Source organism: Scyliorhinus torazame, chromosome 8, assembly GCF_047496885.1.
Source record: "Scyliorhinus torazame isolate Kashiwa2021f chromosome 8, sScyTor2.1, whole genome shotgun sequence".
NCBI lineage: Eukaryota > Metazoa > Chordata > Chondrichthyes > Carcharhiniformes > Scyliorhinidae > Scyliorhinus > Scyliorhinus torazame.
In genome coordinates this window covers 113,196,486-113,340,664 of record NC_092714.1, presented here as the reverse complement: position 1 = coordinate 113,340,664, position 144,179 = coordinate 113,196,486, and the positions used below count along the sequence as shown (strand labels likewise).

At 49.1% G+C, this 144,179-nt stretch overlaps 1 pseudogene; it reads left to right on the top strand.

The window, feature by feature from the left end:
• Positions 1-36,931: 36,931 nt before the first annotated feature.
• Positions 36,932-112,223, top strand: LOC140428872 (putative nuclease HARBI1; annotated as a pseudogene).
• Positions 112,224-144,179: the final 31,956 nt, after the last annotated feature.

Genomic DNA, 144,179 nt, shown 5'->3' with positions numbered 1-144,179 from the left:
GAGGAAAAAGAAAAGGAGAGCGAAGAAAGGAGAAAAGAAAGAATAGCCCTAGCAGAACAAAAAGATAGAGAAAGGGAGGTGCAGATGAGGGAAAAAGATAAAGAGAGAGAGTTTGAACTTCAGAAAATGGCATCAAACATGAGTCAGTTAAAATTGGCAGACGTAAAGGGAAATGTACAGTTGGATGATAGTGATGAGGATAGCGAGAAAGAGTGTCAAAGTCGAACGCTTGGTGGGAATCTATTTAAATATGTCCAAGCATTGGCAAGGTTTGATGAGAAGGAGGTTGAAGCTCTTTTCATTTCATTTGAGAAGGTAGCTAAACAAATGAAATGGCCACAGGACACATGGGTATTACTGATTCAAACAAAGCTGATAGGTAGGGCAGTGAAGTGTTTGCATCACTACCGGAGGAGGTATCTGGGACGTATGAGGAGGTGAAAAAATCCATCTTAGGTGCATATGAACTAATGCCTGAAGCCTACAGACAAAGGTTTAGAAATTTAAGGAAATAATTTGGTCAAACATACATGGAGTTTGAAAGGATCAGAGTAATGTTGATAGGTGGATAAGGGTTTTGAAAATAGACCAAACGTATGAAGCTCTCAGAGAAATTATACTTTTGGAGGAGTTTAAAAATTCAATTCCTGATGTAGTGAGGACTTGTGTGGAAGAACAGAGGGTTAAAACTGCGAGGTTAGCAGCAGAAATGGCAGATGATTATGAATTAGTTCATAAATCAATGTTTGGTATCCGACATCAGCTTCAGCCTGTGACGGATAGAAACTGGGGATGTGAGAAATACTCAAGTGGTAAAGGTAAAGATGATCTGATGGGAGACAATAAAGAGAGTGTACCTCAGATTTAAAACAAAATCCAGGAGGGTGGAAAAGAAATGAAAAATTTCAAATGTTTTCACAACAATAAAGTCGGCCATGTAAAGTCACAGTGTTGGTGGTTGAAGAAAAGCACTGGGAAGGCTGATGTTGTAAAATGGGATAAGACAGTGGGGTTTGTAAAAGTGGTAAAAGAAAGCCCAAGTGAAGTGAAAGAGGTGCAAAAGATTGTACAGCCTGATCAAGAGGTAATTGATAGGAAGTTGCCAGATCTCTTTAAAGAATTTACAAAGTTTACTCGTGTATCAGGAGGAGCAGGTAAAGAAGTCACAATTTTAAGAGATACGGGAGCTAGGCACTATTTAATGGTAAGAGATGAGGAGTTATGTAGTTTGGGAAGAATATTGCCAGAAAAGGTGGCAATATGTGGAATTCAGGGTGAGAGGAGTAGTGTTCCATTATATAAGGTAAGGTTGGAAAGTCCAGTGAAGAGTGGTGAAGTGGTAGTAGGAGTAATAGAGAAACTATCTTGTCCAGGAATACAGTTTATCTTGGGTAATGATATAGCTGGATCGCAGGTGGGAGTGAGGCCTACTGTGGTTGATAAGCCAGTGGAAAATCAGACAACTGAAGTGTTGAAGGACGAATATCCTGGGATTTTTCTCGATTGTGTAGTGACAAGGTCGCAAAGTCACAGATTAAGACAAGAGGAAAAATCAAAGAGTGAAGATGAAGTTGAAGTGCAATTATCAGAAATGATTTTTGATCAGATGGTTGAAAAAGAACAAGAACAGGTGGAGAATGAGGCGGATATTTTCAGTTCAGGAAAAGTGGCGGAGTTACAACAGAAAGATGTAGAAATAAACCGGATGTATTAGAAAGCATACACAGAAGAAGAATCTGCGTGTATACCAGAGTGTTATTACCGTAAAAGTGATGTCTTGATGAGAAAATTGAGACCTTTACATATGCAAGCAGATGAAAAGTGGGCAGAAGTTCAAGTAGTATTGCCGGTAGGGTATAGAAAGGAGGTGTTGCGAGTTGCACATGAGGTACCAGTGGGTGGTCATTTGGGAATAAGGAAAACTCAAGCTAAAATCCAAAAACATTTTTATTGGCCTTGACTACATAATGATGTAGTTAAATTTTGTCAATCATGTCACGCATGTCAAGTGATAGGAAAACTCTAGCAGTGATAAAACCAGCGCCCTTAATACCCATTCCAGCATTTGAGGAACCTTTTATAAGGGTCCTAATTGATTGCGTAGGACCGCTTCCTGAAATAAAAAGTGGTAATCAATATCTTTTGATTATAATGGATGTGTCTACTAGGCTTCCAGAGGCCATTCCAGTACATAATATTACAGCTAAAAAGATTGTGGAGGAGTTACTTAAATTATTTTCTAGATATGGACTACCCCCAGAAATACAATCGGATCAAGGATCAAATTTTACCTCAAGGTTATTCAAAGAAGTTATGGATAGCTTAGGAATAAAACAATTTAAATCAACTGCGTACCATCCAGAATCACAGGGAGCGTTAGAAAGGTGGCATCAGACATTAAAGACACTGTTGAGGGCATATTGTCAAGATTATCCAGAGGATTGGGATAAAGGAATTCCATTCGTACTGTTTGCAATTAGGGATGCACCTAACGAGTCAACCAAATTTAGTCCTTTTGAACTTATTTTTGGTCGTGAGGTAAGAGGACCACTTAAATTGATTAAGGAAAAGTTGGTGAGTGAGAAATCAGAACTTACATTATTGGATTACGTGTCAAATTTTAGGGAATGATTAAATTGAGCAGGTGAATAGGCTAGACAGCATTTAAAAGGTGCACAAAATGTGATGAAATGGGTAGTGGACAAGAAATCCAAAGTTTGTAGTTTTGTCTGTGGAGATACAGTTTTAGTATTGTTGCTAGTGGTAGGTGAACCTTTAAAGGCAAGGTTTTGTGGACCTTATCAGATTGAAAGGAAATTAAGTGAGGTTAATAATGTGGTAAAAACACCAGATAGAAGGAAGACTCACCAAGCATGTCATGTGAATATGCTTAAAAGGTACATTGAAAGGGAAGGGGAGAAAAAGGAGTTGTTGTTTTTTTAAAAATTATTTTTATTGAAGTATTTGTAAAATTGTATAACAATAACAGAAAAAGAATAGGCGTTAACCATTAACATAGTGCAAAAATTTCCCCGTATGGCTGTCTTCACAGACCACCGAAAATAACAAAAAACAAACAAACACAACACTTAACACCCCCCCCCCCCCCCCGGAAAGCTGCTACTGCCGACATTTTAAATTAAATTTCCCCAAGAAAGTCGACGAACGACTGCCACCTCCGGGAGAATCCTAACACTCATTCTCTTAAGGCAAACTTTATTTTCTCAAGGCTGAGAAACCCAGCCATGTCACTAACCCAGGTCTCTACACTTGGGGGCTTCGAGTCCCTCCACAATAACAGGATCCGTCTCCGGGCTACCAGGGAGGCAAAGGCCAGGATACCAGCCTCTTTCAATCCCTGAACTCCCTGATCTTCTGACACCCCAAAGATTGCCACCTCTGGACTTGGCACCACCCGTGTTCCTAACACCTTGGACATTGCCTTGGCAAACCCCTGCCAGAACCCCTCCAGCTCAAAGTGACAAACCAAATCCAGATGACTGTGAATTTGGCATACCTCAAATTAAATTGGAAAATGAGGATGTTCTTAACAATGGGATAAATTGTTGAATTACCTTCCAGAGGACTGACCTGAAAGAGTTATTGATATCACGTGGGCAGGTTTGTAGAGATAAATTGGGAAGTACTAAAATGGCTAGACATGATGTAGATGTGGGAAATGCTGTTCCAATCAAACACAATCCATCTACACTTAACCCTTTAAAATTGGCACAGGTTAACAAAGAGATTGAGAGTATGCTTAAAAATGGCATAATTGAAGTAGGTTGCAGCCAATGGTGCTCACCCATTAGTGATGGTACCAAAACCGGACAGTAGCCAACAGTTGTGTGTGGACTATAGAAAGGTTAATGCAGTTACAAGAATGGACTCTTATCCTGTCCCACGTTTGGAGGATTGCATTGAGAAAGTGGGTTAATCAGCTTTTATTTCCAAACTGGATTTACTTAAAGGTTACTGGCAGGTACCATTATCCGAAAGGGCAAAGGAGATTTCAGCTTTTGTGACTCTAGATGGTATATATCAATTCAAAGTTATGCCATTTGGCATGAAAAACGCCCCAGCCACATTTCAACGGTTAACTAACAAAGTTAGTTGTTTCAGGATTACCCAATTGTGCGGTATACATCGATGATCTGGTAATTTTCAGCCAGACATGGAAAGAACATTTAAAACATCTGATGGAGTTATTTGATCGACTTCAGGAGGCGGGTTTGGTGGTAAACCTGGCCAAAAGTGAATTTGGAAAAGCCCAAGTCACTTTCCTTGGCCATACAATCGGACAGGGCCGAATAGTCACACGGGATGTGAAACCAACAGTTATTGAGGAGTTTCCAATATCCTCAAGACGAATGGAAATAATGCGGTTTCTTGGCATGAGTGGATTTGATCGAACAATGGTGAAACATTTTTGTAGCGTGGTTGCTCCACTGATAGACTTGCTGAAGAAGCGTAAAAAATTTCAGTGGACAGCGGATTTTCAACAGGCATTTGGCTGCCTGAAAGCTGTGATAACCAATGCTCCTGTGTTGGAGAATTACAAGGGACTCTGTGATCAGATTGAACTAAAGTATCTGACTTTAAAGAGACATGCTGAGGCGTAGAGAAATGTTTGGATCGTGCAGAGACCTTCTTGTTCAAACAGACTGTCAATCGAGAAGGATTCCAGTTGGAGGAAAAACAAAAAATGGACTATATTGTTGTACCTGTTTGCGTGTGTTGTTATTTTTGAAACAAAAAAGTATATTTGCCATTTGCATTTCTTGAAGGATAGTGAAAAGGTGAAAAATGAAAACATCTTGACGTTGATGGTTTATTTTTTGGGGGGAGGTGTCACCTGAGAGTACCTTTAAGAAATGAGTGTTTAAGAAATGTACCTTTAAGAAATGGGTGTTTATCAGTGATGTCAGAGTGTGGGTGGAGCTGTGATGTCTGTCAGTGTTTTACTTTTGTTTTAGGCTGTTTGCTGGAGGGTGTGTTTTAGTTTCGTTTTCGGAGCTGGGTAGCTGCAGTCACAGCCAGAAGGAATATTAGTCTCTGTAATCTAAAAACTGTAAATCGATCCTTTGGTGATTTAAAACTAAGAACCGCTCTCAGTAGTGACTTTAACCTGATGTGCTTCTGTTAAAAGTTTTTTAAAAAGTCATATGGATGTTAAAAGGACAGCTTAAGGATTACTTAGTGTTGTATTCTTTGGGGGTTGTATTTGAATTAATAGTTGCTAAGATGTTCACTGTATGTTTTAAAATGGTTAACTTGAGTTCATAGAATAAACATTGTTTTGCTTTAAAAAATACTTTTCCATTTCTGCTGTACCACACCTGTAGAGTGGGCCATGTGCTCCCCATACCACAATATATTAAAAGTTGTGGGTCAGGTGAACCCCATGATACACTCTGGGGTTCTTTAAACCCTGGCCCATAACATTATACTGAACTAAAACTATTCATGTGACATACCAAACACACCTGGCTACACAAAGTTAATGGATGAAGGGCAGAGCTCATTTGCCAACCAATCAGGACTCTCTTCTCATGCAGTGCAAATTTTTGTTCCCTTTAGTGTTGGTGCATCTTGTAAGCTGTCTTGATAAGTGTAAGATTAGAAACTTCAACAGCAAGTCTTTTTTTCAGCAATACATGGATTTACTTTGCTGAGTGTTAAATGCCATCTGAACAGGAGCTAAATCACTGAAACACTCTTCAAATGATATCTCTATCCTCTGAAGGATCTGAGGAGTCTTGTGGCACAGCGGGTAGTGCCCCTCTGAGCTAGAAGATCCAGGTTTGAATCCCACCGCAGGACTTGATGGCCAAGGAAGGTGTGTTTATAATGCGGTCAAATATGTTGAGTGTGTCAATGTGCAAATCCTTCCAAACGTGCCAATGGCTGGCAGTAAGAGTGGGAAAGACTCCTCGCAAGCCACGCTTGATGGGGAGTAGCACTCCCTCAAGTTATAAGCCCCTGGCAACAGATTAGTGCCCTGTTCGAGGAATTACTAGCTATGAAAAGAGATGAAAGTCTGCCATAGTGCACCACTTCGGGAAGAGAATCATATGGACCTGCTTTGCTGAGGTTTACATGGTAATAGGGGCTGTCTATAGCTGTGTCTCTGTTATGGTACAAATAAATGTGAATCAGAGACACAGCAGATATGTCCAAGAAAGGCTAATTAGGTCAGTAATTGTGAGTCCTGGGGTTAGTCCAGACATACACTTATACCTATTGTTCCACCTTCAAATTAAAGTTCCTTTGGAACCCCAAAGGAATTCTCCTCCAGGACTTTACAGCTGTGACAAATGAAATAGAAACTGAAGCAAGGCTTGTAAGAAGCAGATTTGATAATAAGCAGCTTGCGATACTAAAATCAAATCTAAGCAACAAGGAATGTTAATAAACCAATGAAAATATCAATAATGCATTAAAATAGACAAAAAGTAACTTTGAAACCAAGAGGAATACCTTCAGGAAGTCAACTCCAAGCCGACTAGCACCATAATGCTGGCAGAAAAGCAGTAAGATGCAGTATCGGGCCATAACTGTTTCTTAAACCAGTATAGTTTTTGATTCATTAACACTCCTGTGAAATGTCCTTGGATGTTTTACAATATTAACAGTGCTGTATAAATGCAAATTATTGTCGTAATGATGTTGTGCCCTGGGAACTTTGCTGCATAATGGAGACTGCTGAGAATCAGGACTTGCAAGGCTTCTGACCTTTATGCATAACTCAAATAGTGGGGAGAGAAGAGCGAGTTAATTTCAAAAAGCGCAGAGAGAGAGGAGAGAGTTCATTTCAAAAAGCGAGGGGAAAGAGGAGAGAGTTCATTTCAAAAAGTGTGGGAGAGAGGCAAGAGTTCTTTTTGAATAGCGGCGGGCGAGGAGAGAGTTCATTTTGAATAGCAGGTGTCGTGATATCATGGTTGCATTGTAATTTACCGACCGACTCCTCAGACTGGCTGGAGGAAGCAGAAAGAGGTTGCTTGTGCATGATCTTACTGTTAAACATCTGTTGTTTTATATATACTTTACCCACAATTACTGTTAATAAACCATTTATAGCTTTAGGTACAAGTCTTCTTGTAATATAAATCAGGACATCCGACAAGAATATTACAATGGGGAGAGAGGAAAAAGTTCATTTTGAACATCATTCCGGCCACAGTGATCTCCTGGACTCGTTTCGTATGCCACAAGGGGTCGGAAAGGAATTTTCCCAGACTTTTTTCCCATATTGGCCCTGGGTTTTTAATTGATTTTTTCGCCTCTCCCTCAAGATCATACAATCTGGGTCGGGCGGGTGGAGATTAGTCTGCGGGATTAGAAGGAGAACACTGCAAAACTAGGGTAGCACGGTAGCACAGTGGTTAGCACAATTGCTTCACAGCTCCATGGTCCCAGGTCCGATTCCTGGCTTGGGTCATTGGCTGTGCGGAGTCTGCATATTCTGCCCTTGTGTGCGTGGGTTTCCTTCCAGGCACTCTGGGTTCCTCCCACAGTCCAAAGATGTGCAGGTTAGGTGGATTGGCCTTGAGAAATTGCTCTTAGTGTCCAAAAAGGTTAGGTGGGGTTGCTGGGTTACGGGGATAGGATGGAGGCATGGACTTAAGTAGGGTGCTCTTGCAATGAGTCGGTGTAGACTTGATGGGCCGAATGACCACCTTCTACACTGTAAATTCTATGATTCTAATTGATTAATTAACTAGGTAGAGATAGCTGCACAGCTGATGTGCTGCAGCTGCATGATGTGGGAGCTGGCAGATCCCATTGCAAGCTCCAGTGACCACACCTGCAGCAAGTGTTGGTTGCTCAAGGAATTTCGGCTCGGAATTGATGAGCTGGAATCTGAGCTTCGGACACTGCGGCACATCTGGGATGGGGAGAATTACCTGGACGCTTTACTTCAGGAGGTGGTCTGACCCGTAGATTAAGTATCTCAAATTCGGCTAGTGATCAGAGACAACAGGCAAGTATGTAGGTAGAGCTATCCTGAATTCAGAAATGCAGGAGCCTCAGCTCTTGACCTTGCCCAACCAGTATGAGGTACTTGCTGCCTGTGTGGATGAGGAAAAGGGCTGTAGGGAGGATGAGATAACCGGCCACTGCATCGTGGTACAGTGGCCATTCAAGCGGGGGGAGCAAAAAGCCAAGTGGTAGTTGTAGGGGATTCTATACTTGGGGGGATTGATATCATCCTTTGTAAGCAGAATTGAGAGTCCTGCATGGTATGTTGCCTACCAGTGCCAGGGTGAAGGACATCTCTGACTGGCTTGAAAGGATGTTGGAGTGGGAGGGGGGGGATACAGTTGTTGTGGTCCACGTTGGGGCAAACGACGTAGGCAAGCCTAGGGAAGAGGACCTGTTGGGGGATTATCAGGCACTAGGAATGAAATTAAAGAACAGGTTCTCAAGGGTTATAATCTCAGGATTATTACCTGAGCCATGTGCAAATTGGCGTATGGAAGAGAAAATTAGGGAAGTAAACACGTGGCTAAAGGAGTGGTGTAGGATAGAGGGGTTCTTTTTCATGGGGAATTGGCATCATTATTGGGACTGGAGGGATCTGTACCATTGGGACGATCTTCACCCAAACCGATCTGGGACCAGTGTTCTAGCGGAAAGGATAAATAGAGTGGTCTCAAGGACTTTAAAATAGCAAATGGGGAGAGAATGGATGGGTGACACAAGATTAGTGGTTAATGAGAAGCAAAGCAGCAGGTTAGCATGTGAGGAGGAGGGTTCAACTACAGGGAAAATTATGAAAAAAGTTAAAGGGAAAAACTCAAGCGATATTATTAATGGAGGTGTTGACTTCCGGTGGTGGCCATGGAGTGAACGGTCACACATTTAGCAGCTCTCGCCTCTAGTGGTCTTTTAACGGCTTTTAAGCTGGATTTTCACGAGAATTTCTCAACATAAGTTGATAAAAGTGAGAGGAGAAGGAGGCGAGCCCCAATTTATGGAACCGCACCCAGAAAATAGTCGGAAAAGAAGAAATCAAAAGATGGATGGAAACAAAATTCAGAAAGTAGTGGGTTTAATAACAACGAGGCAAAGTTTGGCTGCGTCTGCCCAATGGACGATGGACCAGTTGGTCGAATACTTGGATGGAAAGTTCGCCCAGCATCGCAAGGGTGGTGCTGAGGACCAGATCCAGGCGGTGGCCTCGATTGAGGGGGTGGTCGACCAGGTGGAGGAGAAAGTGAAGACTCTGGGGCGGGAGATTCAAAAGCTGCAGAAGCAGGCGATGGAATGAGAGGAGGAGTCCACAGTGATGGCAATGGAAATTGGTATCCTACAGGAGCGGCAAAAGTGGCTGTTGGAGAAGGTGGAAGACCTGGAGAATCGTTCTCGCAGGCAGAACATCCGGATCTTCGGTCTGCCAGAGGGAAAGGAAGGATCAGATGTCGGTGCGTATGTGGGGAAGGTGCTGGACAAGCTGATGGGGGAAGGTTCGTTCCACAAGCCATTGGAGGTGGACTGAGCCCATAGGGCTGTTATGCGTAAGCCCCAGGATCGTGAGCCCCCGAGGGCAATTGTGGTACAGCTGCATTGGTTCCTGGACAAGGAACGTAATATGAAGTGAGCAAGGCAGACGAAACGGTGCACCTGGGAAGAGTCAGAGATCCGGGTGTATCAGGATTGGGGAGCAGAGCTTGCAAAGAGGAGGGAGAGTTTTAATAAAGTCAAGGCGGCCATGTATTCGAAAGATAGAAAATTTGGACTGCTCTACCCGGCCCGTCTCTGGGTGACCTACGAGAACCGGGAGCTATACTTTGGCTCGACGGAAGAGGTGGAGGTCTTTATGAAAGACGAGAACTTGGTGGCTGCATAAGTACTTTAAAACCTAAACTGTGGTGGGCTGAGTTTTTATAAGAAGGGTGGGGGCAAAGTTTTGTGCAGTTCTTTCGTTCTCTGTCTGGAAAAACCTCAAACTTTCAATTCTGTTGTTTAAGTTGTGACTTTTGGGAGGAGAAAGGTTTTTTTTGCTTGATTTGATTTAGATTTGTTGTATGTGCCGAATTGCAGTGAAAAGGGCTTTGAGTTGTGTTTTTTCTCTTCTGTTGGAAAAAAGATGATTGAATTTCTGCATGCATAATTTTTTCCTACCCCGTTTGATGTCTCTTCTATTGTTTTGGCTTTGTTTGAAGGTGATGGGATAGATAAGATTCTGTTAAGGGAGAGGGGCGGGCCTCTGCGCCTGGGGGATTGTTTGTTGGCTTTCTGTGTTTGATGTCATTGTGTTGCTGACTTATATGGGGGGGGGGGGGAAGATCCGGCAGGTGGTAGAATACTTGGCGCCGGGGGCGAGAGCTGCTCGGCTAGCTGGATAGCTAGTTAACGGGAGAAAAGAGGGGGGAGAGCTGAGGAGAGATTGTAGCCATCTGGGATGGCCACGTCCCGATTACAAAATGGACACTTTGCAAGAGTGGAGGGAAAATTGGACAATACCGAGAAAGCAAGCAGGTGCAAGGTTTGGTTGGAGCTATAGCTCCGAGGCAAGACCGAGACTGCAGAACCATCTGCATACTATCGAGCCATCTCCAGGGACAAAAGGGTAACATTAAAAGGGTAACACGACAAGGAAATATTAGGAGAAAGGTGAAGAGGATATATAACTTAGGAGAGGTTACTGATCGAGGTGTTAAGATTCAGAACAGAGGTAAAAAAGCCAACATAAGTGTACTTTACATGAATGCTCGTAGTATTCGGAATAAGGTAAATGAGTTGATGGCGCAAATCATCGTGAATGACTATGATTTAGTGGTCATTACTGAAACATGGTTAAAGGATGGTCACGACTGGGAGTTAAATATCCGAGGGTATCAAACTATTCGGAAGGACAGAGTGGATGGTAAGGGAGGTGGTGTAGCTCTGTTATTTAAGGATGACATCCGGGCAACAGTAAGGGATGACATCGGTGCTATGGAGGATAAGGTTGAATCCATTTGGGTGGAAATCAGGAATAGTAAGGCGAAAAAGTCACTGATAGGAGTAGTCCATAGGCCACCAAATAGTAACATTATGGTGGGGCAGGCAATAAACAAAGAAATAACGGATGCATGTAGAAACGGTACAGCAGTTATCATGGGGGATTTTAATCTACATGTCGATTGTTTTAACCAGGTCGGTCAAGACAGCCTTGAGGAGGAGTTTATAGAATGTATCCGCGATAGTTTCCTAGAACAGTATGTAATGGAACCTAAGAGGGAACAAGCGGTCCTAGATCTAGTCCTGTGTAATGAGACAGGAATGATTCAGGATCTCATAGTTAGGGATCCTCTCGGAAGGAGCGATCACAATATGGTGGAATTTAAAATACAGATGGAGGGGGAGAAGGTAAAATCAAGCACTAGTGTTTTGTGCTGAAACAAAGGAGATTACAATGGGATGAGAGAAGAACTAGCTAAGGTAGACTGGGAGCAAAGACTTTATGGTGAAACAATTGAGGAACAGTGGAGAACCTTCCAAGCGATTTTTCACAGTGCTCAGCAAAGGTTTATACCAACAAAAAAGAAGGACGGTAGAAAGAGGGAAAATCGACCGTGGATATATAAGGAAATAAGGGAGAGTATCAAATTGAAGGAAAAAGCATACAAAGTAGCAAAGATTAGTGGGAGACTAGAGGACTGGGAAATCTTTATGGGGCAACAGAAAGCTACTAAAAAATCTATAAAGAAGAGTAAGATAGATTATGAGAGTAAACTTGCTCAGAATATAAAAACAGATAGTAAAAGTTTCTACAAATATATCAAACAAAAAAGAGTGGCTAAGGTAAATATTGGTCCTTTAGAGGATGAGAAGGGAGATTTAATAAAGGGAGATGAGGAAATGGCTGAGGAACTGAACAGGTTTTTTGGGTCAGTCATCACAGTGGAAAACACAAATAACATGCCAGTGATTGATGGAAATGAGGCTATGACAGGTGAGGACCTTGAGAGGATTGTTATCACCAAGGAGGTAGTGATGGGCAAGCTAATGGCGCTAAAGGTAGACAAGTCTCCTGGCCCTGATGGAATGCATCCCAGAGTGCTAAAAGAGATGGCTAGGGAAATTGCAAATGCACTAGTGATAATTTACCAAAATTCACTAGACTCTGGGGTGGTCCCGGCGGATTGGAAATTAGTAAACGTGACACCACTGTTTAAAAAAGGAGGTAGGCAGAAAGCGGGTAATTATAGGCCAGTGAGCTTAACTTCGGTAGTAGGGAAGATGCTGGAATCTATCATCAAGGAAGAAATAGCGAGGCATCTGGATGAAAATTGTCCCATTGGGCAGACGCAGCATGGGTTCATAAAGGGCAGGTCGTGCCTAACTAATTTAGTGGAATTTTTTTGAGGACATTACCAGTGCGGTAGATAACGGGGAGACAATGGATGTGGTATATCTGGATTTCCAGAAAGCCTTTGACAAGGTGCCACACAAAAGGTTGCTGCATAGGATAAAGATGCATGGCATTAAGGGGAAAGTAGTAGCATGGATAGAGGATTGGTTAATGAATAGAAAGCAAAGAGTGGGGATTAATGGGTGTTTCTCTGGTTGGCAATCAGTAGCTAGTGGTGTCCCTCAGGGATCAGTGTTGGGCCCACATCTGTTCACAATTTACATAGATGATTTGGAGTTGGGGACCAAGGGCAATGTGTCCAAGTTTGCAGATGACACTAAGATGAGTGGTAAAGCAAAAAGTGCAGAGGATACTGGAAGTCTGCAGAGGGATTTGGATAGGCTCAATGAATGAGCTAGGGTCTGGCAGATGGAATACAATGTTGACAAATGTGAGGTTATACATTTTGATAGGAATAACAGCAAAAGGGATTATTATTTAAATGATAAAATATTAAAACATGCTGCTGTGCAGAGAGACCTGGGTGTGCTAGTGCATGAGTCGCAAAATGTTGGTTGACAGGTGCAACAGGTGATTAAGAAGGCAAATGGAATTTTGTCCTTCATTGCTAGAGGGATGGAGGTTAAGACTAGGGAGGTTATGCTGCAATTGTATAAGGTGTTAGTGAGGCCACACCTGGAGTATTGTGTTCAGTTTTGGTTTCCTTACTTGAGAAAGGATGTACTGGCACTGGAGGGTGTGCAGAGGAGATTCACTAGGTTAATCCCAGAGCTGAAGGGGTTGGATTATGAGGAGAGGTTTAGTAGACTGGGACTGTACTCGTTGGAATTTAGAAGGCTGAGGGGGGATCTTATAGAAACATATAAAATTATGAAGGGAATAGATGGGATAGATGCGGGTAGGTTGTTTCCGCTGGCGGGTGAAAGCAGAACTAGGGGGCATAGCCTCAAAATATGGGGAAGTAGATTTAGGACTGAGTTTAGGAGGAACTTCTTCACCCAAAGGGTTGTGAATCTATGGAATTCCTTGCCCAGTGAAGCAGTAGAGGCTCCTTCATTAAATGTTTTTAAGATAAAGATAAATAGTTTTTTGAAGAATAAAGGGATTAAGGGTTATGGTGTTCGGGCCAGAAAGTGGAGCGGAGTCCACAAAAGATCAGCCATGATCTCATTGAAAGGTGGAGCAGGCTCGAGGAGCCAGATGGCCTACTCCTGCTCCTAGTTCTTATGTTCTTATTTAGTTAAACAATGCTAAGACAGACACCCCGGTGCCAGAGGAGACTAAACAAAGCAGACCAACGGCCACCTAGGACACGCCCAACAATCAGGGAACCCACCCCTGATAAGAACGATTGGGAAACGACCCAATTAATTGGGGCCAAGTTCAAGGTGCACCCAAAAGCACGCTAAGCCCTTTCGAGTATAAAAAGGACTCCCCAAGAGAGAATCGATCTCTTGGCCTTGGCTTTCAGCGAGGAGAGACCCGCCAAAGCTGCTCCAGACCAAGTCAGTTCCAAGTCAATGCACGCTATGAGATAGACGCTCCTAGTTGCTATCCTGTAAACAGCTCAAACCAGCAGCCTCAGAACCGAGCAACGGCCATTGTTCCCCTGACTGAGTGGGCACCCGAAGCTAAGTAAAGGCTTTTAGTAATAGTGATAGTTTAGGTTGTAGAGTTTTATGCATGAGGAAATTTGACTGTGTGTAAATAAATGAGCATTGCTTTTGAACTTACTAACAGTATTCGGTTTTGAACCTTGTGGCGGTATCAAAAGATACCTGGCGACTCTTGCGCAAATGTAATTAAACAGAGCCAAATTAAGAGACAACAGCAAGTTAGCAACAAGATGGAGTAGGGGTGGAGGGGGGGGGGGACTGCTGACATGTCAGGGACTTTCAGCGGATTAGAGATGGAGAGCAGAGAGCGGTAGCTGACGAGGGGCGGACCAAGGGACGTGCGGGGCATGGGCTAAAGGCTGGCCTAGGAAAGGTCATGGCTGATCGACAGGGGAGGGGGGGGCGAGAGCACCCCTGACTGGACTGGTTACTTGGAATGTTCTTGGACTCAATGGGCCAGCCAAAAGGGCCCGTGAGACCTGAGACCGTTAAAAGCGGATGAGGCCATGCTACAGGAGACACACTTGAAGCTGGGAGACCAATTCAGATTGAAGAAGGGATGGGTCGGACAGGTGTTTCATTCGGGACTAGGGGGTGGCCATCCTGATTAACAAGAGGGTGGCATTTGAGGTGGGGAGGATAGAGGCAGACCCGGGGGGTAGATTTATTATGGTCAGTGGGATGCTGGAGGGAATGGCAGTAGTGCTGGTATATATAACACCCCAAATTGGGATGATGTCGTGTTTGTTAGGAAGGTGCTGGGAAAGATCCCTGGCCTGGACTCAAACCAGCTGATTATGGGGGGCGATTTCAACACAGTCCTGGATCCGAGATTGGACCGGTCGAGTTCTAGGTCAGGGAAAGTATCAGCAATGGCGAAGGAATTGCGGGGGTTCATGGAGCGCATGGGAGGGTTGGATCCATGAAGATTTGGGAGGCCAAGAAGCAAGGAATATTCATTTTACTCCCATATGCACAAGGTATACTCCAGGATAGATTTTTTTGTACCGGATAATAGCACTGTTAGCGGGGGTGGAGGACACCGAGTACTCAGTAATTGTGGTGTCAGACCATGCGCCATATTGGGTAGACCTACGGGCAAGCACGGGAAAGTCTCAGCGCCCACAGTGAAGATTAGATGCCGGGATGCTAATGGATGATAAGATCTGTGAGCGAGTAAGGGAGGCCATCCAGGGGTACATAAAAAACAATGATACGGGAGAGACTGCGGCGGGAGTGGTGTGGGAGGCATTGAAGGCAGTTATCAGAGGGGAATTTATTTTGATTCGAGCCCACAGGAAGAAAACTGAGCGGGCAGAGCTGGACAGATTGGTAGGAGAAATCTTACAGGAGGACAGGAGGTATACGGAGTCTCCGAATGAGGAGCTCCAGAGGGAGCATCAGAGACTCCAAATGAAATTTGGGATCCTTTCCACGGGTAAGGTGGAGGGACAGCTGAGGAGGGCAAAAGGGGCAATATATGAATATGGGGAGAAAGCTAGTAGGATGTTGGCACATCAGCTGAGGAAGCAGGAGGCGGCGAGAGAAATAGGGAAAATGATGATAGACCCGGGGGCGGTTAATGACGTGTTCCGTGAATTTTAATTGTCGGAATAATATGAGTCGGAACCCCCAGCCGGAGGGGAGGGTATGAATCAATTCCTAGACAGACTAGAGTTCCCAAAGATAGATGAGGAGCTGGAGGAAGACCTGGAGGGGGGGGCTCAATTTGGCTCGGGGAGGCGATAGATGGGTTGGGGGTGATGCAATCGGGTAAGGCCCCGGGACCTGACGGATTCCCAGTGGAATTTTATAAAAGGTTCTCTGGATTACTGGGGCCGCTCCTGGTTAAGGCTTTTAACGAGTCTCGGGAGCTGGGAGTACTCCCCCCAATGCTATCACAGGGATCAATTTCTCTCATCCTGAAGCGAGACAAGGACCCAGAGAACTGCGGATCATGCAGGTCAATTTCCCTACTGAACGTTGATGCTAAATTGCTGGCAAAGATCTTGGCCACTTGAATAGAGAAATGCGTCCCAGAGGTAATCGGGGAAGGTCAGATGGGATTTGTGAAGGGCAGGCACCTGATGTCCAATATTAGACGGCTTCTTAATGTTATACTGATGCCAGCGGCAGAGAGCGATGTTTTTTTAAAAAAAAAATGTTTATTCAAGGTTTTCAATAAATGTTTATAAAACACTCCAAAAAGGGAAGAAAATATACATAAGAAAAATGAAAAGGTGGGTCTTACAGCATCCCCTCCAACAACTTAAACCACAAAACATTAAACTATCTAACAAACTATCTAACCACCGGGCTCGTGGTGTACCGCGTCGGCAGTAGCGGCAAAGGTGCCGTCACCAGTGCTCCCAAGTTAGTGCCCACGCATGACGCCGCCTCTAATCTTTTCCACGCCACCCTCTCCCTCCATTACCCATTTCCGAATCATTGCCACATTGGTTGCCCAGTAATAACTACACAGGTTCGGTAGCGCCAGCCCACCCCTGTCCCGACTACGCTCCAGAAACAGCCTCTTGACCCTCGGGGTCTTACTTGCCCACACAAACCCCATAATGCTCCTGCTTACTCGCTTAAAAAAGGCCTTGGGGATGAGGATGGGCAGGTACTGGCACACAAACAGGAACCTAGGGGGGACTGTCATCTTAACGGACTGCACCCTGCCCACCAGGGAGAGTGGCAACACATCCCATCTCCTAAAGTCTTCCTCCATCTGGTCTACCAACCGCGCCAAATTAAGCTGATGCAGGGCCCCCCAACTCCTGGCCACTTGAATACCCAAATATCGGAAACTCCTCTCCGCCCCCTTAAGCATCAGCTCCTCAAGCCCCCTTTCCTAGCCCCTCGCATGCACCACAAAGGGCTCACTCTTCGCCACGTTAAGCTTGTAGCCTGAGAAGTCCCCAAACTCCCTAAGGATCCGCAGGACCTCCAGCATCCCCTCCACTAGATCTGCGATGTACAAAAGCAGGTCATCAGCATACAACGGGACCCGATGTTCCTCCCCTCCCCGGACCAACGCCCTCCAGTTTCTAGATTCCCTCAATGCCATGGCCAACGGCTCAATTGCCAAAGCAAAAACGGTACAACCTAAAATATTCTGATCTCCGTCGGTTCGTAGATACGCTCGCCACCGGGGCCTGTTATAACAATTTGACCCACCCTATGAACCCCTCCTCAAACCCAAACCTGCCAAGCACTTCCCAGAGGCACTCCCACTCCACCCGATCAAAGGCCTTCTCCGCGTCCATTGCCGCCACCACTTCCGCCTCCCCCCCCCCCTCTGAGGGCATCATAATCACATTCAGGAGCCTCCGCACATTTGCACTTAAATGCTTACCCTTCACGAACCCCGTCTGGTCCTCGTGTATCACTCCCGGGACACAATCCTCAATCCTTGTGGCTAGGACCTTTGCCAGCAACTTGGCATCGACATTAAGGAGCTGAGATTGGCCGATACAAGCCACACTGTAGCGGGTCCTTGTCCCGCTTAAGGATCAGCAAGATCAGCGCCCAAGACATTGTCGGGGGGAGAATCCCTACCTCCCTCGCCTCGTTGAAGGTTCTCACCAGCAGCGGACCCAGCAGATCCACAAACTTCCTGTAAAATTCGACCGGGAACCCATCTGGTCCCGGGGCCTTGCCCGCCTGCATGCCCCCCAACCCTGTAACCAGCTCCTCTATCCCAATCGAGGCCCCCAGGCCTTCCACTTGCCCCTCCTCCACTCTCGGGAACCTCAATTGGTCCAGGAACCTCCGCATCCCCTCCCCCCTCTCCGGGAGTTCTGACTGACGTGTTGGGTGTTCTGGATCACATACAGGTCACCAACACTTGAAGTAGTGCAACACTATTTTATTAAAAGGTTAACTATTTAAACATACTTGAACTGTGGGTAAATACGATACCAGCTTTAACTAAAGACCTTTGCCTTGTCCTAACCAGTTGATGCACTCAGCACATGGTGAATGTCAGTGTTGCAGGTTGTGAGCTCTGTGCTCCAAGCTGGCTGCTACTTGAATGAGCGGGAACTCTGATGTCCCCTGTCTTTATAGTGCGTGTGCTCTCACTGGTGATTGGCTGCGGTGTTGTGTATGTTGATTGGTCCCACTATGTGTCCATCAGTGTGTGTCTGCACCATGATATACTGGTGTATATTATGACACTGACTTATATAGGTTCCCATAGAAATTCCTGAATACCTCATTCATTTTAGCCGAACTCCGCATCCGTTCCCCCCTCTATCCCTGATTCCTCCAATTTCCCTCGCCGCCTCCCTCTTGCCTAGCTGATGCGCCAGCATCCGGCTCACCTTCTCTCCATATTCGTATACTGTCCCCTGCACCTTCCTCCACTGGGTCTCGGCTTTCCCCGTGGTCAACAAATCAAATTCCGTTTGGAGGCTCCGTCACTCCTTCAGCAGCCCCTCTTCAGGGGAATCCGCATACCTCCTATCCACCCTTAATATCTCCCCCAACAACCTCCCCCTCTCGGTTCTCTCTCCTCCTTGTGAGCCCTAATTGAGATTAACTCTCCCCTAACCACCGCTTTCAGAGCCTCCCAAACCTCACCAACCGGTACTTTCCCATTATCATTGGCCTCTATGTATCTCTGAATGCACCCCCGGACCCGCCCAAAAACCTCCTCATCTGCCAACAATCCCACGTCCAAGCGCCACAGCGGGCGCTGGTCCCTTTCCTCCCCCAACTCCAAATCCACCCAGTGCGGGGCGTGGTCCGAAATCGCTATGGCCGAATATTCCATTCCCTCCACTCTTGGAATCAGTGCCCTACTCACCACAAAGAAATCTATCCGTGAATAGGCCTTATGCACGTGGGAGGAAAAAGAGAACTCTCTGGCCGCCGGCCTAGCAAACCTCCATGGATCCACTCCCCCCATCTGATCCATAAACCCCCTGAGAACCTTGACCACAGCTGGCCTCTTGCCCGACCTCGACCTGGATCGGTCCAGTGCCGGGTCCAGAACCGTATTAAAGTCCCCCCCCCATTATCAGGCTCCCCGCTTCCAGATCCGAGATCAGCATACGCTTCATGAACCCTGCATCGTCCCAATGTGGGGCATACACATTCACCAGCACCACCCGGGTCCCCTGCGACCTACCACTCACCATCACATATCGATCCCCATTATCAGCCACAATGTTCAGCGCCTCGAACGACACCCGCTTACTCACCAGGATTGCAACCCCTCTATTCTTCGCATCTAGCCCCGAATGAAAGACCTGCCCCACCCATCCCTTTCTCAGCCTGATCTGATCCACCACCTTCAAGTGCGTCTCCTGCAACATAGCAACGTCTGCCTTCAGTCCCTTTAAGTGCATGAACACCCGGGCCCTTTTGACCGGCCCGTTCAGGCCCCTCACGTTCCATGTGAGCAGCCGGATCGGGACCCTGCCCCCCCCCCCCCCGGGCGAGAAAACCAGAAAACTGCCTAGCCCCCTTGCTCCCCCCATTGCACTCCCGTAAGTCAGCTGACTCCTGCTGACACTAGCTGCTCCCGCCTCTGCAACCGATCCCCCGTTTAGATTTCCCATCAAAGTCCCCCCCTCCCCCTTCAAGTCGATATGGACACCCCCTCCGTCACCACCCCTCCTGCCAGGCCACCCCCCCCCCCTTTAGCGCGGGAAAAAGCCTGCGGTTTTCTACCTGGGCCGGCCCCGCTCCCTGTGGCGCAGCTCCTTTTGTGGGGCACGATGTTGAGGTCGTAGTAGCCATGGACGCGGAGAAGGCTTCCGACCGGGTGGAGTGGAACTACCTCTGGTACATTTTGGGTAGGTTTGGGTTCGGACAGGGATTTGTGGATTGGGTTCGGACAGGGATTTGTGGATTGGGTCCGGCTGTTAGATCAGGCTCCGGTGGCAAATGTAAGAACCAACCGAGTCCGATCAGAGTATTTTAGTCTCTGCTGGGGGTCAAGACAGGGGTGTCCGCTCTCCCAATTACTGTTTGCCCTGCCCATAGAGCCCTTGGCAATGGCCCTTAGATCATCAAATGCCTGGTGAGTGGAGGGGGGTTGGTGGAGCACAGAATCTCTCTATATGCGGACGATTTGTTGCTCTCTGTCACAGACCCGGTGGGGGGGATGGCCGAAATCATGGAGATACTAAGAGAACTTGGGCGATTCTCAGGTTAAATATGGGGAAGAGCAAGATGTTCATGATCCAGGCACGGGGGCAGGAAAGGAGACTGAGCGAGTTGCATTCAGAGTGGTTGAGAGGAGTTTTAGATATCTGGGGATTCAAGTGGCTAAGGATTGGAGGCAGCTTTATAAGTTAAATCTGGGCAAAGCGGTGGATCAAAGGAAAAGGGATTTTCGCAGGTGGGTCATGCTCCCCCTGATGCTGGCGGGGAGGGTCCAGGCGGTAAAGATGACTGTCCTTCCGAGACTGCTCTTCTTTTTTCAATATCTTCCGATTTTTATCAGAAAAGCTTTTGTCAGGAAAATGAACGCGGCGATATCGGGTTTTGTGTGGGTGGGTAAAACTCCGAGAGTAAAGAAGGCATTCCTGGAACGGGGTCGTGGAGAGGGGGGCTTGGCCCTCCCGAGCTTTATTAACTATTACTGGGCGGCCAAAATATCAATGGTCAGGAGGGGAGGGGTCGGCATGGGAGCGAGTGGAAGCGGCATCCTGTAAGGGTACGCATTTGGAGGCCTTACTGACGTTTTCGCTGGCTCAGTATTCTACAAGCCCTGTGGTGGTGGCGGCCCTTTGGGTGTGGGGGCAATGGAGGCAACACATGAGATTGGAGGGTGCGTCAGTGTGGTCACCGATTTGTAACAATCACCGGTTTCCCCCGAGGGGGCTCGATTGGGGCTATAGGGGCTGGCGGCGGGCAGGGATTGAGAGATTTGTGGACCTATTCATTCAGGAGGGTTTCCCGACCTTGAAGGCATTAGAGGAGGAGTTTGAGATGCCGGGTGGGAACAGGTTTCGGTACCTACAGGTACAGGATTTTGTCCGGAGGCAGGGTTCCTGGCTTCCCTTGCCTCCCCCTGAGGGGGTTACAAGATAAGGTGATGTCAAAAACAGAGGTTGGAGAGGGGAGGGTGTCGGAGATATACAAAGAACTGATGGAGTGTGAAGGGGCCCCTATCAGGGAGCTGAAGAGGAAGTGGGAAGAGGAGCTGGGTGGAGAGATAGAATTCGAGCTGTGGGAAAAAGCCCTGAAGAGAGTCAATTCATCCTCGTTGTCTGCCAGACTTAGCTTGATCCAGTTCAAGGTGGTCCACAGGGCCACATGATGGTAGCCTGTATGAGCAGGTTCTTTGGCGAGGTGGAGGACAGATGTGGGCGGTGTGGAGTAGCCCGGCAAACCACGTACATATGTTTTGGGCATGTCCGAAATTGAGGGGATTCTGGCAGGACGTTATGTTAGAGGTCCTGGAAGGGTAACTCCAAGTCCAGAATTGGCAATATTTAGGGTATCAGAAGGTCCGGGGGCCAAGAGGGGGAAGGAGGCCGATGTTCTAGCCTTCCTCTCCCTAGTGGCCCGGAGACAGATTTTGCAGGGATGGAGGGACTCGGAGCCCCCGAAGTCAGGAGTGTGGGTCAGCGATATGGCAGGGCTTCTCAGTCTGGAGAAAATTGAATTCGCTTTGAGAGGATCAATTCAAGAGTTTGCCCTGAGATGGCAGCAGTTCGTAGACTACTTCCAGGAAAATTGAACGTCAGGGGGGGGGGGGGGAGTGGGGGGAGGAAAACAAGAGGCATGGCAATGTTACAACGGGGCAGAGAATATAGTTTACAGGCAGCTCGGGAATAGTGCAGGGAGAGTAGGGGGAGTTGTTCTGTAGGTTGATTTTTTTTCTTTCTTTATGTGTGTCGGCCCACGCGGTTGTTTAAGAGATGTTAATGTATTAAACTGAAAATTACAAATGCTTCAATAAAATATTTTCTTAAAAAAAAGGAATTAATGGAGGTGTTAGGATTCAAAAAGAGCATTCAAAAAACTAGTAAAAGGGCACCTTACCTGAATGCTCGGAGCATTCAAAACAAGGTGTATGAGTTGACGGCACAAATCATCGCAAATGAGTATGATTTAGTGGCCATTACAAAGATATGGTTGCAGGGTGATCACGGCTGGAAGTTAAACATCCAGGGGTATCAAACTATTTGGAAGGACAGACAGGAAGGTAAGGGACGTGGTGTAGCACTGATATTTAAGGATGGCATTAGGGCGGTAGTGAGAGATCATATAGGTTCAATGGAGATAAAGGTTGAATCCATTTTGGTGGAAATTAGAAATAGTAAAAAGAAAGTGTCGCTGATAGATGTAGTCTATAGAGCACCAAATAATAACATCAAGGTCAGGCAGGCAATAAACAAAGAAATATATGATGCATGCAAAAATGGTACGGCAATTATCATAGGGGATTTTAATCTACATGTCGATTGGTCAAATCACATCAGTCAAGGCAGCCTTGAGGAGGAGTTCATAGAATGTATCCGCGACAGTTTCCTCGAACAGTATGTCATGAAGCCTATGAGGGAGAAAGCTATCCTAGATCTGGTCCTGTGTAATGAGACAGGAATAATTAATGATCTCGTAGTTGGGGATCCTCTCGGAAGGAGCGGTCACAGTATGGTTGAATTTAAAATACAGATAGAGGGTGAGAAGGTAAAATCCAATACCAGTGTTTATGCTGAAACAAAGGGGACTACAATGGGATGAGGGAGGAGTTGGTGAAGATACACTGGGAATAAAGACTTTATGGTGGGATAACGAGGAACAGTGGAGGACTTTTAAAGCGATTTTTCACAGTGCTCAGCGAAAGTATATACCAGTGAAGAGGAAGAACTGTAGGGAAAGGGATAATCAGTCATGGATATCTAAGGAAATAAAGGAGGGTATCAAATTGAAAGAAAATGCATACAAAAGTGGCAATGATTAGTGGGAAACTAGAGGATTGGGAAATCTTTAAATGTCAACAAAAAGCCACCAAAAAGGTTATAAAGATAGATTATGAGAGTAAACTAGCTCAGAATATTAAAACAGATAGCAAAAGTTTCTCCAAATATATAAAACAAAAAAGAGTGGCGAAGGTAAACATTGGTCCTTTAGAGGGTGAGAGGGGGATTTAATAATGGGAAATGAGGAAATGGCTGAGGGATTGAACAGGTATTTTGTGTTGGTATTCACAGTGGAAGACACAAATAACATGCCAACAATTGATGGCAAGGGGGCTATGGCAGGAGAGAATCTAGAAACCATCATGATCACTAAGGAGGTAATGTTGGGCAAGCTGATGGGGCTAAAGGTAGACAAGTTTCCTTGCCCTGATGAAATGCATCCCAGGGTACAAAAAGAGATGGCGGGAGAAATAGAAAATGTGCTTGTGGTAATTTACCAAAATTTGCTGCACTCTGGAACGGTTCCGGCAGATTGGAAAACAGCAAATGTGATGCCACTGTTTAAAAAAGGAGGAAGACAGAAGGTGGCTGACAATAGGCCGTTTGGCTTAACTTCTGTAGTGGTGAAAATGCTTGAATTTATCATCAAGGAAGAAATAACAAGAAATCTAGATATAAATTATCCCATTGGGCAGAAGCATAGGTTCATGAAAGGCAGGTCATGTTTGACTAATTTACTGGAATTCTTTGAGGACAGTACAATTGTGGTGGTCAATAAGGAACCGGTGGATGTGTTGTATTTGGATTTCCAAAAGGCATTCGACAAGGTGCCGCACAAAAGGCTGCTGCATAAGATAAAGGTGCACATCATACAAGTAATGTATTAGCATGGATAGAGGATTGGCTAACTAACAGAAAGGGGATAAATGGGTGTTTTTCTGGTTGGCGAACAGTGGCTAGCGGTGTGCCTGAGGGATCAGTGTTGGGACTGCAATTGTTTACAATTTACATAGATGATTTGGAGTTGGGATCAAGTGTAATGTGTCAAAGTTCGCAGATCACACTACGATGAGTGGTAAAGTGTGCAAAGGACACTGAAAGTCTGCAGAGGGAAAGTCTGCATATTGTAAGTGTATAGGCAAGGGTCTGACAGATGGAGTACAATGTTCGTATATGTGAGGTTATCCATTTTGGTAGGAATAACAGCAAAATGGACTATTATTTAAATGGTAAAAAATTGCAGCATGCTGCTGTGTAGAGGGACCTGGGTGTCCTTGTGCATGAATTGCAAAAATTTGGTTTGCAGGTGCAGCAGGTAATTAAGAAGGCAAATGGAATTTTGTCCTTCATTGCTCGAGGGATGGAGTTTAAAAATAGGGTGGTTGTGTGAGGCCACACCTGGAGTACTGTGTACAGTTCTGATCTCCTTGCTTGAGAAAGGATGTACTGGCATTGGAGGGGGTACAGACGATATTCGCTCGGTTGATTCCGGAGTTGAAAGGATTGGTTTATGAGGAGAGACTTCTATCGCTTAGTGCACTGGGACTATTCTCACTGAGAAGAATGAGAGGGGATCTGATTCAAACATATAAAAGTATGAAGGGAATAGTTAAGACAGAAGCAGGAGGTTGTTTCTATTGGCGGGTGAAACTAAAACTAGGGAGGCATAGCCTCAAAATAAGGGGGAGCAGATTTAGGACTGAGTCGAGGAGGAACTTCTTCACCCAAAGGGTTGTGAATTTGTGGAATTTCCTGCCCAGTTAAGCAGTTGAGGCTACCTCATTGGATGTTTTTAAGATAGATAGATTTTTGAACAGTCAAGGAATTAAGGGTTATGAGGAGCGGGCAGGTCAGTGGAGCTGAGTCCATAAAAAGATCAGCCATGACCTTATTAAATGGCGGAGCATGCTCGAGGGGCCAGGTGGCCTACTCCTGCTCTGAGTTCTTATGTTCTCACATAGCCGGTCAGCGAGGATACCAAACAAAAACTTGCTTTATGGATTATTTTGCTCAACCACTCTGAAACCCATCTCTGCACCAGAAAAGGTAAGCTTAAAATGCACACAATTTTGAGCCCTGAGCCTCAATCATATCAGATTGGATTTTTGGCCTTCTGCATTGCTGACATCAGCGAACAGGTAGAAATAACTTGCATTTTCAGAGCTTTGTTCCATCCACATCTATGGAAAAGGCAGCAACTTGATATCGAACAATGAAGCAAATAGTCTATGGTGTATAATGTGACCTATGAAAAGTAATCCAAAATGTGATAGGAATCGATTTCATGGACACCCGAACTTGCCTCCGCAAAGTCAATTGCTGAAGGAACTCAAATTATGTTAAGTTGCACCAGAGCTGATGTTGGCATTATTGTGACCTACTTTATAGATTCTCTTTCCTGTTACAAACAACTCCAGGTCTCAACTGCCAACTGGCACTTAACCAAAGATTTGAGGATAATCACACCTCTGCCTCAAAACAGAACACAGAAGTGCAGCCTGTGCAGGAATTAATGGCACTGCATCAGCAAATACCTTACAGTTTGCCTAGCCAGATGGTGTCGCATCTAGAACATAAGGAACTGAATGTTCTCCAATAGCGATATCCAAACAGAGTTAATCATGACTAAGGAGCATTTTTGAGAACTCAATCAATTGTGTTGGAGCTGAAGCATAATTACACAGAAGTTGCAGCCCAACTGATCCATGCCTTTGTTTATGCTCTGAACTAGCCTCTTCCCACATGTCTTCAAACAGCTCTATTAGCTTAGCTCTTCCTCCTCTGTTTAGCTAACTTCCCCTTAAATGTAATTATGCTAATTACCTCAACTCTTTTAGGCAGGAGGCTTCATATTCAACTACTCAGTGGGTAAAAAATGTCTCCTGAATTCCCCATTGGAGTTAATAATGATCTTATATTTATGCTCCTGTGTTCTGGTCTCCCCCACACTTGAACATCTCCTCTACATCTTTTACATATAACATACAGCAAAGAAATAGACTACCCGTCCCAACAAGTCCCGGGTGGTGTTTGTGTTCTGCTTGAGCCTTTTACTATGCTTCCTCATTTTTCTCATCCATCAGTATAATCCACTCCTTCCTGAGCATATCCAGTTTCTCCTTAAATTCATCAATGCTATCTCCCTCAACTACTCTTGTGATAGTGTGTTCCACATTCTAACTGCACTCTGGGTAAGAAGCTAATGACTTTCATGGAGTGGAGGGATACTCTCTCAAGTTTCACAATGACATTGGAGCTTATCTTGTTCTCCATGTGTAAAGTTTAACCAAGAATGTAGATGGGGAATGTTTTTACAAAATCCCTCCATAGTTTCAAACAACGGGCATACACAATGAGATATTACACACTGTGGATAGCAGTAAAAGCCTTTTCCTTGAATTTGCATTAGTAATGTCTGTTTTGCTCCTGCACTAAATCAGGGTAACAAAAATACACCCCAACCATATCATTGGGAAAGAATGCTCAGAGCTTATTAAACATCAATGAAGAGAAACTTGCATGGAGCTGAACAGGATGCGATTAAACAACAACAACTGAACCCAATGCCCAGACTCAGGCCTGTGGATTCATTCTAAAAAGCAAGAATTGTCATTTGTATCACCGCATTGGCAGAAATGAAGAGCACACCGGAGCTTTATCTCCACAGCTAATCAGTTCAGAGCCCATTTTCTCCTGATGTAGTATAAACTGAAAGGGATGGAGGTCTAGAATTATAGAAGACATAAGAGGCATCGAACTGCAGAATACACTTGCCCAAAGTTAGTAGCAAGGGGTTTAAAAAAATAATGTCCAGGCTCAGATCATATCCAAGCCTCATCATGCAATCTAGGTGAAGGGCCCAGGCATCCTTTAGAATGTTGAATAGTTGCACCGCAAGGAAAACATTGATTAATTGACAGCTCTTACTTTCGGTTCTATTTTGTCAATTGCACAATGTTTATTTACACAAATCTGATGTTGTCAAGTGTTTGTCGTTTCTGCTGTTGATACTTAAAGGATCTGAATGATTGACTCTTTTCTTGAACTGTAGCAAACGGAGTTTTCTTTTAAGAAAATGGAAAGTTATGAATGAAAATTTTTACAGATTTTTAACATATCCTATTGTCATTATGGCGTTCATTGGTTCGGTGCAGAGTGCAAAGTGGGTGAATTGGCATGGAAGAGCCATTGCTTAGTATAGAATGTCTGAAAAGGGGCCATAGTGTGGCGTGAAGGTTATGAGGGGTCATGGGGAGTGAATAGGAGGCACGAGGTGACATGGATGGGGCATGTGAGGTGTGTGGGATGAGTGGATGTAAGGTATGCGGACTATAGAGCTGTGTTTTTATTTTTTCTGTCATTATTTCCAAAGGCCAAATTACTGAGACCAATCTTTTAAACAGCCCACTTGGTAGCCCCTATGGCTGGCTCTGAATTCTTTCTGGGGCTGTGGGCCTGGCTCCTGTTAGCACCTGCCACACTTGAATATAAATCCTGGCCTGTATTTTCAGGACGGTGGAGGCGCAACTATTGACTCCAGAAAGCTCATTTCATGCTCTCACAGGTGTTGACTGGCAGAAAACAGGTCTTGTGTCCGTCACTTGGTGGACGTCCTGCCTTGGAGAGCTGCTGGCCTATCAGGTTTACCAGCAGCTCACCAGTCATTCCAGGAATAGCGCTGCAGTGGCCAGAAGAGGCACTGCAGCGAACTGCCTCAAACTAAGTGCAGGGAACCAGAGCAAAAGTAAGAGAAATGGGTTTAATATTTAGACACAAGTTGCCACAGATATTTATTCCTTTCAATTTACAATTCACATTGTTTTTATAAAAACTGAGTGTTTATTTCTTGTAATCTTGTCCCCTGTAAAACTGGCTGATAATGAAGAACTTGGGGATATCAGATTTATCTATCCAAACCGACCGAGATGAGATTAGAAGTGGTATAACTACATTGAAAAAATGCAAGACAAAAAATATTAATTTGCTCATTTTAAATAATTTGTTAGAAAAATGTCTACTGTCAGAGGATAGCAGATAACCAATGTATTTAAAAAGAGATAGAAAATGTACATGGGACTTTAAGTCAGTTTAATGTTGACAGTCGGAAATACAATGGAATCCCTACTAAAGGAGAAAACAGAAAAACATCAGTTTTGTAAGGGCCACGAAGAATCCAGCACAAGTTTTAAGGATACAAAGTAATAACGTTTATTTACTATAACAATATATACATAACAGTAGCAGTAACTTCCCTTGCTACCTTCTCCTTCCTGCTGGTTCCTGAACTGGCCAGCTTATTTATACTAGAGTTTCTCCGCCCCCCTCATTGGGGAAGTTCATACTCCCATGGGATTGTGGGATAGTCATTAGTCCCCAGCCAATCGTAAGTAGGCAGGTTATAATATCCCTCCCCCCCAAAGTCCAAGGAATCCACCAAAGACCCTGGCGAAGGAAGGCGTCGAACTCGTTTGGCCGCAGGCCGGACGCCATTTGCATGCGGCGCTGGATCAGGCGGCGTGTAACGAGACGGAGACCGGCGCTTCCGTGATGAACGGCGTGGTTGTACATCCACGGCCTGTGGACCCGAGGATTCCCCCTCTGATGCATCCTGTGTCTCCATCTCGGAGTCAGAGTCTGCTGCCTCCGTCATGTCAGCGTCTCTATCTCCATTCGGTCCCGTAACGACCTGCGCAGGCTTCGAGTGAGGCACCAGTGGAAGATTTTGAGGACTACCTTCCCTTGTCTCTGGTCTTTGCGGCTGTTGAAATGAGCTCCGGGGGCGGGGAATCTTTTGAGGGGATGATCTTCTGGACCGGACGTGGTCTACATGTTTTCACTGGAGACGACCCTGGGCTTGCACTTGGTAAGATATAGGGCCCGTTTGGCGAAAGATTACACCAGGAACCCATTGGGCACCACCAGCAAAATTCCGCACGAATACTGGGTCACCGGGCGCAAACTGCCGAATCGGCCGATGCTGAGACAATCCCTGTCCCTGCCGTTCTTGTGTACGGCGTACTTTTGCGCCAATGTCCGGGAAGACCATACTAAGGCGGGTGCGAAGTCTTTGGCCCATTAGGAGTTCTGCGGGAGCTACCCCAGTCACTGCATGGGGGGTGGTCCTGTACGTAAACAAAAAGCGAGCCAGTCTCGTGTCCATTGATCCGGAAGACTGCTTCTTTAGGCCTCTTTTGAATGTTTGCACTGCACGCTCTGCCAACTCATTTGAAGCCGGGTGGTAAGGGGCAGTGCGGATATGGCGGACGCCGTTCATCTTTGTAAACCTAGCAAACTCCTCACTCGTGAATGGAGTGCCATTATCCGTGACCAGCACCTCGGGGAGGCCATGCGTACTAAATGATAAACGCATCTTTTCAATTGTTGCGCAGGACGTTGTCCCCTGCATCTTATGCACCTCCAGCCATTTGGACTGGGCGTCAATTAGTAGAAGGAACATGGATCCCTGAAAAGGGCCTGCGAAATCTGCATGAGTAAGCGTGCCCAAGGCCGCCCTGGCCATTCCCAGTGATGTAGGGGCGCGGCCGGCGGAATCTTCTGATGCTCCTGGCAAATGGAGCAGTTTTGGGCCACCTTCTCAATGTCGGTGTCGAGGCCTGGCCACCAGACATAACTCCGGGCCAACATTTTCATCTTGGTCACGCCCGGATGCCCATTGTGCAAGTCTGATAATATCAGCTCCTGGCCTTTTTCCGGGACAATCACATGCGTCCCCCACAAGAGGATGCCGTCTTCCACGCTGAACTCTGACAGCTTGGAGGAAAATGCCCGCAACTCGCCTGGGAGCTGTCTATGCTGCCCACCATACAGGACTATGTGCCAAACCTTTGACAAGACTGGCTCCATCTGGGTCCACTCACGGATCTGTGATGCCGTGACAGGCAAGGTGTCCATAAAATTTAGGGTTCCAACCACCTCACCGGTCGTGGGGGTCGACATGGGGCCAGTCGATAAAGACAATCGGCTCAGTGCGTCGGCATTTGCTATCTGCGTACCTGGTTTGTGCTCCAGAGAATACTCAGATGCAGCAAGCAACAAAGCCCAGCGCTGGATCCGTGCAGAAGCAATGGGCGGTATTGGCTTATCCTCTCTGAAGAGTCCGAGCAGAGGCTTATGATCAGTCACGATAGTGAAATGGCGGCCGTACACATACTGGTGGAAGCGTTTCACCGCGAAAACCACTGCCAGGCCCTCCTTCTCGATCTGCACGTACTTTTTCTCCGCTGCAGTCAATGTGCGGGAGGCGAAAGCTATTGGTCGCTCGGCCCCGTTCTCCATCTTGTGGGACAGGACGGCCCCAATACCATACGGGGATGCATCACATGTGACGAGCAAAGGCTTTCCCGGATCATAGTGGGTTAGTAACCCTGACGACGACAATTGTTGCTTTACCCGCCGGAAAGCGGTTTCTTGCGGATGACCCCAAACCCAGGTGTGATTTTTCTTTAGCAGCAGGTGCAAGGGGGCCAGCGTAGTTGCCAGATTGGGGAGGAACTTCCCGTAATAGTTTACGAGACCGAGAAAAGAACGAAGATGCGAAGTGTCAGTCGGGGTGGGGGCATGTTGAATTGCACGCACCTTCTCTGCGACGGGGTGCAGACCCTTGCGGTCCACCCGATAACCTAGGTAGACTACTTCTTTTGCCTGAAATATAGAACATAGAACATAGAACAATACAGCGCAGTACAGGCCCTTCGGCCCACAATGTTGCACCGAAACAAAAGCCATCTAACCTACACTATACCATTATCCTCCATATGTTTATCCAATAAACTTTTAAATGCCCTCAATGTTGGCGAGTTCACTACTGTAGCAGGTAGGGCATTCCACGGCCTCACTACTCTTTGCGCAAAGAACCTACCTCTGACCTCTGTCCTATATCTATTACCCCTCAGTTTAAAGCTATGTCCCCTCGTGCCAGCCATTTCCATCCGCGGGAGAAGGCTCTCACTGTCCACCCTATCCAACCCCCTGATCATTTTGTATGCCTCTATTAAGTCTCCTCTTAACCTTCTTCTCTCCAACGAAAACAACCTCAAGTCCATCAGCCTTTCCTCATAAGATTTTCCCTCCATACCAGGCAACATCCTGGGAAATCTCCTCTGCACCCGCTCCAAAGCCTCCACGTCCTTCCTATAATGCGGTGACCAGAACTGTACGCAATACTCCAAATACGGCCGTACCAGAGTTCTGTACAGCTGCAACATGACCTCCTGACTCCGGAACTCAATCCCTCTACCAATAAAGGCCAACACTCCGTAGGCCTTCTTCACAACCCTATCAACCTGGGTGGCAACTTTCAGGGATCTATGTACATGGACACCTAGATCCCTCTGTTCATCCACACTTTCAAGAACTTTACCATTAGCCAAATATTCCACATTCCTGTTATTCCTTCCAAAGTGAATCACCTCACACAACTCTACATTAAACTCCATTTGCCACCTCTCAGCCCAGCTCTGCAGCTTATCTATATCCCTCTGTAACCTGCTACATCCTTCCACACTATCGACAACACCACCGACTTTAGTATCGTCTGCAAATTTACTCACCCACCCTTCTGCGCCTTCCTCTAGGTCATTGATAAAAATGACAAACAGCAACGGCCCCAGAACAGATCCTTGTGATACTCCACTTGTAACTGAACTCCATTCTGAACATTTCCCATCAACCACCACCCTCTGTCTTCTTTCAGCTAGCCAATTTCTGATCCACATCTCGAAATCACCCTCAATCCCCAGCCTCCGTATTTTCTGCAATAGCCTACCGTGGGGAACCTTATCAAACGCTTTGCTGAAATCCATATACACCACATCAACTGCTCTACCCTCGTCTACCTGTTCAGTCACCTTCTCAAAGAACTCAATAAGGTTTGTGAGGCATGACCTACCCTTCACAAAGCCATGCTGACTATCCCTGATCATATTATTCCTATCTAGATGATTATAAATCTTGTCTCTTATAATCCCCTCCAAGACTTTACCCACTACAGACGTGAGGCTCACCGGTCTATAGTTGCCGGGGTTGTCTCTGCTCCCCTTTTTGAACAAAGGGACCACATTTGCTATCCTCCAGTCCTCTGGCACTATTCCTGTAGCCAATGATGACATAAAAATCAAAGCCAAAGGTCCAGCAATCTCTTCCCTGGCCTCCCAGAGAATCCTAGGATAAATCCCATCAGGTCCCGGGGACGTATCTATTTTCAGCCTGTCCAGAATTGCCAACACCTCTTCCCTACGTACCTCAATGCCATCTAATCTATTTACCTGGAGCTCAGCATTCTCCTCCACAACATTATCTTTTTCCTGAGTGAATACTGACGAAAAATATTCATTTAGTATCTCGCCTATCTCTTCAGACTCTACACACAACTTCCCATCCCTGTCCTTGACTGGTCCTATTCTTTCCCTAGTCATTCGCTTTTTCCTGACATACCTTTAGAAAGCTTTTGGGTTTTCCTTGATCCTTCCTGCCAAATACTTCTCATGTCCCCTCCTTGCTCGTCTTAGCTCTCTCTTTAGATCCTTCCTCGCTACCTTGTAACTATCCATCGCCCCAACTGAAACTTCACACCTCATCTTCACATAGGCCTCCTTCTTCCTCTTAACAAGAGATTCCACTTCTTTGGTAAACCACGGTTCCCTCGCTCGGCACCTTACTCCCTGCCTGACCGGTACATACTTATCAAGAACACGCAGTAGCTGATCCTTGAACAAGCTCCACTTATCCAGTGTGTCCAACACTTGCAGCCTACTTCTCCACCTTATCCCCCCCAAGTCACGTCTAATGGCATCATAATTTCCCTTCCCCCAGCTATAACTCTTGCCCTGCGGTGTATACTTATCCCTTTCCATCCTTAACGTAAACGTCACCGAATTGTGGTCACTGTCCCCAAAGTGCTCACCTACCTCCAAATCCAACACCTGGCCTGGTTCATTACCCAAAACCAAATCCAATGTGGCCTCGCCTCTTGTTGGCCTGTCAACAAACTGTCAGGAAACCCTCCTGCACACACTGTACAAAAAACGACCCATCTAATGTACTCGAACTATATCTTTTCCAGTCAATATTTGGAAAGTTAAAGTCTCCCATAATAACTACCCTGTTACTTTCGCTCTTATCCAGGATCATCCTCGCCATCCTTTCCTCTACATCCCTAGAACTATTTGGAGGCCTATAGAAGACTCCCAACAGTGTGACCTCTCCTTTCATGTTTCTAACCTCAGCCCATACTACCTCGGAAGAGGAGTCCCCATCTAGCATCCTCTCCGCCACCGTAATACTGCTCTTGACTAGCAGCGCCACACCTCCCCCTCTTTTGCCTCCTTCTCTGAGCTTACTAAAACACCTAAACCCCAGAACCTGCAACATCCATTCCTGTCCCTGCTCTATCCATGTCTCCGAAATGGCCACAACATCGAAGTCCCAGGTACCAACCCATGCTGCCAATTCCCCTACCTTATTTCGTATACTCCTGGCATTGAAGTAGACACACTTCAAACCACCTACCTGAACACTGGCCCCCTCCTGCAACGTCAAATCTGAGCTCCTGACCTCTATACTCTCATTCTCCCTTACCCTAAAACTACAATCCAGGTTCCCATGCCCCTGCTGCATTAGTTTAAACGCACTTTAAATACGCACTTTGTGTGACGTAAACGGACTCCAGCCTCCGAAAGGCGTCTAAGGACAGCCTCCAGATTTTCCAAATGCTCTTGCTCCGACGTCCCTGTAATCAACACGTCATCTAGGTAGACAGCCACACGTGGTAAACCTCTCAAAATGCCCTCCATAACACGTTGAAAAATTGCGCAGGCAGAGGATACTCCAAAGGGCAACCGTGTATATTCATACAGGCCCCGGTGTGTGTTAATTGTTACATATGGTCGGGAGGCAGGGTCCAGCTCCAACTGCAGGTAGGCGTGACGAATATCTAATTTTGTGAATGAGAGTCCACCTGCACGTTTCGCGTAGAGATCCTCTATGCGAGGCATTGGGTATCGGTCGAGTTGGGAAACTGTATTCACTGTAAGTTTATAGTCGCCACACAAGCGAACTGTGGCACCTGGCTTCATTACTGGTACAATTGGTGCTGCCCAGTCAGCAAAACGGACGGGCCTGATAATACCCAAACTCTCCAAACGAGTGAGCTCCCCTTCTACCTTCTCGGGCAAAGCGTAAGGCACTGGGCGCGCCCGGAAATAGCGCGGCGTGGCTCGTAGTTCAACTTGGATACGGGCTACGGCCCCTTTTATTTTCCCCAAACCAGGCTGGAATACCTCTGGGTATAGTCCTAGTTACGGCCCCCGGGCTGGTCCCAGTTTCGGTCGGAACGACGGCGCCTCTGGCGTCCCCAGGACCGCCGTCCGCGCCGGGGTCGGCGCCTACAAGTCTGACACGGACATGGCTCCTCATCCATTGGCTCTGGACAAGGCTCCCTTCGGGGAGGAATGTCCGATGGCCACTGGCGTCTGTCCGGTCGTTGCCTCGCCCAAGGTACCGCAGGAGTGAGGGGGGACGTTTTTGGGCGGAAAGGGTTGCGCCCCAAGGCATGCACTTCCATTCCCTGTAGCTCCTGTACTCCTCGCTCTGCGCTCTCTCGGGACAAGACTATTTGTATTGCCTGTTGAAAAGTCAATGTTGGCTCCGCTAACAACTTTCTCTGGGTTGCTGCATTGTTAATACCGCAAACCAAACGGTCGCGTAACATTCCTGACAAGGTCTCACCATAGTCACAGTATTCCGCAATCCCGCGTAGCCTGGATAAAAAAATCGGCAAGGGATTCTCCAGGGGTCCTCTCAGCGGTATTAAACTGGTAACGCTGGACTATCGTGGACGGGGTTGGGTTAAAGTGTTGCCCCACTATATTCACAAGTTCGTCAAACGTTTTGGTGTCCGGCGCAGCTGGGTACATAAGGCTCCTAATCACCCCAAACGTATGCGGCCCGCAGGCGGTGAGCAATATGACCACCTGGCGCTCGTTTTCAGTGATATTGTTTGCCCGGAAATAGTAACGCATCCGTTGTGTGTACTGGTTCCAGCTTTCCAGCGCAGCATCAAAAACATCCAAACGTCCGTACAGAGGCATGGTATAATAGAAAACAACTTCCAACCTGTATCCAACAAATCCAGGGAGGTGGCTTCAGCAGTGTAGACAGCTATTCACTTTTACCTTCGTCGCCAGTTTTGTAAGGGCCACGAAGAATCCAGCACGAGTTTTAAGGATACAAAGTAATAACGTTTATTTACTATAACAATATATACATAACAGTAGCAGTAACTTCCCTTGCTACCTTCTCCTTCCTGCTGGTTCCTGAACTGGCCAGCTTATTTATACTAGAGTTTCTCCGCCCCCCTCATTGGGGAAGTTCATACTCCCATAGGATTGTGGGATAGTCATTAGCCCCCAGCCAATCGTAAGTAGGCAGGTTATAACAATCAAGAAACCAAAAATATAATCATGAATAATCTATGTAATAGCTTTTCCAAGGCCAACCTTCCAATGTCAAACCCCTTTATTGCAGCAATGAGAAAAGCCGCAGCCATGGCTTACAACACAAGCGTCCAAGCCCGGGGACCTAAGGAGATCCCAGTCCGGGTTGGAACAGCAAGTTTTAAGCTCCTGCCATACATTTCCGACCGGGCGAGTTACCGCCTGCTTAATAGGGGGGTGCATATTCCACAAAGCCCACAGGGAGATCTATTGGTGAGCGCTAGCATCCTTCGTGGCCATAGTAACGTCCCTCCCCCCCCCATGTCCATTTCTCCCTCAGTACTCCGGTGGCGAGGAGGTCTCTTCCGCCTCTTCATGATCAGTCTTGAGGTCCATCAAGGGTGCAACAGGATCAGGAGGTATGAACCAAATTGGAGACCTTCACTTCCAGAGGGAGCGCCAAAGAGTTACCGACACAGATTCCTCCTCAGTGTCTGTTACACCAGCTTCCTCTGCTTCCATTTCGGAACCTGAGTCCTCGTTATTAGGGAAGACAGTCACAAGGTTCCCTACGGGCTGTTGCCCTGCACTTGCGGCAGTCACCTCTATGGCCAGTAGGGAGGTTTGTACAGAGACGGTCTCCCTATTTCTGAGGTGGTCTACATGTTTCCTCAATACCTTTTCCAGGACCTTCACTTTGTAGGATACTGGTTCCATTTTCATAGAATCACTACAGTGCAGAATGAGGCCATTAAGCCCATGGAGTCGGCACTGACCCTTCGGTAGAGCACTCTACACAAGTCCACCACCGCTTCCACCCCATCCTATCTTTGTAACCCCACTTAACCTGCACATCCCTGGACATTAAGGGACAATTTAGCATGGTCAATCCACCTAACCTGCTCATCTTTGGATTGTGGGTGGAAACTACAGCAACTTGGAGTAAACCCATGCAGTCATGGGGAGAACGTACAAACTCCACACAGACAGTGAACGGAATTGAACCCGGTTCGCTGGCACTGTGGGGCAGCAGTGCTAACCACTGTGCAGCCGTGCTGCCCATAATTTCTCAAATACGACTCCAGGGAACCTTCTTGGACGTTCCTTGCACAAACCAGATCACCTGTCTTGAATATTCTTTCGGACCTTGCCGAGACATAATTTATTTTCTGGTTCTTTTGTTGGGACTTCACCCTCCCCACCAGGTTTGCGAATAGGAGGTCTAATCTCATACGAAGACACCGTCCCATTAACATTTTCGCTGGGGTGATACCTATTGTAGTATAGCAATGGTCCACAATAAAAACTGCCAATTGGGAGCCTATGGACGCTGCCGGTTGTTTATTCACACAGATTTTAAAGGTCTGCATCACCCGTTCTGCCATTCCATTTGACGATGGATGATATGGTGTTATTCCAATGTGTCTGATCCCTTTGGATTGCACGAAGATTTGGAACTCACCACTCATGAAGGTAGTGCCATTTTCGGAAACCGGTGTGCCACGTGTCTAAATACTCAGTCGTAGTTTCGTGATCACAGTGTGGGAGGTGGTGGAGCCCATGATGTGTATCTCCAACCATTTGCCATGCGCATCTACCAGGATCAAAAACATGGAACCTATAAAGGTCCGGCAAAGTCTACGTGCACTTGCACCCATGGTCTGTCAAACCAACCCAGGGAGACTGAAGGAAGGAGTTTCTGATTCTTATGGTATGAATTGTGCTGCTTGACCAAGTCTGCAATGTCTTAGTCAAAACCAGGCTACCAGACATAGCTCCTGGTGAGCATTTTCATTTTAGGGACTCCAGGGTGGCCATTATGTAGTTACAATAGAATCGGGCAGTGCCCTGGGCAGGGGACACCTACCCTGGACCCCCAAAGAATGATACCGTCCTCAATACTGAGTTTGTCCTTATTGGTCAAATAGGGTAATAATAATAATTGTTATTATTGTCAAACGTTGGCTTACATTAACATTGCAATGGAGTTACTATGAAAATCCCCTCATTGCCACATGTCCAAATTACCTAACAGCACATTTTTCAGGACTTGTGGGAGGAAACCGGAGCACCCGGAGGAAACCCATGCAGACATAGTGAGAACCTGCAGACTCCGCACAGAGAGTGACCCAAGCTGGGAATCGAACCTAAGACCCTGGCATGTGAAGCGACAATGCTTACCATGTCGTCTGTAGGTTGTCCTCGGCGATATGGTGTCACAGTGGTTAGCACTGCTGCCTCACATAGCCAGGGACCCAGGCCCGATTCTGGCTGTGGGTCATTGGCTGTGTAGAGTTTGCATGTTTTCCCCGTGTCTGGGTGGGTTTCCTCCGGGTGCTCCATTTTCCTCCCAAAGTCCAAAGTTGCACAGGTTAGGTGGATTAGCCATGCTCAATGTGTGGGGTTACAAGGATAGGGCGGGGGAGTGGGCCTAGGCGGGGTGCTGTTTCGGAGGGTTGATGCAGACTTGATGGGCCCAATGGCCTTCTTGTGCACTACAGGGATTCCATGGATTCTGCTGCCTGTGGCTCCTCCCCTCAGGCTTCTCTATAAAAGTGGCAAGTCTCCGCCTTCGGACCCAGTTATTGATGGTGTATCAATTTAATACACCAAACTTCTAAAGATGGACTCTTCACTCAAGATGAACTCTTCACTGAAGCCTCACAGAGGTCATTGTGGAGGGTACGCTTGCAACTGGACTCACAAGCATGTGACGCTACAGAGACAGTTGAACATTGGCTAAGCTGCTTCGAGGCGTACCTCGCATCTTTCAATGAAGACTTCACAGACCATTAGGGCAGCACGGTAGCACAGTGGATAGCACAATTGCTTCACAGCTCCAGGGTCCCAGGTTCGATTCTGGCTTGGGTCACTGTCTGTGCGGAGTCTGCACATCCTCCCCGTGTCTTCGTGGGTTTCCTCCGGGTGCTCCGGTTTCCTCCCACAGTCCAAAGATGTGCAGGTTAGGTGGATTGGCCGTGATAAATTGCCCTGAGTGTCCAAAATTGCCCTTAGTATTGGGTGGGGTTACTGGGTTATGGGGATAGGGTGGAGGTGTTGACCTTGGGTGCGGTGCTCTTTCCAAGAGCCGGTGCAGACTCGATGGGCCGAATGGCCTCCTTCTGCACTGTAAATTCTATGATACCTCCAGAAGAAGCAGGTCCTCCACGCACGGGTGAGCCCAAGAGTCTTTAACCTCATCAGGGACGCCCCCTCGTACGCGGAGGCAATAACGCTGCTAAAGGGACATTACGTGAAATCCGCTAACCATGTATATGCTAGGCACCTCCTCGCCACGAGACGCCAATGCCCTGGGGAATCACTCGCGGAATTCCTGTGCGCCTTGCGCATCCTCTGTCGAAACTGTGACTGCCGGGCGATATCGGCTACCCATCACGCGGAGCTGCTGACCAGGGACACCTATGTCGCGGGCATGCACTCGAACTATATCCACCAATGATTATTAGAAGGGGGGAACACTCGGCCTCCCAGAGACGGTACAACTCTCCAACTCACTGGAGGTAGCCTCCCAGAACATGGGGGCCTACACCTCCGACCGTGCAGCACCCTCGTGGGCGCAGCCATCAACCGACCCGGGTGCGACGCAAGCCTGCGCCGCGCAGCGGCCTGCCAATGACGGAGGCCCGAAGTGCTACTTCTGCGGCCAGAGTAATCACCTCCGACAACGCTGCCCGGCATGGAACGCGACCTGTAACAATTGTGGGAAGAAGGGACACTTCGCAAATGCCTGCCAGGCCCGACCCCCCCCACCCTAAATCTTCTAGGCCCAGCAGCGCTGCCTGCTGCCTGACGGGGCTACCCCCCCAGCTGCCGCGCCACCCGCATGTGCGACCCATGGGTGCCGCCATCTTTAATTTTGGCCAACACGTGCGACCCACGGGGGCCACCATCTTGGACGCTATCTTACACCTCACCCGCTACGTGCGACCCCCGGGGGCCGCCATCTTGTACGCCATTTTACACCTCACCCACCACGTGCGACTCATGGGGGCTGCCATCTTGGGACCACTCCGCGGCCTCCCGGGAGCCCTGCTCACCCGACCGTATGCTGGCCGCCGCCACCTCCGACCGGCCTACCGACCGCCTTCGACACTCGCCTCCATCACACTCGACCAGTCTCGGCCGCATCAACGGGCACAAGACGGCCTGCCTTTTCAACTCCGGGAGCACAGACAGCTTCATACACCCAGATACGGTAAGGCGCTGCCCTCTCCCCATCCCACCCGCGACCTAGAAAATCTCCCTGGCTTCCGGATCCCACGCAGTGGAAATCCGGGGGTACTGTGTCGCGACCCTCACTGTGCAAGGCATAGAGTACACCAACTTTAGGCTCTACGTCCTCCCCCATCTCTGCGCTGCCCTATTACTGGGGCTTGACTTCCAGTGCCATCTCCAGAGCCTTACCCTAAAGTTAAATGGACCCCTGCCCCTCTCACCATCTGTAGCCTCGCGACCCTTAAGGTCGCCCCACCCTCCCTCTTCGCAAACCTCACCCCGGACTGTAAGCCCGTTGCTACCAGAAGCAGACACCACAGTGCCCAGGACAGGGCCTTTATCAGGTCGGAGGTCCAGCGACTCCTGCGAGAGGGGATCATTGAGGCTGGTAACAGCCCCTGGAGAGCCCAACTGGTGGTCGTCAAGACTGGGGAGAAGCACCGGATGGTCATCGATTCTCGCCAGACCATCAACCGGTACACGCAGCTCGATGCGTACCCCCTCCCCCGCATATCTGACATGGTCAATCAGATTGCGCAGTATTGAGTCTTCTCCACAGTTGACTTGAAGTCCGCGTAACACCAGCTCCCTATCTGCCCGGAGGACCGTCAATACACTGCCTTCGAGGCAGACGGCCGCCTCTATCACTTCCTCAAGGTTCCCTTTGGCGTCACCAATGGGGTCTTAGTCTTCCAAAGGGAAATGGACCAAATGGTTGACAAGTACGGGCTGCGGGCCATGTTCCCGTACCTAGATAACGTCACCATCTGCAGCCGTGACCAGCAGGACCATGACGAGAACCTCCGGCGCTTCCTCCACACAGCAAAACTCCTGAATCTAACTTAAAATAGAGAGAAATGCGTCTTCTGCACAACCCGCCTGGCCATCCTCGGCTACGTCGTGGAACACGGAGTCCTGGGGCCCGACTCCGACCGCATACGCCCCTTCCTGGAACTCCCCCTCCCCCACTGCCCCAAGGCCCTGAAGAGATGCCTGGGGTTCTTCTCTTACCATGTCCAATGAGTCCCCAACTACGCGGACAAGGCCCGCCCACTGATCAAATCCACCACGTTACCCCTGACGACAGAGGCCTGATTGGCCTTCGATCGCATCGAAGCAGACATCGCCAAAGCCGCGATGCACGCTGTGGACGAGTCCATCCCTTTCCAAGTGGAGAGCAGTGCGTCGGACTTTGCTCTGGCCGCTACACTCAACCAGGCGGGCAGGCCCGTGGCTTTCTTCTCCCGTACCCTCCATGTCTCCGAAATTCGACACTCCTCCATCGGAAAGGAGGCCCAAGCCATAGTAGAAGCTGTGAGACATTGGAGGCATTACCTGGCCGGCAGGCGATTCACTCTCCTCACTGACCAACGGTCGGTTGCCTTCATCTTCAATAACACACAGCGGGGCAAGATTAAGAATGACAAGATTCTGAGGTGGAGGATCAAGCTCTCCACCTACAGGTATGATATTTTGTATCGACCTGGGAAGCTCAATGAGCCCCAGATGCCCTATCCTGCGGTACATGTGCCAGCGCACAAGTAGACCGACTCCGTACCCTCCACAATGACCTCTGTCACCCGGGGGTCACCCGCTTTTTCCACTTTATCAAGGCTCGCAACCTGCCCTACTCCACCGAGGAGGTCAGGTCCGTGACCAGGGACTGCCCGGTCTGCGCAGAGTGCAAACCGCACTTCTTTCGGCCAGACAGAGCACGTCTGGTAAAGGCCTCCCGACCTTTTGAGCGCCTCTGCATGGACTTCAAAGGACCCCTCCCCTCCACTGACCGTAACTTGTTACTTCCTCAACATCATTGACGAGTACTCCAGATTCCCCTTCGCCATCCCCTGCTCTGACATGACATCTTCCTCCGTTATCAAGGCCCTGCACAGCCTTTTCACCCTGTTTTGGTTCCCTGCCTACATCCACAGTGATCGGGGCTCCTCCTCTTTGAGCGATAAGTTGTATCAGTTCCTGCTCAGCAATGGCATCACCTCCAGCAGGATGACCAGCTATTAATCCCGGGGAAACGGACAGGTGGAGAGGGAGAACGCGATGGTCTGGAAGGCAGTCTTCCTGGCCCTACGGTTGAAAAGTCTCCCAGTCTCCCGCTGGCAGGAGGTCCTCCCCGATGCGCTCCACTCCATCTGGTCGCTCCTATGTACAGCCACTAACGAGACTCCTCATGAGCGTATGTTTGCCTTCCCCAGGAAGTCCACCTCAGGGATCTCGCTTCCATCCTGGCTGACAGTCCCGGGGCCCGTCCTTCTCTTCAGCATGCGAGGAGCCATAAAACCGACCCCCTCGTCGAGAAGGTCCTGCTGCTCCATGCAAACCCCCAATATGCCTACGTGACACACCAAGACGGGCGACAGGACAAGGTCTCCCTTCGGGATTTGGCTCCTGCAGGATCCCCGGTGACCGTCACCACCACACCCCACCCTACACCGTCTTCCGCCACCTCCGCCCACCTCCCTCACAAACTGACTCCTGCAGGCCCACCGAGGAAAGGCTCCACCACCTCCGCGCCCCCCCCCCCCCCCTCGCCGACTCAACATCTGGGTGAAGAAGAAGAAGTCAACACGCTCCCGGACGCGCAGGTCTCGCCGCCGGCGCCCACACCACAGCCGGGACTGAGGCGGTCACAGCGGAAGGTCAAGGCCCCCGACAGACTGGACCTTTAAGACCACTTCACCCCCACCAGACATTTTTTAAACAGGTGGTGAATGTGGTAAACCATGTTATTGTCTTATCTTCACTGTGCTGTATTGTACATGCCTGGGCTTGTCCAGGCTGGCTCCGCCTGTGGCTCCTCCCCTCAGGCTTCTGTATAAAAGTGGCAAGTCTCCGCCTCCAGACCCAGTTCGGGTCCAGAGTCAGGAGGCTTGCTGTTTCGTGTATTAAAGGCTCAATTACATTTATCACTCATTGTCTATTATTGATGGTGTATCGCTCCTCACCGCCAATGTAATAACTTTGTCAAGGCAAGTCTTCCAACAACAAACCCCTTTATTGCAGTAACGATAAAAGCCGTGGCCACGGCTTACAACACATGCACCCAAGCCCGGGGGCCTATGAAGATGCCAGTTTGGGTTGGAGCTGTGGGTTTTAAGCTCCCACTATACATTCCCCATTAGGCAAGCTACCGCTCGCTTAATAGGGGAATTCATTCTTCACAAAACCCATGGAGAGATATAATGACGACCCCCATGGCGTTTGTCGCCACGATAACAGTCTACATGGATTTCTTGGTCAGCCTTGCGGAATTCTTTGGACAGGCAAGAAGATAGGCAAAGGTAATGCGGTACATATAATTTATCTAGATTTCAAAATGTTTTGGTGAGGTACCAGATAATGTTCTCCTTCTCCAGATAGAAATTTTCAATTATTTGAAGGTTTTTAGTTTTGCTCCAGGCCTGAGTGATGAGGCAAGCTCAAATCCATATCAGCAGAGACAGGGATTGAACTCTGTGCTGTTGGTGCTATTCTAAATACTCGCTAACTGTCTAATCAACTAAATTAAATAGCACCACACACTAGACTGACAAATAAGATCAGAGCAGGAGAACTCAGGGGACAATTGATAGAATGGATAGTTGGCTGACTGAATGAGTGAAAACAGACAGTATGGGTAAAGGGCAGCTCTTGAAAGTGGAAGAACATTGGCAAGTGGGGTTCCACGAAGATCAGTGATGAGAATTCTTGTTCACAATTTATCGTAATAATTTAGACTTTTGAATCAAAAACTCAATTCCTAAATTTGTGGATGACACTAAATTGGGAGGGACAGTCAATGCTGAGAAAGTGTGAAGAAACGACAAGCCGACATTGGAGATTAGGAATATAATTAAATGTTTGAATTCAAAAATTGAATGCAAATGAATTCCAACATAGCTAAGTGTGAGATAAAAGAAAAAGAATAAAAAGACTTACATTTAGATAACTTTTCAAAACCACCAGGCTTCTCGAAACATTTCACATATGAAATACTTTTGGAGTGTAGTCACTATTGTAATGTCAGAAATACAGCATCCAATTTGAAAACAGCAAGCTCAAACAACAATGTAATAATGACCAGATAATATTTTTTTGTGATGTTGATTGAGGGATAAATATTGGCCAGGACACCAGGTCTAACTCCCTTGCTCTTCTTCAAAATAGCACCATGGGATCTTTTATATCTACCTAATCAAGCAGATGGGGTTGTTTAGAATCATAGAATCCCTACAGTGCCGTAGGAGGCTATTCGGCCCATCGAGTCAGCACCAACCCTCTGAAAGAGCACCATACCTAGGCTCAATCCCCACTCTATCCCTGTAACCCGACCTAAACTTTGAACATGAAGCGATAATTTAGCATGGCCAATACACCTAACCTGACATCTTTAGACTTTTAATATTACATCTGAAAGACAGCACTCTCTAACTGCAGCGTCAGTGTAGTATTTTGTGTTTAGGGGCTGGACTGGGATTGAACACAGAATGTTGTGACTCAAAGGCAAGAATGCCACTAACAGAGTCACACACTAGGGGGCGATTCTCCCAGCCCCGTGCCGGGCCGGAGAATTGCCGCAACCGTGCCACGACGCCCCGACGCCGGCGCGCGATTCTCCGGGGTGCGGAGAATCGGCGCCATTTGCACCGGCGTGTTTGACGCGACGCGGGCCGCTGGAATCGCCGGGGCCTCCGATTCTCCGGCTCGTATGGGCCGAGCGGACGCGCGGATACGACAGAGTCCCGTCAGCGCCTTTCACACCTGGTCGCTGCCGGCGGGAATTCTGCACAAAGGGCCGGGAGTGCGGCCTGTGGCGGGGGGAGGGGTCTCCGTCCCTGGGAGGGGCCTCCATTGGGGTCTGGCCCGCGATCGGGGCCTACCGATCGGCAGGCCGGCCTCTCCCCCCCCGGGCCTACATTCCTGCGCGGCCGGCCTCTGAACACCGACGCCATGTTGAGTCAGGGCCGGCACGCTGAAGAAGTCCCCGCGTATGCGCAGGTTGGTGCGCGGCGCCCATTTGGTGCCAGGAAGGGAGGCTGGAGCGGCGTGAGCCGCCGTTCTGGCCCCCTTTGGGGGACAGAATCAGTCATCCCCGTGCCCGTTTCGCACCGTCGTGAAACGCGACGGCGTTCACAACGGCGCGACCATTTGGGCTCCATTTTGGAGAATCGCTCCCTAAGTACCTGCATTACAGTTTGGTCAGAAAAAGAATGAGGTCTTATTTAACGTGAACACTAAAAATCTTAAAGTGGTACAAGAACAAAGGACTCTTGGAGTACACATACACAAATCACTAAAGGTTGTGATGCAGGTCAATAAGGTCTGTGGTTTATTTCTAGAGGGATAGAGTTAAAAAGTAGAGATGTTGTACAAAACTTGTATCAAACTGCATCGACTGCATTTGGAGTATTTTGAGCTGTTTTGATTGATATATAATGGATATCGAGGGACTGGAGAGGAAGAAAGATAGATTGACAAGAATGCTACCAGAACGTCAAGGTCAAAACAATCAGGAAAGACTGAACAATCGTGGGTCCTTGAAAAGAGGAGGCTGAGGGAGAACTAAAAGAAACTTTCAAATTATGAACAGATTTGATAAAGTAAACACAGAGAAAATATTTCCACTCGCAGGGAAGAGCAAAACGAAAGGTCTTAAAAATAGATAGTCACCAAAAAGATTAAAAAGGGAATTCAGAAGAAACGTCTTTACCGAGAGAGTGGTGAAAATATGGAACGTGCTACAATAGAGAGTGGTTGAGGCAAAATGAGTATAGATGCATTTGAAGAGGAAGCTAGTCAAGCTTCAAGGAAGGAGGGAATAAAGGGGAAGAGTTGGATGAAGAAGAATGGAAGAAGGCTCAAGTGGAGTATAAATGCTGTCATGGATTGCTTGGGCTGAATGGCTTATTTCTGTTTTATGTATTCTATGCAGGAATGACAAAGCCATAAATTTCAAAAGCAAAATATTTTATTTTTCATAAATTGAGTTCATATTTAAGTTGTCAGCTATTTTTAAATTGGAGGTTGCAGAGAGCTGCCCACTTTGTGTGCACAAGTGCTGTTGTCATGGCTACAGTGTGAGGTAGTGTTCAATGTTACTTACTGAGTTACAATGACTCACAAGGCTATTAGTATATGTAGTTGAGTTACTGTCACATAACAAGTCTTATATAGAGAATCAAAGTAATTATAATAGGAAATTGAATCAGTGGCAGCCACACAATGGGACCTGAGACCTGATCTACAGTGTAAAATAGGCCAAATATCTGGCATTATCACAATCCTGTTGGCTGGAACTATCCAGAATATCCTACAGCCATCTGCATGGTCATGCAGCCAACCCCAGTATGTAGTGGTTTCAGAAAAGCAGTAAAGATAAAAATATAAAATATGGAGTGCTGCTATCTTTTATGCATCTGCTACGTTGCTGTACATCTTAGATGCATGAATTACCTCAGAACAATGCAAAGATGACTTTAGTTTCATATTTACAACCATAAGACCATGAGACCATAGTAAATAGAAACAGGAGTAGACAATTCAGCCCTTTGAGCCTGCTCCACAATTTATAGAGTCATAGAATACCGACAGTACAGAAGGAGGCCATCCAGCCCATCGAGTCTGCATCAACCCTAGGCTCACCCCCCACCCCATCCCTGTAACCCCACCTAACCTTTGAACACTAAGGGGCAATTTAGCATGGCAAATCTGCCTACCCTGCACATTTTTGGATTGCGGGAGGAATCCCAAGCACTTGGAGGAAATCTATGCAGTCACGGGGAGAACATGTAAACTCCACACAGTCACAGGTTAGAATCGAACTTTGGTCCCTGGTGCCATAAGGCAGCAGTGCTAACCACTGTGTACACACCTAGTTCACTTTTCTGCCTTATCTCTGTAACCCTGAATTCCCCTGCTGATTAAAAACCTACTGATCTCAGCCTTGAAAACATTCAAGCACTCAGCCTCCACAGCTTCCTGGGGAAAAGAACTCCAAAGGTTGACCACTCTTTAAGAGAAGATATGTTTCTTCAAATCTGTCTTAAATGAGCACCCCATTATTCGGTGACAATGCCCTCTCGCTCTACACTCCCCATGAATGGAAACATCCTCCTAACAGTTACCCTGTCTCATTCCCTAAGAATCCTTCTATGTATCAAACATATCTCAACAGTTTATTTACAAAATTGTGCAATATCTCCGAATGTAGAGGATTTGTACAGACGCACGGGATCTATGATGGTGGTGGCAGGGCCGTAAAATGCAGCAAGGCATTCAAAAGTCAATTGGCTTTGGCAGGATTGTAAAATCCTACCAGTGTAAAATTCTGCCTGTGTTGAAAGCCAGACCCCGGGTCTATTCTTTGGAAGATTCTCTGCTTAATTATCCCTCTCACTCCACCCTCAAGCTTAATTAATCAAGTACAGTTACATAGGTCAGAGAGTAGAATACGACACTCAAACACAGATCAATCAACCCATTGGACATTACACTTCCAATACCATAGAAATATCATCTGAATTAATACAGTCAGTCATATGATCATATTCCACAATTTTCTACCGGTTCCTTTTTGAAATCAAGCCGAAAATATGCAGTATCTTTCTTGCATCAAGCTCCTGAGAGAATCAATTGTGCATGGTGAAGTACTGTTTCCACTTTAGATGCTGTGGGAATGTGTATCGCACTACCCATATATCTCAGCATATTGGGCTGTTTGTAAAATCAGCAGAAAATGAGTGAAATGTTGTGTGCTGTAGCACGATCCTTGGGTTTTTATGAACTCAATAATAAAGAATCTTAAAATCAAACTGGAATCGTGCGGTGTAATCTGACTGACTACTCATGAGCTCATTCAAGACAAAGATCTGACCCTGCAGTTTTATTTCATTCATTCATGTGCACTCACCAAGACAGCATTTATTGCTTCTCCTTTATTGCCCTTGAGAAGGTGTTGCCTTCTTAAGTCACTGCAGTCCATGTGGTGTAGGAACACCATGATGCTGTTGGAAAGGGTGTTCCAGGATTTTGACCCAGTGACAATGAAGGAACGGAAGGAAGTTGTTAAAACTGATCCCTATGTTTAAAGTGACAAATAGAACAGGAAAGCACTTGCAGGATATATAGGCAGGATCAATAATTCCAGTGTGACATTTTCCCCAAGGTTTTGCTCAAAATATGGCTGAATGCAAAATTTACTATGAATGAACACAATTGGGCAACATTTGCTTTAGAAAATATTCATTGTTAAATTTCAGAGTGGTAAATAGAAGCAGTTTGATTATTGTACAGCTTAAAATCGCAAAACATAAGGGACGGATTCTCCCATTGGGCGGCTAAGTGCCGACGCCGGCGTAAAAATGGGAGTGTTGCGGGACCCTGTTCTGCAGCCCACAGTGGGGTAGCACGGCATTGGAGCAGCCTACGCCGCTCCAGCTGCCGACCCCGGCACCGTGGGGTCCGCGCATGCGCAGTTGGGCCAGCGGAAACTAGCGCATGTGCAGTGGCCTTCTTCCCCGCGCCGGCCCCGACGCCAAATGGCGCAGGGCGACAGGAGCAGGCTCAGAGGAAATGAGGCCAGGGGGCAGAGAGGCTGGCCCACCGATTGGTGGGCCCCGATTGCAGGCCAGGCCACTACGAAGGCCCCCCCCCCACCCCGGGGTCACCCCCCAGGCCGCCCCCGGATCTTTCATTGCCGAGGGTCCGCCGGCTCAGAGGATGTTAGAACGGCGCCGGCGGGACTTGGCTTTTTGGTGACGGCCCCTCGGCCCATCCGGACTGGAGAATCAGCACCCAGCCAATGCCAGCCCGGGCCGGAGAGTCGGCGTATACCCCAACCGGCACTGCGCCGACCACGCCAGTCCCAGTGGCGCCGACTCTCCGCTCTGCGGAGAATCGCGTCCCGGCATCGGGGCGGCGTGGTGCGATTCGTGCGGCCCTCCGGCGATTTTCCAACCCAGCAGGGGCGTCGGGGAATTCCGCCCAAGCATCTTGATCTTCATGTCAATCCACCAAATGGCTTTTTAAAAAAAAAAAAATTATTAGATTGGAGTACAGTAGTCAGCTCCTGCGTAAATGTTTAAAAAGAATATTTTATGAAATTCATAGTAATCTTTTGAAAGATACCAACTAGTGTTCTAGTGAACGAGAGTTCCAGCTTAATAATTAGAGCCCCCTTGAAGGTTTGTAACAAGCACAATTGGCAGAAATTCCCATTGATGATTAACGAACACAAATGATCGCAGAAACTCACATGCAATTTGTGCTTTAAGTTCCACAAGCCTTTGCACCGGTTTTGGACTGATTTCACCAAAGAAGGCGTAGAAGGATGGGTGAGTAAATTTGCAGATGACACTAAAGTCAGTGGAGTTGTGGACAGTGCAGAAGGATGTTACAAGTTACAGAGGGACATAGATAAGCTGCAGCGCTGGGCTGAGAGGTGGAAAATGGAGTTTAATGCAGAAAAGTGTGAGGTGATTCATTTTGGAAGGAATAACAGGAAGACAGAGTACTGGGCTAATGGTAAGATTCTTGGTAGTGTGGATGAGCAGAGAGATCTCGGTGTCCATGTACATAGATCCCTGAAAGTTGCCACCCAGGTTGAGAGGGTTGTTAAGAAGGCGTATGGTGTGTTAGCTTTTATTGGTAGTGGGATTGAGTTTTGGAGCCATGAGGTCATGTTGAAGCTGTACAAAACTCTGGTGCGGCTGCATTTGGAATATTGCGTGCAATTCTGGTCGCCGCATTATAGGAAGGATGTGGAAGCATTGGAAAGGGTGCAGAGGAGATTTACCAGAATGTTGCCTGGTATGGAGGGAAGATCTTATGAGGGAAGGCTGAGGGACTTGAGGTTGCTTTCGTTAGAGAGAAGAAGGTTAAGAGGTGACTTAATTGAGGCATACAAGATGATCAGAGGGTTAGATATGGTGGACAGTGAGAGCCTTTTTCCTTGGATGGTGATGTCTAGCACGAGGGGACATAGCTTTAAATTGAGGGGAGATAGATATAGGACAGATGTCATAGGTAGGTTCTTTACTCAGAGAGTAGTAAGGGCGTGGAATGCCCTGCCTGCACCAGTAGTGGACTCGCCAACACTAAGGGCATTCAAATGGTCATTGGATATACATATGGATGATAAGGGAATAGTGTAGATGGGCTTTCGAGTGGTTTCACAGGTCGGCGCAACATCGAGGGCCGAAGGGCCTGTACTGCGCTGTAATGTTCTATGTTCTATGTTCTAACCATGTGAAAAATCAGGGCCAGCATGTCAAAGGAACTAACTCCCTGGGCCAGATAATGTTTTTTTTTTAACAATACAGCGCAGTACAGGCCCTTCGGCCCACGATGTTGCACCGAAACAAAAGCCATCTAGCCTACACTATGCCATTATCATCCATATGTTTATCCAATAAACTTTTAAATGCCCTCAATGTTGGCGAGTTCACTACTGTAGCAGGTAGGGCATTCCACGGCCTCACTACTCTTTGCGTAAAGAACCTACCTCTGACCTCTGTCCTATATCTATTACTCCTCAGTTGAAAGTTATGTCCCCTCGTGCCAGCCATTTCCATCCGCATGAGAAGGCTCTCACTGTCCACCCTATCCAACCCCCTGATCATTTTGTATGCCTCTATTAAGTCTCCTCTTAACCTTCTTCTCTCCAACGAAAACAACCTCAAGTCCATCAGCCTTTCCTCGTAAGATTTTCCCTCCATACCAGGCAACATCCTGGTAAATCTCCTCTGCATCCGCTCCAAAGGCTCCACGTCCTTCCTATAATGCGGTGACCAGAACTGTACGCAATACTCCAAATGCGGCCGTACCAGAGTTCTGTACAGCTGCAACATGACATCCCGACTCCGGAACTCAATCCCTCTACCAATAAAGGCCAACACTCCATAGGCCTTCTTCACAACCCTATCAACCTGGGTGGCAACTTTCAGGGATCTATGTACATGGACACCTAGATCCCTCTGCTCATCCACACTTTCAAGAATTTTACCATTAGCCAAATATTCCGCATTCCTGTTATTCCTTCCAAAGTGAATCACCTAACACTTCTCTACATTAAACTCCATTTGCCACCTCTCAGCCCAGCTCTGCAGCTTATCTATATCCCTCTGTAACCTGCTACATCCTTCCACACTATCGACAACACCACCGACTTTAGTATCGTCTGCAAATTTACTCACCCACCCTTCTGCGCCTTCCTCTAGGTCATTGATAAAAATGACAAACAGCAACGGCCCAAGAACAGATCATCGTGGTACTCCACTTGTGACTGTACTCCATTCTGAACATTTCCCATCAACCACCACCCTCTGTCTTCTTTCAGCTAGCCAATTTCTGATCCACATCTCGAAATCACCCTCAATCCCCAGCCTCCGTATTTTCTGCAATAGCCTACCGTGGGGAACCTTATCAAACGCTTTGCTGAAATCCATATACACCACATCAACTGCTCTACCCTCATCTACCTGTTCAGTCACCTTCTCAAAGAACTCAATAAGGTTTGTGAGGCATGACCTACCCTTCACAAAGCCATGCTGACTATCCCTGATCATATTATTCCTATCTAGATGATTATAAATCTTGTCTCTTATAATCCCCTCCAAGACTTTACCCACTACAGACGTGAGGCTCACCGGTCTATAGTTGCCGGGGTTGTCTCTGCTCCCCTTTTTGAACAAAGGGACCACATTTGCTGTCCTCCAGTCCTCTGGCACTATTCCTGTATCCAATGATGACATAAAACTCAAAGCCAAAGGTCCAGCAATCTCTTCCCTGGCCTCCCAGAGAATCCTAGGATAAATCCCATCAGGTCCCGGGGACTTATCTATTTTAAGCCTGTCCAGAATTGCCAACACCTCTTCCCTACGTACCTCAATGCCATCTATTCTATTAGCCTGGGGCTCAGCATTCTCCTCCACAACATTATCTTTTTCCTGAGTGAATACTGACGAAAAATATTCATTTAGTATCTCGCCTATCTCTTCAGACTCCACACACAATTTCCCATCCCTGTTCTTGACTGGTCCTACTCTTTCCCTAGTCATTCGCTTATTCCTGACATACCTATAGAAAGCTTTTGGGTTTTCCTTGATCCTTCCTGCCAAATACTTCTCATGTCCCCTCCTTGCTCGTCTTAGCTCTCTCTTTAGATCCTTCCTCGCTACCTTGTAACTATCCATCGCCCCAACTGAAACTTCACACCTCATCTTCACATAGGCCTCCTTCTTCCTCTTAACAAGAGATTCTACTTCCTTGGTAAACCACGGTTCCCTCGCTCGACGCCTTCCTCCCTGCCTGACCAGTACATACTTATCAAGAACACGCAGTAGCTGATCCTTGAACAAGCCCCACTTATCCAGTGTGCCCAACACTTGCAGCCTACTTCTCCACCTTATCCCCCCCAAGTCACGTCTAATGGCATCATAATTGCCCTTCCTCCAGCTATAAATCTTGCCCTGCGGTGTATACTTATCCCTTTCCATCATTAACGTAAACGTCACCGAATTGTGGTCACTGTCCCCAAAGTGCTCTCCTACCTCCAAATCCAACACCTGGCCTGGTTCATTACCCAAAACCAAATCCAACGTGGCCTCGCCTCTTGTTGGCCTGTCAACATATTGTTTCAGGAAACCCTCCTGCACACACTGTACAAAAAACGACCCATCTATTGTACTCGAACTATATCTTTTCCAGTCAATATTTGGAAAGTTAAAGTCTCCCATAATAACTAACCTGTTACATTCGCTCTTATCCAGAATCATCTTCGCCATCCTTTCCTCTACATCCCTAGAACTATTAGGAGGCCTATAAAAAACTCCCAACAGGGTGACCTCTCCTTTCCTGTTTCTAACTTCAGCCCATACTACCTCGGAAGAAGAGTCCCCATCTAGCATCCTCTCCGCCACCGTAATACTGCTCTTGACTAGTAGCGCCACACCTCCCCCTCTTTTGCCTCCTTCTCTGAGCTTACTAAAACACCTAAACCCCGGAACCTGCAACATCCATTCCTGTCCCTGCTCTATCCATGTCTCCGAAATGGCCACAACATCGAAGTCCCAGGTACCAACCCTTGCTGCCAGTTCCCCTACCTTGTTTCGTATACTCCTGGCATTGAAGTAGACACACTTCAAACCACCTACCTGAACACTGGCCCCCTCCTGCGACGTCAAATCTGTGCTCCTGACCTCTATACTCTCATTCTCCCTTACCCTAAAACTACAATCCAGGTTCCCATGCCCCTGCTGCATTAGTTTAAACCCCCCCAAAGAGCACTAACAAATATCCCGCCAGGATATTTGTGCCCCTCCGGTTCAGATGTAGACCATCCTGTCTGTAGAGGTCCCACCTTCCCCAGAAAGAGCCCCAGTTATCCAGAAATCTGAATCCCTCCCGCCTGCACCATCCCTGTAGCCACGTGTTTAAATGCTCTCTCTCCCTATTCCTCATCTCACTATCACGTGGCACGGGCAACAACCCAGAGATAACAACTCTGTTTGTTCTAGTTCTGAGCTTCCATCCTAGCTCCCTGAAAGCCTGCCTGACATCCTTGTCCCCTTTCCTACCTATGTCGTTAGTGCCAATGTGGACCACGACTTGGGGCTGCTCCCCCTCCCCCCTAAGGACCCGGAAAACACGATCCGAGACATCACGTACCCTTGCACCTGGGAGGCAACATACCAAACGTGAGTCTCTCACGCTCCCACAAAATCTCCTATCTGTGCCCCTGACTATAGAGTCCCCAATTACTAATGCTCTGCTCCTCTCCCCCCTTCCCTTCTGAGCAATAGGGACAGACTCCGTGCCAGAGGCCCGTACCCCATGGCTTACCCCTGGTAAGTCCCCTCCCCCACAAGTATCCAAAGCGGTATACTTGTTTCTCAGGGGAACGACCGCAGGGGATCCCTGCACTGACTGCTTTTTCCCAGTTCCTCTTACAGTTACCCACCTATCTCCAATCTTTGGTGTAACTAATTCCCTGAAGCTGCTATCTATGACCCCTTCTGCCTCCCGAATGATCCGAAGTTCTTCCAACTCCAGCTCCAGTTCCCTAACTCGGTCTTGGAGGAGCTGGAGATGGCAGCACTTCCTGCAGGTAAAATCAGCAGGGACACTAACTGCATCCCTCACCTCAAACATCCTGCAGGAGGAACATTGCACTCCCTTCCCTGCCATTCCTCTAACTTTCTACCAAGATCTGGCTAACAACTAAGTTAAATTTTTTATAAAAAATAATAATAATATAATAAAATATGGTACTTACCTCAGACCAATGGGTTTTATTATTAGGTTAGAGGAGGAGGGCGGGTGGGAGACACTACACGTGTAGTGTCTCGGGTTTCCTCTCCACCAGAATTTATTGGTGAGGGTCTTCCCAGACGTCCGCGGGTCGACTTCCTGTTCCCGCCTAAAAAACTAATTTAATAAAAAAATTTTTTTTAAATTTCTCAGCTCCTGCTGAAATTGACTAACCAGCCAGCTCCACTCCCGCCGAAATCGACTGGCCTGCCCCTGCAAAGACAAGTGGACAGGACAAGGACAGACTTACCTCCCAGCAGCCACTTCCGCACTGCTCCCGCTGAAACTGACTCACCAGCTGTTCTCCCGCCGAAATCGACTGGCCTGCCCCTGCAAAGACAAGTGCTTTTAAAGGACAGACTTACCTCCCAGCAGCCACTTCCGCACTGCTCCCGCTGAAACTGACTCACCAGCTGTTCTCCCGCCGAAATCGACTGGCCTGCCCCTGCAAAGACAAGTGCTTTTAAAGGACAGACTTACCTCCCAGCAGCCACTTCCGCACTGCTCCCGCTGAAACTGACTCACCAGCTGTTCTCCCGCCGAAATCGACTGGCCTGCCCCTGCAAAGACAAGTACTTTTAAAGGACAGACTTACCTCCCAGCAGACACTTCCGCACTGCTCCCGCTGAAACTGACTCACCAGCTGTTCTCCCGGCAAAATCGACTGGCCTGCCCCTGCAAAGACAAGTGCTTTTAAAGGACAGACTTACCTCCCAGCAGCCACTTCTGCACTGCTCCCACTGAAACTGACTCACCAGCTGTTCTCCCGCCGAAATCGACTGGCCTGCCCCTGCAAAGACAAGTGCTTTTAAAGGACAGACTTACCTCCCAGCAGCTACTTCCGCACTGCTCCCGCTGAAACTGACTCACCAGCTGTTGTCCCGCCGAAATCGACTCCCTGGGCCAGATAATGTTTCTTGACCTTGTTGTATGTGTCCCCCATGGCTAGTGTTTGAATGCACAAGACAAGTTCAGGATATTTTGGGCATCGGCAAATCTACAAATATATAAGACAAAAAAGAGTGACTAAGGTAAATATTGGTCCTTTGGAAGATGAGAAGGGAGATTTAATAATAGGAGACGGTGAAATGGCTGAGGAGCTGAACAGGTTTTTTGGGTCAGTCTTCACAGTGGAGGACACAAATAACATGCCAGTGACTGATGGAAATAAGGATATGATAGGTGAGGACCTTGAGATGATTGTAATCACTAAGGAGGCAGTATTGGGCAAGCTAATGGGGCTAAAGGTAGACAAGTCTCCTAGCCCTGATGGGATGCATCCCAGAGTGTTCAAAGAGATGGCTAGGGAAATTGTAAACGCACTAGTGATAATTTATCAAAATTCACTAGACTCTGGGGTGGTCCCAGAGGATTGGAAAGTAGCAAACGTGACACCACTGTTTAAAAAAGGAGGTCGGCAGGAAGCGGGTAATTATAGGCCGGTAAGCTTAACTTTGGTTGTAGGGAAAATGCTGGAATCTATCATTAAGGAGGAAATAGCAGGGCACCTGGAGGGAAATTGTCCCATTGGGCAGACGCAGCATGGGTTCACAAAGGGTAGGTCGTGTCTGACAAATTTGGTAGAATTGTTTGAGGACGTTACCAGTGCAGTAGATAACAGGGAGCCAGTGGATGTGGTATATCTGGATTTCCAGAAAGCTTTTGACAAGGTGCCACACAAAAGGTTGCTGCATAAACTAAAGATGCATGGCATTGAGGGTAAAGTGGTAGCATGGGTAGAGGATTAGTTAACTAACAGAAAGCAGAGAATGGGGATAAATGGGTGCTTCTCTGGTTGGCAACCTGTAACTAGTGGGGTCCCTCAGGGATCAGTGTTGGGCCCACAACTGTTCACAATTTACATAGATGATTTGGAGTTGGGGACCAAGGGCAATGTGTCAAAGTTTGCAGACGACACTAAGATGAGTGGTAAAGCAAAAAGTGCAGAGGATACTGGAAGTCTGCAGAGGGATTTGGATAGGCTAAGTGAATGGGCTAGGGTCTGGCAGATGGAATACAATGTTGACAAATGGGAGGTTATCCATTTTGGTAGGAATAACAGCAAAAGGGATTATTATTTAAATGATAAAATATTAAAACATGCTGCTGTGCAGAGAGACCTGGGTGTGCTAGTGCATGAGTCGCAAAAAGTTGGTTTTCAGGTGCAACAGGTGATTAAGAAGGCAAATGGAATGTTGTCCTTCATTGCTAGAGGGATGGCATTTAAGACTAAGGAGGTTCTGCTGTGATTGTATAAGGTGTTAGTGAGGCCACACCTGGAGTATTGTATTCAGTTTTGGTCTCCTTACTTGAGAAAGGACGTACTGGCGCTGGAGGGTGTGCTGAGGAGATTCACTAGGTTAATCCCAGAGCTGAAGGGGTTGGATTACGAGGAGAGGTTGAGTAGACTGGGACTGTACTCGTTGGAATTTAGAAGGATGAGGGGGGATCTTATAAAAACATATAAGATTATGAAGGGAATAGATAGGATAGCTGCGGGCAGGTTGTTTCCACTGGCGGGTGAAAGCAGAACTAGGGGGCATAGCCTCAAAATAATGGGAAGTAGATTCAGGACTGAGTTTAGGAGGAACTTCTTCACCCAAAGGGTTGTGAATCTATGGAATTCCTTGCCCAGTGAAGCAGTAGAGGCTCCTTCATTAAATGTTTTTAAGATAAAGATAGATAGTTTTTTGAAGAATAAAGGGTTATGGTGTTCGGGCCGGAAAGTGGAGCTGAGTCCACAAAAGATCAGCCATGATCTCATTGAATGGTGGAGCAGGCTCGAGGGGCCAGATGGCCTACTCCTGCTCCTAGTTCTTATGTTCTTATGTTCTTATAAGGGCAGAGGATACCGGAAGTCTGCAGAAGGATTTGGATAGGTTAGGTGAATGGGCTATGGTCTGGCAGATGGAATTCAATGTTGCCAAGTGTGATGCTATCCATTTTGGGAGGAATAACAGCAGAATGGATTATTATTTAAACGGTAAGATGTTAAAACATGCTGCTGTGCAGAGGGACCTGGGTGTGCTGGTGCACGAGTCGCAAAACGTTGGTGTGCAGGTGCAACAGGTGATTAAGAAGGCTAATCGAGTTTTGTCTTTCATTGCTAGAGGGATGGAGTTCAAGACTAGTGAGGTTATGCTGCAATTGTATAGGGTGTTGGTGAGGCCGCATCTGGAGTATTGTGTTCAGTTTTGGTCTCCTTACCTGCGAAAGGACATATTGGCACTGGAGGGAGTGCAGAGGAGATTCACTAGGTTGATCCCAGAGTTGAGGGGATTAGATTATGACGAGAGGTTGAGTAGACTGGGACTGTACTCATTGGAGTTTAGAAGGATGCGGGGGGGTCTTATTGAGACATATAAAATTATGAAGGGAATAGATAGGATAGATGCGGGCAGGTTGTTTCCACTGGTCGGGGAAAGCAGAACTAGGGGGCATAGCCTCAAAATAAGGGGAGGTAGATTAAGAACGGAGTGTAGGAGGAAGTTCTTCACCCAAAGGGTTGTGAATCTCTGGAATTCCTTGCCCAGTGAAGCAGTTGAGGCTCCTTCTTTAAACGTTTTTAAGAAAAAGATAGATGCCTTTCTAAAGAATAAAGGGATTCGGGGATATGGTGTACGGGCCGGAGAGTGGAGCTGAGTCCACAAAGATCAGCCATGATCTCATTAAATGGCGGAGCAGGCTCGAGGGGCCAGATGGCCTACTCCTGTTCCTATTTCTTATGTTCTTGATCAATGTCTTCTTATGAGAATCACCAGCCATATTCCTTGTTGAGACACAAATCTCAGAAGTACAATGAACGCTGAGGGGGATAGTAATAGACTTCAAGAGGTCATAAACAGGTGTCTGGAATGTGCAGGCACTTGGCAAATGAAGGTTAACAGAGGGAGTGTGGAGTAACACATCTTAACAAGAAAAATTAGGAAAATAAAGTGAGTGCAGTAACAGAGAAGTAAGGATATTTGTGCGCAAATGGGGCGGCACAGTAGCACTGTGGTTAGCACTGTTGCTTCACAGCGCCAGGGTCCCAGGTTCAATTCACGGCTTGGGTCACTGTCTGTGCAGTGTCTGCATGTTCTCCCTGCGTCTGCATGGGTTTCCTCCGGGTGCTCCAGTTTCTTCCCACAAGTCCCAAAAGATGTGCTTTTAGGTGAATTGGCCATTCTGAATTCTTCCTCAGTGTACCCGAACAGGCGCCGGAATGTGGCAACAAGGGGCTTTTCACAGTAACTTCATTTCAGTGTTAATGTAAGTCGACTTGTGACAATAAAGATTATTATTATTATTGAAGGCGGCAGCATTGTTTGAGAAAGCGGTTAAAAAGGCATAAAGGTTCTTGGCATTTACAAATAGAAGCATACAGTAAGAGACAGGGAAGTTTACCTTTGCAAAACATTGGGCCTCAACTGTAGCATTGTGTCCCATTTTGGACACCACGAGCGAAATTCTCCGTAATCGGCGCGATGTCCGCCGACCGGCGCAAATCAGTCCGGCATGGCGCCGCCCCAAAGGTGCGGAATCCTCCGCATCTTGAGCGGCCGAGCTCTAACCTTGAGGGGCTAAGCCCGCGCCGGACTGATTTCCGCCCCACCAGCTGGCGGGAAAGGCCTTTGGTGCCCCGCCAGCTGGCGCAGAAATGACATTGATGGGCGGCGCATGCGCGGGAGCATTAGCGGCCGCTCACGCCATCCCCGCACATGCGCAGTGGAGGGAGTCTCTTCCGCCTCTGCCATGGTGGAGACCATGGCGAAGGCGGAAAGAAAAGAGTGCCCCCACGGCACAGGCCCGCCCGCGGATCGGTGGGCCCCGATCGCAGGCCAGGCCACCGTGGGGGAACCCCCCGGGGCCAGATCGCCCCGCGCCCCCCCCAGGAACCCGGAGCCCGCCCGCGCCGCCTTGTCCCACCGGTAAGAGAGAGGTGGTTTAATCCATGCCGGCGGGACAGGCATTCCAGCAGCGGGACTTCGGCCCATCCGGGCCGGAGAATCGTCGGTGGGGGCCCGCCAACCGGCGCCATTCCCGCCCCCGCCGAATCTCCGGTGCCGGAGAATTCAGCAACCGGCGGGGGCGGGATTCACGCCAGCCCCCGGCGATTCTCCGACCCCCCGCCGGGTCGGAGAATCCCGCCCCACATTTCAGATGTGAAGGACTTCGATAGGGTGCAGAAAATATTTACAAGAATGGTTCCAGGGAGGACAGACTGCTGTTGTATATGTAAATTAAGGAATTGCCCTTTAGTATCCAAAGATATGCAGGTTAGGTGGGATTATGGGAATAGGGTGGGGGAGTGGGCCTCGGTAGGGTGCTCTTTCAGAGGGTCAGTGCAGTTTCGATGGGCTGAATGGTTGCCTTCTACACTGTCGGGATTTTATGGTTCCTGATAGAAGTGGCAGTAGAGGAGAAGGCCATACTACTCGAAACAGTAACTAGCTGACAACCTTATTACACACAGGCCAGTTCCAGCCATGGTCCCTAATCTAATCTTCTAGTGGCAGCAGAGCACACAGACATTAAAGTCTAGGATTTCCTCTTGTCAATATTACCAAACAAAACCTCCGGTTGCGGCGATGCACTGCTAAGCCGCAAGTTTCGTCAGCTCCCGTTCTAACGGACTTTTGGGCTCTATTTGGGAGCCCCAACGGAAATTTTTTCAGACCAAACCCAGTGTGGGGTGACGAAGTAAGGAGTCCCCCCTGGTGTGTATGGAAAGGATCGGTGGTAGTGGCCAGATTGCGAAGGATCCTTTGGAGCAGCGGCAGAGAAGAAAAGGAAAAAGCAAGATGGCGGCGGATGGAGCCCAGACGACATGGGGCCCGGACCAGCAGGAATTCCTCCGACGGTGTGTGGAGGAATTAAAGAAGGAGGTGCTGGCGCCGATGTTACTGGCAATCGAAGGGCTAAAAGAAACGCAAAAGGCCCAGGCGATAGAGCTCCGTGGGGTGAAGGCGAAGGCAGCTGAGAACGAGGATGAGATTCTAGGCCTAGCGGTAAAAATGGAGACGCACGAGGCACTACATAAGAGGTGTATCAAAAGGCTCGAAGTCCTGGAGAACAGCTCGAGGAGAAAGAACCTCCGGATTCTGGGTCTCCCCGAGGGAGTGGAGGGAGTTGACCTTGGGGCTTATGTGAGCACGATGCTCCATTCGCTAATGGGAGCTGAGGCCCCCTCGGGCCCCCTGGAGTTAGAAGGGGCTCACCAGGTCCTTGCAAGGAGACCAAAGGCTGGAGAACCACCAAGGGCGATAGTGGTGAGATTTCACCGCTTCACCGACAGAGAGGTTGTTTTGAGCTGGGCCAAGAAGGTACGGAGTAGCAGGTGGGAGAATGTGGTGATACGAGTGTATCAGGACTGGAGCGCGGAGGTGGCGAGAAGGCGAGCGAGTTTTAATCGGGCCAAGGCGGTGCTTCACAAGAAGAAAATAAAGTTTGGGATGCTGCAGCCGGCGTGACTGTGGGTCACGCACCAAGATAGACACTACTACTTTGAAACGTCGGACGAGGCATGGGCCTTCATCCAAGAAGAGAAACTGGACCAGAACTGAGGGACTGATGCTGTGGGGGAGACGACGATGTTGATGTACAGAAATGTAAATTGGGGAAAGGGAGGTTCACAATATCGGGACGATAGACGGGGTTTTTTCTCTTCTTGACGGGGGAACACTGAGAAATGTGGGCGCCGGTTGAAAAAGGGACTGAGGTGGGGGATGGGGAATGGGGGAGCTGCGCCATAGGGGGCGGGGCCGATCCAGGAAAGCACGGGTTTTTTTCCGTGCTAGGGAGATGATGGCGGGAAGATAGGCGCAAGGAGGATGAGAGTCCCATACATGGGGGGTGGTCAGGGAGAGAGTGGGGGAAGCCGGGGTCAGTTGGAGTCAGCTGACTTTCGGAAGCATCATGGGGGGAGTAACCATGCTAGATTGGGATATAGCGGGGGGGGGGGGGGGTGGTGAGGGGGGGTCAACTGGGTTGCTGCTGCTGGGAGCAAGAGGGAGCTGGCAAGGGAAGAGGTGGTCGGGACGGGAGTGCGCCGCCTGGGGGACGGGTGGGTGCTGTTCCCTCTCCTCTCCTAGTTTCAGATCCACCCAGTGCGGGGCATGGTCTGAGACGGCTATGGCCGAATACTCCGTTCCTGCCACCCTCGAAATCAGTGCCCTGCTCAAAACAAAGAAATCTATCCGGGAGTATACCTTATGGACATGGGAGAAAAAGGAAAACTCTTTGGCCAACGGCCTAGCAAATCTCCACGGATCCACTCCCCCCATTTGCTCCATAAACCCCCTGAGCACCTTAGCCACTGCCGGCCTTCTTCCGGTCCTGGATCTAGACCAGTCTAATCCTGGATCCAGCACGGTATTGAAATCCCCCCCCCATTATCAGGCTTCCTACCTCCAGGTCCGGGATGCGTCCCAGCATCCACTTCATAAATCCCGCGTCGTCCCAGTTCGGGGCATATACATTTACCAGCACGACCTCCTTTCCCTGCAATCTACCACTCACCATCACATATCTACCACCGTTGTCCACCACTATATTCCTAGCCTCGAACGACACCCGTTTCCCCACCAATATCGCCACCCCTCTACTTTTCGCGTCCAACCCTGAGTGGAGCACCTGTCCCACCCATCCTTTTCTTAACCTAACCAGATCCACCACCTTCAGATGCATCTCCTGAAGCATGACCACGTCTGCCTTCAGTCCTTTTAAGTGCGCGAACACTTGGGCCCTCTTAATTGGCCCATTTAGGCGTCTCACATTCCACGTGATCAGCCGGATTGGGGGGCCACCCGCACCACCACCCCCCCCTCCCCCCCCCCCCCCCCCCCCCCCCCCCCACCGACTAGCCATCCCCTATTCTAGGCCAGTCCCACGTCCAGGTCCCGCGCACCCACCCGTCCCCCAAGCGGCGCACTCCCGTCCTGACCACCTCTTCCCTTGCCAGCTCCCTCTTGCACCCAGCAGCAGCAACCCAGTTGACCCCCCTCACCACCCACTCCCCCCCGCCCCCCTCCCGCTATATCCCAATCTAGCATGTTTACTCCCCCCATGATGCTTCCGAAAGTCAGCTGACTCCAACTGACCCCGGCTTCCGGGGGGTTCTACAGGGGGGACTCTACCCCCGACAATGTCGGAGGCGACGATACCATTAATCCTGAAGCGAGATAAAGATCCGCTGCAATGCGGGTCATATAGGCCTATCTCACTCCTGAATGTAGACGCCAAGTTGCTGGCAAAAGTGCTAGCGACGAGGATCGAGGACTGTGTCCCGGGGGTGGTGCATGAAGACCAGACAGGGTTTGTAAAGGGGAGACAATTGAATGTCAACGTGCGACGGCTGTTGGGAGTGATAATGATGCGCCCAGCAGAGGGGGAGGCAGAGATAGTGGCAGCGATGGATGCAGAGAAGGCATTCGATAGGTGTGGTAGTATGTATAGGGGGTCATGTGGGACTGGAAGCCCTAATGTCATTGGCTGACAGATCCCGGGTCCTGGTTGGCCGTTGACCTCAAGCTCCGCCCCGAAGGCGGAGTATAAGAAGCCGGAGTCTTCCCCCGCAGGCCAGTTTACTATCGAGCTGCGGGGGAACAGACACGTTTAATAAAGCCTCATTGACTTCACTCTATTCGTCTCACGGAGTCTTTGTGCGCTACAATTTATTAAGCGTGCCTAAAAAGGACTATGGAGCTCAGGATCATTCCGGAATGCCTGCGGATCAGCCCCCACGCAGTGAACGTGGCAGCAGCCTTCAAGCACTGGCAGACTTGCTTCGAGGCCTACCTCAGAACGACCACCGGCCGACTCTCAGAAGACCAAAAACTGCAGGTCCTGCACTCGAGGGTGAGCACGGAGATTTTCTCCCTCATCGAAGACTCGGACGATTTCCAGACGGCGTTCGCAGCACTGAAAAGTCTCTCCGTTCGCCCAGTTAACCAAATCTACGCTCGCTACCAGCTCGCGACGAGTCGGCAAGCTCCCGGAGAATCGATGGACGAGTTCTACGCCGCGCTGCTGATTTTGGGACGAGCCTGCAGCTGCCCGTCGGTAAACGCAAACGAACACACGGACATGTTAATTCGCGATGCTTTTGTGGCAGGTATGCAATCCTCCCAAATCCGCCAAAGACTTCTAGAAAAAGAGTCGCTAGGACTCTCAGAGGCACGGGCCTTAGCAGCCTCCCTAGACATTGCCGCGCGTAATACCCGCGCCTACGGCCCCGACCGCGCGGCAACCCATTGGGCCCCGTACGTACCCGTTGCGGCAAACCCCCTACCCCCCCCCCCCCCCGGACACCCCACAGGCTTGCGCGGTCCAAACGCCGAGTCGCACCGGGGGCGCCCGCTGTTATTTCTGCGGCCAGGCGAAACACCCCCGACAGCGCTGCCCGGCCCGCGCAGCTATCTGCAAAAGCTGCGGGAAAAAGGGCCATTATGCGGTTGTGTGCCGGTCCCGCGAGGCCGCCGCCGTCCCGGGAGCACAGGGAGCCCTGCAAGCAGTTTACGCGCCCCAACCCCCCCAGCACACCATGTACGACCCGCAGGCGCAGCCGCTCTGGGTCCCGACCACCGCGGTCCCGGGAGAACTGGGAGCCCTGCACGCCGCCTACGCTCCCCAACCCCCCTCCCCTCAGCCCATGTATGACCCGCCGCCGGCGCTACCGCTTTGGGTCCCGGCCAACACTCTCCACGGAGAGGAGGGAGTTTTCCGCGTCCCTAACGCTACCCTAACCCCCACCCCGCGCCCCACGCCTGATCCGCCGGCGCCACCTACTTGGGCCCCGACCACCGCTGTCCCCCGTGAGGGAGCTCCGCGCGGTCCTAGCGCTCGCGGCCCCACGCCTGACCCGCCGGCGCCGCCGACTTGGGCCCCGACCACCGCTGTCCCCGGTGAGGGAGCTCCGCGCGGTCCTAGCGCTCCCCAGCCCCCCAGCACACCATGTGCGACCCGCAGACGCCGCCATTTTGGGTCCCGGCCACCACGAGGGGAGGAGGGGCGCCGATGTGCGACCCGCAGACGCCGCCATTTTGGGTCCCGGCCACCACGAGGGGAGGAGGGGCGCCGCCATCTTGGACCGCCCCAGACCTGTACGACGCATGGGGGCGGCCATTTTGTCCACCCCCGCCGCCATCTTGTGACCCCCCAGCCACGTGCGATGTATGGGGGCGGCCATTTTGTTCATCCCCGACGCCATCTTGGACGGCAACAACGGACCCCACTCCACTACTACAACCACGGCTCGCTTCGGTTACGCTCGATCAAGCTCGGCCCCGGACACTCCAGACGACGACGACAACGGTCCTAATAAATGGCCACGAGACGCCATGCCTAGTCGACTCCGGGAGCACGGAAAGCTTTATACACCCCGTCACGGTAAGACGCTGTTCTTTGACCACCTATCCCAGTGCACAAAAGATTTGCCTAGCTGCAGGATCCCATCCGTACAGATCCAGGGATTCTGCATAGTTACCCTAACGGTGCAGGGGAGGGAGTTCAGAAACTACAAACGTCCTTCCCCAACTCTGTGCCCCCACCTTGCTGGGATTAGATTTCCAATGCAATCTACAGAGCCTTACGTTCAAATTCAGCGGCCCCATACCCCCACTCACTATCTGCGGCCTCGCAACCCTCAAGGTGCAACCCCCGTCCTTGTTTGCGAACCTCACCCCGGATTGCAAACCCGTCGCCACTAGGAGCAGACGGTACAGCGCCCAGGACCGGACCTTCATTCGGTCCGAAGTCCAGCGGCTACTAAAGGAGGGCATAATCCAGGCCAGCAATGGTCCCTGGAGAGCGCAGGTGGTAGTAGTGAAGACAGGGGAGAAACAAAGGATGGTCATTGACTAGAGCCAGACCATCAACAGGTACACACAACTAGACGTGTACCCTCTCCCCCGCATATCCAACATGGTCAATCGGATTGCCCAATATAAAGTCTTCTCCACCGTGGACCTCAAGTCCGCCTACCATCAGCTCCCCATCCGCCCAAGTGACCGCAAGTACACAGCCTTCGAGGCAGACGGGCGATTATACCATTTCCTACGGGTCCCTTTTGGCGTCACAAACGGGGTCTCGGTCTTCCAACGGGAGATGGACCGAATGGTTGATCAACATGGGTTGCGGGCCACGTTCCCGTATCTCGACAATGTAACCACCTGCGGCCACGATCAGCAGGACCACGACGCCAACCTCCAAAAATTCCTCCAGACCGCCAAAGCCTTGAACCTCACGTACAACGAGGACAAGTGCGTTTTTAGCACCGACCGGCTAGCCATTCTGGGCTACGTAGTGCGCAATGGGATAATAGGCCCCGACCCCGAACGTATGCGCGCACTCATGGAATTTCCCCTCCCGCACAGCCCAAAAGCCCTGAAACGCTGCTTGGGGTTCTTTTCGTACTACGCCCAGTGGGTCCCCCAGTACGCAGACAAGGCCCGCCCCCTAATACAGACCACGACCTTCCCTCTGTCGACAGAGGCTTGCCAGGCCTTCAGCCGCATCAAAGCGGATATCGCAAAGGCCATGATGCGCGCCATCGACGAGTCCCTCCCCTTCCAGGTCGAGAGCGACGCCTCCGACATAGCTCTAGCGGCCACCCTTAACCAAGCGGGCAGACCCGTGGCCTTTTTCTCCCGGACCCTCCACGCCTCAGAAATCCGCCACTCTTCAGTAGAAAAGGAAGCCCAAGCCATAGTGGAAGCTGTGCGACATTGGAGGCATTACCTGGCCGGCAGGAGATTCACTCTCCTCACGGACCAACGGTCGTTAGCCTTCATGTTCGATAGTGCACAGCGGGGCAAAATCAAAAACGACAAAATCTTAAGGTGGAGGATCGAGCTCTCCAACTTCAACTATGAGATTTTGTATCGTCCCGGAAAGCTGAACGAGCCGTCCGATGCCCTATCCCGCGGCACATGTGCCAACGCACAAATTAACCGCCTCCAAACCCTCCACGAGGACCTCTGCCACCCGGGGGTCACTCGGTTTTACCACTTCATCAAGTCCCGCAATCTCCCATACTCTTTAGAGGAGGTCCGTACAGTCACAAGGGACTGCCACATCTGCGCGGAATGCAAGCCGCATTTTTTCAGGCCAGATGGAGCGCACCTGATTAAGGCTTCCCGCCCCTTTGAACGCCTCAGTCTCGATTTCAAAGGGCCCCTCCCCTCCACCGACCGCAACGCATATTTTCTTAATGTAGTGGACGAATACTCCCGCTTCCCTTTTGCCATTCCCTGTTCTGACATGACCGCGGCCACAGTCATTAAAGCCCTGAACAGCATCTTCACACTGTTCGGTTACCCCGCATACGTCCACAGTGACAGGGGGTCCTCTTTCATGAGTGACGAGCTGCGCCAGTTCCTGCTCAGCAAGGGCATAGCCTCAAGCAGGACGACCAGCTACAACCCCCGGGGGAACGGGCAAGTAGAAAGGGAGAACGGTACGGTCTGGAAGGCCGTCCTACTGGCCCTACGGTCCAGTTTCACGGTGGCAGGAGGTCCTCCCGGACGCTCTCCATTCCATCCGGTCGTTATTATGTACGAGCACTAATCAAATGCCTCATGAGCGTCTCCTTTTCTTCCCTACGAGGTCCTCCTCTGGAACGTCGCTGCCGACCTGGCTGGCGGCCCCAGGACCCATCCTGCTCCGAAAGCATGTGCGGGCACATAAGGCGGACCCGTTGGTCGAAAGGGTTCACCTCCTCCACGCGAACCCCCAGTACGCCTATGTGGAGTACCCCGACGGCCGACAGGACACGGTCTCACTGCGGGATCTGGCGCCCGCCGGCAACACGCACCCCCCCCCCGACACCATCAACCCAACCCCCCCCTTCCTGCCACCGCCACACCCCGCGACCGCCCCCTTCCCAGGGGGATCGGTTCCCCTCCCCTCAGCACCGACCAAGAATCAAGCCCGAGCTGAAACCGTACGGCTCCTGGAGGCGACAACACTGGTACAAGCACCACCACCACCGCCGGGGCCGAGGCGATCGACACGGACGACCAGACCGCCCGACCGATTCGTGGCGTCGATGTAAAACAAATATGGACTGTTCACAAGAACATTTTGCTTTTCTTCCTATACCCTCTGTAAATAGTTGCAACAGGACGAAATTGTCCAATACTGTATTGCCATGTGAATGTTTTGTCCTCCCAGGACCAGCCCTGTAAACCCTTACCACCAGACGAAGCATCAGCCCGCTGGGTTCATTTTTGACAAGGGGTGAATGTGGTAGTATGTATTGGGGGTCATGTGGGACTGGAAGCCCTAATGTCATTGGCTGACAGATCCCGGGTCCTGGTTGGCCGTTGACCTCAAGCTCCGCCCTGAAGGCGGAGTATAAGAAGCCGGAGTCTTCCCCCGCAGGCCAGTTTACTATCGAGCTGCGGGGGAACAGGCACACTTAATAAAGCCTCATCGACTTCACTCTATTCGTCTCACGGAGTCTTTGTGCGCTACAATAGGGTAGAGTGGGAATATCTATGGGAGGTGTTGAGGAGGTGTGGGTTTGGGGAGGGGTTTGTCAGTTATGTCAAACTCCTCTATGGGGCCCCAGTGGCAAGTGTAGTCACAAATCGGCAGAGATCGGAGTATTTTCGATTACATCGGGGAACAAGGCAGGGGTGCCCCCTGTCCCCATTACTGTTCGCGCTGGCATTTGAACCACTGGCCATCGTGTTGAGAGACTCTAGGAAATGGAGGGGGTGGTTAGAGGGGGAGGGGAACACCGAGTGTCACTCTACGCAGATGACCTACTGCTGTATGTGGCGGACCCTGTGGAGGGGATGACAGAGGTTATGCAGATATTGAGGGAGTTTGGAGATTTTTCGGGATATAGGCTCAATATGGGGAAGAGTGAGCTTTTCGTGGTGCACCCCGGGGACCAGGGAAGAGGGATAGATGCCCTGCCGTTAAGGAGAGCGGAAAGGAGTTTCCGATATCTGGGGATTCAGGTAGCCAGGAGCTGGGGAACTTTACACAAACTCAATCTGACGCGGCTGGTGGAACAGATGGAGGAGGATTTCAAGAGGTGGGATATGCTGCCGCTCTCACTGGCGGGCAGAGTGCAGGTGGTCAAGATGATGGTCCTCCAAAGGTTTCTTTTTGTGTTTCAATGTCTCCCCATTTTGATCACTAAGGCCTTTTTTAAGAAAATAGATAGGAGTGTGATGAGTTTCGTGTGGGCAGGGAAGACCCCAAGGGTAAGGAGGGGGTTCCTGCAGCGCAGCAGGGACAGGGGGGGACTAGCGTTGCCGAATCTGGAGGATTATTACTGGGCCGCCAATGTGGCGATGGTTCGCAAGTGGATGAGTGAGGGAGAGGGGCGGCGTGGAAGAGGCTGGAGATGGCGTCCTGTAAAGGAACGAGCCTAAAGGCGCTGGTGACGGCGCCGCTACCGCTCTTCCCGAAAAGGTATACCACAAACCCAGTGGTGGTGGCAACCTTAAGGATCTGGGGGCAATGGAGGCGACATAGGGGTGTGACGGGTGCCTCGGTATGGTCCCCGGTCAGGAACAACCATAGGTTTGTCCCAGGGAGGATGGACAGAGGGTTCCAGAGCTGGCATCGGGCAGGAATTAGGAGACTGAGAGATTTGTTCATTGACGGGACGTTCACGAGCCTGGGAGCGCTGGAGGAAAAGTATGAGTTGCCCCCGGAGAATATCTTTAGATACATCCAAGTGAGGGCGTTTACGAGGCAACAGGTGAGGGAATTTCCGCTGCTCCCGACACAGGGGATCCAGGACAGAGTGATTTCCGGGGTATGGGTCGGGGAGGGCAAAGTGTTCGAAATATATCAGGAGATGAGAGATGATGGATAGGCGCTGGTAGAGGAGCTGAAGGGAAAATGGGAAGAAGAGCTGGGGGAGGAGATTGAGGAGGGTCTGTGGGCTGAAGCCCTAAGTAGGGTAAATTCCTCTTCCTCGTGTGCCAGGCTTAGCCTGATACAATTCAAGGTACTACACAGAGCACACATGACGGGAGCAAGGCTGAGCAGGTTCTTTGGAGTGGAGGACAGGTGCGGGAGGTGCTTGGGAAGCCCGGCGAACCACACACATGTTTTGGTCGTGTCCGGCACTGGATGAGTACTGGACAGGAGTGGCAAGAGTGATTTCAAAGGTGGTGAAGGTCTGGGTCAAGCCAGGCTGGGGGTTAGCTATATTTGAGGTAGTGGAGGAGCCGGGAGTGCAGGAGGCGAAAGAGGCCGATATTCTAGCCTTTGCGTCCCTGGTAGCCCGGCGAAGGATCTTACTCATGTGGAAGGAAGCGAAACCCCCCGGCGTGGAGGCCTGGATAAACAATATGGCACTATTTTTTTGTTACTTTGTTAGTTCACTATTTTATTTAAATAACATTACTTACTAGTTATTGTGTTATTTTTTATATTGATTTTTAAGGCGGAAGAATTGTGTTTGAAAACTTTAATAAAATATATTTTTTTTAAAAAATATTACCAAACAAACATTCAAAACATTTGTATGACTTCTCTGTCTTCTATTTTAGCAAAGCCAAAACCCTTTTAAGATTAATGGATAAATGCAAGTATTAAAATAACAGACACATATCGCTTCAAAATGCTTAGCATTCATCTCATATGAGCAACACCATTTCGAGACGATGATTATAAAGAGGGCTATCTCAAGTGAACAATATCAATAGTTGCAAAAGACAATTTCAGCATGAAAACCTTTTGATTCTTGCTGAAATCATTGAAACTTTTCCCTATCCCGATTCTATTAGCCTACATATTCAAGCAGATGGCCTGTAAACATTCAAAAGATCCCCTGTGGAACGGAACTTCCCACCAACGCAGTGACACCCACCCACTGGGATCATAAACCAAACCTAATGTGTGATCTGGACTCAGACAAAAAAAATGGAAAGAATGTCTAGCTCGAATCCTCCACTTCCAGCAGAATGAGGTCATGGATGACGGGCAGGACTTTGAGGCAGAGACACACCAAGTGTTTGTTCCACTTTAAACCTTTCATTTTAAAAATTCCTAAAGGAAATGAATCTAAAAATGTAACTTTTGCAAATTCCATTTACCAAGTACAATCAAGTCTCGCAATTAATTGGGCAAACTGCCACTTTTATCCAGTTTGTCAAGCCTTTTGATTAAACGCCAATTAATAAGTCTTTGCACTTAGGGAGAACCTAATTTTTATTTCATGATACTAAGGGTGGAATTTTCCCATTATTTGTTAGTATCAGGCTCTGACTGAAATGTATATCTCCAGGTGCACTGCCAAGCTTTCAGACGAGATCTTCTGCCACTCTGGCAAGAATCCATCGGGAGCCATGTCTGTCAGTCTGGTGGGGCCTGATAGAACCAGCAAGGTTGGCTCCACAGAGATCGTGGCACCATCTTTAAAGGATGCTCTGATCAAAACTGAGGTAAAACTCCTAGTCAATTCCTGAACCACAAAGGTATCAAGAGCTCCCCCCCCCCCCAGCACAATTATTGAAGGCTCTCCCTCCACCTCCCACAATCAACAACCACTGCAGAAGCGTCGCGAGCACTCCCCCTTCAATGCCAGGTAACCCCCTTCAATGCCAGGTGCCCCCTCACTGCCCACACACCCCCATCACTGCCAAATCCCCCCTTCAAAGGTAACAGATCCCCCTCCCTCCAATTAGGCTATCCAGAAGGCCCGTCCCTGGCACTGCCACCTGACCATGTTGGCACAGGCTGGCACTGCCAAGTTGGCACCGGCTGGCAGTGGCAGGGCAATGCCTGCACATGTTCCTCTCCCACCAGGGGCAATACGTACAATGGCGCTCTTGGAGGGATCCTCTCAACTGTTTTCCATCTTCAAAAATCTGTTGTGGATATTCAGTGAAGGGGGATCATGTGACAGGTTGGCCCTTTAATGATATGCAGATTCATTAAAATATATTTAAATGAACCCCACCCTCATTACATCACTGGTGAAATGCAAGGAAAATCTGGAAAAGTGATCTTGCCAACTAGAATCCCGTTCCCTGACTCTCGCAGTATTTTGTGCCCACATCGTCATTCTCACTGATGGTGAACGCCGAGGCATAGTTGCCCCCACCCTTTCAGGAGATCTGAGAGCATCTTTGTACAGCTTTTGGGTTGACGCACTGCAGCCATATAGGTTGGTTTGAATTGTTCCTTTCAACGATTCAACTCTTCAATGTAAAATATGAGGCAAGAAACCAGGCTGCAGGCCTTCAGCTGTAGTAGAATGGATCGTCTGATCCTGGGATATCCTGGGATATGTTAATGGACAGGCTTCTGGGACACAATCTGTTGCACTGAACACAGGAAGAACCAGGAAAAATAAATAAATAGCAATACTTTGAACAGCACCTTATTGCAGAACAATATTTCACAGTCAATTGCACAAAATTAGAATTCCATCATCAATTCAGCCATCTTGTTCAACAGGTGCACAATGGGCAGTGGAGGAACACCGAAGACATGGGGTGGGATTCTCCCCCAACTGGCCGGATGGCCCAACGTCGGCGCCAAGAGCGGTGCAAACCACTCTGGCGTCGGGCCGACTAGAAGATGCGTAATCCTCCGCACTTCAGGGGGCTAGGCCAGCGCCGGGCCAACAGGTGCCGAAGAACCGGCGCAATTTGGCGCATATGCAGAATCACCGGCATGGTTCCACGCATGCGCAGACTGGCTGGCATGTTCCTGCGCATGCGCAGGGGGGTTCTTCTCTGCGCTGGCCATGGCAGAGCCCTACAGAGGCTGGCATGGAAGGAAAGAGTGCCCCCATGGCACAGGCCCGCCCGCAGAACGGTGGGCCCCGATCGTGGGCCAGGCCCCCGTAGGGGCCGGATCCCCCTGCGCCCCACCCGAGGACTCACCTAGCCAGCCTACAAGCCAGGTCCCGCCATGATAAACCATATCCATTTCATGCCGGCGGGACTGGCCAAAAACGGGCCGCCGCTCGGCCCATTGGGACCCGGAGAATTGCCAGGGGGTGCAGCCATCTAAGATGGCCACCTGCAAAGGACCATGGGAATTGTAGCCAACCCAGGACTCAGAAAGATACAGAGCCTATGTGTATCTGAAAAACAGGTAACCAGGCCTGATCGAAACCCCCACTCGTTTGCATTTCAATGGCCCATTTTCCCAGGATAGTAGAACTCCAATCAAGCAACTGGCACAGCCACAGACTGATTGGCACCACTCCCTTTACTCAGAAAGCCCAACTGCCAAGGTCAATGACCGCGAAGGCATCCGCCCTTTTATTGGCCGAAATCGAAGACAGTGATCAGAGCCCTGTCGAACTATTGGGTCCAAGGTTAGGGACCGCCCCAAAGAGTGTGAAATCCCAGAGGGATAAAAGAGGACACAGCCATGTGTTCTGTCTCTTTTGGATCCGGCCTGTGCCAAACCAATTATAGCAGGAACAGCCAGCCACGTTCAAGACCAACAATCGCTACCTAACGGATGAGCCCAGCAGAGACAGAGCCACTTTCTTCGAACCAGTCAAGTGAAATCCAGATAATGGCCTTATCCGTTTGCACAGTGCCGGTCACCCTGAAGTTAAGTACAGGTGTAGCTGGTAGGTGCAGTTTAACTCGTAGCAGATATTGTGGTTGCATGTCGAGGTAACTCTTGTGTATGTAAATAAACCATCTTTTGAACTAACTAACTGGTTGTGTGGTCATTTGATCGATATAAGGGAGGCTTGTGTTCACCAACATCATTAATATTAGCAACAGTATTGGCGACTTTGTTGGGATTGAAACAGGCAACATTATTGGCGACCTCTGATGGGACTCGATTAGAAGTGACTTTGTCACTCCGAGAAACTCACAAACTTTGAATCCAATTGCGAGAATAGAAAGAACCACAAGTGCAAGTCCCAAATCAACCAAATAACCGAATTTCGGAACTGTGTACTAACCCACATGTGCACCTAACAGGAAGAGTAAGGCAAACCCGTTAGAATTGTGTACAACTGGGCTGCACGGTGGCGCAATGGGTTAGCCCTGCTGCCTCACGGCGCCGAGGTCCCAAGTTCGATCCTGGCTCTGGGTCACTGTCCGTGTGGCGTTTGCACAATCTCCCCGTGTTTGCGTGGGTTTTGTCCCCACAACCCAAAGATGTGCAGGGTAGGTGGATTGAACACGCTAAATTGCCCCTTAACTGGAAAAAAATGAATTGGGTACACTAAATTTATAAGAAAAGAAAAAAAAAAGAATTGTGTACAACTATCGAGGTATTGTGAGCCGGAAGATAATTTAAGCCATACCCGTTGTTCAAGTCACCGCCTTATTCCCCTGTCCCAAATTAAAAGTAGAGAAAGAGATAAGAGAAGTAATGGCCACTAAAGCAATGGAAAGATTGATGAATCCACAGGAACTCGAGGTCACAGCGACCAACAGAGCAGAGCAATGCCCCATATGGGAGGAATAGTTAAGGAAATAGTTAAAGGGGAAAGGATGGCCCCTTTGGTCGTATTTTTGCGCTAATGATTAGTCAGGTCCAGGAAAGATAGGACAAGCTTGGTGGGAGAACCTAAGCGAGGTCCACAAGAAAAATGTAGGGACAGTCAGAAAGCCGATGGCAATAGTGTCCTGTTTGGCACAGTTGCGAGGCACAGAGGAGGTCGTGAAGACGCTCCGTAGGCAGTTAATTGAGACGGAAGAAAAGAACAAAGGAAACAGTAACGAAAGTGAGAAGATAATTGAGCAACTCCAGGAACAGTTAGCAGCTAAGGATAAGGAAGTGGCCGATGTAAAACGTGCACATCAATCTTGTCTAGTTCACCTTAGTAGCTTCCAGACCGAGTACGATAAAGCCTACCAAGATACACAGCGCGCAGTCCTGGTAAGAGAGGAAACAGAACAACAGGTCACCCAGCTAACCAGCAAATGTGCAAATCTAATAGCAGCTTTGAGAGCGCTCCACAACTCCACTAAGGAACATAGACAGAGACCGTTGACCATGCTAAATGCATGAAGATAGAGAAGTTACAGTCACTACTCTCAGTACAGAATGGCTTCAGGTACACTTTCGGGCAGGATTTAGATGAGGAAGATGCCCCCGATTGGCAAGAGTTAAACGAAAGCACCCAGAGATACGTAGAGGGCACGGGAAATCAAAATCGAGCCCCCCACATCCCAAAATAAAAAGCACCCGCATCACCGACTGCACAAGCAGCACACACCCCCACTCACAATTCGGCCCCCATGAATCCGGTTACCACACAACGCAAGTCATCGGAGCAGGATGAGCCTGATCTCATTTACACCACCCCCCTGTCCATAACTCAATTAAGAGAAGCTTGCACAAAAATTAGTCCATTCCAGCCCACCACAGACCCGCACAGCTTCTTTGAGGAGGTGCGCCAACAAAAGGTTATGTACGGCCTAGACGAGAGAGAGGAAGTAAAGCTAATAGTTATGAGCCTTAGTCAGTCCATAAGATCAGTTTTGCCAGAACCCCAAAATGTAGCAGGAGGAACCCTATAGGAAATGAAAACAGCCATATTAGATGCCATCGGGTACAACAAAGGAGATCCAGTCGAGGGTTTAAATCACTGCAGGCAAAAGAAGGGAGAGCATCCGACCGCATTTGCTGGTCGCCCATGGACTCATTTCATGGCAGTCTACAGACAATTGAACCACGCACACCTAAATGACACCACTAAATGGTCCCGCACCTTAGTCATGCATGCCACAGACGCAGGTCAAATGGCTTGTGTAAACTACGACCCCACAGACCACACACACAATGAAGTTTGGGTATTGAAACAACTTTCTAGAGCATGGGAACAAACCCGACACCGACAGACAGATCAGGACGAGATAGAAGCAAACATGCACCCAGTTTGGATTAGCCAGGACCCAGCATGGATAAACGAGGGTAGACACGAGGGACAGCACCCCAGAGCAAAGGCACCACGAGGTTGTTACAATTGTGGCCACATGGGACATTATGCCCGCGATTGCCAACAAAACCCCCCGAACCAGCACCGATACCAACAACCAAACCCCCATCTAGGAACAATGTTAGGCCCATGCATAATGTTAGCGCCCATTCAGACGATTTAGGTTCAATTCCACAGATTGGCGGTGTTCAGACTCCCCAACTTGGGTCTGTGACACACGCTGGGACAAATCAGGCAGACAGGCACAGTCCAGGGTCATACAGTCGATTTCCTTTGGGACACAGGAGGATCCCGCACCACTTTGAACTCCTCCACCATGTTTCAACAGGACAAATGGCCCACCACAGACACCATCACCCTGAGTGGATTCACCGGCCACATACAGCAAGGATATATCACAGCTCCCATACCCATTCAGATAGGAAACATTAGCACCAGACACCCCGTCGTTTTAGTTGACTTACCCCAAACAGCAGAGCACGCATAACCTTTTGTTTGACCCAGTAAACAAATGTGCATGGAGAATGGCCAAAACAGCTGGGGCCCCCGCTATGCTCACAGTAGGGGATTATGAAAACTGATTTCCTCAGTAAGGGTCTATTGGTTTAATCCACAAACAATTAGTGCAGACCAGTCCTCATAAAACACAAAGCTTCGTTCTCACAACACAAACACAACTGTGGGAAAATCCCAGGTACAATAAAGATTTCAGGTCCCGATCCAAAGCCGCAAAAGAAATACGGTTTCCCACAGCAAGCAGAGGGTGACATTTCGAAGGTTATTAACAGTTCGCGAGACCAAGGAGTTATTCGACCCGTAGCGTCCACAAATAATGCCCCAATTTGGCCCGTACAAAAGCCCAATGGTTCATGGCGACTAACGATCGACTACCGAGAACTTAATAAGGTAACCCCTTTAGCAACCCCCACTGTTGCCACGAGTCCCGAGCCCATGCTCAAACAGGGAGTACAGGCAAAATATTTCACAGTGCTGGACATCAGCAATGGCTTTTGGTCCATCCCATTAGACAAGGCCTGCCAGTATAAGTTCGCATTTACGTTTCAAGGGCAGCAGTACACGTGGACATGCCTCCCACAAGGATTCCATAACTCCCCCTCCATTTTACACCGACAATTGGCCAACGGACCTTCTACATTTTCCCGACCCGAATGCCTCATACACTATGTAGACGATCTGCTCTTGCAAACGGACACAAAAGAGGAACACGTAGAGTTCTTGTCGGAATTACTAGGCCTACTGCAATCTATCAGATGCTAGGTCAACCCCAAAAGGGCCCAGATTTTAAAGGAAAAGGTCCTTTATTTAGGCACCATCAGCACCCACGGGAAGAGAGAAATTGAGCAAAAACGAATCGAGTCCATCGTTAAATTGCTCCTGCCCCAAAATGTCACTGCACTCCGGTCATTCCTAGGTTTGGTAGGATATTGCAGAAATCATATAGATGGTTTTGCCACTAAAGCAGCCCCACTCTCAGAGCTCCTTAAAAGGAACGCCCCATGGGAATGGCTTCAGCAGCACACAGACGCCATTGGTGATTTAAAACACGCCCTAGGCACAGCCCCGCGTTACCAGTTCCAAACCCAGACTTGCCCTATGCCATAGAGGTAGCAACCACCGCCCGAACCCTATCAGCAGTATTCCTGCAAGAACAACATGATCACTTAGGACCCGTAGCCTATGCCTCAAGAGTATTAGACCCCATAAAGCAAGGATTCCCAGCCTGCGAACGGCACTTGCTTGCAGTCTTTTGGGCAGTACAGTACTTTGCATACATCACAGGCCTCAACCCAGTCACGATCTTGACCGAGCACACCCCCACGCAACTATTACTAGACGGCAGATTAAAGGACGGTTCAGTCAGCCAAATCAGAGCAGCTCGCTGGACACTACTGTTACAAGGCAGGGACATTACGGTAAAACGCACCGAGACCCACACATTTCTGGCCGATAGTCTCCAATATGCAGGGACCCAACATGAGTGCCAGATCATAGCAGCCCAACACCACACAATCCCAAAGTCACTACACCCATGAGCAGGCAGTAAGACACAGGATTCCCAAACCACAGGGAATGCTTTAAAAGTTTATGTAGACGGTTCTTCCACAATCGAAAATGGAGTTAGAATTACTGGTTGTGGAATTTACGTGGAATACGCGCAGGGACGCCCACTAGAAGAGATCTCTTTAAAATTGCCCGGCCACCTAGGTTCACAAGTAGCAGAACTCGCAGCCATAGTCTATGTAATTCAGCACCCCAACTCTTTTCCAACCCCCGCAGACATACACTCGGACAGCCTGTATGTGTGCAACAGCTTAACAGAATTTCTGCCCCTATGGGAATCTCGAGGTTTTGTTTCAGCCGATGGAAAACCCCTACCCTCTGCCCCGTTGTTAAAGTACATTCTCAAGACAGCCTCAGACCGTACATGAAATGAAAATGAAAATCGCTTATTGTCACAAGTAGGCTTCAATTAAGTTACTGTGAAAAGTCCCTAGTCACCACATTCCGGCGCCTGTTCGGGGAGGCTGGTACAGGAATTGAACCGTGCTGCTGGCCTGCCTTAGTCTGCTTTCAAAGCCAGTGATTTAGCCCTGTGCTAAACAGCCCCTGTAATACATACTGTAATACATACAGTATTATTAAAGTAAGAAGCCATCATCGCTCCTCCCCACCCGGTAATGTAAAGGCAGATGCCTTAGTCAAAGCAGGATCACGCCATGGTCACTTCTGGCAGCTACCCGAAAGCGAACCGATACACTCAGTCCAGGTTTCCCAGACCAATATTGAGGATCTATCCCAAGCCCAAAAAGCAGACGACAACCTCAAACAGGTTTTAGACGGCAACTTCCCAGCCCCCTATGATAAATGTAAGGACCCACTGACTGTACAGGACGGCATAGTTTTAAAAAACGGAATTTCTGTGGTCCCCACACAGGACAGAAACCAGCTCATTTACCAATTTCATGACGGACACGGACATCAGGGGATAGACAATGCCATTGCCCATTTAAGACCTTTGTGTTGGTGGCCCGATTTAAAAAGCGATGTAACCCATTATGTCGAGAATTGCCTTATCTGTGCTCAGAACAATCCCTAACGTTACTCAAAGAAAGAAAGGACAATTACGTCACACCTGACCTGTGAATGGCCCTTTGACAAATTTACAAATCGATTACATTGGCCCCCTTCCCCCTTGCAGAAATGGTTTCAAGTACGTGCTGGTTGTAATCGCCACCTTTATTAATGGGTAGAAGCTTTTCTACTCAGTGGCATTGTCGAGAGAATGAATCGAACTTTAAAAGCGACCATTAGGAAGATGGTGCAACAGAACAATACCACGTGGGACACGGTCCTCCCATTTGCTCTCATGTTTATTCGGAACACCATTTCCAGTTCAACAGGTTTCACCCCACACTCTCATGACCGGACGGCCCATGAAGGGTAATCAATATTTATTAGGCCTCGATCTGGCAAGCCCTACAGTAACCGCCCTCACCCACGATAAAGCAGTCCAACAGGTTACAGATAACATTAAAATGGCACAACTCGCTGCAGCTGTCCGATTAGGCACTAGAAAGAAGCAGAGTAAAGCCTGCTTTGACAAAATCATCCACCCCATAGAGTACACAGTCGGTCAGTAAGTAATGGTTTCACTTTACAACCCCAGTTCTTTCCTCTCCCCAAAATTTGCAAGACCCTACTCCATTTCGGACAAAGTGAGCCCCTCCGTGTACAAGATAATGTACCCCAATGGTAAAACTGGTTGGTTCCACATCAACCAACTCAAAGTCTACGGATCACAATGTAGCCACTCCCACCACATCTCTCTGGCAATAGGAGACGATTCCGCCCCGCCCATCGACAACCTAGTCCGACCCCTCGCCAACCCTCCCCCAGCCATGCCAGCATTTATCACTTGTCCACGCCCACAGACCCGAACTTGTCTCTGCCCACAGGTACAGACTTTCACCTTGAACTTGACTCCGACGACATGAGAGCCTCCCGGATTAGATTACTATCCCTGAACACTGGCGTGATCTCTCGGCCCCAGTCACCCAAGCCCCCGGAACCACGACTTAGATATCTTTGACCCCCTATATGCCCTTCCCCAGCCACCGCCACAGCCACCGCCCAACCACAGTAACTTGCCCTCCACTCCCACCGCCCCTATGCTTCATGACAAACAAGCCCCTCTTTGGCACCGCAACAACTCTTGCAGACTAGTAAGGCACGACGATTCGGATTATCTGACGGCCCACGCGGCCAAGGCACAGAAACGGCAGACACGAGTCTGGCAACCGGGAGATGGTGATGATTCAGATACTGACTCTCGTTTCGGTAATGCTTTTACAACACTGTTTGGTACAGAACCCTGAGGTGTCCAGATGATGAGAAAGAGATCCCGCCTAAGTATTAAGGTGTCCAAGTTCTGATGGAGCTTGCCCGTCTTTTTCCTTCTTCTTTTTTCTACTACATAGTTTTAATTCATGTCACCCGACACAAAATTACGCTTCTGATTCGAGGGTACGATACCCAATGTCAGTTAAAGGCACAAGTTTGTCGAGAAACAGATCACTGTTCTACCAGTCTTTAGGACAAGTTTCCACACAGCTACAAACTCTTACCGTCCACCCAGGTCACCCAGGTAGGGAGTAACGGCACTGATCCCCACCCTACCTGAGGACCCCAAATGCTTCCGGTCAGTTAAGCTCGGGTAGTGGAGTAACGGCATTAACCCCCGCCCTACCAGGGGATTCCACCCATTCTTATCCTGCAGCGGCCCACGTGCACCTCATGTTCCTGTCACTTCATACGCTCTGGAATGATTCTCTAAACCCTGCACTGTCTTTGGCAGGCCTTAGTTTCACCTTCTCTACTCTCCCTTTGGTTGTGGTTTAAAGAATGCATTTTGCCACGTTCCGTACGCTCACCCCTTTTTTCCTTTACTTTCCACGACCCCCTGGTCACTCCCCACCTGCTATTTACACATATGACACAATTGGTTGCTATACACGCTGCTACACGCGAACTACCTCTGAACCCTGGACAAAACTCTATAAAACTGGCCGCCCTGAAATTCGGCTGGTTAAGATAAGCCTCAACCACCACTGGTTGCAGGTAAAGAAAAGACTGGTCGGTGAAATTGTCCGCCCACTCCCCGCATCGACCGCAAGCTGCAAGAGTCTCTGTACTTTAAAAATTAGCATTTCTTGTCTCTCAAAATGGTATTTCAAAAAGAAAAATGAGGGAGTCACACATGGTGACAATCATAACAGGTAATTGGAGTAAGGAGAGAAAGACTAATAAAACAAGATATTAACCAAAGCTAATAACAGATACTATGCTTGTACCCCCAGGATTACCCGGAAGACAGAAAACACAAGATGAAGCAAGGACTGCTGACATACGTTTGGATCATCGCTGGACTTCTGCAACAGCGCGCGCAACAAACTCTTGTTACAATCCCCACACCAGCCCCGAACACTACCACACAACAGGCCACCACCAGCCCGGACACTACACCACACATAAAGACAAGACATCGAGACCTCCACTTGGTGCGAAAACATTGCCAAATGGAACCCCCTTTCATACATAGTAGAGGCCCTTCTAGTAATTGCAATAATCTGCAGTGTCATTCAGACACTCCGACTCCGTAAATGGTGAGCAAAAGCCTTCCGCTCACCAATATATACAGTCCGAGCCTCCTTCTTTGGAATTCAACAAAATTAAATCCATGTACCAATCGCTGCTAAGAATAAACCATGTACCTCTTTAACTTTATTAAGATTAAGTAGAAATGTGATGCTGCTGTTTCAAATTTTGTACTGTACATAAGTTCTTTGATATCCACCAGCAGCATGAGAGTAGCTTAGAGAGCGTTAGCTAGAGATCAACTGTGCGGATAAATTAAATGTTTTATAGTGACCTAAATTATAGTGACCGTTAGAGATGAATTAATTTATGAATGTATTAATGAAATATTAGGTAAATGCCCCAAACCATATGATAGAGTAGAGTCGAACCTTGCCTTGACCAAGGGTGACCGTGCCATGAAGGATGAACAGGGATCGATAGTGTGATCCACCACGCTTCACGTTCTGGATCAAGAGGATATGATGTAGCCATCAAAGATGGCCACCTGCAAAGGACCATGGGAATTATGGCCAACCCATTACTCAGAAAGATACAGAGCCTATGTGCACCTGTCAGGTAACCAGGCCTGATTGAAACCCCCACTCGTTTGCATTTCAATGGCCCATTTTCCCAAGACAGGAGAACTCCAGTCAAGCAACCGGTACAGCCACAGACTGATTGGCGCCACTCCCTTTACTCAGAAAGCCCAACTGCCAAGGTCAATGACCGCTAAGGACCCGCCCAGCTACCAAGGCACTCGCCCCTTTATTGGCCGAAATCGAAGATAGTGATCAGAGCTCTGTTGGGTCCAAGGTTAAGGACCGCCCCAAAGAGCGCGAAATCCCAGAGGGATAAAAGAGGACACAGCCATGTGTTCTGTCTCTTTTGAATCCAGCCTGTGCCAAATCACTTGTAGCAGGAACAGGCAGCCAAGTTCAAGACCAACGATCGCTACCTGATGGTTGAGCCCAGCAGAGACAGAGCCACTTTCTTCGAACCAGCCAAGTGAAATCCAGATAAAGGCCTTATCCATTTGCACAGTGCCGGTTGCCCTGAAATTACATATAGGTTATTGTACCTGATAGGTGTAGTAGATAGATATTGTGTTTGCATGTCGAGGTAACTCTTGTGTATGTAAATAAAGCATCTTTTGAACTAACTGGTTGTGTGGTCATTTGATCGATATAAGGGAAGGCTTGTGGTTCACCAACATCATTAATATTAGCAACAGTATTGGCGACGCTGTTAGGATCGAAACAGGCAACAGGGGACCGGTGACCGGCGCAGCGTGATCCCCGCCCGAAAACCGGCACCAGAGAATTCGGCAGCCGGCGTCGGAAGGGCGGGGTGGGATTCACGCCACCCCCCGGCAATTCTCCGACGTGGCGGGGGGTCGGAGAATCCCACCCTTGATTCTCCAGAAAGTTTTCTAAGTGTGGTAGCAAGCGGAAACTGCTGCAAGCTTCCCAGTTCTCGACCTGGCACGCAATATAACATTAATTGGTCCATATAGTGAATCCCCACAGGTTTCACACCGCAAATGAAGCCTCACCAGCCCAGCTAACAAGGTCGGGCAACAATTAAACAGCAGTTGCACAGCCCACCCCATTCAGCTAGCAGACATGGCACCGAGAAGACCGGCCCCAAGGCTTTGAGACTCGGACCTGGGGAGGCTCCTAGATGGCGTCGAGGCCAGGAGAGCTGTCCTGTTCCACCAAAGGTCCTAGAGGGTGAGCCACAGTGCAGCCAGTGTCACCTAGGATGAAGTGGCAGCGGCCATCAGCTCGGAAGGTGTGACCAAGTGGATGGCCTCCAGTGCTGCAAGAAGATCAACGGCCTACACCGGGCCGCATGCATGAGTTGATACCACTGTCCCCACTCCCCCAGCCCCTCTCAAGGTCTTTCCGCCCCCACGCAAGCATCCACTCCCTCCAACCCTCCATGTGCCCCCCCAACCCTCCCTATACCATCACCCTCAACACTGTGAACTACACGTGCAGTTAACGATGCCCTCTCTGCGTCTCCGCAAGAGAAGCTCTCCCACAATCGCCGGGAAAAGGCCAAGACTGGCTGAGGGGTGCCGGACATAAGAATCCTCATGACCTTTGAGGAACGGACCCTGGAGGACGACGGGGGCAGCCGAGGACAGGGTGGTCACCAATGTGGAGGTTGGTGCATGCTGCAGATGTGAAGGTCCATCAGGGCCCACCTGGAGGACCTGTCAAATGTGAGTTGTTATTGCCTTACCGATTGACCCATCCCTCCCACTGACCACATGTCCATTCTCCCGCAGGTCCTCCAGTCGATGGCGCCGGCCCATCCGGATGGCCCCATCCCCTGCCTCCCATGAGACCACCACAGTGGAGAGCTCCGAGGATGCCACAATCGACAGTCACAGCTGTCATCTCCACCCTCCACCAGCGCAGAGACACCACCTCGGTGGGATATGTTAATGGACAGGCTTTGGGGACACAATCTGGTGAGCACCACACAGATGCTGATGCACATCAGGTGGAGGCAGGAACCCCCAAGGGAGACAGCAGTCGAAGGTCTGCTGGATCCCAGGACCTGCTGGGTCCCAGCCTGATGTTGAGCCTCTGGGCCAGGGTAACCGGAGCTGATGGAGACATTAGGGAGCGGCCGGGTCATTCAGAGAGAAATGTCAGCCATACTTCAGCAGGTCCATAGCCAATTGGAGGAGTCCCAGAGGCTACGGGCACATGAGATGTTGCCTACAATGCGTGGCACCGAGGCCAGTACTGCTAGGCAGCCGACCGCATGGAGAGCCTGGTGCATGATGTTAGCAGCATTAGTGGAGGTGTCCAAGGCAGTCGGTGACGGTCACGGCTAAGGGCCTCGGCAGAATGTCTAACTCGTTGGGGAATTTCATCCAGTACCAGGCTAACCTTGATGAGGTGCTGCGGGATAGATCCCGCTCTCAGATGGGAATGGCCGAGGTGCTGCGGAACTTGTCCCAGTTGCAGGTGGGGAATAATGAGGCACTGCGGAGCACGGCCCAATCACTGAGGAGCATCGCCGAGGGCGTTGACACGATGGTGCAGGTATCAGGGAGCTGCCGGAGCTGACAGGGCTGGCAGTGCCAGATTATGCAGGGGCAGCCGGGGCTCAAAATATCTTCCCCTCTGTCCTGAGGTGAACCCTACGGCCCTATGAAAAATGAAATGAAATTAAAATGAAATGAAATGAAATGAATGAAAATGAAATGAAATGAAATGAAATGAAAAATGAAATGAAAATCGCTTATTGTCACGAGTAGGCGTCAATGAAGTTACTGTGAAAAGCCCCTAGTCGCCACATTCCGGCGCCTGTTCCGGGAGGCTGGTACGGGAATCGAACCGTGCTGCTGGCCTGCCTTGGTCTGCTTTAAAAGCCAGCGATTTAGCCCTGTGAGCTAAACCAGCCTATGGACACTGACCGGGAGGAGTGGGTGCTGGGCGCAAACCGCACCCGTCTCATGGAGTGGCAATGGTGGCCACCAGTTCCCTCGAATTCCACTCCTCTGATGAGGTCAGCACACATGTGAGCCAGGCCCTCAGACCCCAGAGCCCCCAACGGATTCCCACCAGGGGCATCAAAGGCCATGGGACGTGGTAAGCAGCTGGCTGCCTCCATCTCTGATGTGCATCCTGAGGACACACCTCGACATAATGGTAAAGCAAGGAAGGCTAAGCATGCCGAGAATGACTAAGGGCATTGAGGGAGGGGGGTTAGGTCGGGGGTAAGGGGGGGGGGGATACGTGGGTGGAGGGGAGAGTTGGGCGGCACCATCAGGAGAGTGGGGCATTGTTGGACACCTATGAAACATAAAAATACCTTGACCACAAGCAATATGATAGACCTGTCACTTTCTTCCATGATGGGGCCTGACCTCTGAACCCTTGGCCCAACTTTCCAGGCATGCACCGTCCCCCACCCTCCCCAGATACACCGCGTGGAGGTGATGGGTGTGAGCAAACAATGAGCAGGCAGGCAGGGGTCAGACTATGCCATAGATTGAGGAGCACCAGCACTCAGCTCTCTGTGGGTTATCATCGCCCCCTCCCTCGCTAGTGACCCGCTGACCGTGCAAACACAGTCCCAGCACAAGTTTGCTGATGACACGACTAGTGGGTCAGATCTTAAACAACGACGAGTCAGAATACAGGAGGGAGATAGAGAACCTAGTGGAGTGGTGTAGCGACAACAATCTCTCCCTCAATGTCAGCAAAACTAAAGAGCTGGTCATTGATTTCAGGAAGCAAAGTACTGAACACACCCCTGTCTGTATCAAAGGGGTCGAGACGGTTGACAGCTTCAAATTCCTAGGGGTGCACATCACCAAAAATCTGTCCTGGTCCGCCTACGTCGACGCTACCACCAAGAAAGCACAATAATGCCTATACTGCCTCAGGAAACTAAGGAAATTTGGCATGTCCATATTAACTCTTACCGACTTTTACAGATGCACCATTGAAAGCATCCTATCTGGCTGCATCACAGCTTGGTACGGCAACTGCTCGGCCCAGGACCGCAAGAAACTTCAGAGAGTCGTGAACACAGCCCAGTGCATCACAAAAACCTGCCTCCCATCCATTGACTCTATCTACACCTCCCGCAGCCTTGGGAAAATGGGGCAATATAATCAAAGACCCCTGCCATCCGGCTTACTCACTCTTCCAACTTCTTCCATCGAGCAGGAGATATAAAAGTCTGAGAATTCACACGAATAGATTCAAACACAGCTTCTTCCCCACTGTTACCAGACTCCTAAACAACCCTCTCATGGACTGATCTGAATAATACTACACTCCTGTATGCTTCACCCGATGCCTGTCTCTATGTATTCACATTGTGTACCTTGTGTTGTACTATTACATTGTTTTTTCATGTACTCAATGATCTGTTTGAGCTCCACGCAGAAAAATACTTTTCACTGTATGTGGTGAATATATTATGCCAATAATCCACCACTGTATTTGTCTCTGTGCTGTTGCCCTTGTATTTGTATCTGTGCTATGCTGTTGCCCTTGTGGGCTCCTCCTATGGGCCATTGTATGGCATTATCCATAGGGGAACATGTTGGGGCCTGTATGGACTCCGCCCATGGCTCTCCCCTTGAAGGGAGGTATAAAGAGCAGTCGACCTGTAGGTGGTTCTCAGTATTGGATCAGTCGCAGGCAGGCACTGTTCTAAGTTGATTAAAGCCACAGTTTACTTCTACTCCCGCCTGGATCCTGGGATTATATTCATTGGAGTTTAGGAGGTTGAGGGGAGATCTAATAGAAACTTACAAGATAATGAATGGCTTAGATAGGGTGGACGTAGGGAGGTTGTTTCCATTAGCAGGGGAGACTAGGACCCGGGGGCACAGCCTTAGAATAAAAGGGAGTCACTTTAGAACAGAAATGAGGAGAAATTTCTTCAGCCAGAGAGTGGTGGGTCTGTGGAATTCATTGCCACAGAGGGCAGTGGAGGCCGGGACGTTGAGTGTCTTTAAGACAGAAGTTGATAAATTCTTGATTTCTCGAGGAATTAAGGGCTATGGAGAGAGAGCGGGTAAATGGAGTTGAAATCAGCCATGATTGAATGGTGGAGTGGACTCGATGGGCCGAATAGCCTTACTTCCGCTCCTATGTCTTATGGTCTTATGGAGTGAATTGATGGTCGCATCAATTTATTCGACTTAAACGCAACTATGGAATCGGCCCTCAAACCTGACCGACTGGAACTCGATCCGCAGGCCATGGAGGCGAAATAATTTTTTTCGCACTAGCTCCGCTGCTTCAAGGCCTATCAAGGCCACCGACGAACAGAAGCTGAGCATCCTCCACGCACGGGTGAGCCATCCAATCTCTGTTCAACTCGACGAGGCCTCCTCCTACGCAGACGCCCTTGCAATGCTCGAACGCCTCTATGTACGGCCTGTGAACGAGATCTACGTGCGACACATCCTCACCACTCGCCGCCAGGGCCCCAGGGAATTGCGAGAAGACTACCTACGCGACCTCAAAGCTCTCGCACGCCGCTGCAACTACCAGGCTGTTACGGCCACTCAACATATGAAACTCGCCTTCCGAGACGTCGACGTGGTGGGAGTCTGGTCCAACTACGAGAGACAGCGCTTGGGCGGCAAGCATAGTGCTCCCGGGCTCTTTGCCTGTGAGCAAAGATGGCTACACACCTCCTCGGGTACTCGTAGCAGCACTCTTGCATTTAATAAGCTAATTTTCTTGTACTCATTTCATACATTATTTTCATTTGCATCTCATGTTAAATATTTAAAATTAATATTGAGCAGATAGTCAGTAGAATTTGAACAGATTTTCTCTTTCTTTAATCAGACATCCAATTGAATGAGAGGACGATGCTCCATGGAGACCAAAGCTCTCAAAGTAGCTTTGCATCTTAATTTTGTTATGTTTACACTTCCTTCTTAAAATAAATCATTGTCAATACACATTTTTTCCAAGTATCTGAATTTTTAATTAATATTTACTTTCTCACCACCCATCTCCCACAAAAAATTAAGAGTCACTTTGTTAAGAGCTGGGCAGCACGGTGGCACAGTGGTTAGCACCACTGTATCACAGCGCCAGGGATCCAGGTTCAATGCTGGGCTTAGGTGACTGTGTGGAGTTTGCACTTTCTTCCCATGCCTGGGTGGATTTCCTCCGGGTGCTCCAGTTTCCTTCCACAGTCCAAAGATGGATTAGGTGGATTGGCCATGTTAAATTGCTCCTCATTGTCCAAAGGTGTGGAGGTTAGATGGGGTAGGATAGGTGGGGCTCAAAGAGTGGTATGTGCATCGCAAACACACGCTTGAGTGATTGAAATGTATTTTCCTCTCTCTGATGTGGTTAATGTTTGTAAACATTGGGGTTTCAGCACTTAGAGTCATTCATCCATGTAGGGAGATGAATGAATCAAGCCTGTAGCTGTATTGTGGATGCTGTCAATCGCAGCCCACCGCTAGAAATTAATGAATGGCTTGCAGTTAATGGACCAGAGTGGTCGACACACAGGTCACAGCTGTTCTCCTTCCAGGAATGGACAGGTGGAGTCTCCAGGTAAGTGTTACCGCTGTAATTTATTTTGCTGCCCCTGTCTGTACTTCTCCCTAGCTTCCAAACAGGGGTCTCTTTTCTGGGAAGCGGGAATCTGTGGAAGCTCCTTCTAGTGAGGGGGGTCCCTGTGGGGGGTCCCTTTAGTCAGGGGGTCCCTGTGGGAGGGGCGGTTCCTTCGGTTAGGGGATTCCTGGGGGGGTCTCCCTAATCCTGTGGTCCATAAGGGGGGAGGGGGGGTCCCTATCCAGGGAGGCCCTGTGGATGTGTTCCTATTAAGGGAGTCCCTGGGACACTCCCTACCGAGGGGGTCTCTTGGGGGTTCTCCCGTTTTGGGGGTCTCTGGGGGGGGAGTGTGTGGGGTCTGGTCGAGGAGAGAAGGGCAAGTACTGCATTGTTGGGGAGGGTGGCCCTTGGATGGACTTTGGGGGTAACTCCCTTAAGGGGTTGACACTTTGCCACTGCGAGGTCCACCACATCAGGTTCATATTTGGTGAGATCCATAGTAATTCCCGCCCACGTGACACCCGGCCCAGGAGACCGGATAATCATGGAGGGCCGGATATTAGGGTGGTGGGCCCATTAAATGGATGCAACTTAGTCATTAAGACCAATTTTCATTAATTTATATCCTTCTGCTGGCGCTATGGCATGAGCCTAGATCTTGCCACCGGGGATGTCGGAGCATTGCAATCGGATTGGCAGCCACCGACGCCCAGCACCGATCCCGATTTTATGATTCATCCTCCCATCGGGAAATGTGCTTCGGGCGTCCCAGGATGGAGAATCCACCCCCTTGCCTGAAAGATAGCACTTCTGACAGTGAAACACTCTCTCACTACTGCACTGGAATGCCAACCATGATTAGATAATCAGGCCCAATTGGGGGGGGGATTTAAATCTACAAACTCAGACTTAGAGACAAGGGGTGCGATCTACCCATGGCAACAGAGTTCCATAGTGCGTGATTAGACATGTGTTTCCAAGCGCCCGGAGCACCGAGAAACACCATACTATCGAATGGCTATTCCGGTAGGTCAGGGGCCTCAGTGGGGAACGCGTGGCTGAGGTAACGCTTGGTCCCATTTTCCGCACCGAGGAGCTCCGCTTTCCGGAACTCCTCAGTGCAGGGAGAGCCTGACCCCTCCGCCCGACCATAACTTACCAAAAAGGGGGTCCCTGGCTCCCTCCCACACATCCTCACACCCACGCAGGGCACCCCCAGACCCAATCCCCATCATGCAAAAAATGCCTTCCTGGCAGTGCCCCTGTCAGCTGGCCACTTGGGCATCTTGGTAGTGCCAGGCTGGTACCCAGATGGCAGTGCCAGGCTTGCACCCTGTCCAAAGGGCAAGCACCTGGGTGCCTTTGACACCCTCGGAGACCCTCACAAGTGCCATTCCATCTGGCCCGAGGTCTCCAATGCAAAGGGGTTAGATCATATGCCTTGGTTAGATGTCGAGAATGCATAATTGAAGGGCGGCATGTGGCACAGTGGTTAGCACTGGGACTGCGGCACTGAGGACCCGGGTTCGAATCCCGGCCCTGGGTCACTGTCCATGAGTTTGCACATCCTCCCCATGTCTGCGTGCGTTTCACCCCCACAACCCAAAGATGTGCAGGTTAGGTGGATTGGCCGCGCTAAATTGCCCCTTAATTGGAAAAAAAAATAATTTGGTTCTCTATAAAAAATAAATAAAAATTAACTTAAAAAAAGAGAATGCATATTGGAGTGAGACTACAGATTTGCCAGAAAGTGACCCGGCCCACAATGGGCAGGATTCACATCGTGAATTTGAGCGAGATCGCCTTCTGTCTCGCGAGGTGTAGCGAGCTGGGTAGATCCCAGAAGCGGGATCTCCAGCATCTACCGGCCAGGCCACGCTGCTTTTCAGGTGCAACGTGACTGGTAGATCTCGCCAAGATGCTGCCACTGAGCCATTGTTGAAACACCATTGTCTAAAATAAAGTTTTTGAGAACATTTCACCTTCTTAATTCAGTTTTCTTAAAATAGAACTATTTTTAAAAAAAAAATTCAAGTATTCCTCCTCCGAAATTGGACATGGTTCTCTGTTTCAGAGACTAAGTGCAGGGAGTGGATCACGGGAATTCTACAGTCACTATAGGAACGCCGTCCCAGGGTACTTCAGGACATGCTAATGGGCCAGCACCGGTGCCACGCTGAACTAGTGCAATTCCAATGCGCACTGGCGTGTGATTCATCGGTGTCGGGATTGGCACTCGACAGTGTGCCAAGCTGCATCTGCGTAGAAGCACTCCACACCCCACATGCCCTCATTCCAGCCAAGAAGATGGCACTCCGAAGCACGGCACCAAGGTTCACTGATGCAGAGCTGGAGACACTGCTGAATGCCAACGAGGAGAGGTGGGGCACCCTGTTGACTGGGGCGGGAAGGAGGCTGCCACCCGCTGTTGTCAACTAGGCCTGGGCGGAGGTGGCAGAGGCTGTGAGCGCTGTGGGCCCCACTCCAAGACCAGACAGCAGTGCAGGAAGATGCTGCATGACCTCCTCAGGATAGCTAGGGTGAGGCACTACGACCACCTTGACCCTGGCACCATCCGCAGCCCACACAATGCACAACCTATCAACCCCCCCCCCTCCTCCACCCCTTTGAGGTTCCCACCAGGCGGACCAGTAGGCAGTGCTAGGTGAGGACGGGCAACCCCTCAGGCCAGCCAGGGTGAGTCACCCCATTCACCGTTCCTCTGCCACCAACCCCTGTCCCACACACCCGTAGCCCCCCCATTCTAGAGGACAATCAAACATCAACCCCCATCAAGCCGCTCGCACTCCACACTGCAACACATGCCAACACCCATTCCAACTGCCATGAAGCAATGCACTGCACACACAGGCCCTGTGCTGCCCACACCTGACTGTCTCAGACTGTGCATTATCTATCCCCCCAGGAGAAGGCGGGCCATAATAACAGGGAGCAGGAGAAGACTGGGAGGGTGGGGGGAGGAGAGGGGTGGAGAACTTGGGTGCAAAGATATCGGGTCAAGATGTCCAAGGACTGGGGCACTATGTGCGGGTGGTGGCTGATGCACCGGACGGTCATGTCACAGGTAGCCATGTACCAGGGCCACACGGACATTGCAGCGACGCTCCAGATCTTGGCCCAGTCACAACGGGTCAATGTTGTGGGCATCAAGGGCATTAGCCTGATGCTGACTAGCCTGAGCCAATCCCTGAGCACCCATCCCAGACACCGTCCCTACTCTCGCCACCCCAAGGGTTCGATGGGACCGAGAGATGGAATGGCCAACGCGCATGCAGGGATCATCCGGGCAGACTGAGGGTATGTGTGTGACTTTGTCAAATGATGTGGGGCACCAGAGCTCATCGCAGAGCGGGCAGTCATCACCCTCCATCCCATACACCAGACCCGCTGATACAACCAACCCAGGGCCAGAACACTGTAGCGGAGCTGGTGGGAAGCACGGAGTGCAGGTACTCAGGTGGTGGACTGGAGTGTTGGGAGGGGGGAAAGGGGAAGGGACGGTTGGCTGACAAGGGTGTGGGCAGGGATGGGGTATGTGAGGGTGGAACGGGACGTTTGATTTGCTGGCCAGGCCACCTAGTACGTTGCGACCGCCGAAGCACTGGTGTTGCAGCCGCTTCGGGTGGCTGTGGAAGTGGGTCCGGAGCAGGCACAGGCGTGGACTCCGGGAGCGGCTCTTCCTGAGCTTCATTCCTGTGGACCGGTGTGGCGGGTTGGAGGGAGCGCGGGAACCATACAGGGGTGGGGGCACTGAACATGGGAGGTTGGACGGGACATAGTGTGGGGGATGCAGTAGTGGGATTGGTGTTGGAGCCTGCGGGCGCCAGGTCCGGAGGGAGACGGTATCTTGCCGGCCATCGGGGTGTTCGACGTACGCATAGTGTGGGTTGGAGTGCAGGAGCTGGACCCTCTCTACCAGGGGGTCGGTCTGATGGCTCCGAACATGTTTGCGGAGGAGGACTGGACCCGGTGTCACCAGCCAGGGCGGAAGCGAGGCCCCTGAGGTAGCTCCCCTAGGGAAAACAAACAAACGGTCATGAGGAGTCTGGTTTGTGGCCGTGCAAAGGAGGGACCTAATAGAGTGGAGTGCATCAGGGAGGACCTCCTGCCAGTGAGAAACTGGGAGATTCCTGGACCGCAGGGTCAGTAGGACGGTCTTGACCGTCGCGTTCTCCCTCTCCACCTGCCCGTTTCCCCTGGGATTATAACTGGTAGTCCTGCTCGAGGCGATGCCCTGACTGAGCAGGTACTGACGCAGTTCGTCACTCATGAACAACGAGTCCCTGTCGCTGTGGACATAACTAGGGAAACCAAACAGGGTGAAGACACTATGCAGGGCTTTAATGACAGTGGGGGTGGTCATATCAGGGCAAGGGATGGCAAACGGGAAGCGGGAGAACTCATCTATGATGTTATGTGTTGCGGTTATTGGAGGGGAGGGGTCCTTTGAAATCGATACTGAGGCGTTCAAAGGGCCGGGATGCCTTTACCAGGTGGGCCTTATCCGGTCGATAGAAGTGCGGTTTACACTCCGCACAGATTTGGCAGTCTCTGGTTATAGCTCTGACCTCCTCGCCACAGGGTCCTTCCGGGCACTGACTGGGGACCTGCCAGGGATCTCCCTTCCTTTGTACACAGGTGCATCCGCGGCGTTACGGAGATCCTATGGGGGCGATTCTCAAATATGGAGACCAAGTGCTTGCGCCGTCGTGAACGGCCGCGTGGGGGAGGGTGGCCAAGATGGCGGACCCCATGAGTCGCACATGTTATGCGGAGGCGGAGTGGGCAGACACACTGCCACCTTGTGGGGTCTGCGAGCCTGTGAGTCTGTGGATCGGGTCTGTGAGTTCGAGTTCTTAGACCTGGCCAGGCAGACCTTGGTGAAGTGTCCTTTTCGCCCGCAGCTGCTGCAGTTCGCGTTGCGGGGGTGTTGGGACTGGCCGCAAAAGTAGCAGGGTAGCCCCCCATGATGGGCGGGCGGCCGTGCGGCACAGGCCTGGGGTAGTCTCGGGTCGGGGGCCCACGAGGGGGGTCGCGTGATCGGCCGGGAACGCAGTAAGTCTGTAAAGCGGCCTCCAGAGAGGTAGCCAGTTTTACCGTGTCGTCCAGGTCCTGGGCCCCTTTTTCGAGCAGGCGCTGTCTCACATAGTTCGATCGGACCCCCGCCACGTAATAGTCTCGGACAGCGAGCTCCATGTGCTGATTGGCCGTAACGGCCTGGTAGTTACAGTTGCGCACGAAGGCTTTGAGGTCGCGTAGGTAATCATCTAGTGACTCCCCGGGGTGCTGGCGGCGAGTGGTGAAGATGTGTTGCGCGTATACCTCGTTCACAGGCCGCACATAGAGTAGTGCAAGGGCCTCTGTATAGGAAGCGGCTTCGTCGAGCTGGACAGAAATGCGATGGCTCACCCGTGCGTGGAGGAGGCTCAGCTTCTGTTCGTCAGTGACGGATGGCGTAGATGACGCGGCGAGATAGGCTTTAGTATCGAAGCCAATGTGAAAAAATATCTTTCGCCTCCGCGGCCAGTGGATCGAGTTCCAGTCTGTCAGGTTTGAGGGCTGATTTCATAGTAGTATTTTAAGCTGATTAAATTGATGCGACCATCAATTCACTCGAAGACACGTGGAGAAGTAAATCGTGGTTTTAATCAGCTTAGAACTGAGCCTGCCTGTGACCGGTACAACACTGAAGGCGGCTCCGCAGGTCAGCAGCTCTTATACTTCCTGTAAAGGGGGTGGAGCCATGGGCAGAGCCCGTACATGCCCCAACATATCCCCTGTGGGTGAAGCCACACAATGGCCCATAGGTAGAGCCCACAGGGTGAATAACATAAGACAGTGCACTGGTGAATTATCAGTAATTATACATTCACTGCAGACACAGATCCTGAAGAGTCACCTGGGGACGAGAACGATAAGGTGGTCGTGCCAAGGCGGTGGAGGCATGCCGTGCGTGACCAAGTGTACCGGGACCGCATCTCGTACGAGGACATGATGGAGGTGGCATGCAGGAGCAGACTCCGGATGAGCCGTTGGACGGTTGCACATATATGCAACCTGCTGGCACACCTCGAGCCGCATGGAACAGGGGGAGGACATGCCCTCCCAGTGAGGGTGAAGGTAACTTTGGCCCTGAATTTTTTTGCGACTGGCTCCTTCCAGTCGCCGAGCGGTGACCTGTGCGGGATCAGTCAGGCCTCGGTGCACCGGTGCATCCAGGCAGTAACCGATGGCCTCTATGCAGTCGTGGGACGGTTCATCGACTTCCTGGAGGACCACGCTCACCAGGCTGCCAGGGCATCGCAATTCGCCAAGCTGGCCGGCATTCCGATGGTACAGGGCGTAGTGGATGGTGTTCATGTCAACCTGCGTGCACCACCGCGGGACAGGGGCGTCTTCATGAACAGGAAGGGGGCATATTCGATCAACGTACAGGTGGTGTGCGACCAGGGGATGAGGATTATGCACGGTCGCGCCCAGTAACTGGAAAGCGTGCATGACGCCTTTATTTTGGCACAGTCGTTCATCCCCGCAACGTTCGAGGGTCACCCCCCCCCGGATGAGGGGCTGGTTGCTGGGCGACAGGGGTTCTCCGTTGCAGCCGTGGCTAATGACGCCCATACGGAGGCCACAGACCAACGGGGAGCGCCGGTACAATGAGACGCACGCAGCAACCAGGGGTGTCGTGGAGAGGTGCTTCGGTCTCCTCAAAATGAGGTTCAGGTGCCTGGACCGATCAGGGGGCGCCCTGCAATACGACCCTGACAGGGTCGGACGGATCGTCGTTGCATGCTGCGTTCTGCACAACATCGCCCAACAGAGGGGCGATGTCATGGAAGAGGAGGACGCACGTGAGGCCGAAAAGGCCGCCGACGCTGATCATGAGGAGGAGGAGGAGGGTGTTGTGGGGGAAGAGGAGGGGGGGGAGGGCCGGAGGGCGGCGGGGCATAGATACCATCGGGGCGCGGGATACGGCCGAGAGGCCGCACGACGGAACCGAATGGGGCAGCGGGCACGCGATGCGCTGATCAGTGCACGGTTCGTTCACTAGGGGTGGGCATCATTCTTCAGGGCACTGGCACCGTTGACCGCGCGCATTGGCACCACGCAGCACCCCCTTCACACACGTCCTGCACCAATGCCCAACCCTACCAGACACGGCACCACCATCACGCCGCACTGCACCTGCGGCACCTCGTCACTGTCGGTAGACTGCTACCTCCGTAAGCGGGTGTGAACACTGCCATGCTGGATGATGACAACCCGCTCTGCGATGAGCTGTAAGCCACAAATTGCTACTGACCGTCTGACTCATGGCCATTTCTGAACACCGCCACCTCGGTGTCCCCTCTATGCGTTAGGGACACTCCATCACATGTCCATGTGGAGCCACGGGCATTGTTGCACACGGAAGATAAGGCGTGTTTGGTGGGGTGGGGTCCACTCCCGGCCTCACCCTTGTGATGATCCTCGGCCAGAACCATCAGTGGGCACGCCCACTTCGCCCCCTAACCCCCCCCCCACACCGCCACCCTCCCTTCCCCCCCTAATCCCCCACACCGCCACCACCGCTTCCCCTCCCTAACCCCCCACACCCCCACCCCACCCCCAGAAAAAGGGCAGATGCATGGAGGTTTGGAGTAGCAACATTTATTGTGACAATGCAACACACGTGCCCTATCCCCTATTACTAATCTGTGCCCTGCACCCGTGCCAACTTACTACGTGCCTAACCTTTTTGCCTTACGGGCCCTAGCACTACGTCTCGGTGTTCCCCCAGACGGTACAGCAGGAGTGGATGCGGACAGCTGAGACTCCTGCCCTTCGATTTGGCTTCCCGTCGGCGTGCGCTTCCTGGGGCGGCCCAGCGTAGATGGGCCAGGCTGCTCGGCGGGCATGCAGGATGGCGTGGTGACACCCTCCTCTGCCCGCTGCCCACCAGATGCACCAGGGACATGACGGGGGGAATGCGAGTGCCCCGGTTCCTCCCTGGCTGTGGCTACAGGGACAGGCATCGGGACCTCCTCCTCCCCCGGGGAGCCAATTGACTCCCGGGCCTCTCTAAGGGACGGCGGTGCGCGCGGAGGCATGCCCCGTTGCACCACCGACACCTGGCGCTGCTAGTCCTGGAGGCCCGCTGCAGTATCGACCAGGGTCTGAACATTGCCGGCGATGGAGCTGAGGGAGTGCGACATCCCTCTCAGGGACATCACTTCCTCCCGCTGGGTCTGGGCGACGCCGTCCATCACATGGGCAAGGCCCGCCGATGCTCTCAGCGATGGCCTGCTGAGACTGGGCCAGTGTCCGGAGCTCGGCGGTAATGTCCATGTGGCTGTGGAGCATGGCTGCCTGTGAGAGGGCAGTCCTGTCATGGGCCACGGATGACGCGTGCACACTAAGCCCCACGCCTTAAAGAATGTGACCCATGGCCGAAGCCGTTTCCCCCATTGCATCCATCGCGGACGCCACCCATGCGGTGTCGGCCTCGGTTGCAGCCATGACCGGCATCACTCCCTGTTCCTGGACACGGATGGACTCCTCCAGCTGCGTCTGCAGTTGCCAGAAAACAGCCGTCATCCCATTGTCTGGTCCCCGGGGTGCCAATTGCATCGGGTCTGAGGGTGGGCCTGGGATGGCCAGGAAAGCGGGCGCCGTCTGGGCAGCAGCTGGGTGCTGGGCCTGGCCTGCGCTCCGACCGTCCAGCCCCTTGGCTGCTCCTACCTCCACCTGCTGTACCGGTTTGACTGTGTGGTGTGCACCAGAATGTGTACCAGATGCCTCACCACTAACTTGCCCAACCGACATGAGTGTATCTGTGATGTTGGGGGGTGTGGGCGACAGCAGTGCCGCGGCTGCTAGGTCTTCATCTGTCCCCAGCTCTGTCTCCTGTGTGGAGCCGTGGCCCGCTGGGTTTCGACCACGGCCGATGCGAGGATCCCTGCCCCCGTGCCTCGAGTGCCACGACGTCCTCTGTGCATCACTGTCGACGAGCTGTCCCCTCCCCGTCCGTCAAACTTTCATATGAGTCGTTATCATCTGTCCTGACGTCTCTGTCTGTCCTCTGTGCGTCAGGCCTCGGTGTGCCAGCCTCAGAGGATGGCTCTCCTGCCCGTTGTCGTCCCCGTCTGTCCGGATGGACACTGCGGCCGGAAGAGGTTGCTGCACGTTGGCGTGGTGAATGGTCGGTCCCACGGCGGTGCTCGTGTGGCCCTGGATAACACATTAAGGCAGGTCTCGTTAGTCTTGCGTTGTCATTTGTTAGGGGTTGAGGGGGTAAGTAGTGAAGGCGTTGTGGGGGTGGTGCAGTGTCGGGCGGTGGGGTGTGAGGGGGGGGGACTGTCGGGTGGTGCAGTGTCAGGCGGCGGGGTGGTGAGGGTGAGGACTGTGGGGTGGTGCAGTGTCAGGCGATGGGGTGGTGAGGGTGTGGACTGTGGGGTGGTGCAGTGTCAGGCGGCGGGGTGGTGAGGGTGTGGACTGTGGGGTGGTGCAGTGTCAGGCGATGGGGTGGTGAGGGTGTGGACTGTGGGGGTGGTGCAGTGTCAGGCGGTGGGGTGTGGGGGGGGACTGTCGGGTGGTGCAGTGTCAGGCGGTGGGGTGGTGAGGGTGAGGACTGTGGGGTGGTGCAGTGTCAGGCGATGGGGTGGTGAGGGTGTGGACTGTGGGGTGGTGCAGTGTCAGGCGGTGGGGTGTGAGGGTGTGGACTGTGGGGTGGTGCAGTGTCAGGCGGTGGGGTGGTGAGGGTGTGGACTGTGGGGTGGTGCAGTGTCAGGCGATGGGGTGTGAGGGGGGGACTGTCGGGTGGTGCAGTGTCAGGCGGTGGGGTGTGAGGGTGTGGACTGTGGGGTGGTGCAGTGTCAGGCGGTGGGGTGGTGAGGGTGAGGACTGTGGGGTGGTGCAGTGTCGGGCGGTGGGGTGTGAGGGGGGGGGACTGTCGGGTGGTGCAGTGTCAGGCGGCGGGGTGGTGAGGGTGAGGACTGTGGGGTGGTGCAGTGTCAGGCGATGGGGTGGTGAGGGTGTGGACTGTGGGGTGGTGCAGTGTCAGGCGGTGGGGTGGTGAGGGTGTGGACTGTGGGGTGGTGCAGTGTCAGGTGGTGGGGTGGTGAGGGTGAGGACTGTGGGGTGGTGCAGTGTCAGGCGATGGGGTGGTGAGGGTGTGGACTGTGGGGTGGTGCAGTGTCAGGCGGTGGGGTGGTGGGGGTGTGGACTGTGGGGTGGTGCAGTGTCAGGCGATGGGGTGGTGAGGGTGTGGACTGTGGGGTGGTGCAGTGTCAGGCGATGGGGTGTGAGGGGGGGGACTGTCGGGTGGTGCAGTGTCAGGCGGCGGGGTGGTGAGGGTGTGGACTGTGGGGTGGTGCAGTGTCAGGCGATGGGGTGGTGAGGGTGTGGACTGTGGGGTGGTGCAGTGTCAGGCGATGGGGTGGTGAGGGTGTGGACTGTCGGGTGGTGCAGTGTCAGGCGATGGGGTGGTGAGGGTGTGGACTGTGGGGTGGTGCAGTGTCAGGCGATGGGGTGGTGAGGGGGGGGGACTGTGGGGTGGTGCAGTGTCAGGCGATGGGGTGGTGAGGGTGTGGACTGTGGGGTGGTGCAGTGTCAGGCGGTGGGGTGGTGAGGGTGTGGACTGTCGGGTGGTGCAGTGTCAGGCGATGGGGTGGTGAGGGTGTGGACTGTGGGGTGGTGCAGTGTCAGGCGGTGGGGTGGTGAGGGTGTGGACTGTGGGGTGGTGCAGTGTCAGGCGGTGGGGTGGTGAGGGTGTGGACTGTCGGGTGGTGCAGTGTCAGGCGATGGGGTGGTGAGGGTGTGGACTGTGGGGTGGTGCAGTGTCAGGCGGTGGGGTGTTGAGGGTGTGGACTGTGGGAGGTGCAGTGTTAGGCGGTGGGGTGTGAGGGGGGGGTGGGGACAGAGATGGGATGAGGGACTGCATGCATACAGTGGATTCTCACTTGGAGCTTTGCCTCCGACCTGGCACGGCACTCCCTCCCAGCTGGCGGCTCCCCCGGCAAGGTCCAGTGCCCTCTGCTTGTATGGGGTCAGGGGGTGCAGCTGGGGAGATCCACCTCCGGTTCTTGCACGCTCCCAGAAATTGTGCGCTGTCTTGCCCTGGGGGGTGGGGGGGGGAGTGGAGCACATGGTTAGACGCACATTTGCAGGATGCACGTATGAACGCAACTTTATCACACGCAGGGGACACTCCGACCCACGCCCTGGCACCTGCCCACGGGGGGGGATCCACATGTGTCCCAGGTGCAATCAGCCCCCCCCCCCGGCCCGCCCCCCCTCGCTCCCCCGCCCCCTGGCCCCCCTAGCCCCCCGCCCCTGGCGTCGTCCCCCCCCCCCGCCCCCGGCACCGCCCCCCCCGGCACTCCCCCTAGCGTGGGCAATGGGGGGGGGCATTGCCCGGGGCGTGGCTCAGGGAACTTACCCTTGCTGCCCTCATGAGGTCGGGCAGCTTCTTCCTGCACTGTTCCCCCGTGCGGGGGATGTGTTCCACAGCGCTGACTGCGGCCCCCACCTCTCGCCATCCACGCCTCACAGTGCTGCTTGCCTGCCGTTCTCCGCGTTGGGGGTAGAGGATGGCCCTGCACTCCTCCACTGCATTCAACAGTGACTCCAGGTCACTATCCCTGAAGTGGGGTGCGGCGCGACGGGGCTCCTCCATGTTGTCCCCCGGTGTTTCTTCCTTATACGTGGCGCGGCGTCATCGTGGCGTCGTGCGATGACGGCGCCGCTCCAGCGCTCTGCACAACGCGTTCCTTGCGGTGCCGCTGCTGGCCCTCTCTCAGGCAGTGAATTGGCCGCGGTGTCGGCCCGTTCGCGCCGTCGTGGAGCTCGACGACGTTCACGACGGCGCAAGCACTTGGTCTCCATATTGGAGAATCGCCCCCATAGGATCTCCGTAACGTCGCGGATGCACCTGTGTACAAAGGAAGGGAGATCCCTGGCAGGTCCCCAGTCAGTGCCCGGAAGGACCCTGTGGCGAAGAGGTTCAGGGCGACTGTCACCTTAATGGCCACCAGGAGCAGATGCCCCTCTCCAGACCCCGTGGTTCCAGGTGTGCTATAATCCGGCAGATATGCCAAACGGGCACCCTGGTTAGCTGGAGGCTTCGGCGACATGCCCGGTCCAGCAGGTCCTTGAAGGACATGCACTGCCGGTATACATGAAGCCTGATGTGGTGCCTCCTTCCCTCATCCTCCTCGACCTGTTGGATGGCCGGCTCTCCATCCGCACCAGGTGGCTCTTGCCCTTCTGGGGCAGGCTCCTATTCTGCAGGGTTCTCTCCCGAGCAGCTCCTGCTTGTGCAGCCTCAGTGTGTCCACAAGGCCAGACAGATGCCAACCATTCCTGGCTGGATACCAAACTCCATTATCTGCAGAGGGCGAAGGGCAGACATGTGAGCATGATGAGTACTCCTATGCCCATCCAGGTCCAACGGGCTATAAGGTGGCCCTAGCTTGCCCCGGCATGTCCCCCACCCCCTTCCGATGCCACCCTGGGCCATTACACCCAACCCTTTGCCTTCCACACACTTGGCCACACTGGTGCCTGGCACCTGCGGTCCTCTATACCCACCACATATCCCTGCCAGCGAGTTCCCAGTGGACGTCTACAAAGAATTTGCGACGGCACTGGTCCTGCACTTGCGGGAGAGGTTCGCAGACTCGCTAGCGAGATGCACCCTGCTTCTAATGCTACCACAAGCCACCGTATCATTGATACCCCAAACCAACAAAGACCCAACAGAATGTGGATTGTAGAGGCCCATTTTGTTGCTCAATATGGATGCAAAAATTCTTGCACAAATCCTGGCTAAGCGGCTGGAAGGCAGCATACCAGAGGTGATCATAGAGGACCAGACAGGCTTTGTTAAAGGTAGACAGCTAACAGCGGATATCAGACAACTGCTGAACGTGATATTGACCCCATCCGGGGAGAGAACACCTGAAGTGATCATCTCCCTGGACACAGAGAAGGTCTTCGACAGAGTCAAATGGAAGTGCCTCATTGAGGTACTGGAGCAGTTCGGGCTAGGGACAGGGTTCACCTCATGGGTGAAACTCTTGTACAACACCCCCAAGGCAAACATTCGGACCAATGCCACCAGCTCCGACTACTTCCAGAGGCACAAGGCAGGGATGCCCACTGTCTCCGCTCCTGTTCGCCCTGGCAATCGTACTGCTAGAGATTGCCCCTCAGAGCGGCAAGAAGCTGAAAGGGTATCCGAAGAGGAGGCAGAGAGGACAGAGTCTCATGCTCTGTGGATGACCTGCGGCATGGAAGGAATAATAAAGCTCCTGGAAGAGTTTGGGGCCTTCTCGTGATAAAAGCTCAACCTGAGCAACAGTGAATCATTCCCTGTGAACCCGAGAGGGGGAGGGGCAGATCTGTAGGGTCTACCATTCAAACTAGCCCAAAACAAATTCCGCTACCTGGGGATCCAGATAGCCCACAACTGGACATGGATCCACAAGTGGAATCTGACCAGTCTGGGGGAGAAAGTGAAAAAGGACCTACAGAGATGGGATACACTGCTGCTTTCCCTGTGCAGACGATCAAGATGAACTTACTTCACAGGTTTCTCTTCCTGTTCAGGTCGATACTGATCTACTTCCCCAGGCCCTTTTCAATTCAATTGATAAGATGATTATGGCATTTGCATGTGGGTGGGGGTGGGGTGGGGGGGGGGTTAAGAATCCAAGGATCCTCAAAAGAGGCCTACAAAAAAGAAGAAACATGGGGGGGCTTGGCCCTGCCAAGCTTAGAGTAGTCCACTGAGTAGCCATGGCAGAGTGAGGGAATGGGTGAAAGAGCCAGACATAGAATGGGTGAGGATGTCGGAGTTCCCCTGTACAGGGACGACCCTCTGGGCCCTTACCATGACAGAGCTCCCATCTCTGCCAGCAAAACACTCAACAAGCCCAGTGGTGGTAGCCACTCTTAGAACCTGGAACCAGGGAGGCAGCACTTTGGTTTGACCAAAATGTCCACCATGACCCCCATCTGTGGCAACGATAGTTTCGCACCAACCATGCGTGACGGCACCTTTACAAAGTGGAGACAGGATGGGGAGGGGGACGACGACGACACTAACAGTTAGAGACTTTTACGCTGAGGACAGACCAACGACCCTAGAGGAACTGGAGACTGGAGCTACTAGCGGAAATGAACTCCGACATCTGCAGCTTAAGAACATTTTCCACAAGGAGAAGACAGTTTACCCACAGGCCCCGATATGTACAATGTTAGAGGAGCTACTGGACGGAGACAATCTGGGGAGGGGAAACTGCAGGGACCAGTAGAGATGACTATTAGAAAGGACGCGCTCCCCACTGGACGAAACATGGGAAAAATGGGAGGAAGAGATAGGGGCGGAAATAGGGTGGAGACTCTGGAGCGAAGCACTGAACAGGGCCAACTCCACCTCCTCATATGCAAGGCTAAGCCTCATGCAGCTGAAAGTGGTGCACAGAGCACACCTGACAAGAACCCAAATGAGCAGGTTCCTCCCGGAGGTGGAAGATAAATGAGAACGGTGGCAGGAAGGCTCGAATAGTGCATAAACACTATTATGGACTGGTTGGACCGAATTGCCTGTTTCTGTGCCACTTATCCAATGTAATCCTATGTAAAATTTAGCCATCAGTGCACAGCCAGCAAAGATTTAAATAAATAATGACCAGGGGAAGGCTAAGGTTAAAGCATTGGGAATTCTTAAACAGAATTCCTGATCGACAGCTGTAACTTTGGTGGAAGATTGGAAGGAACTCTGTAGACACCATGTAATGAGAATCCATGTTTTCTCTGGAAGTTATGTTGGATGATTAGGGGAGACCCTCAAGGAAATTTTCAGCAAGTCTTTTGATGGCCTTAGCTGGGATGAGGTACAGGTTGTTCATAAGGCACCTATGGGAGAGTTCTGCAATATTGCTCCACATGATTAAAGTGAAAGTTTAATTTTTCCTTCATCCTTGAGCTCCAATTGCTAGAAAAGTGATTTTGCAATGCATGGTGAGGTCAAATGCAGCACCTGGGAACTCGTGGATATTGGGTCCAATGGCCTATGTCCTTAACTAATAAAATTTAAAGGACAGATAAAGAAACAGTGATTGAGAGAGAGTATTTGGGAGAATTAGAGTCAAATTAGATACAGAAAGAAAAATTGAGAAAGAAATGTTGAGTGAAGAGGGAGATAAAAAGAGACAGGGAAAGAAAAGTTTAAAAATAGTTAAAAGTTAACTAAACTTTAGGAGTAACTTACTCTGTGCTGGATTCCACAGTTTCAACTGTTCCATTTCTGGGACTCCAAGGTTGGGTTTTGTGTCAGCATCGTTAATCGCATCATTAACAAAGCCTTTATGCCAGAGATAACTCAATGATTGTGAGAGATTTATGGTGTTAATGCATCAATTTGTTGAAACTCATGGGAGGTTGACAGTGAGCTCCCATTTTATGAGGTTAACTATGGAGTATCCAGCAATTTGTGGCGATTCGCAAATAACAGGATATCTCTTCCTTGCTATAATTCTTTATGCACTAATAACAGAGTTGGCCGTAAACACATCATACTTTTCCAGAAAATCTTGACCAATGTAATAAATTTCCAGAATATCAGCATTTTTACATTGCAGTTTTTTATCTTGACTAATTGCTTTCCACATGGTCTCATTTGACACAGGAATCATTGTTCCACACAACAGTTGGAGAAGAAAGCCTTGTATTTATACAGTATCTTATAAAGCCTCTCTGAAATGTCTCAAAGTGCTGTATATACAGTGAGCTATTGTTAATTGCAGTCTCTGTAAACTTTCTATTTCTGACGTCTTCATTTAATTTTCCTTCTATCTCTCTCGCCACATTTTCTTTCCTCCTCTTTCGACTGTGTGACAATGGAGCACATTAATGTAACCTCACATGGTGGATTTGTACAGAGTAAACTTGTTTGCCCAAGGATAATATTTGCTGCACTATGGATAGGCTGAACTACAAAGCCACCATCAAGCTACCACCAAAACTGGACGGCAGGGTAGCACAGTGGTTAGTACTGCTGTCTCACAGTTTCAGGAACCCGGGTTCAATTCCGGCCTTGGGTGACTCACTGTGTGGAGTTTGTGTGGGTTTCCTCGAGGTGCTCCAGTTTCCTCGCACAGTCCAAAGTTGTGCAGGTTAGGTGAGTTATGGGGATAGGGCTGGGGAGTGGGCCAAGGTTGGATGCTCGTTCAGATAGTCGGTGCAGACTCTGCACTGTAGGGATTCTATGGGTTCTAAGGATAGTGGGATGATATCTAATTGTAGGAAATAGTGTCAAAAATTGAACATCATCGTGTCAATCTCTCGGCCCTAGCTGGTTGAAAAATGAGGTACCCTCAATAATGATGCTTAGAGATTAAACTGTAAAGAAGGCTTTATTAGACTAATAACTATGCTACAGCTATGGACGAGAGCTGGCTGCTACACAGACCATGAGGCAGCCCTTTATGTATGGCTCCCAGATGGACGGAGCCAGAGGCGGAGTCCCCAGGGTTCCAAGCCCGGTCTTAAAGGGGACATCACCTTACATGATGATAAGGCAGTAACCATTCATCACAAAAAACAAATGATTTTAAACCAATAAGTGGTTAATTGTTCTCACCTTTAAAATGGATTAACGGGTCTGGAGAAAGTAAGGTGAATCAAACATTCAAAATAATTATCCAGATGTTTAGGTTAAACGTAATAGGGTTTATTCGTGAAGAGAATTGGGAGATGGAGTCAACAGCAGGAGAAAATGTAAAGTTTTTAAAATATTTATTATTAAGCATTTTCAGTCTATGTCCATATATAATATTCCATGTCTATGGCATTGGAAGATTATAAGGACAACCGATAATGATGGCCACTGGGAGCAGATGTCCCCCTCCAGACTCCCGTAGTTCCAGGTGTGCTATGATCCAGTGATATGTTGGAAACATACAGTGGGTTCACCATCTGAAAGTTGGCTGAACACCACCAGATGCAAGATCTTCTCCAAGCCACTCACCAGCCTGCCTTGGAAATATATCGCCCGTTCCTTCATTGATACAGGGTCAAAATCCTCGAACTCCCTACCCAACAGCACTGTGGATGTATCTACACGTCAGGGACTGCAGCAATTCAAGAATGCAACTCACCATCTCCTCCTCAACAACATAAATGAATGGACAATAAATGCTGGCCTAGCCATCGAAGCCTACAAGTATCTAATATTTCTGACTGATAGTCAGAATTAAATATTTGCACGGAAACAAAACCTTTTAACAGAATCGAGCAAATAAAGAGGAAGGGGGTGGGGGGTGGGGGGGGGGGGAAGGGGGGGGGGGGCAGAAGACAATTGGCTAAGGTCAAGAATCAGGTGTGAAAGCTATTAGCTCATAGATGGTAAACCGGCCCTATATTTCAAACCTCTATTGCTGGCATTTTATCCACTTCAAATAACCTTTGCCCCCTCTCAGATCCAATTCTGCCCCCTCCCATGCATGACCTGTGTGACACAGCTCAACCTGTACTCCCTCACTCCAATCAAAGCCATAAGTACAACTCTGCCACAACCGCTAATTTTCTAGCATCAAACACTGCTCTTTCACTGCAGCCAGAACCCACAAGTACTGCTCTTCCAGCATCAAGAACTGCTCCCCAAGCTGGAATGTAATATCCACAAGAATTGAGAGTCAAAAAAAGATGATGTCTATTTAGATTGCCTTCTAACACCCTGGTAGTTTCATAATACAATCATGTTGTTGACACATCATAGAAATCATCATCTATCAATTAGGCAGCCGAATACTCAAATGTACTGAGGAAAACCCCGGTGGTAGAGTGCTGTGGAAATCATAGGTCCAAAGTCATGGGGCGGGATTCTCCGTTGGCTGATGCAGAAATTGTGAAATGCGATTGGGCAGAGAATAGGTTTGCCTACAAATCGTAATTCTCCGTCCCTTCGACAACGGCGTCAATGCGGTCCGGAACGCACATGCAGTAAACACCGTTTGCATACCATTAGCGGGCCTGACTCAGTATTCTCCAGGGCCTCCGCGATGCTCCACCTCCGATAGGCCAAGTTCCTGACGCCGCGGTTCATTTGTGCTTTTAAAAATCGTGAAACACGGAAAATGTGCAGCATCGCGATAGTTTGCTGAAAGCTGTGCCGCTGGCCAGGGGGATTCTGTTAGGGCAGTGGGGAGGAGCTGATGATGGCCAGGAGGTGGGCTGTGGGATCGGGGTTTACGGGCGTGGAACACCATTGCCGCAGCCGGCAAGGCAGCCATGCAGCTGCGCACACCTCTGACTGCCCACTGTGAACTTAGTGCCATGGGTATTATGGGTGGCCCCTTTGGCCACCCCACTGGATGCCTCTGGCCCCATCCGACCCATCAGCTGTATGGGCGCGCTCCAGCACAACCAGTGAAACCTTGTTGGCCGGGATGAGTGTGTGTGGGGATTACAATGTGTACATGTGGCTACAGCTTGTCAGCCCCCTGAGTGTCAATCATGGACCTGGCGAATCGCACACAGTTTTTCATTGGAATCTATTGGGTTCCACATGGCACTGGTGCTATCCCCTCCACAGTTGCTGAATCCCAGTGCGGTGTCAGTTTTGCTGTCTTGAAAGTCCACAAATCCTGCGTCGGCGTCAACACTTAGTCTCAGAAACAGAGAAACCCACCCATGATTGTTGCCATCCAAACCGGCAACACAGAGCACATGTCGCATCTTAAATTAAAAGGCACGTTATATAATGGCCAAGTGACTCACTCTGTCAGATTACCATTACCAGATTATTATTAACAGTAAGCATTACCATGACAGTGAAGACAAAAACTTACCCCATGGTGTCGTTGGCCTTTGCTGCGCGTGATGGCAGAGAGTGATTTTAATATTTCATGTTATTATAAAAGGATAATGGGAGCACGTTGCCAAGCACAGGGCTAAATCGCTGGCTTTGAAAGCAGACCAAGGCAGGCCAGCAGCACGGTTCAATTCCCGTACCAGCCTCCCCGAACAGGCGCCGGAATGTGGCGACTAGGGGCTTTTCACAGTAACTTTATTTGAAGCCTACTTGTGACAATAAGCGATTTTCATTTTCATTTTCATTTCATAAGACAGTCAGCATTTCATTAAACAGCGCATGGAGCAAAATTAAACAGGTCAGTCTTGATGTTGAATATTTCCACTGACACCATTAGCTCATTTTTCACAGTGAAATATATGTAACGCCTTTCTTGTATTTCTAGGGCTGATTCACTTGGCAGTCGCTTGAATGAAGAATTTTCCCTAGTTGTTCAGTGACATCTAACATTGTGTTGAAGCATGTTGATGTCTGCCAATATCTCATCCCCTTTCTCCAACACAAGTGCAATATTTCACAAAGAGCAGAGGAATAGCAAACCTTTCATATCTATGAAATTCTACAAGATGGTGTATTATTTCTGTTCCCATCCAGCACGCCCAGCACATTAGAACAGCTTTATTTTAAGAGTGGTCCTAAAGAGGCCATTGATGATTTATTTTCATCTTTCAGAAGTGATGTTAAACTGAGGCCCCTCCTCCCTCTCAGGTGAACATAAAAGGTCCCATGGCACTATCTCAAAGAGAACCAGGGGAGTTCTCCCCAGTGTCCTGGTCAACATTTATCCCTCAATTAACATCGCAAAAACAGATTCATAATCACGTTTCTGTTTGTGGAAGCTTGCTGTGCGCAAACTAGCTGTTCACTTTCTTACAAAGCAGTGACTAGATTTCAAAAGTATCTTCTTGGCTGAAAAGCGATTTGGGACAAGATGAGGTTGTGAAAGACACTGTACTATATAAATGCATACTTTTCTTTCTTTTTTAACTTTGCCTTCACTCTTGAACTGAAGCAACACATCTTGGGCCTGGTGTTTTCTGAAATTCCATTGCACGTTTCAGGAGGTGATAATTAAAGTTGGACAATAAAAATCACAGAATTTTTATGGGACAGAAGGAGGCCATTCGGCCCATCGTTTCTGCACCGGATCTCCAAACGATCACTGTGACTTCGGCTCATTATTCTGCATTTTCTCCGTACCCCTGCACATTCAAGTAATCATCTAATGCCTGTCATGATATTCAAACACACACATCATGATAGACAGACCAACAGACCAATTAGCACACATAACACGACAGCCAATCACAGACAAGGGCAGACACAGTAAGACAAGAAACACGACACCTGGTGGCCAGTCCATCTGGAGACAAGGACAAGGACAGGACCTGATTAACAAGACACTCACACAGTCACCACGTGCTGAGTACCAAGACAGATCTGTAAATAACAAGTTGGAATAAAACTGCGTTGTACCAATCGCAACCGTGTTGGTTCATCTGTACCTCAGAACACCCAACACCACATGATACCAGTGAGTGGATCGATACCTGCCGGCAAATCTGCCATCCTGAGCCATGGACATCAACAACAAACCGCAGCCGTTGCAAGTCGCTGGGAACCTGGGCATCAATTGGAAGCTCTTCAAGCAGCGATTTGAACTGTACATGCGAGCCAACGAAAAACAGGGTGCCTTGGATGAAACAAAGATTGCCATGCTCCTCACTACCGCAGGTCAGCACGCCATCGATGTATACAACTCCTTGGTGTTCGCGGAAGGCGAGAACAAATCTAAATATGACACGGTCCTCCTCAAGCTCGACCAGCACTTCAACGCTGAGGTCAATGAAAGCTTTGAGAGGTATATCTTTCAGCAATGCCTGCAAGGTAAGGATGAGCTCTTTCAACCCTTTCTGACGGACCTCCGCATACTCGCGCAGTCCTGCGGTTACGGCACCACCTCAGAGTCCATGATCCGGGACCAGATCGTTTTTGGCGTTGCCTCCAGTGGCCTACGCCAGCAGCTTCTTAAAATTAAAGGCCTGACCTTAGCATCTGCAGTGGAAGCCTGTGTCCTCCATGAAAATGCGACCAGCCGCTTTGCCCAATTTCAGGCGACCGAATCGGCACGGGGGGGGGTGGGGGGGGGGGGGTCCCTAGCGATCGAATCGGCAAGCCAGGCCGCTACAACGGGAATGTTATCCCGGCCATGGGATCCTGCCAGCTCCAGGTGACACACAGAACACACACGGCCACACTCTCATTCGAAATAGTTGGCTCATCGAAGGACTCCTTGCTGGGTACACAGGCATGTAAGGCTCTCCACCTTGTACAACGAATTCTGTCTCTCTCTCCAGACGACACATCTGACTTCCCGGATGCTGAGTTCAACACACAGCTCCAATCGCTCCTCGCCCACAACCAGGAGGCATTCGAAGGCATGGGAACACTGCCATACACATACCGAATTCGCCTCAAACCGGACGCCATCCCGGTCGTTCACGCACCTCGCAGGGTTCCTGCGCCACTTAAAGACCGCCTCAAGCTGCAGCGCAGGATCTCCAGGACCAAGGGGGCCTATCCAGGGTCACCGAGCCCAAGCCATGGGTCAGCTCCATGGTGTGTGTCAAGAAGCCCTCTGGCGAGCTCCGCATCTGGATAGACCCCAAAGACCTCAATAATAACATTATGCGGGAACATTATCCCATACCAAAACGGGAGGAGATCACCAGTGAAATGGCCCAAGCGAAGATATTCACGAAACTGGATGCTTCTAAAGGGTTTTGGCAGATCCAATTGGACCCGTCCAGCCGAAGGCTCTGCACCTTTAACGCCCCTTTCGGCAGATTCTGCTACAACCGGATGCCATTTGGCATCATCTCGGCATCCAAGGTTTTCCACAGAATCATGGAGCAGATGATGGAAGGCATCGAAGGGGTGCGCGTATATGTGGACGATGTCATCATCTGGTCTACCACACCGCAGGAGCACATACATCATCTCCAACGCGTTTTTGGCCGCATACGGGAAAACAGCCTGAGCCTCAACCAAGCCAAGTGCGCCTATGGCCAGACCGAGTTGAAGTTCCTGGCGGACCACATCTCCCGGTCAGGGGTCCGTCCGGATGCAGACAAGGTGAGCGCCATCACAGCCATGCTGCGGCCGGCCGACAAGAAGGCTGTCCTACGATTCCTTGGCATGGTCAACTTCCTAGGGAAATTCATTCCCAACCTTGCCTCCCACACAACGACTCTGCGCCATCTCGTAAAAAAATCTACAGAGTTCCAGTGGCAACATACACACCAGCTGGAATGGGAGGAGCTCAAACACAAACTCACCACGGCACCAGTGTTGGCGTTCTTCGACACGTCTCGTCCCACCAAAATCTCAACTGATGCCAGCCAATCCGGCATTGGAGCACTGCTCCTGCAGAGGGATGACACGTCGTCATGGGCCCCGGTTGCCTATGCATCACGGGCTATGACTCCCACAGAGCAGCGCTACGCGCAAATCGAAAAAGAATGCCTGGGCTTGCTAACCGGTTTGGACAAGTTCCACGATTATGTATATGGTCTTCCACGATTCACGGTTGGAACTGACCACCGCCCCCTGGTCAGCATAATAAACAAGGACCTGAACGACATGACCCCTCGCCTCCAGCGCATCCTACTTAAACTCAGGAGGTATGACTTCCAACTGGTCTACACTCCAGGGAAGGACCTCATCGTGGCGGACGCCCTATCCCGAGCAGTGAGCACGCCACCAGATGCGGAGGGGTTCGTATGTCAGGTCAAGGCACAGGTGGCCTTGACAACGGCAAATCTGCCGGCTGACGACTCCAGTCTGGCCCGCATCCGCCGAGAGACAGCGGCCGACCCCCTTTTACAGCGAGTGATGCGCCACAAAGCGGGAGGATGGCTCAAAGGGCAGTGCCCGCAGTTCTATAACGTATGGGACGACCTAGCCATCATTGATGGGATCCTTCTGAAGCTAGACAGGATTGTCATTCCGCACAGTATGCACCAGATGGTTCTCAATCAAATACATGAAGGCCACTTGGGGGTCGAGAAGTGCAGACGGAGGGCCCAAGAGGCGGTATACTGGCCGGGCATCAGTGACGATATTGCCAACATGGTGCTCAACTGCACAACCTGCCAAAGGTTTCAGCCGGCGCAACCTCCTGAGACGCTTCTGCCCCATGAGCTGGTGACGTCCCCCTGGGCAAAGGTGGGTGTCGACCTATTTCACGTGCTTGGCATGGACTATGTTATCATCATGGACTACTTCTCCAATTACCCAGAAGTCATACGCCTACACGATCTGACGTCGTCTGCTGTCATCAGGGCCTGCAAAGACACCTTTGCTCGCCACGGCATTCCGATGACTGTCATGTCGGACAATGGGCCTTGTTTTGCCAGCCATGAATGGTCGTCCTTTGCGGCCTCGTATGGCTTCACACACGTGACGTCCAGCCCTCTGCATCCCCAGTCCAATGGAAAGGCGGGGAAGGGCGTTCACATTGCCAAGCGGCTCCTCTGCAAGGCTGCTGCTGCCGGATCGGACTTTCACCTCGCCCTGCTGGCCTATTGCTCGGCCCCACTAGCCACGGGTCTCTCGTCAGCACAGCTGCTGATGGGTCACACCCTCAGAACCACTGTGCCCTCCATCCTGCACCAATAACAGACCATGCTCCGGTACTGCATAAGATGAAACTGCAGCGTGATCGCCAGAAGAGATCGTACGACGCAAGGGCAACTGATCTTTCCTCCCTGGCCCCTGGAGACAAAGTCCGCATTCATCTACCAAACGGTGGCTGGTCAGCACCTGCCGAAGTTCTCCGATGCGTGGCTCCCCGCTCGTTCCTGGTACGCATGACGGATGGATCGGTGTGTAGGCGCAATCGGCGAGCCCTTCGCCTACTGCCACGCTCGCAGAGGAACCACACACAGACGCCGTGTCCTCCAATGGTTCCTGATAGTGACTTTGTGGAGCTGCCATATACCATGCCACTTCTGTCGCCCCCCGTGGCCAGGCTCGCACCTCAGCCGGTGGTTCTCGACCCACCCTTGAGGCGGTCAACCCGAATTCGTCGCCCACCTACTAGACTGGACTTATGAGACTGTTCACACGTCAAAGTTTAGCAACTATTGTATTGTAACATGTTACTGTTTTATCGTTCCGGATCTCGTTTGACCGGACCACACTTCAAAGTTTTTCTTCTTTTGTTATGGTACAACCTCGTTAGCATGCCACATCTGACATCGCCCCATGTATATAGTTACGCCACATGTACATGCTGTAAATATCACGCACACACACCTTTAGCTGCACTCAGGACACATTCATATTTATAACCACGTAGGCAAATAATCTTGTTAAAAAAAGGGGGATGTCATGATATTCAAACACACACATCATGATAGACAGACCAACAGATCAATTAGCACACATAACACGACAGCGAATCACAGACAAGGACAGACACAGTATAAGACAAGAAACACGACACCTGGTGGACAGTCCATCTGGAGACAAGGACAAGGACAGGACCTGATTAACAAGACACTGACACAGTCACCACGTGCTGAGTACCAAGACAGATCTGTAAATAACAAGTTGGAATAAAACTACGTTGTACCAATCGCAACCGTGTTGGTTCATCTGTACCTCAGAGCACCCAACACCACAATGCCCTCTTGAATGCCTTGATTAAACCTGCCTACATCACGCTTCCAGGCAGTGCTTTCCAGACCCAAACCACTCGCTTTGTGAAAAGGTTTTTTCTCACATTTGCTTTCTTTTCTTAAATCACTTTAAATCTGTGCTCTCTCGTTCTTATTCCTTTTAGGATCAAGTAGGAACAGTTTTAGGATTGAGTAAGAACAGTTTCCCCCATCTAATCCATCTAGCCTCCTCATGATTCTGAACATCTCTATCAAATCCCCTCTTAGTCTTCTTCTCTCCAAAGAGAACATTCCAACCTCTCCAATTTATCCTCATAACTGAAGTTTCTCATCCCTGGAACCATTTTTATAAACCTCTTCTGTACTCTCTCCAATAAATGGACATCCCTCCCATAGCGTGGCACCCAGAACTGTACACAATACTCCATCTGAGGTCTAAGCCGTGTCTTGTATACGTTCAGCATAACCGCCTTGCTACAGGATGCTATGCCCCTATTGATACCCTCCACCCCCCCCCCCCCCCCCCCCCCCCCCCGCCTCCCACTGATGTTAATCTGACTGGTCTGTAATTACTGGGGCTACACTTACAACCTTTTTTGAACAAGGCCGTAACTTTGGTAATTCATTTGTCCACTGGCACCTCCCCTGAGTACCATGAGCTCCAATTTCTGCAACTCACTTCGATGATATCATCCGTAAACATGCTGTCAATCTCCATTAATACCTATGGTAACTTTAGTGGATTGGGTCTGTATGGATATCATGCATAATTACTTTCATACTTCCCAATTTATTCCCTGTTGCTCTTATTAGCCTTAGTTTTATTAGCTCTAATTCTGTCACCTTTGCTCACGAGTCGCCAGGTATCTTTCTGATACCGCCACGTGGTTCAAGCTCAAGTAATGATTAATAATGCAGTACACCGCTTCGTAAAAGTTAAATCAACGATCATTTATTATATACAGCAATAAATACTTATACAATAATCCTACTCCTAGACTATTACCTACCACTAAAGGCCAATACTTAACTTTGGTGATGGCCCACCAGGTCAGGGAAACGAATGGTCTATCCAATTAGGTCTGGCCTGCGGGATTCAAAAAGGCTGGTACGAGTTGATAGTCTGGAGCACCTATCTGGTAGCGATTGCTGGAGTAACACTTACTTGTTTCTTCGTCGAAGGGTCTCGAAGGTTGCGAGTAGGAGAAGAAGGGTCGATCTGAATTTGGCCCCTATTTTTATAGTTCCTAGGGGCTTCCCGCCTCTCGGGGCAGACCTTGACCTTGGTTCCAAGTGATTGGACTTGGTCCCAATCACTTGGTTCGATATGCTCCAATAATGGGGCGATTCCTTGATCGGGGGGTGGTCGTTCACCTTTCTTTGTCTCAGCCACTGCTGGCGCCGAAAAGTCTGGATCGGCTTTATGTTGCTAATGTGTAGCAATTGTTCCCGGGGATGGCTGATTAAAATGCAGATGGCTGGGTTGTTGTGCTGTTAATGGTTGCAGGTATCGGTCTGGGCCGAATTCCTCAGAGCCGAATACACTGTTTTGCCTGCAGCCGTCCGTTTGAGTCCTGTTGGCTGATTTTCCCATCAGCCTCTTTCGTTCACCATTTTAGATCGGGGTTTGACCATTTTACTCGGGAATCAGCCTTTTTAGGTGGCTACAACCCTCCTTGTGATGCTAACGCGAAGTGTGAAGGATCACATAAATTTTGTCTTTCCATTCCCTGACCGGGGGAGGGGGACACTGCCTACATGGCCACTGCTCTGACCCTAGCTATGCACAAACATTTTTTTTTTACCTAAACAATTCTAAGGGCGCTACGTCAGGCAGGGGCATGCATTTACAAAATAACGAACTTGGGACCTCTAATTTTACCTAAATACACTATACTTACTAAATATTGCATTATCCTATCTTCCTAAAACATACAACAACAATCACAACATTTAATATACTCTTTCCTGGCTTGGCAGTCAAGCTCAGGATCATACATTTTTTTTTTGTTCATGAAAAGTTTTGTATATCTTTTTATTTACAGTAATAACGCAAGTGCATGCTCTTTATTATTTTGTTATAGGTCGCGGGGGTCGGGGGTCTGATCATCACCGAATATAGGGGATCTGATCTGATATACCGGGGTTCGAGCACGGTACGCTCTCCTTCTCCATTTGCGGAGGCGCATAGTCTGCACTACACAGCAGAGTATCGCCAACGCTAACAGTGCTTCAATCACGTAGGACAGGAAGTACCAGGTTATGAACCTGGCACACCAGGAAGATGCAGTGTCGCTGGTGACTGGGCTCTGGGTACTGCAGGGCAGTGAGGTTTGAAGTAATGGGGTCCGCGTTCCTGCGCAACCAAGTGTTCATGAAAAAAATGTTGAGCACAATGAAAGAAGTCCTCATGTCTGTCCTGGCTGTCCTCTTTCCTTTTCCTTCTTGTATTCTTTTGTTTTCTCCGGTCCTGGAGCCCCTGGAGTTCTGTAAAAACAAGCATAGTATCTGTAACTCCCTTGGTTTAATACCCGGTGTGTTAGTATGTCTGTCCTTTTGGGGCCAATTATTCCTTTATAATTGGTCACTATGTGTGACTCCCTCATTTTTTTTTTCAAAAACAAATTTTAGGACACGGCACACTTCCCAATGACGGACCAGTGCTGATTTACCATCCAAATGTTCCAGGATGTAAATAGCAGATGGCAGCAACCTAAAGGTCGCCTAAACAAGTAAAAACTTTTTGAAATGAAAGATGTCAGAAGAGGTGCGTATGGGCCGCGACGGGTAAGATTTGGATGGAGTCCCCGGGTAGGACGGCTACCAATGCCGTATCTCCCCTACCCGAGCGTGTTTGACCAACGGGGGGTCCCCAGGCAGGGTGTGTCTCACGCCGTTTCTCCACTGCCTGAGCAACCGACAAGAACGGGCAAAAATGTAGTCATCATGGTGGGGCTGCTACAGTGATTCTATCCTTGAATCACAAGAGCAGTTACGATCGGGCGTCTGATACCCGAACCGGTATCAGCTGAAGTGTCTGTAGACAAGCTAGTTCCGCTGAACAAGCGTCTGGTCTGTTGACCAGGTATCTGCAGATAGGTTGGTACCGCTGAACAAGTGGCTGGAAAAATATTCTCCTGTCGGACGAACAACACAAAACAAACGTACGAACAACATAAAACATCCTGCAGATTCCATCAGGAAGGACTACATTTCTCCCAAGCGTTTCCTTTAAACATCATGTGGACACCTCAGCTCTCTGTTGCGAACAGGGTCGCAAAGGGGTTGGCGGCTTGTGAGTCAGACTCGAGGTCGTCCCCTTCTCCCGGGTGCCAAACTCTGGAGTGAATTAAGGCTGAAAGGGCTGCTTGGTGTGAGTTGGGGTTGCTTTCGTCGTTGCGGATGAGTCTGTAGGAGTTGTCGCGGTGCCAATGAGTTGTGCCGAGTTGTGTGGGGACAAAGTCGGGGTCGTCTGTGTGGTTCGGTGGTCGGTGGTGGGATTTATTTAGAAAAGTGATCATGAAGGGATCACTGGAGTGATCAATTTATCCCAATTTCTTAATACTTCCTCATTATCCAATTTAATTTGAGGAATGTGTAATTCAGAATCATCTGGATTTATCTCTTCGCCCTGAGTTACAATGACTAGCACCTCCTCCTTCTCTATCAAAATACTTTTTAAGCATATTAACATGACACACTCTGAGTTTTCCTTCTGTCTGGCGTTCTTAGCAAATAATTCACCTCACTCAATCTCCTTTCAATTTGCTGATGCCTACTAAATCTTGATTTTAATGGCCACCTACCATTGGTAATAATACTAGTACTTTCTCCCCACTAACAAAACTATGAATCTTTGATCTTTTGTCCAGCTCTCTTTTCATCACGTTAATACAATTTTAAATGTTTCCTAGCCAACTCACCAGCGCTGGTCAATCTCTCCCTAAATGTTGACACATAGTCCAACAAGGTAGTCTCCAACAACTGACTCACCAATTTCTCTTTGTTCAATTTAAGTGGTCCTCTCACCTCATGACCAAAAATCAATTTGAATTTAGCTGTTTCATTAGGTACATCCCTAATTGCAAACAGTACAAACGGAATTCCTTTATCCCAATCCTCTGTGTAATCCTGACTACAGGCCTTCAACATGGTCTTTGCAGTTTGTTGCCATCTTTTTAATGCCCTTTATGATTCTGGATGATACGTAGTTGAGTTAAATTGCTTTATTTCTAAGCTATCCATAACTTATTTGTATAACTTTGAGATAAAATTGGATCCCTGATCTGATTGAATTTCTTTTGGTAGTCCATATCTTGTTAAAAAAATCATTAACTCCTCTGCAATGCTCTGAGATGCAATTTTTTTTGATGGAATTGCCTCCGGAAATCTGGTAGATATATCCATTATGGTCAATAGATACTGATTCCCACTTTTTGTTTCAGGCAGGGGTCCCACACAATAAATTAGGACTCTAAGAAAAGATTCCTCCAATGCTGGAATGGGTATTAAAGATGCTGGTTTGATTACTGCCTGAGATTTCCCTACTGTTTTTACCTACTGTTTTGTTCTCTCTCTTTCTTCGGGCCTAATTTCGGGAGCCGTTCGGAGGAGGAGGAGCAGTCTCTGTGAGTATAAAAACCTAACGTAACTTCCTGTTTTCCAGATTTTTTTTTTCAAAAGAGACGTCAGAGGGAAGCTGTGATCTGATTGGTTGATAGCAAATCTGCCCCAAATTTTAAAAAAACACAGCTAAACTCGTAAACTTAAATGAAACTAATTAATTAATTAGAGATGGCTGATCAGGTGATGTGCTTGAGCTGCTTGATGTGGGAGCTGGCAGATCCCATTGCGAGCTGCAGCGACCACTTCTGCAGTAAGTGTTGGCTGCTCGAAGAGCTCCAGCTCAGAGTTGATGAGCTGGAGTCTGAGCTTCAAACACTGAGGCACATCCGGGAGGGGGAGACTTACCTGGACACTGTGTTTCAGGAGGCAGTCACACCTGTCAGAGTAAGTAGTTTAAATCCTGCCAGTGGCCAGGGACAGCAGGGTGTGACTGCAAGTCAGGCAGGTAAAGGGAACCAGCAGTCAGGAACTCAGGAGCCTCAGCCCTTGACCCTGTCCAACAGGTATGAGGTACTTGCTCCCTGTGTTGATGGTGAACAGGGTTGCAGGAAGGATGAGTCAGCTGAGCAAGGCACCATGGTTCAGCAGGCCATTCAAGGGGAGGGAGTAAATAGGCAAGTTGTAGTTGTAGGGGATTCTATTATCAGGGGGATAGATAGTATCCTTTGTGAGCAGTATAAAGAGTCCCGCATGGTATGTTGCCTGCCCAGCGCTAGGGTGCGAGACATCTCTGACCGGCTTGAAAGGATACCGGAGAGGGAGGGGGAGGATCTAGTTGTTGTGGTCCATGTTGGTACCAACAACATAGGCAAGTCTAGGAAAGAGGACCTGTTTAGAGATTATAAAGAGCTAGGATTCAAATTAAAAAACAGGTCCTCAAGGGTCATAATCTCCGGATTACTGCCTGAGCCACGTGCAAATTGGCATAGGGAGGCAAGAATAAGGGAAGTTAACACGTGGCTGAAAGAGTGGTGTGGGAAAGAGGGGTTCCTTTTCATGGGACACTGGCATCAGTTTTGGGACAGGTTGGGATGGTCTCCACCTGAACCGAGCTGGGACCAGTGTTCTGGCGAAAAGAGTAAATAGGGTGGGCAATAGGACTTTAAACTAGAGATTTAGGGGGAAGGGAAAGTCAGGGAACCAAAAGGTGAAGTAATCAGTGGGAAGCGTAGCTGCTTGGGAATACAAAAAAGCACGAAAAGACAGAACTCAGGAGAGGTTACGATAGTCCCCATCTCACAAAATATGACACAGTGTATGGAAAGGCTCAGTAAACCAAGGTCCACCACACTAAGAAAACAAAAAGGGACGGTCAATAGAGAATTAAAGGTGCCATAAATGCGCGCAGTGTACTGAACAAGGTAGATGAGCGTGTGGTCCAGATTGTGACTGGCAGGTATGATGTGGTAGGCATCACAGAGACGTGGTTGCAGGGGGTTCAGGACTGGCATTTAAACATCCAGGGATTCACAACCTATCGAAAAGACAGAGAGGTGGGCAGAGGGGGCGGGGTTGCCTTGTTAATTAGGAATGAAATTAAATCAATAGCACTAAACGACATAGGGTCAGATGATGTGGAGTCTGTGTGGGTAGAGTTGAGGAACCACAAAGGCAAAAAACCCATAATGGGAGTTATGTACAGGCCTCTTAACAGTGGTCAGGACCAGGGGCACAAAATGCACCACAAAATAGAAAGTGCATGTCAGAAAGGCAAGGTCACAGTGATCATGAGGGACTTCAATATGCAGGTGGACTGGGTAAATAATGCTGCCAGTGGACCCAAGGAAGGAATTCATTGAATGTTTACAGGAGGGCTTTTTGGAATAGCTTGTGATGGAGCCCACGAGGGAACAGGCCATTCTGGACTTAGTGTTATGTAATGAGCCAGACTTGATTAAAAATCTCAAAGTAAGGGAACACTTAGGAGGCAGTGATCATAATATGGTAGAATTCAATCTGCAATTTGAAAGGAAGAAGGTGTTACAGTTAAATAAAGGTAACTACAGGGGCATGAGGGAGGAACTGACGAAAATCGACTGGGAGCAGAGCCTAGTGGGAAAGACAGTAGAACAGCAATGGCAGGAGTTTCTGGGAGTAATTGAGGACACAGTACAGAGGTTCATCCCAAAGAAAAGAAAGGTTATCAGAGGGGGGAATAGGCAGCCATGGCTGATAAAGGAAGTTAGGGAATGCATCAAAGCAAAAGAGAAAGCCTACAATGTGGCAAAGAGTAGTGGGAAGTCAGAAGATTGGGAAGGCTACAAAAACAAACAGAGGATAACAAAGGGAGAAATAAGGAAAGAGAGGATCAAATATGAAGGTAGGCTAGCCAGTAACATTAGGAATGATAGTAAAAGTTTCTTTAAATACTTTAAAAACAAACAGGAGGCAAAAGTAGACATTGGGCCGCTCCAAAATGACGCTGGTAATCTAGTGATGGGAGACAAGGAAATAGCTGAGGAACTAAATAAGAACTTTGCGTCAGTCTTCACAGTAGAAGACATGAGTAATATCCCAACAATTCAGGAGAGTCAGGGGGCAGAGTTGAATATGGTAGCCATCACAAAGGAGAAAGTGCTAAAGAAACTAAGAGGTCTAAAAATTGATAAATCTCCAGGCCCAGATGGGATACATCCTTGAATTCTAAAGGAGATAGCTGACAAAATAGTGGAGGCGTTAGTTATGATCTTTCAAAAGTCACTGGAGTCAGGGAAAGTCCTAGAGGATTGGAAAATCGCTGTTGTAACCCCCCTGTTCAAGAAGGGAACAAGAAAAAAGATGGAAAATTATAGGCCAATTAGCCTAACCTCGGTTGTTGGCAAGATTCTAGAATCCATCGTTAATTTCATAGAATTTACAGTGCAGAAGGAGGCCATTCGGCCCATCGAGTCTGCACCGGCTCTTGGAAAGAGCACACCACCCAAGGTCAACACCTCCACGCTATCCCCATAACCCAGTAACCCCACCCAACACTAAGGGCAATTTTGGACACTAAGGGCAATTTAGCATGGCCAATCCACCTAACCTGGACATCTTTGGACTGTGGGAGGAAACCGGAGCACCCGGAGGAAACCCACGCACACACGGAGAGGATGTGCAGACTCCGCACAGACAGTGACCCAAGCCGGAATCGTACCTGGGACCCTGGATCTGTGAAGCAATTGTGCTATCCACAATGCTACCGTGCTGCCCTAATTTGAGGACATGAACAGTGCGGTAGACAACGGGGAGCCAATGGATGTGGTATATCTGGATTTTCAGAAAGCCTTTGACAAGGTGCCACACAAAAGGTTGCTGCATAAGATAAAGATGCATGGCATTAAGGGGAAAGTAGTAGCATGGATAGAGGATTGGTTAATTAGCATGGATAGAGGATTGGTTAATTAATAGAAAGCAAAGAGTGGGGATTAATGGGTGTTTCTCTGGTTGGCAATCAGTAGCTAGTGGTGTCCCTCAGGGATCAGTGTTGGGCCCACATCTGTTCGCAAGTTACATAGATGATTTGGAGTTGGGGACAAAGGGCAATGTGTCCAAGTTTGCAGACGACACGAAGATAAGTGGTAAAGCAAAAAGTGCAGAGGATACTGGAAGTCTGCAGAGGGATTTGGATCGGCTAAGTGAATGGGCTAGGGTCTGGCAGATGGAATACAATGTTGACAAATGGGAGGTTGTCCATTTTGGTAGGAATAACAGCAAAAGGGATTATTATTTAAATGATAAAATATTAAAACATGCTGCTGTGCAGAGAGACCTGGGTGTGCTAGTGCATGAGTAGCAAAAAGTTGGTTTACAGGTGCAACAGGTGATTAAGAAGGCAAATGGAATTTTGTTCTTCATTGCTAGAGGGATGGAGTTTAAGACGAGGGAGGTTATGCTGCAATTGTATAAGGTGTTAGTGAGGCCACACCTGGAGTATTGTGTTCAGTTTTGGTTTCCTTACTTGAGAAAGGACGTACTGGCACTGGAGGGTGTGCAGAGGAGGTTCACTAGGTTAATCCCAGAGCTGAAGGGGTTGGACTATGAAGAGAGGTTGAGTAGACTGGGACTGTACTCATTGGAATTTAGAAGGATGAGGGGGGGATCTTATAGAAACATATAAGATTATGAAGGGAATAGATAGGATAGATGCGGGCAGGTTGTTTCCACTGGCGGGTGAAAGCAGAACTAGGGGGCATAGCCTCAAAATAAGGGGAAGTAGATTTAGGACTGAGTTTAGGAGGAACTTCTTCACCCAAAGGGTTGTGAATCTATGGAATTCCTTGCCCAGTGAAGCAGTAGAGGCTCCTTCATTAAATGTTTTTAAGATAAAGATAGATAGTTTTTTGAAGAATAAAAGGATTAAGGGTTATGGTGTTCGGGCCGGAAAGTGGAGCTGAGTCCACAATAGATCAGCCAGATGGCCTACTCCTGCTTCTAGTTCTTATGTTTTTATTTAGGTAAACAATGCTAAGACAGACACCCCGGTGCCAGAGGAGACTAAACAAAGCAGACCAACGGCCACCAAGGACACGCCCAGCAATCAGGGAACCCACCCCATTATTGGAGGAAAATCGATAAGAACGATTGGGAAACGGCCCAATTAATTGGGGCCAAGTTCAAGGCGTGCCCAAAAGGGCGCAAAGCCTTTTCCAGTATAAAAAGGACTCCCCAAAAGAGAATCGATCTCTTGGCCTTGGCTCTCAGCGAGGAGAGACCCGCCAAAGCTGCACCAGACCAAGTAAGTTCCAAGTCAACGCACGCTATGAGATAGACACTCCTAGTTGCTATCCTGTAAACAGCTCAACCCAGCAGCCTTAGAACCGAGCAACGGCCATTGTTCCTCTGACTGAGTGGGCACCCGAAGCTAAGTATAGGCTTTTAGTAACAGTGATAGTTTAGGTTGTAGAGTTTTATGCATAAGTAGATTTGAATGTGTGTAAATAAATGAGCATTGCTTTTGAACTTACTAACAGGATTCGGTTTTGAACCTTGTGGCGGTATCGAAAGATACCTGGCGACTCTTGAGCAATCGTAATTAAACAGAGCCAAATTAAGAGACAACAGCAAGCCAGCAACAAGATGAAGTAGGGGGGATGGGGGGGACTGCTGACAAGTCAGGAACTTTCAGGGGATTAGAGATGGAGAGCAGAGAGCGGTAGCTGACGAGGGGCGGACCAAGGGAAGTCCGGGGCATGGGCTAAGGGCTGGCCTAGGAAAGGTCATGGCTGATCGGCAGGGGAGGGTGGGGGGGCGAGAGCACCCCTGACCAGACTGGTTACTTGGAATGTTCTTGGACTCACTGGGCCAGCCAAAAGGACCCATGTGTCCGCACACCTGAGACCGTTAAAAGCGGATGTGGCCATGCTACAGGAGACACACTTGAAGCCCAGATCTCATTGAATGGTAGAGCAGGCTCGAGGGGCCAGATGGCCTACACCGGCTCATAGTTCTTATGTTCTTATGTTCTTCATCTCGTTTCACTCTCTTTAACCCTCCATCATCTCGTTTCACTCTCTTTAGCCCTCCTTCGTCTCGTTTCAGTATGTTTAAACCTCCTTCGTCTCGTTTCACTCTCTTAAATCGTCCTTCGTCTCGTTTCACTCTCTGTGACCCTCCATCATCTTGTTTCACTCTCTTGAACGCTCCTTCGTCTCGTTTCACTCTCTTTAACCCTCCTTTGTCTCGTTTCACTCTCTTTAACCCTCCTTCGTCTCGTTTCACTCTCTTTAACCCTCCTTTGTCTCGTTTCACTCTCTTTAACCCTCCTTCGTTTCGTTGCACTCTCTTTAACCCTCCTTCGTCCCGTTTCACTCTCTTTCACCCTACTTCGTCTCGATGCAGCCTCTTTCACCCTCACTCGTCTCGTTTCACTCTCTTTCACCCTCCTTCATCTCGTTTCACTCTCTTTCACCCTCCTTCATCTCGTTTCACTCTCTTTAACCCTCCATCGTCTCGTTTCACTCTCTTTAACCCTCCCCCGTCTCGTTTCACTCTCTTTAACACTCCCTCATCTCGTTTCACTCTCTTTAACCTTCCTTCGTCTCTTTTCACACTCTTTAACCCTCCTTCGTGTCGTTTCACTCTCTTTCACCCTCCTACGTCGCGTTTCACTCGATTTAACCCTCCTTCATCTCGTTTCACTCTCATTAACCCTCCTTCGTCTTGTTTCACTCTCTTTAACACACCTTCGTCTCGTTTCACTCTCTTAAATCGTCCTTTGTCTCGTTTCATTCTCTGTGATCCTCCATCATCTCGTTTCACTCTCTTGAACGCTCCTTCGTCTCGTTTCACTCTCTTTAACACTCCCTCATCTTGTTTCACTCTCTTTAACCCTCCTTCGTCTCTTTTCACACTCTTTAACCCTCCTTCGTGTCGTTTCACTCTCTTTCACCCTCCTACGTCGCGTTTCACTCGATTTAACCCTCCTTCATCTCGTTTCACTCTCATTAACCCTCCTTCGTCTTGTTTCACTCTCTTTAACCCTCCTTCGTCTCGTTTCACTCTCTTAAATCGTCCTTCGTCTCGTTTCATTCTCTGTGATCCTCCATCATCTCGTTTCACTCTCTTGAACACTCCTTCGTCTCGTTTCACTCTCTTTAACCCTCCTTTGTCTCGTTTCACTCTCTTTAACCCTCCTTCGTCTCGTTTCACTCTCTTTAACCTTCCTTTGTCTCGTTTCACTCTCTTTAACCCTCCGTCGTCTCGTTTCACTCTCTTTAACCCTCCTTCGTCCCGTTTCACTCTTTCACCCTACTTCGTCTCGATGCACCCTCTTTCACCCTCACTCATCTCGTTTCACTCTCTTTCACCCTCCTTCGTCTCGTTTCACTCTCTTTAACCCTCCTTCGTCCCCTTTCACTCTCTTTCACCCTACTTCGTCTCGATGCACTCTCTTTCACCCTCACTCGTCTCGTTTCACTCTCTTTCACCCTCCTTCATCTCGTTTCACTCTCTTTCACCCTCCTTCATCTCGTTTCACTCTCTTTAACCCTCCTTTGTCTCGTTTCACTCTCTGTAACCCTCCCCCGTCTCGTTTCACTCTCTTTAACCCTCCCTCATCTCGTTTCACTCTCTTTAACCCTCCTTCATCTCGTTTCACTCTCTTTCACCCTCCTACGTCGCGTTTCACTCTATTTAACCCTCCTTCATCTCGTTTCACTCTCTTTAACCCTCCTTCGTCTTGTTTCACTCTCGTTAACCCTCCTTCGTCCCGTTTCACTCTCTATCACCCTACTTCGTCTCGATGCACTCTCTTTCACCCTCACTCATCTCGATTCACTCTTTTTCACCCTCCTTCGTCTCGTTTCACACTCTTTCACCCTCACTCGTCTCGTTTCACTCTCTTTCACCCACCTTCGTCTCGTTTTACTCTCTTTCACACTCCTTCATCTCGTTTCACTCTCTTTAACCCTCCTTCGTCTTGTTTCACTCTCTTTAACCCTCCCTCGTCTCGTTTCACTCTCTTTAACCCTCCTTCCTCTCGTTTCACTCTCTTTAACCCTCCTTCGTCTCTTTTCACACTCTTTAACCCTCCTTCATCTCGTTTCACTCTCTTTCACCCTCCTACGTCGCGTTTCACTCTATTTAACCCTCCTTCATCTCGTTTCACTCTCTTTAACCCTCCTTCGTCTCGTTTCACACTCCTTCGCCCTCCTTCGTCTCGTTGCACTATCTTTAACCCTCCTTCGTCTCGTTTCACTCTCTTTACCACTCCTTCGTCTCTTTTCTCTCTCTTTAACCCTCCTTCGTCTCGTTTCACTCTCTTTAACCCTCCTTCGTCTTGTTTCACTCTGTTTCACTCTCCTTCGTCTCGTTTCACTCTGTTTCACCCTCCTTCGTCTCGTTCCACTCTTTTTAACCGTCCTTCGTCTCGCTTCACTCTCTTTAACCCTCCTTTGTCTCGTTTCACTCTCTTTAAACCTCCTTCGACTTATTTCACTCTCTTTCCCCCTCCTTCGTCTCGTTTCACTCTGCTTCACCCTCGTTCGTCTCGTTTCACTCTCTTTCACCCTCCTTCGTCTCGTTTCTTTCTCTTTAACCCTCCTTCGTCTCGTTTCACTCTCTTTAACCCTCCTTCGTCTCGTTTCACTCTCTTTAACCCTCCTGCATCTCGTTTCACTCTCTTTAACCCTCCTTCATCTCGTTTCACTCGGTTTAACCCTCCTTTGTCTCGTTTCACTCTCTTTAAACCTCCTTCGACTTATTTCACTCTCTTTCCCCCTCCTTCATCTCGTTTCACTCTGCTTCAACCTCGTTCGTCTCGTTTCACTCTCTTTCACCCTCCTTCGTCTCGTTTCTTTCTCTTTAACCCTCCTTCGTCTCGTTTCTCTCTCTTTAACCCTCCTTCGTCTCGTTTCACTCTCTTTAACCCTCCTGCATCTCGTTTCACTCTCTTTAACCCTCCTTCATCTTGTTTCAATCGGTTTAACCCTCCTTCGTCTCGTTTCACTCTCTTTAACCCTCCATCGTCTCATTTCAGTCTCTTTAACATTCCTTCATCTCGTTTCACTCCCTTTTACCCTCCTTCGACTCGTCTCACTCTCTTTACACCTCCTTCGTCTCGTTTCACTCTCTTTAACACTCCATCGTCTCGTTTCACTCTATTTAACGCTCCGTCGTCTCGTTTCACTCTCTTTAAAGCCCCTTCGCCTCGTTTCACTCTCTTTAACCCTCCTTCATGTTGTTTTACTCTCTATAACCCTCCTTCTTCTCGTTTCACTCTCTTTAACCCTCCTTCATCTCGTTTCACTCTCTTTAATCCTCCTTCATGTCGTTTTACTCTCTTTAACCCTCCTTCGTCTCGTTTCACACTCTTTAACCCTCCTTTGTCTGGTTTCAATCTCTTTAACACTGCTTCATCTCGTTTCCCTCTCTTTAATCCTCCTTCGTCTTGTTTCACTCTCTTTAACCCTCCTTCGTCTTATTTCACTCTCTTTCACCCTCCTTCGTCTCGTTTCACTCACATTCACACAACTTCGTCTCATTTCACTCTATTTAACCCTCCTTCGTCTCGTTTCACTCTCTTTAACCCTCCTTCGTCTCGTTTCACTCTCTTTAAACCTCCTTTGTCTCGTTTCACTCTCTTTAACCCTCCTTCGTGTCGTTTTACTCTCTTTAACCCTCCTTCGTCTTATTTCACTCTCTTTCACCCTCCTTCGTCTCGTTTCACTCTCATTCACACAACTTTGTCTCATTTCACTCTATTTAACCCTCCTTCGTCTCGTTTCACACTCTTTAACCCTCCTTCGTCTCGTTTCACTCTCTTTAAACCTCCATTGTCTCGTTTCACTCTCTTTAACCCTCCTTCGTGTCGTTTTACTCTCTTTAACCCTCCTTCGTCTCGTTTCACTCTCTTTAACCCTCCTTCGTCTCGTTTCACTCTCTTGAACCCTCTTTCGTCTCATTTCACTCTCTTTAACCTCCTTCACCTCGTTTCACTCTCCTTAACCCTCCTTCGTCTCGTTTCACTCTCTTTAACGCTCCTTTGTCTCGTTTTACTCTCTTTCACCTTCCTTCATCTCGTTTCAGTCTCGTTAACCCTCCTTCGTCTCGCTTTACTCTCCTTAACCCTCCTCCATCTCATTTCACTCTCTTTCACCATCCTTCATCTCGTTTCACTCTCTTTAACCCTCCTTCGTCTCATTTCAGCCTCCTTAACCCTCCTTCATCTCGTTTCACTCTCTTTAACCATCCTTCGTCTAGTTTCACTCTCTTTAACCCTCCCCCGTCTCGTTTCACTCTCTTTAATCCTCCTTCATCTCGTTTCACTCTCGTTAACCCTCCTTCCTCTCGTTTCACTCTCTTTAAGACTCCCTCATCTTGTTTCACTCTCTTTAACCCTCCTTCGTCTCGTTTCACACTCTTTAACCCTCCTTCGTCTCGTTTCACTCACTTTCACCCTCCTACGTCACGTTTCACTCTATTTAACCCTCTTTCATCTCGTTTCACTCTCTTTAACCCTCCTTCGTCTTGTTTCAATCTCTTTAACCCTCCTTCGCCACGTTTCACTCTCTTTCACCCTACTTCGTCTCGATGCAGTCTCTTTCACCCTCACTCATATCGTTTCACTCTCTTTCACCCTCCTTCGTCTCGTTTCACTCTCTTTAACCCTCCTTTGTCCCGTTTCACTCTCTTTCACCCTACTTCGTCTCGATGCACTCTCTTTCACCCTCACTCATCTCGATTCACTCTCTTTCACCCTCCTTCGTCTCGTTTCACACTCTTTCACCCTCACTCGTCTCTTTTCACTCTCTTTCACCCACCTTCATCTCGTTTCACACTCTTGCACACTCCTTCAACTCGTTTCACTCTCTTTAACCCTCCTTCGTCTTGTTTCACTCTCTTTAACCCTCCCTCGTCTCGTTTCACTCTCTTTAACCCTCCTTCGTCTCATTTCACTCTCTTTAAACCTCCGTCGTCTCGTTTCACTCTCTTTCACCATCCTTCGTCTCGTTTCACTCTTTTTCACCCTCCTTCGTCTCGTTTCACTCTCTTTCACCCTCCTTCGTTTTATTTCACTCTTTTTCACCCTCCTTCATCTCCTTTCACTCTCTTTCGTCCTCCTTCGTCTCGTTTTACTCTCTTTCACCCTCCTTCATCTCGTTTCACTCTCTTTCAACCTCCTTCGTCTCGTTTCACTCTCTTTAACCCTCCTTCGTCTCGTTTCACTCGCTTTAACACTCTTTCGTTTTGTTTCACTCTCTTTAACACTCCTTCGCCTCGGTTCACACTCTTAAACCCTCCTTCGTCTCGTTTCACTCTCTTTAACCCTCCTCCGTCTCATTTCTCTCTCTTTAACCATCCTTCATCTCGTTTCACTCTCTTTCACATTCCTTCATCTCCTTTAACTCTCTTTAACCTTCCTTTGTCTCGTTTCACTATCTTTAACCCTCCTTCGTCTCGTTTGCCTCTCTTTCACCCTCCTTCGTCTCGTTTCACTCTCTTTAACCCTCCTTCATCTCGTTTCACTCAATATAACCCTCCTTCATTCCGCTTCACTCTATTCAACCCTCCTTCGTCTCGCTACATTCTCTTTCACCCTCCTTTGTCTCGTTTCACTCCCTTTAACCGTCCTTCATCTCGTTTCACTCTCTTTCACCCTCCTTCGTCTCGTTCCACTCTCTTTAACCCTCCTTCGTCTCGTTTCACTCTCTTTCACCCTCCTTCGTCTCGTTTCACTCTCTTTAAACCTCCTTCATCTCATTTCTCTCTCTTTAACCATCCTTCATCTCGTTTCACTCTCTTTCACCTTCCTTCATCTCGTTTAACCCTCTTTAACCTTCCTTTGTCTCGTTTCACTATCTTTAACCCTGCTTCATCTCGTTTCCCTCTCTTTCACCCTCCTTCATCTCGTTTCACTCTCTTTAACCCTCCTTCATCTCGTTTCACTCAATTTGACCCTCCTTCGTCTCGCTTCACTCTATTTAACCATCCTTCACTCGCTACACTCTCTTTCACTCTCCTTTGTCTCGTTTCACTCCCTTTAACCCTCCTTCATCTCGTTTCACTCTCTTTCACCCTCCTTCGTCTCGTTCCACTCTCTTTAACCCTCCTCCATCTCATTTCACTCTCTTTCACCATCCTTCATCTCGTTTCACTCTCTTTAACCCTCCTTCGTCTCATTTCAGCCTCCTTAACCCTCCTTCATCTCGTTTCACTCTCTTTAACCATCCTTCGTCTAGTTTCACTCTCTTTAACCCTCCCCCGTCTCGTTTCACTCTCTTTAACCCTCCTTCATCTCGTTTCACTCTCGTTAACCCTCCTTCCTCTCGTTTCACTCTCTTTAAGACTCCCTCATCTTGTTTCACTCTCTTTAACCCTCCTTCGTCTCGTTTCACACTCTTTAACCCTCCATCGTCTCGTTTCACTCACTTTCACCCTCCTACGTCACGTTTCACTCTATTTAACCCTCTTTCATCTCGTTTCACTCTCTTTAACCCTCCTTCGTCTTGTTTCAATCTCTTTAACCCTCCTTCGCCACGTTTCACTCTCTTTCACCCTACTTCGTCTCGATGCAGTCTCTTTCACCCTCACTCATATCGTTTCACTCTCTTTCACCCTCCTTCGTCTCGTTTCACTCTCTTTAACCCTCCTTTGTCCCGTTTCACTCTCTTTCACCCTACTTCGTCTCGATGCACTCTCTTTCACCCTCACTCATCTCGATTCACTCTCTTTCACCCTCCTTCGTCTCGTTTCACACTCTTTCACCCTCACTCGTCTCTTTTCACTCTCTTTCACCCACCTTCATCTCGTTTCACACTCTTGCACACTCCTTCAACTCGTTTCACTCTCTTTAACCCTCCTTCGTCTTGTTTCACTCTCTTTAACCCTCCCTCGTCTCGTTTCACTTTCTTTAACCCTCCTTCGTCTCATTTCACTCTCTTTAAACCTCCGTCGTCTCGTTTCACTCTCTTTCACCATCCTTCGTCTCGTTTCACTCTTTTTCACCCTCCTTCGTCTCGTTTCACTCTCTTTCACCCTCCTTCGTCTAACTTCACTCTTTTTCACCCTCCTTCATCTCCTTTCACTCTCTTTCGTCCTCCTTCGTCTCGTTTTACTCTCTTTCACCCTCCTTCATCTCGTTTCACTCTCTTTCAACCTCCTTCGTCTCGTTTCACTCTCTTTAACCCTCCTTCGTCTCGTTTCACTCGCTTTAACACTCTTTCGTTTTGTTTCACTCTCTTTAACACTCCTTCGCCTCGGTTCACACTCTTAAACCCTCCTTCGTCTCGTTTCACTCTCTTTAACCCTCCTCCGTCTCATTTCTCTCTCTTTAACCATCCTTCATCTCGTTTCACTCTCTTTCACATTCCTTCATCTCCTTTAACTCTCTTTAACCTTCCTTTGTCTCGTTTCACTATCTTTAACCCTCCTTCGTCTCGTTTGCCTCTCTTTCACCCTCCTTCGTCTCGTTTCACTCTCTTTAACCCTCCTTCATCTCGTTTCACTCAATATAACCCTACTTCATTCCGCTTCACTCTATTCAACCCTCCTTCGTCTCGCTACACTCTCTTTCACCCTCCTTTGTCTCGTTTCACTCCCTTTAACCGTCCTTCATCTCGTTTCACTCTCTTTCACCCTCCTTCGTCTCGTTCCACTCTCTTTAACCCTCCTTCGTCTCGTTTCACTCTCTTTCACCCTCCTTCGTCTCGTTTCACTCTCTTTAAACCTCCTTCATCTCATTTCTCTCTCTTTAACCATCCTTCATCTCGTTTCACTCTCTTTCACCTTCCTTCATCTCGTTTAACCCTCTTTAACCTTCCTTTGTCTCGTTTCACTATCTTTAACCCTGCTTCGTCTCGTTTCCCTCTCTTTCACCCTCCTTCATCTCGTTTCACTCTCTTTAACCCTCCTTCATCTCGTTTCACTCAATTTGACCCTCCTTCGTCTCGCTTCACTCTATTTAACCATCCTTCACTCGCTACACTCTCTTTCACCCTCCTTCATCTCGTTTCACTCTCTTTCACCCTCCTTCGTCTCGTTCCACTCTCTTTAACCCTCCTTCGTCTCGTTTCACTCTCTTTAACCCTCCTTCGTCTCGTTTCACTCTCTTTAACCCTCCTTCGTCTTGTTTCACTCTCTTTCTCCCTCCTTCGTCTCGTTTCGCTCACTTTAGCCCTCCTTCGTCTCATTTCATTATTTTTAATCCTCCGTCGTCTCGTTTCACTCTCTTTCACCCTCCTTCGTCTTGTTTCACTCTCCTTCACACTCCTTTGTCTCGTTTCGCTCTTTTTCATCCTACTTTGTCGCCTTTTACTCTCATTCACCCTCCTTCGTCTCGTTCCACTCTCTTTAACCTTCCTTCATCTTGTTTCACTCTCTTTACCACTCCTTCCTCTCGTTTCACTCTCTTTAACCCTCCTTCATCCCGTTTCAGTCTCTTTAACCCTATTTTGTGTCGTGTCACTCTCTTTCACCCTCCTTCGTCTCGTTCCACTCTCTTTAACCCTCCTTCGTCTCGTTTCACTCTCTTTCACCCTCCTTCATCTCGTTTCACTCTCTTTAACCCTCCTTCATCTCATTTCACTCTCTTTAACCCTCCGTCGTCTCGTTTCATTCTCTTTAACTCTCCTTCATCTCGTTTCACTCTCTTTCACCCTCCTTCGTCTTATTTCACTCTTTTTCACCCTCCTTCATCTCCTTTCACTCTATTTCGCCCTCCTTCGTCTCGTTTCACTCTCTTTCACCCTCCTTCATTTCGTTTCACTCTCTTTAAACCTCCTTCGTCTCGTTTCACTCTCTTCAACCCTCCTTCGTCTCGTTTCACTCGCTTTAACACTCTTTCGTTTTGTTTCACTCTCTTTAACACTCCTTCGCCTCGGTTCACACTCTTAAACACTCCTTCGTCTCGTTTCACTCTCTTTAACCCTCCTCCGTCTCATTTCTCTCTCTTTAACCATCCTTCATCTCGTTTCACTCGCTTTCACATTCCTTCATCTCGTTTAACTCTCTTTAACCTTCCTTTGTCTCGTTTCACTATCTTTAACCCTCCTTCGTCTCGTTTCCCTCTCTTTCACCCTCCTTCGTCTCGTTTCACTCTCTTTAACCCTCCTTCATCTCGTTTCACTCAATTTAACCCTCCTTCATCTCACTTCACTCTGTTTAACCCTCCTTCGTCTCGCTACACGCTCTTTCACCCTCGTTTGTCTCGTTTCACTCCCTTTAACCCTCCTTCATCTCGTTTCACTCCCTTTAACCCTCCTTCATCTCGTTTCACTCTCTTTCACCCTCCTTCGTCTCGTTCCACTCTCTTTAACCCTCCTTCGTCTCGTTTCACTCTCTTTGACCCTCCTTCGTCTCGTTTCACCCTCTTTCACCATCCTTCGTCTCGTTTCACTCTCTTTCGCCCTCCTTCGTCTCGTTTCACTCTCTTTCACCCTCCTTCGTCTTATTTCACTCTTTTTCACCCTCCTTCATCTTCTTTCACTCTCTTTCGCCCTCCTTCGTCTCGTTTCACTCTATTTAACCCTCCTTCGTCTCGCTTCACTCTATTTAACCGTCCTTCATCTCGCTACACTCTCTTTCACCCTCCTTAGTCTCGCTTCACTCCTTTAACCCTCCTTCATCTCGTTTCACTCTCTTTCACCCTCCTTCTTCTCATTTCTCTCTCTTTAACCCTCCGTTGTCTCGTTTCACTCTCTTTAAACCTCCGTCGCCTTGTTTCACTCTGTTCCACCCTCCTTCATCTCGTATCACTCTCTTTCACCCTCCTTCACCTCGTTTCACTCTCTTTAACTCTCCTTCGTCTTGTTTCACTCTCTTTCTCCCTCCTTCGTCTCGTTTCGCTCTCTTTAACCCTCCTTCGTCTCATTTCATTCTTTTTAAGCCTCCGTCGTCTCGTTTCACTCTCTTTCACCCTCCTTCATCTCGTAATCACTCGTCTTCACCCTCCTTCGTCTTGTTTCACTCTCCTTCACCCTCCTTTGTCTCGTTTCGCTCTTTTTCATCCTACTTTGTCGCCTTTTACTCTCATTCACCCTCTTTCGTCTCGTTCCACTCTCTTTCACCCTCCTTCGTCTCGTTTCACTCTCTTTAAACCTCCGTCGTCTCGTTTCACTCTCTTTAACCCTCCTTCATCTCGTTTCACTCTCTTTAACCCTCCTTCGCCTTGTTTCACTCTATTCCACCCTCCTTCATCTCGTTTCACTCTCTTTAAACCTCCTTCGTCTCGTTTCACTCTCTTTAACCCGCCTGCGTCTCGTTTCACTCGTTTAACACTCTTTCGTTTTGTTTCACTCTCTTTAACCCTCCTCCGTCTCATTTCTCTCTCTTTAACCATCCTTCATCTCGTTTCACTCTCTTTCACATTCCTTCATCTCGTTTAACTCTCTTTAACCTTCCTTTGTCTCGTTTCACTATCTTTAACCCTCCTTCGTCTCGTTTCCCTCTCTTTCACCCTCCTTCGTCTCGTTTCACTCTCTTTAACCCTCCTTCATCTTGTTTCACTCAATTTAACCCTCCTTCATCTTGCTTCACTTTGTTTAACCCTCCTTCGTCTCGCTACATGCTCTTTCACCATCCTTCGTCTCGTTTCACTCTCTTTCACCCTCCTTCGTCTCGTTTTGCTCTCTTTCAACCTCCTTCATCTCGTTTCACTCTCTTTAACCCTCCTTCGTCTCGTTTCACTCTCTTTCACCCTCCTTCGTCTCGTTCCACTCTCTTTAACCCTCCTTCGTCTCGTTTCACTCTCTTTCACCCTCCTTCGTCTCATTTCACTCTCTTTAACCCTCCTTCATCTCATTTCACTCTCTTTAACCCTCCGTCGTCTCGTTTCATTCTCTTTAACTCTCCTTCATCTCGTTTTACTCCCTTTAACCCTCCTTCATTTTGTTTCACTCTCTTTGACCCTCCTTCGTCTCGTTTCACTCTCTTTCACCATCCTTCGTCTCATTTCACTCTCTTTCACCCTCCTTCGTCTCGTTTCACTCTCTTTCACCCTCCTTCATCTCGTTTCACTCTCTTTAAACCTCCTTCGTCTCGTTTCACTCTCTTTAACCCTCCTTCGTCTCGTTTCACTCGCTTTAACACTCTTTCGTTTTGTTTCACTCTCTTTAACACTCCTTCGCCTCGGTTCACACTCTTAAACACTCCTTCGTCTCGTTTCAATCTCTTTAACCCTCCTCCGTCTCATTTCTCTCTCTTTAACCATCCTTCATCTCGTTTCACTCTCTTTCACATTCCTTCATCTCGTTTAACTCTCTTTAACCTTCCTTTGTCTCGTTTCACCATCATTAACCCTCCTTCGTCTCGTTTCCCTCTCTTTCACCCTCCTTCGTCTCGTTTCACTCTCTTTAACCCTCCTTCATCTCATTTCACTCAATTTAACCCTCCTTCATCTCGCTTCACTCTGTTTAACCCTCCTTCGTCTCGCTGCACGCTCTGTCACCCTCGTTTGTCTCGTTTCACTCCCTTTAACCCTCCTTCATCTCGTTTCACTCCCTTTAACCCTCCTTCATCTCGTTTCACTCTCTTTCACCCTCGTTCGTCTCGTTCCACTCTCTTTAACCCTCCTTCATCTCGTTTCACTCTCTTTGACCCTCCTTCGTCTCGTTTCACTCTCTTTCACCATCCTTCGTCTCGTTTCACTCTCTTTCGCCCTCCTTCGTCTCGTTTCACTCTCTTTCACCCTCCTTTGTCTTATTTCACTCTTTTTCACCCTCCTTCATCTTCTTTCACTCTCTTTCGCCCTCCTTCGTCTCGTTTCACTCTATTTAACCCTCCTTCGTCTCGCTTCACTCTATTTAACCCTCCTTCATCTCGCTACACTCTCTTTCACCCTCCTTTGTCTCGCTTCACTCCTTTAACCCTCCTTCATCTCGTTTCACTCTCTTTCACCCTCCTTCGTCTCATTTCTCTCTCTTTAACCCTCCGTTGTCTCGTTTCACTCTCTTTAAACCTCCGTCGCCTTGTTTCACTCTGTTCCACCCTCCTTCATCTCGTATCACTCTCTTTCACCCTCCTTCACCTCGTTTCACTCTCTTTCACCCTCCTTCATCTCGTAAAGACTCGTCTTCACCCTCCTTCGTCTTGTTTCACTCTCCTTCACCCTCCTTTGTCTCGTTTCGCTCTTTTTCATCCTCCTTTGTCGCCTTTTACTCTCATTCACCCTCTTTCGTCTCGTTCCACTCTCTTTAACTGTCCTTCATCTTGTTTCACTCTCTTTACCACTCCTTCCTCTCGTTTAACTCTCTTTAACCCTCCTTCATCTCGTTTCAGTCTCTTTAACCCTATTTTGTGTCGTGTCACTCTCTTTAACCCGCCTTCGGCTTGCTTCACTCTCTTTCACCATCCTTCGTCTAGTTTCACTCTCTTTCACCCTCCTTCGTCTCGTTTCACTCTCTTTCAACCTCCTTCATCTCGTTTCACTCTCTTTAACCCTCCTTCGTCTCTTTTCACCCTCTTTCAACCTCCTTCGTCTCGTTCCACTCTCTTTAACCCTCCTTCGTCTCGTTTCACTGTCTTTCACCCTCCTTCGTCTCGTTTCACTCTCTTTAACCCTCCTTCGTCTCATTTCACTCTCTTTAAAACTCCGTCGTCTCGTTTCATTCTCTTTAACTCTCCTTCATCTCGTTTCACACCCTTTAACCCTCCTTCATTTCGTTTCAGTCTCTTTGACCCTCCTTCATCTCGTTTCACACCCTTTAACCCTCCTTCATTTCGTTTCACTCTCTTTGACCCTCCTTCGTCTCGTTTCACTCTCTTTCACCATCCTTCGTCTCGTTTCACTCTCTTTCAACCTCCTTCGTCTCGTTCCACTCTCTTTAACCCTCCTTCGTCTCGTTTCACTGTCTTTCACCCTCCTTCGTCTCGTTTCACTCTCTTTAACCCTCCTTCGTCTCATTTCACTCTCTTTAAAACTCCGTCGTCTCGTTTCATTCTCTTTAACTCTCCTTCATCTCGTTTCACACCCTTTAACCCTCCTTCATTTCGTTTCACTCTCTTTGACCCTCCTTCGTCTCGTTTCACTCTCTTTCACCATCCTTCGTCTCGTTTCACTCTCTTTCACCCTCCTTCGTCTCGTTTCACTCTCTTTCACCCTCCTTCGTCTTATTTCACTCTTTTTCACCCTCCTTCATCTCCTTTCACTCTCTTTCGCCCTCCTTCGTCTCGTTTCACTCTCTTTCACCCTCCTTCATCTCGTTTCACTCTCTTTAAACCTCCTTCGTCTCGTTTCACTCTCTTTAACCCTCCTTCGTCTCGTTTCACTCGCTTTAACACTCTTTCGTTTTGTTTCACTCTCTTGAACACTCCTTCGCCTCGGTTCACACTCTTAAACACTCCTTCATCTCGTTTCACTCTCTTTAACCCTCCTCCGTCCCATTTCTCTCTCTTTAACCATCCTTCATCTCGTTTCACTCTCTTTCACCCTCCTTCGTCTCGTTCCACTCTCTTTAATCCTCCTTCGTCTCGTTTCACTCTCTTTCACCCTCCTTCATCTCGTTTCACTCTCTTTCACCTTCCTTCATCTCGTTTAACTCTCTTTAACCTTCCTTTGTCCCGTTTCACTATCTTTAACCCTCCTTCGTCTCATTTCACTCTCTTTAACCCTCTGCCGTCTCGTTTCATTCTCTTTAACTCTCCTTCATCTTGTTTCACTCTCTTTCACCCTCCTTCGTCTTATTTCACTCTTTTTCACCCTCCTTCATCTCCTTTCACTCTCTTTCGCCCTCCTTCGTCTCGTTTCACTCTCTTTCACCCTCCTTCATCTCGTTTCACTCGCTTTCAACCTCCTTCGTCTCGTTTCACTCTCTTTAACCCTCCTTCGTCTCGTTCCACTCTCTTTAACCCTCCTTCGTCTCGTTTCACTCTCTTTCACCCTCCTTTGTCTCGTTTCACTCTCTTTAACCCTCCTTCATCTCATTTCACTCTCTTTAACCCTCCGTCGTCTCGTTTCATTCTCTTTAACTCTCCTTCATCTCGTTTCACTCCCTTTAACCCTCCTTCATTTCGTTTCACTCTCTTTAACCCTCCTTCGTCTCGTTTCACTCTCTTTCACCATCCTTCGTCTCATTTCACTCTCTTTAACCCTCCTTCATCTCATTTCACTCTCTTTAACCCTCCGTCGTCTCGTTTCATTCTCTTTAACTCTCCTTCATCTCGTTTTACTCCCTTTAACCCTCCTTCATTTTGTTTCACTCTCTTTGACCCTCCTTCGTCTCGTTTCACTCTCTTTCACCATCCTTAGTCTCATTTCACTCTCTTTCACCCTCCTTCGTCTCGTTTCACTCTCTTTCACCCTCCTTCATCTCGTTTCACTCTCTTTAAACCTCCTTCGTCTCGTTTCACTCTCTTTAACCCTCCTTCGTCTCGTTTCACTCGCTTCAACCTCCTTCATCTCGTTTCACTCTCTTTAACCCTCCTTCGTCTCTTTTCACCCTCTTTCAACCTCCTTCGTCTCGTTCCACTCTCTTTAACCCTCCTTCGTCTCGTTTCACTGTCTTTCACCCTCCTTCGTCTCGTTTCACTCTCTTTAACCCTCCTTCGTCTCATTTCACTCTCTTTAAAACTCCGTCGTCTCGTTTCATTCTCTTTAACTCTCCTTCATCTCGTTTCACACCCTTTAACCCTCCTTCATTTCGTTTCAGTCTCTTTGACCCTCCTTCATCTCGTTTCACACCCTTTAACCCTCCTTCATTTCGTTTCACTCTCTTTGACCCTCCTTCGTCTCGTTTCACTCTCTTTCACCATCCTTCGTCTCGTTTCACTCTCTTTCAACCTCCTTCGTCTCGTTCCACTCTCTTTAACCCTCCTTCGTCTCGTTTCACTGTCTTTCACCCTCCTTCGTCTCGTTTCACTCTCTTTAACCCTCCTTCGTCTCATTTCACTCTCTTTAAAACTCCGTCGTCTCGTTTCATTCTCTTTAACTCTCCTTCATCTCGTTTCACACCCTTTAACCCTCCTTCATTTCGTTTCACTCTCTTTGACCCTCCTTCGTCTCGTTTCACTCTCTTTCACCATCCTTCGTCTCGTTTCACTCTCTTTCACCCTCCTTCGTCTCGTTTCACTCTCTTTCACCCTCCTTCGTCTTATTTCACTCTTTTTCACCCTCCTTCATCTCCTTTCACTCTCTTTCGCCCTCCTTCGTCTCGTTTCACTCTCTTTCACCCTCCTTCATCTCGTTTCACTCTCTTTAAACCTCCTTCGTCTCGTTTCACTCTCTTTAACCCTCCTTCGTCTCGTTTCACTCGCTTTAACACTCTTTCGTTTTGTTTCACTCTCTTGAACACTCCTTCGCCTCGGTTCACACTCTTAAACACTCCTTCATCTCGTTTCACTCTCTTTAACCCTCCTCCGTCCCATTTCTCTCTCTTTAACCATCCTTCATCTCGTTTCACTCTCTTTCACCCTCCTTCGTCTCGTTCCACTCTCTTTAATCCTCCTTCGTCTCGTTTCACTCTCTTTCACCCTCCTTCATCTCGTTTCACTCTCTTTCACCTTCCTTCATCTCGTTTAACTCTCTTTAACCTTCCTTTGTCCCGTTTCACTATCTTTAACCCTCCTTCGTCTCATTTCACTCTCTTTAACCCTCTGCCGTCTCGTTTCATTCTCTTTAACTCTCCTTCATCTTGTTTCACTCTCTTTCACCCTCCTTCGTCTTATTTCACTCTTTTTCACCCTCCTTCATCTCCTTTCACTCTCTTTCGCCCTCCTTCGTCTCGTTTCACTCTCTTTCACCCTCCTTCATCTCGTTTCACTCGCTTTCAACCTCCTTCGTCTCGTTTCACTCTCTTTAACCCTCCTTCGTCTCGTTCCACTCTCTTTAACCCTCCTTCGTCTCGTTTCACTCTCTTTCACCCTCCTTTGTCTCGTTTCACTCTCTTTAACCCTCCTTCATCTCATTTCACTCTCTTTAACCCTCCGTCGTCTCGTTTCATTCTCTTTAACTCTCCTTCATCTCGTTTCACTCCCTTTAACCCTCCTTCATTTCGTTTCACTCTCTTTAACCCTCCTTCGTCTCGTTTCACTCTCTTTCACCATCCTTCGTCTCATTTCACTCTCTTTAACCCTCCTTCATCTCATTTCACTCTCTTTAACCCTCCGTCGTCTCGTTTCATTCTCTTTAACTCTCCTTCATCTCGTTTTACTCCCTTTAACCCTCCTTCATTTTGTTTCACTCTCTTTGACCCTCCTTCGTCTCGTTTCACTCTCTTTCACCATCCTTAGTCTCATTTCACTCTCTTTCACCCTCCTTCGTCTCGTTTCACTCTCTTTCACCCTCCTTCATCTCGTTTCACTCTCTTTAAACCTCCTTCGTCTCGTTTCACTCTCTTTAACCCTCCTTCGTCTCGTTTCACTCGCTTCAACACTCTTTCGTTTTGTTTCACTCTCTTTAACACTCCTTCGCCTCGGTTCACACTCTTAAACACTCCTTCGTCTCGTTTCACTCTCTTTAACCCTCCTCCGTCTCATTTCTCTCTCTTTAACCATCCTTCATCTCGTTTCACTCTCTTTCACATTCCTTCATCTCGTTTAACTCTCTTTAACCTTCCTTTGTCTCGTTTCACTATCATTAACCCTCCTTCGTCTCGTTTCCCTCTCTTTCACCCTCCTTCGTCTCGTTTCACTCTCTTTAACCCTCCTTCATCTCGTTTCACTCAATTTAACCCTCCTTCATCTCGCTTCACTCTGTTTAACCCTCCTTTGTCTCGCTACACGCTCTTTCACCCTCGTTTGTCTCGTTTCACTCCCTTTAACCCTCCTTCATCTCGTTTCACTCCCTTTAACCCTCCTTCATCTCGTTTCACTCTCTTTCACCCTCCTTCGTCTCGCTCCACTCTCTTTAACCCTCCTTCGTCTCGTTTCACTCTCTTTGACCCTCCTTCGTCTCGTTTCACTCTCTTTCACCATCCTTCGTCTCGTTTCACTCTCTTTCGCCCTCCTTCGTCTCGTTTCACTCTCTTTCACCCTCCTTTGTCTTATTTCACTCTTTTTCACCCTCCTTCATCTTCTTTCACTCTCTTTCGCCCTCCTTCGTCTCGTTTCACTCTATTTAACCCTCCTTCGTCTCGCTTCACTCTATTTAACCCTCCTTCATCTCGTTTCACTCTCTTTCACCCTCCTTCGTCTCATTTCTCTCTCTTTAACCCTCCGTTGTCTCGTTTCACTCTCTTTAAACCTCCGTCGCCTTGTTTCACTCTGTTCCATCCTCCTTCATCTCGTATCACTCTCTTTCACCCTCCTTCACCTCGTTTCACTCTCTTTAACTCTCCTTCGTCTTGTTTCACTCTCTTTCTCCCTCCTTCGTCTCGTTTCGCTCTCTTTAACCCTCCTTCGTCTCATTTCATTCTTTTTAACCCTCCGTCGTCTCGTTTCACTCTCTTTCACCCTCCTTCACCTCGTTTCACTCTCTTTAACTCTCCTTCGTCTTGTTTCACTCTCTTTCTCCCTCCTTCGTCTCGTTTCGCTCTCTTTAACCCTCCTTCGTCTCATTTCATTCTTTTTAACCCTCCGTCGTCTCGTTTCACTCTCTTTCACCCTCCTTCATCTCGTAAAGACTCGTCTTCACCCTCCTTCGTCTTGTTTCACTCTCCTTCACCCTCCTTTGTCTCGTTTCGCTCTTTTTCATCCTCCTTTGTCGCCTTTTACTCACATTCACCCTCTTTCGTCTCGTTCCACTCTCTTTAACTGTCCTTCATCTTGTTTCACTCTCTTTACCACTCCTTCCTCTCGTTTAACTCTCTTTAACCCTCCTTCATCTCGTTTCAGTCTCTTTAACCCTATTTTGTGTCGTGTCACTCTCTTTAACCCTCCTTTGGCTTGCTTCACTCTCTTTCACCATCCTTCGTCTAGTTTCACTCTCTTTCACCCTCCTTCGTCTCGTTTCACTCTCTTTCAACCTCCTTCATCTCGTTTCACTCTCTTTAACCCTCCTTCGTCTCTTTTCACCCTCTTTCAACCTCCTTCGTCTCGTTCCACTCTCTTTAACCCTCCTTCGTCTCGTTTCACTGTCTTTCACCCTCCTTCGTCTCGTTTCACTCTCTTTAACCCTCCTTCGTCTCATTTCACTCTCTTTAAAACTCCGTCGTCTCGTTTCATTCTCTTTAACTCTCCTTCATCTCGTTTCACACCCTTTAACCCTCCTTCATTTCGTTTCACTCTCTTTGACCCTCCTTCGTCTCGTTTCACTCTCTTTCACCATCCTTCGTCTCGTTTCACTCTCTTTCACCCTCCTTCATCTCGTTTCACTCTCTTTCACCCTCCTTCGTCTTATTTCACTCTTTTTCACCCTCCTTCATCTCCTTTCAGTCTCTTTCGCCCTCCTTCGTCTCGTTTCACTCTCTTTCACCCTCCTTCATCTCGTTTCACTCTCTTTAAACCTCCTTCGTCCCGTTTCACTCTCTTTAACCCACCCTCCTTCGTCTCGTTTCACTCGCTTTAACACTCTTTCGTTTTGTTTCACTCTCTTGAACACTCCTTCGCCTCGGTTCACACTCTTAAACACTCCTTCATCTCGTTTCACTCTCTTTAACCCTCCTCCGTCCCATTTCTCTCTCTTTAACCATCCTTCATCTCGTTTCACTCTCTTTCACCCTCCTTCGTCTCGTTCCACTCTCTTTAATCCTCCTTCGTCTCGTTTCACTCTCTTTCACCCTCCTTCATCTCGTTTCACTCTCTTTCACCTTCCTTCATCTCGTTTAACTCTCTTTAACCTTCCTTTGTCCCGTTTCACTATCTTTAACCCTCCTTCGTCTCGTTTCCCTCTCTTTCACCCTCCTTCGTCTCGTTTCACTCTCTTTAACCCTCCTTCATCTCGTTTCACTCTCTTTAACCCTCCTTCGTCTCATTTCACTCTCTTTAACCCTCCGCCGTCTCGTTTCATTCTCTTTAACTCTCCTTCATCTTGTTTCACTCTCTTTCACCCTCCTTCGTCTTATTTCACTCTTTTTCACCCTCCTTCATCTCCTTTCACTCTCTTTCGCCCTCCTTCGTCTCGTTTCACTCTCTTTCACCCTCCTTCATCTCGTTTCACTCGCTTTCAACCTCCTTCGTCTCGTTTCACTCTCTTTAACCCTCCTTCGTCTCGTTCCACTCTCTTTAACCCTCCTTCGTCTCGTTTCACTCTCTTTCACCCTCCTTCGTCTCGTTTCACTCTCTTTAACCCTCCTTCATCTCATTTCACTCTCTTTAACCCTCCGTCGTCTCGTTTCATTCTCTTTAACTCTCAAAGAACAAAGAACAAAGAAATGTACAGCACAGGAACAGGCCCTTCGGCCCTCCAAGCCCGTGCCGACCATACTGCCCGACTAAACTACAATCTTCTACACTTCCTGGGTCCGTATCCTTCTATTCCCATCCTATTCATATATTTGTCAAGATGCCCCTTAAATGTCCCTATCGTCCCTGCCTCCACTACCTCCTCCGGTAGTGAGTTCCAGGCACCCACTACCCTCTGCGTAAAAAACTTGCCTCGTACATCTACTCTAAACTTTGCCCCTCTCACCTTAAACCTATGCCCCCTAGTAATTGACCCCTCTACCCTGGGGAAAAGCCTCTGACTATCCACTCTGTCTATGCCCCTCATAATTTTGTATACCTCTATCAGGTCGCCCCTCAACCTCCTTCGTTCCAGTGAGAACAAACCGAGTTTATTCAATCGCTCCTCATAGCTTATGCCCTCCATACCAGGCAACATTCTGGTAAATCTCTTCTGCACCCTCTCTAAAGCCTCCACATCCTTCTGGTAGTGTGGCGACCAGAATTGAACACTATACTCCAAGTGTGGCCTAACTAAGGTTCTATACAGCTGCAACATGACTTGCCAATTCTTATACTCAATGCCCCGGCCAATGAAGGCAAGCATGCCGTATGCCTTCTTGACTACCTTCTCCACCTGTGTAGCCCCTTTCAGTGATCTGTGGACCTGTACTCCTAGATCTCTTTGACTTTCAATACTCTTGAGGGTTCTACCATTCACTGTATATTCCCTACCTGCATTAGCCCTTCCAAAATGCATTACCTCACATTTGTCCAGGTTAAACTCCATCTGCCATCTCTCCGCCCAAGTCTCCAGACAATCTAAATCCTGCTGTATCACATCATCTCGTTTCACTCCCTTTAACCCTCCTTCATTTCGTTTCACTCTCTTTGACCCTCCTTCGTCTCGTTTCACTCTCTTTCACCATCCTTCGTCTCATTTCACTCTCTTTCACCCTCCTTCGTCTCGTTTCACTCTCTTTCACCCTCCTTCGTCTTATTTCACTCTTTTTCACCCTCCTTCATCTCCTTTCACTCTATTTCGCCCTCCTTCGTCTCGTTTCACTCTATTTAACCCTCCTTCGTCTTGCTTCACTCTATTTAACCCTCCTTCATCTCGCTGCTCTCTCTTTCACCCTCCTTTGTCTCGCTTCACTCCTTTAACCCTCCTTCATCTCGTTTCACTCTCTTTCACCCTCCTTCGTCTCATTTCTCTCTCTTTAACCCTCCGTTGTCTCGTTTCACTCTCTTTAAACCTCCGTCGCCTTGTTTCACTCTGTTCCACCCTCCTTTATCTCGTATCACTCTCTTTCACCCTCCTTCACCTCGATTCACTCTCTTTAACTCTCCTTCGTCTTGTTTCACTCTCTTTCTCCCTCCTTCGTCTCGTTTCGCTCTCTTTAACCCTCCTTCGTCTCATTTCATTCTTTTTAACACTCCGTCGTCTCGTTTCACTCTCTTTCACCCTCCTTCATCTCGTAAAGACTCGTCTTCACCCTCCTTCGTCTTGTTTCACTCTCCTTCAACCTCCTTTGTCTCGTTTCGCTCTTTTTCATCCTCCTTTGTCGCCTTTTACTCTCATTCACCCTCTTTCGTCTCGTTCCACTCTCTTTAACTGTCCTTCATCTTGTTTCACTCTCTTTACCACTCCTTCCTCTCGTTTAACTCTCTTTAACCCTCCTTCATCTCGTTTCAGTCTCTTTAACCCTATTTTGTGTCGTGTCACTCTCTTTAACCCTCCTTCGGCTTGCTTCACTCTCTTTCACCATCCTTCGTCTAGTTTCACTCTCTTTCACCCTCCTTCGTCTCGTTTCACTCTCTTTCAACCTCCTTCATCTCGTTTCACTCTCTTTAACCCTCCTTCGTCTCTTTTCACCCTCTTTCACCCTCCTTCGTCTCGTTCCACTCTCTTTAACCCTCCTTCGTCTCGTTTCACTGTCTTTCACCCTCCTTCGTCTCGTTTCACTCTCTTTAACCCTCCTTCGTCTCATTTCACTCTCTTTAACCCTCCGTCGTCTCGTTTCATTCTCTTTAACTCTCCTTCATCTCGTTTCACACCCTTTAACCCTCCTTCATTTCGTTTCACTCTCTTTGACCCTCCTTCGTCTCGTTTCACTCTCTTTCACCATCCTTCATCTCGTTTCACTCTCTTTCACCCTCTTTCGTCTCGTTTCACTCTCTTTCACCCTCCTTCGTCTTATTTCACTCTTTTTCACCCTCCTTCATCTCCTTTCACTCTCTTTCGCCCTCCTTCGTCTCGTTTCACCTCTTTCACCCTCCTTCATCTCGTTTCACTCTCTTTAAACCTCCTTCGTCTCGTTTCACTCTCTTTAACCCTCCTTCGTCTCGTTTCACTCGCTTTAACACTCTTTCATTTTGTTTCACTCTCTTGAACACTCCTTCGCCTCGGTTCACACTCTTAAACACTCCTTCATCTCGTTTCACTCTCTTTAACCCTCCTCCGTCCCATTTCTCTCTCTTTAACCATCCTTCATCTCGTTTCACTCTCTTTCACATTCCTTCATCTCGTTTAACTCTCTTTAACCTTCCTTTGTCTCGTTTCACTATCTTTAACCCTCCTTCGTCTCGTTTCCCTCTCTTTCACCCTCCTTCGTCTCGTTTCACTCTCTTCAACCCTCCTTCATCTCGTTTCACTCAATTTAACCCTCCTTCATCTCGCTTCACTCTGTTTAACCCTCCTTCGTCTCGCTACACGCTCTTTCACCCTCCTTTGTCTCGTTTCACTCCCTTTAACCCTCCTTCATCTCGTTTTACTCTCTTTCACCCTCCTTCGTCTCGTTCCACTCTCTTTAATCCTCCTTCGTCTCGTTTCACTCTCTTTCACCCTCCTTCA